The sequence below is a fragment of the Aquarana catesbeiana genome, linkage group LG05 (genome assembly GCF_042186555.1).
Source record: "Aquarana catesbeiana isolate 2022-GZ linkage group LG05, ASM4218655v1, whole genome shotgun sequence".
In the NCBI taxonomy this organism is placed as follows: Eukaryota; Metazoa; Chordata; class Amphibia; order Anura; family Ranidae; genus Aquarana; species Aquarana catesbeiana.
Genome location: NC_133328.1, coordinates 645,253,376 through 645,376,637, shown reverse-complemented (window position 1 = coordinate 645,376,637; position 123,262 = coordinate 645,253,376). Strand labels below are relative to the sequence as shown.

General features: G+C 53.5%; 1 protein-coding gene across 1 annotated transcript; it reads left to right on the top strand.

The window, feature by feature from the left end:
- Positions 1–1,620: 1,620 nt before the first annotated feature.
- Positions 1,621–58,097, top strand: LOC141145641 (fish-egg lectin-like). Its single transcript, XM_073632479.1, has 4 exons — positions 1,621–1,740; positions 11,371–11,598; positions 14,761–15,085; positions 57,743–58,097. Exons 1-4 carry the CDS (start codon positions 1,674–1,676, stop codon positions 57,888–57,890), a joined length of 768 nt encoding a protein of 255 aa, XP_073488580.1. The 5' UTR covers positions 1,621–1,673; the 3' UTR covers positions 57,891–58,097.
- The last annotated feature ends 65,165 nt before the right edge of the window (positions 58,098–123,262 follow it).

Here is a 123,262-nt window from a genome sequence, read left to right as displayed (position 1 = left end):
TAATGATCGCATGTTTTACCTGCAAAAATATGTGCTTTTTTTTCAAAGGTGAACTTAGCCTTTATAACAGACAATCACCACCATTTACAAAGCTCATCCAGGACCTGTTCAGTTGAACCACCTGATGCCCAATCTTATAATAATGTACTCCGGGTGACAGCATCCAAATGGGACGCAAAGTTCCAGGACAAGCCTAGTGTTTACCCTCCGCACAGCCATGTTTACTGACAAGTGTCTTACATGAGGCCATCACTTCGGAGCGTCCTCCATCTCAGCCCAGTGGGCACATGACTCAGCCCAGCCCCCCTCATGTTACCCGGACACAGGGCTCGGCCCCCCCCAGACTCTCGCTCACCTTGCTGGATGTCCACGTTGTTCCCCCGGAAAGCGGCAAACTCAGCTGCCTCTCCAGCTCCGGTCGACAGCGGCGGTAGAAGGAGTGCAGGCACGACTACAGCTTGGGCTCGGAGTCTCGGTTCTGCAGGCTCTGGGTACACACGGGCACGTATCCATCAGATTAATGGTTTTCCTCGGAGTCGAGGATGAGAGGGAGGAAGAGGAGGCCGCGGAAGATGAGGGGGTCATGCTCTCCTCAGCCGGAGCCACCACAGGAGGGGCTGGAGCATCTGCCTTCTCCCCGCTCTCTGCGTCCTCCACGGTTTCGGCCTCAGTTCCCACTTCGTTACTCCTGTCCTGTCCGCTGCCTTTGTTGCCGTTGTTGTTAGTGCTCACGGGGCCTTCTGTCTTTCCTCCGCTGCCTCCTGTATTGTTTCATTTTTGGACACTGTATTGTCCTGGAATGAAGGTGCCTGGAACCCGGGACAGACCTGCAAAATTCTAGACAGGGACACGTGGTAACCCTAATTTTGCTGTTATGCATATGTGTTTTTTTTCTTTAACATCTGAATAGCTTTAATTATTCAGTAGATAAGATTCCACGCTTTTCCTGAAGAAGCCTTACGGCGAAACATGTAGAACACAAGCGTGGATTACAGCATTACAACATCAAAACCTGTCCTTTTCTACCCAAATGGATGCCGATGTATTGTATATAATGCTATTTTAAATTTTTCTTATGTATTACAATAAATATATATATATATTTATTTTCTAATATAGTGTGCTCATACTATATATTCTAATATAAGTGCACCTTCAAAGTCCCATATCTCCCAAATCTTGCTCTCTATGTACGCTCACCTGTAGCTGAATTCTTGTAAATTAGGATTTTGCTGTCTAAAATTTAGCTTTGCTCCTAAGACTTTCATTGGGGTGTGTTCATTTTTGCAACACGGTCTGGAATGAATTTGTTAGGAAAAATACTTTTTTTTTTGTGTGTGCAAACGAACAAATCTTGGTTGCAATCAATAAGAGTATTTTGTAGTATAGAGTCCCATAGAAAATGTTGACTCTGAAAGGAAAAGGATTTCTGACGAAACTGTTGGGGTGTGCTCCTTTATGCTGAGCACTGTATATGTGTACATTGAGTTTAAAAAAAAAAAATTGCACAATAAAAACTTTTTTTTTTTTAATTAAATTCTTTCTGTCAGCCAAGGGTGGACCAGCTTCCCATGATAGGCGGAGTCCAAGGATCATATATATATATATATATATATATATATATATAGTCTGCCATCTCTCTATACCAAACACCTTCATGCTCACCTGTTAAGATGTTCTTTGCTGTGAGCTTCCTCCTCCTCCTCCCCCTGCTGTGTGTAGTAAATGCCGCCACTCCAGGTAAGTCCCGGCTATGACCACATAATAGGGAGCTTAGACACCCTTTGGGGGTTATTTACTAAAACTGGAGAGTGCAGAGAATCTGGTACAGCAGATCTGCATAGAAACAAATCAGCTTCCGGATATTTATTTTATTTATGATCTACTCTTGGGTTGATGTACTAAGTTCTTTTCAGTCTGTATTAGAGGAACTTACTTTTTTTATTTTTCATTTTTGTCCCTCACGGGACTTTTGCTCTTTTCTGTGATGTTATGTATATGTTTGCCCTTTTATAGGTCATTTTTGATGAATTTTCGTTTAATGGATTTGTATTTTTTTAACATATCTGAGGATTGTAAGTTCTTACCGTACCATGAAAGCCCATTGCTGCCTCCCAAACATTAGCTGTCTGTTCATTTTGAAGTTGGAAGCTGATTGGCTACCATGCACAGTGGCTAGACATTAGAGCTGCACGATTCTGGCTAAAATGAGAATCACGATTTTTTTTCCTTAGAATAAAGATCACGATTCTCGCAGCGTAACATCATCTTTCACATTATACAAACAATTTACGGTTTCGTTTTTTTTTTTTTTTTTAATTCATTGAAGTGTAATTTTTCTCAAAAAATTGCGTTTGAAAGACGTAAATACAGTGTGACGAAAAATATTGCAACAATCACCATTTTTTTCCCTAGGGTCTCTGTTAAAAATATTTATAATGAATTTTGACTGCTGGTGATTGCTGTGTTTGCATTTTTAGGTTCTTTTTGGGGTTTTTCCCTTGCAGCTTTTTAACACATTTTCTGTCACTTTTTAAACAGCCTTTTTTTTTTCCTTCCTTCCTTCAGCCTACTAATTAAGGGGAGTGGTTAATTGGTCACAGGTGCTTGAGGCCTATATAACTTTCTGTAGAACCCATAACCAGTTAACATAAAAAAAAAAAAAAAAAAACTGACTGACTGTGTCTAGCAGGGACGCTGTGTATTATGGAGTAACTTTTTTTTGTTGAGTATTGGGAGCACCTGTGTATTGTGAGTACACGAGTGCTGCGAGTGCAGGTGGACTGTGAGGACGCGAGTGCTGCGAGTGCACGTGGACTGTGAGGACACGAGTGCTGCGAGTGCACGTGGACTGTGAGGACACGAGTGCTGCGAGTGCACGTGGACTGTGAGGACACGAGTGCTGCGAGTGCACGTGGACTGTGAGGACGTGAGTGCTGTGAGTGCACGTAGACTGTGAGGACACGAGTGCACGTGGACTGTGAGGACACGAGTGCTGCGAGTGCACGTGGACTGTGAGGACACGAGTGCTGCGAGTGCACGTGGACTGTGAGGACACGAGTGCTGCGAGAGCACGTGGACTGTATTGTTGAGTATTAGTGTCAGGAAGCTAGTTGTTCGGTAATTTGGACAGGGTATAATCCCCAATCCTCATTAGTGGGTACGATGACCAGCGGGTGTGGAGATGCGACTCGGTGTACATCTTGCGGCATGTATGTGTTCCTTGATCATCCGATCGAGGGTGAATACTGCTGTGAAAAATGTAAGCACATTGTTTCCCTGGAAGCCCAGGTTCTGAATCTGGGGAAGCAACTGTCAGCACTGAGAAGTCCCTCCATACTAAAGGTGAGCCAGGAACGTACACGGCAGGGGCCGGCAGGGGCCAGCACAGAGGCGGGTGGAGACAAAGAGGCGCAGGCACTAGCAAAGAGTAGATGGGTGACAGTCAAGAGGGGTAGAGGGGGAAGTGCCAGAGAGGCCGATCCAGGACTGGAGCATCCCAATAAGTACGCTCCATTGAGTGACATTGGTGTAACCAGTCAAGGACCAGCACTGCTGGAGATGAGGGACTCTCCTAGCTGCCGGGGGAAGAACTCCTCCAGTGAGAGTGGGGGGCAGCAAAGGGAAAGGAAAGACAGATTCTGGTGGTAGGGGACTCAATTCTTAGAAGGACAGAGAGGGCAATCTGTAACCAAGACCTGAAGCGCCGAACAGTATGTTGTCTACCGGGCGCTCGGGTTCGGCACATCACGGATCTTGTGTACAGATTACTGGGAGGGGATGGGGAAGACCGGCTATCATGGTGCATGTTGGCACCAATGACAAAGTCAGAGGCAGATGGAGTGTCCTAAAGAACGATTTTAGGGACTTGGGAGCTAAATTGAGGAAAAGGACCTCCAAGGTAGTGTTCTCAGGAATACTACCGGTACATCGAGCCACACCAGAAAGGCAGAGGGAGATTAGGGAAGTAAACAAGTGGCTGAAGAGCTGGTGTAGTAAGGAGGGGTTTTGGTTCCTGGAGGACTGGGCCGACTTCTCAGTCGATAACCGGTACTATAGAAGGGACGGACTGCACCTAAATGAGGAGGGTGCAGATCTGCTGGGAGTTAAGATGGACCAAAAGTTAGAGGGGTTTTAAACTAGGTGACAGGGGGGGGGGGGAGGGTCCAAGGTAGAGATAGTCAGTGTGGAACATATTCCAGAGGGCAGTATTGGGGGCATTAGTGGTAGGTTGACTAAAGCACATAAACCCGAAGTAAGTATAGTAACAATTTCTTTTTGCAACCTCAGAACACCCAATAAGAGGATAGTATGCGACTGGTCTAAACTACGTAAAATAAAGAAAATCTGCTGCGCCAACCCAAAACATCAAGCAGCCAACACCACCAATTAGACTAATTGTATAAATCAATGAAAAGAAGAAAAAGTATAGCACTATGTTGTGCCAATAAACATTAATGTGAATGTTTTATATAAAGCACCTGTGCATATATTAATAATAGGTCCTGCTAATCCCGCAGAAAAACACTAGACAGAATAATCATACCATATGTACAAAAATCAAGTGGTCTAAGAAATCATTTGTAGCAACATGCTGTATAGTGAACAGTGATGTGAATTGTGTGTACACAGTAAAATAATCCCGGACCCTCAAATCAAAAGCAAACATGTGTAATGGAAATTGGGGTGGGAATAAATAGCAAGTCCCTGGGGTATTGAACAGTTCATTCAATCGAGCAGAGATATCCTGGAGCATAGATGTAAATCTCACAGTAATATCTATTCCTGTCCCCAGTAGACTCTTCCAATACTCAGCAAGGCGTAAAGTAATATAAAATACCCTTACCGGACGTGGTGGACTCACAGGCCGTTGGCGGTGAGTCGTATGAGCTTACACCGTTAGGTACGGTAGGGTTACAGTTGTCCTTGGTCCATGGCAAAGGGTCCTAGATGGGTCCCCAATCCTGAGCGGTACCACGGATTCGTCCTCCAACGATCGTTTGGATCTCATTCAATTGAGACAGAGGGAGAAGGAGAAAAAAGGCTCCACATAGTGTAAAATCCGGATAACCAGGAAGTTTTATTGTATTAATTAAAAAATTCCAATAAAAAAATCGGGTTAAAACAAAGTTCATATGAACGAAAATGGTACGTTTAGCGCAGTAGACAGATGGTTGTGGTAGCATCATACACCCGACGCGTTTCGTCAGTTGATGTCTTTGCAGACGAAACGCGTCGGATGTATGACGCTACCACAACCATTTGTCTACTGCGCTAAACGTACCATTTTCGTTCATATGAACTTTGTTTTAACCCGATTTTTTATTGGAATTTTTTAATTAATACAATAAAACTTCCTGGTTATCCGGATTTTGCACTATGTGGAGCCTTTTTTCTCCTTCTCCCTCTGTCTCAATTGAATGAGATCCAAACGATCGTTGGAGGACGAATCCGTGGTACCGCTCAGGATTGGGGACCCATCTAGGACCCTTTGCCATGGACCAAGGACAGCTATAACCCTACCGTACCTAATGGTGTAAGCTCATACGACTCACCGCCAACGGCCTGTGAGTCCACCACGTCCGGTAAGGGTATTTTATATTACTTTACGCCTTGCTGAGTATTGGAAGAGTCTACTTGGGACAGGAATAGATACTACTGTGAGATTTACATCTATGCTCCAGGATATCTCTGCTCGATTGAATGAACTGTTCAATACCCCAGGGACTTGCTATTTATTCCCACCCCAATTTCCATTACACATGTTTGCTTTTGATTTGAGGGTCCGGGATTATTTTACTGTGTACACACAATTCACATCACTGTTCACTATACAGCATGTTGCTACAAATGATTTCTTAGACCACTTGATTTTTGTACATATGGTATGATTATTCTGTCTAGTGTTTTTCTGCGGGATTAGCAGGACCTATTATTAATATATGCACAGGTGCTTTATATAAAACATTCACATTAATGTTTATTGGCACAACATAGCGCTACACTTTTTCTTCTTTTCATTGGTCTAAACTACGTGGCATGTACACCAATGCCAGGAGCCTGGCGGACAAGATGGGTTAACTAGAGATACTGTTGTTCAGAGGGTGGTGATAAATGGGGAGTACTCAGAATGGTCAGGGGTGGGTAGTGGGGTTCCCCAGGGTTCTGTGCTGGGACCAATCCTATTTAATTTGTTCACAAACGATCTGGAGGATGGGATAAACAGTTCAATCTCTGTATTTGCGGACGATACTAAGCTAAGCAGGGCAATAACTTCTCCGCAGGATGTGGAAACCTTGCAAAAAGATCTGAACAAATTAATGGGGTGGGCGACTACATGGCAAATGAGGTTCAATGTAGAAAAATGTAAAATAATGCATTTGGGTGGCAAAAATATGAATGCAATCTATACACTGGGAGGAGAACCTCTGGGGGGATCTAGGATGGAAAAGGACCTGGGGGTCCTAGTAGATGATAGGCTCAGCAATGACATGCAATGCCAAGCTGCTGCTAACAAAGCAAACAGAATATTGGCATTAAAAAGGGGATCAACTCCAGAGATAAAACGATAATTCTCCCGCTCTACAAGACTCTGGTCCGGCCGCACCTGGAGTATGCTGTCCAGTTCTGGGCACCAGTCCTCGGGAAGGATGTACTGGAAATGGAGCGAGTACAAAGAAGGGCAACAAAGCTAATAAAGGGTCTGGAGAATCTTAGTTATGAGGAAAGGTTGCGAGCACTGAACTTATTCTCTCTGGAGAAGAGACGCTTGAGAGGGGATATGATTTCAATATACAAATACCGGACTGGTGACCCCACAATAGGGAGAAAACTTTTTAGCAGAAGAGAGTTTGACAAGACTCGCGGCCACTCATTAAAATTAGAAGAAAAGAGGTTTAACCTTAAACTACGTAGAGGGTTCTTTACTGTAAGAGCGGCAAGGATGTGGAATTCCCTTCCACAGGCGGTGGTCTCAGCGGGGAGCATTGATAGCTTCAAGAAACTATTAGATAATCACCTGAATGACCGCAACATACAGGGATATACAATGTAATACTGACACATAATCACACACATAGGTTGGACTTGATGGACTTGTGTCTTTTTTCAACCTCACCTACTATGTAACTATGTTGTACGAGGAGGATTTAGATTTTGTGGGAATTTCAGAGACCTGGTTCAACAGCTCACATTATTGGCTGGCAACCATTTAAAGGTATGCCCCACTTTATAGCAGGGATAGGGAAGGTAAAAAAGGGGGAGGGGTATGCCTATAAATCAATAATAATGTACAAGTGAATGTGAGAGATGACATCACTAGGGGATCTTTATGGGTAGAGCTCCAAAGGGATGAAGCTAAGGGTAAAATAATACTGGGAGTATGCTATAGGCCACCTAACCTGAGGGAGGAGGGGGAGACGGACCTCCTATCACAAATTGGATTAGCAGCAAGGATGGGAAGTGTCATCATAATGGGGGATTTTAATTATCCAGACATAGACTGAACGGAGGGAACCGCGTCGAAGGCTCACCAGTTCCTAAATGTCTTACAGGACAATTTTATGGGTCAGATGGTAGACGCACCAACTAGAAATAAAACATTACTGGATCTACTGATTACCAATACAGACCTGATCACGGATGTGGAAATAAGGGGCAATTTAGGAAAGAGTGATCACAGGTCAATTAGCTTCAGTATAAATCACACAAATAGGAAACATAAGGGGAATACAAAGCCAACTTTCCTAAACTACGAACCTTGCTAGAAGATATAAATTGGGATAAAATATTAGAAACAAAGAACACGGAGGAGAGATGGGTTTGCTTTAGGAGCATATTAAATAAGGGCATTAGCCAATGCATCCCATTGGGTAATAAATTTAAAAGAGCGAAAAAAAAGTCCTGGATGGCTTAACTCCAATGTAAAAATGCATATAAAAGCAAAGGAGAAGGCCTTCAAAAAATACAAAGCTGAGGGATCATCATAAGCATTCAGACTTTACAAAGAATGCAACAAGAAATGTAAGGGTGCAATTAAGGCGGCTAAGATAGAACATGAAAGACACATAGCGGAGGAGAGCAAAAGTAAAGTAAAAAAGGGAGGACAGACCATATTGGCCCCATAAAGAATGAGGAAGGACATCTGGTTACAAAGGATGGGGAGATGTCGAAGGTATTGAATTTGTTCTTCTCCTCAGTCTACACGAGTGAATCGGGGGGCTTCAGTAACCAAAACTGCAGTGTTTATCCTCATGACACATCACAGGAAGCACCTCCATGGTTAACAGAGGACAGAATTAGAAATAGACTTGAAAAACGTAACATTAATAAGTCACCGGGACCAGATGGCTTGCACCCAAGGGTCCTTAGGGAACTCAGTCAAGTAATTGCCAGTAGACATGTGCAATCCATTTAGTTCCAAATTCGTTTTTAATTCGTTAATTTGGAAATATTTGAATTTTTGAATCTCCATCAATCTCCATCTCTGCAGGCTCAGCTGCACAGAATGAATGGACAGTGATAGCTCTGTACAAAGGCTTCCTGTTCATTCAAAAACTGAAGCATAGTAAACATAGTTTACTATGTCTCAGTAATGAACTGGGTCACCAATCATTACAGATTACTGACTCAACTCATTAAGACAAGGAAGAAGCCGGTAAATTACACATTTACCAGCCCCTTCCCCACTCTCCATCCAGAAAGCATCCCCCGCAGCAGCCGGCAGGAGAGGGGAGGAGCAGCAGCAGCACTGTGGGGGATGGGGGGGGGTTCAAGGAGTACACAGGAGCTTGGGGCAGCAGGCGGTGGATAGGAGGGAGGGGTGGCATATAGAGGAACTGATCTCCTTCATTTTCCTCCTGCAGCAGCTGAAAGGCTGCAGGAGGAAAATGAAGGTCATTGGTCCCTCTACATGCCACCTGTCCTATCCAGGTGTACAGGGGGCTGCATGGGAATCCTGGAGCATGCAATTGTGGCCCCTGCGACTCCTGTACATATGCCCCTGCTGGAGGGATGGGATAAGTGACAGTGCTGGGGGGGGGGGGGGATGGGATGAGTGGCAGTATTGTGTGCCCATGAGAGCGTGCAGCCCTGCGATCGGAAGTGCGCTGTAACACACCGCATCTCTGATCTCGGTAACCTATGACGTAGGCTCTTTACCATGTGATCAGCTCTGTCCAATCACAGCTCATCACATCGGTAACCGAAAGGAGCCATTTATTGGCTTTTTCTAAGGCGCGAGTAGAGGAGAGCTGATCAGCGTCTCTCCTGACAGGAGGGGGGGGGTCTGTGCTGATAATCAGCGCATTGATTATTAGTGCAGACCCTTCAGAGATGCCCACAAGTGCCAACCCGTGCCCATAGGTGTGCGCGGCCTATTGCATTAGTGTGTGCACCCCAAGGCTCAAATACATATGTATGTGTGCATGTGTATATACTGTATACTGACAGTGTCAGCAGAGCAATGGAATGTCAGTAGGGCAGAGGGTGTCAGTAGTTTTTATTTTTATTATTATTATTAATTGAAATATTTTTTTAAATGTCTTTACATTTTTTCTTTTACAATTTTTTTTTTTTAGGAGCCCCGTTAGGGGGCTTTGGTGAAATATCAGGGGTCTAAACAGGGGGAATCTGCATCTCACGGGGTGATTAGGGTGTGCCCAGACACACCTGGCAAACCCTGTGTGCATGCCTATGCCCATGCCCATTTCAGGGATGCCAATAAGTGCCCATTTCAGGGATTGCCATCCCTGGTGAGCACTGCCATCCCTGGCGGCACTGATTGACATCAGTGCCGCCCAGGGATACAATCAGTGCTCATCAGAAATGCCTGTCAGTGCTATCCATCAGTGCCGCCTATCAATGCCACATATCAGTGTCCATCAGTGCCGCCCATCAGTGCTACCCCATCAGTGCTGCCTCATCCATGCTGCCTCATCAGTGCTGCCCCATCAGTGCTGCCTCATCAGTGCTCACGAAGAAACCAAGAAACATTTTTTTTTTGGTCTTTTTGTATTCGTTTAGAAAAAAAATAAAAACCCCAGAGGTGATTAAATACCACCTAAAAGCTCTATTTGTGGGGGGGGGATCTAAAAATGTCATATGGGTACAGCGTTGCGCGACCGTGCAATTGTCATTCAAACTGTGACAGCGCTGAAAGCTGAAAACTGGCCTGGACAGGAAGGGGGTGGGGGGTCATTATATAGTCAGGTCTGAGAATTGCTCAGAGCTCTCATTTTTGGAGACAGCTTCCAGTTTGGAGACAGAAGGTCTCACCCGGGGTCAGGGGGCCCCCAGCCAGAAGCCACGGGACAGAGATCTCATCAAGGGGTCAGGGGGCCCCCAGCCAGAAGCCACGGGACAGAGATCTCATCAAGGGGTCAGAAGACCCAGCCAGAAGCCACGGGACAGAGGTCTCATCAAGGGGTCAGGGGGCCCCCAGCCAGAAGCCATGGGACAGAGATCTCATCAAGGGGTCAGAAGACCCAGCCAGAAGCCACGGGACAGAGGTCTCATCAAGGGGTCAGAGGACCCAGCCAGAAGCCACGGGACAGAGATCTCATCAAGGGGTCAGAAGACCCAGCCAGAAGCCACGGGACAGAGGTCTCATCAAGGGGTCAGAGGACCCAGCCAGAAGCCACGGGACAGAGATCTCATCAAGGGGTCAGAGGACCCAGCCAGAAGCCACGGGACAGAGGTCTCATCAAGGGGTCAGAGGACCCAGCCAGAAGCCACGGGACAGAGGTCTCATCAAGGGGTCAGAGGACCCAGCCAGAAGCCACGGGACAGAGGTCTCATCAAGGGGTCAGAGGACCCCAGCCAGAAGCCACGGGACAGAGGTCTCATCAAGGGGTCAGAGGACCAAGCCACAAGCCAGCAGGTCTCAGTTCCAGGATTTAAGTCAGCTCCTATCAGGGGTGTCAGGAAAACCCCAATCCCTAGGCCAGTGGTGGGCCATGCAGCAGGAGCACTGCGACTAAAGGCTAAAGAGCCAAGTGTTCTGAGAGACCTGAATGACAGTCAAAGGACTGGTAAGAGGAGCAGCCGTGCTGCCAACACGTAGGCCAGGTGGCTTGGTATTTTCATTCATGTTTTGTGGAAGAAACACCTGCGTGGGCAACTGATGTATAAGTGAATTTTTCCTTTACTCAATAAAAGTGGGCTGCCACGCCCCAAAACTACAGTTTGGACTGGTGCAGCTCATTGTAAATGCACCCGCTACATGAGTTTAATCACCCGAATCTCACAAGGGGCTAAAACATGTATATACCTTCCTTCCAGGACACACTGCCGGTGTCCTGTACAATATATTCATATACATTTTATTGTGCATCTATATTCATTATATGATTTTTTTTTTTTCCAATTTAGGTTTTAATTGCAATATAATCCCGGGAAAACTGACACAGGTTGACGCCGGCTCCGGTGAAGTGTACGGTGTGAACAGTAATGATGACATCTTCCGCTGGGAAAAAAATTACTGGAAACATATTGATGGGAAGCTCATCCATGTTACTGTTGGACCTGCTAAAGTTTGGGGTGTGAACAGAGCCACCCAAGTCTTCAAATTCCAGAACAATGGCTGGATTCCTGTAACAGGTAAAAGAAAATAATCTTTGAAAAAAAATCACACACCAGATATGAACATCTCTAATACATATTTATATCATCTACAATGATACTGAGATACTTTGTTTCACTTTGGAAAGTACATAGAAACATTCCTATCATTTGCTATAAAAAAAAAAAAAAGAACATATACAAGATTTTAGTAACGAGAACCAGCTGATTGGAGAAAAGCCAATGTAGCACCAATATTTAAAAAGGGCCCAAAATACATCCCTGGGAATTACAGACCAGTTAGCCTAACATCAATAGTATGTAAACTCTTGGAGGGGATGATAAGGGACTATATACAAGATTTTAGTAATGAGAACGGTATCATTAGCAGTAATCAGCATGGATTCATGAAGAATCGTTCTTGCCAAACCAATCTATTAACCTTCTATGAGGAGGTGAGTTGCCATCTAGATAAAGGAAGGCCCGTAGACGTGGTGTATCTGGATTTTGCAAAAGCATTTGACACAGTTCCCCATAAACGTTTACTGTACAAAATAAGGTGCGTTGGCATGGACCATAGGGTGAGTACATGGATTGAAAACTGGCTACAAGGGCGAGTTCAGAGGGTGGTGATAAATGGGGAGTACTCGGAATGGTCAGGGGTGGGTAGTGGGGTTCCCCAGGGTTCTGTGCTGGGACCAATCCTATTTAATTTGTTTATAAACAACCTGGAGGATGGGATAAACAGTTCAATCTCTGTATTTGCAGACGATACTAAGCTAAGCGGGGCAATAACTTCTCCGCAGGATGTGGAAATCTTGCAAAAAGACCTGAACAAATTAATGGGGGAGGGGCGACTACATGGCAAATGAGGTTCAATGTAGAAAAATGTAAAATAATGCATTTGGGTGGCAAAAATCTGAATGCAATCTATACACTGGGGGGAGAACCTCTGGGGGAATCTAGGATGGAAAAGGACCTGGGGGTCCTAGTAGATGATAGGCTCAGCAATGACATGCAATGCCAAGCTGCTGCTAACAAAGCAAACAGAATATTGGCATTAAAAAGGGGATCAACTCCAGAGATAAAACGATAATTCTCCCGCTCTACAAGACTCTGGTCCGGCCGCACCTGGAGTATGCTGTCCAGTTCTGGGCACCAGTCCTCAGGAAGGATGTACTGGAAATGGAGCGAGTACAAAGAAGGGCAACAAAGCTAATAAAGGGTCTGGAGGATCTTAGTTATGAGGAAAGGTTGCGAGCACTGAACTTATTCTCTCTGGAGAAGAGACGCTTGAGAGGGGATATGATTTCAATTTACAAATACCGGACTGGTGACCCCACAATAGGGATAAAACTTTTTCGCAGAAGAGAGTTTAACAAGACTCGTGGCCACTCATTACAATTAGAAGAAAAGAGGTTTAACCTTAAACTACGTAGAGGGTTCTTTACTGTAAGAGCGGCAAGGATGTGGAATTCCCTTCCACAGGCGGTGGTCTCAGCGGGGAGCATTGATAGCTTCAAGAAACTATTAGATAATCACCTGAATGACCGCAATATACAGGGATATATAATGTAATACTGACACATAATCACACACATGGGTTGGACTTGATGGACTTGTGTCTTTTTTCAACCTCACCTACTATGTAACTATGTATCTATGTAAGTGCAGCGGGTAGCTGTGAGCTGAGCTTCAGGATCTACAGTGGGATACTCTGAGTAAAGTTGTTGCTATAGGAGACAGCAGTTGCTACGAAATACAGATCACTGCATTCATTTTTTCGTATATCTGTCTGCCTAGTTCTATTGTAGTCTGCGGAGTCTGACAATTTGCTATTGCATTTGCCTAATGGTGTCCTGTGCCCTACCCCTCTCTCCCCCAGTTCCTGTTAAGAGGGGAAAAAAACCCTCTTTGTTCACTTTTAAAAGTGACTGGCGCCCATCTTTCCACCTTGCACAACACCCACCATGCCTTGTAACCTTCACCCTGAGGAGGAATGTCAGCTCTCCCTGATTCTGGGGGTCACCACCAGGCCTCTGGAGGTCGGGGGGGCGCTACATATCTATATTACTATTGTATGTCTCTTGGAATGTTTGACCATTCTTCCAGAAGAGCATTTGTGAGGTCAGGCACTGATGTTGGACGAGAAGGCCTTGCTCGCAGTCTCCGCTCTAATTCATCCCAAAGGTATTCTATCGGGTTTAAAGTCAGGACTCTGTGCAGGCCAGTCAAGTTCCTCCACCCCAAACTCGCTCACCCATGCCAGCAACCATAGACCTTACCCTCAACAGTAGATCCCTACCAGCAACATAGCCCCCCCCAGCAACAATAGATCCCCCACCAGCAGCAATAGGCCTTCACACAAAAACAGCCCCCCACCAGTAACAATAGACTCCCCCCAGTAACATTGGACTCCACCCTCAACAAGATACCACACCCAGCAACAAAAGATCCACCCCAGCAACATTAGACCCCCCCCCCCCATGCAACAACAGATCTCCCAGCAGCCAGCATCAATAGACTCGCCAGCAACAAAAGACCTCTCCCTTAACAGTAGATGCCTACCAGCCACATAAGATCCCCCACCAGCAGCAAATAGACCTTTACACAAAAACAAATCTCCACCAGTGGCAATAGATTCCCTGCCGCCAGCAACAATAGTGCCCCTAGCAACAACAGATCCCCCACACAACAATAGACTCCCCGAGCAACAATATATCCCAACAAACAATATATACCGCCCCAGCAACAGTAGATCCCCCACACAACAAGAGACCCCCCCACATTAAAATACTACACCCAGCTACAAAAGATCCACACCAGCAGCATCAACAGATCTCCCAGCAGCCAGCAACAATAGACCCCCTCCCTCAACAGTAGATCCCTACCAGCAACAGAAGACCCCCCCCCCCAACAACAATAGATCCCCCACCAGCAAAAATAGACCTCAACACAAAAACAGCTCCCTACCAGTGACAATAGATCCCCTGCAGCCAGCAACAATAGATCCTCCATCACACCCCTTGCTATAACATACATTCAGTGCTGGAGGTGCCGGAACGGCGGTCCCGCTGAAGAAAAGCCCCGCACGTAACTCAAGTTTTATTCTTCTCTCTGTTATTATTATTTTATTATTATTAGATTCAGTTTAATGGATCAGCGTTTTGTGTTGTTTTTTTTTTTTTTTTGTTCCAACAGGGTCCTTGAAGCAGATCGATGCCGGTGGTAATAAGTTTTTGGCCGGGGTGAACTCACAAGACAACGTCTACTGCTCGAGACAGAAAAGCGCAGACACCCCCGTATACTGGAAATCGATGGACGGGTCCCTAAAATATTACGCCTGCGGTCTGTGGGGCTGCTGGGGAGTGAACCGCTTCGACAACGTTTACTTCCGCCATGGCGTCACCGCCGCGTCCTGCCAGGGAACCCAGTGGCAGCAGATTGACGGCAGTCTGGTAATGATCGAGACCAGCACCGAGGGTTCTGTGTATGGTGTCAACTCAGCGGGCAACGCCTACAGAAGGTATTTATTTTTTATTTTTACCTATTTATGCATTAAAGTGATATTAAAGGCAAGTTTTCTTAACTACTTAAAGCGCAGTTCCAGTCCTAAATTTATTTTTACAGTATTCAGCAGCATTAAATATAAAGAACAACCCGTGGACATTTTTTTTTTTTTACTCACCTTTTCAGGTCTGTTGCTAGGGGGTCCCTCGTAATCTGCCTCTTCCTCTCCCTGGCGCCTGACGTCGGTTCCCTCGGCGCCCGTGCTCGCTAGTGATCCTGGGAGATGTCTGTCATTATTTCCTCAGGAGTTTACTGGGCAGCGCTGAGGGCTTTGTTGCCATCACAACGGGGGGGGGGGGGCGGGCACTTCCGATAACTCCGCCTGTTATGACGGCAGCGTCAGAAGTGTGCGGCGCCACGCCGAACATGCTAACTATGACCCTAAGAATACCATCCCTACAGTCACACACGGAGGTGGAAACACGATGGTTTGGGGCTCTTTCTCTGATAAAGGTACAGGCCGACTTTGCCGCATTGGGTGGGGCCAATGGGCGGGGCCACGTATTGTAAAATCTTGGATGACAACCTTCTTCCCTCAGCCAGAACACTGAAGATGGGCCAGGGCCGGACTGGGAATAAAAACCAGCCCTGGAAATAATTTCATACCAGCCCCATAGTATTTTTATACCAGCCCAACCGCATAACGTCTTTATTTTCTTGTTCACAAAAGGGAAAACCATGCATTTTAAAGCACATTTGAAGAGTGTATTATATATAGATAAGAGAGACATGGAATTTACAAACAGCAGCAATTTTTTTCAAGGCAAAAATCATGCCATTTACTGGCACATTTTTTATTGACGCTGCAAAAAAAAAGGTGCCGTAAATGGCAGTTTTCAGTGCAAATATCAATATTTAAGCTATAAACTGCTATTAGCAATGTCAAAAACCAGATTTCTCCTCTTACATGAAGGTCAGATTAATATAACCCAACACAGAGTTCCCCCCATATATCAGGAGGATTCCCCTTTACAGTGCAAGGGAACTCTGATATAAAGGGGAACATTGCAGATCATGATCTAAGCGGGAACTCTGATATAAAAGGGGGGCACTGGTGACCAGAGACCACCTTATATCAGAGTCCTCTGCATTCCTCTTTACATCAGAGTTCTCACTTGCACTGTAAGGTGGAATCCTGCAGACTATGATGTAAAGGGGAACTCTGGGAATGTGGGGAGGACTCTGGTGACCAGAGACCACCTTCTGCAGAAAGAAAACACTAAAGTAAGGGGGTTTACTGATATAAGGGGGAAACCTTTATATCAGTGCCCCCTTACAATATTGTATTGACCCCCCCATCTCAGGTAAGCCTGGCGGCGCTGTCACTGACCTCCTCTCGGGTGCACCATGCAGGGCTCAGTCAGTCGGCTCCAGCTCGGTGGCTCTGGTTTTATTCCATAGTTTCCTCTCCACAGTCCATACATGTCTGACTTCTTCCATGACCCCCATCCCTGAGGCACTCCCACTCTTGACTTCACTCCAGACTGCAGACGTGATATAAGACAATAGATGGTCAGAGGCTGCGGATGGTACAGGGGAGGTCAGAGGCTGCGGATGGTACAGGGGAGGTCAGAGGCTGCGGATGGTACAGGGGAGGTCAGAGGCTGCGGATGGTACAGGAGAGGTCAGAGGCTGCTGATGGTACAGGAGAGGTCAGAGGCTGCTGATGGTACAGGAGAGGTCAGAGGCTGCGGATGGTACAGGAGAGGTCAGAGGCTGCTGATGGTACAGGAGAGGTCAGAGGCTGCTGATGGTACAGGAGAGGTCAGAGGCTGCAGATGGTACAGGGGAGGTCAGAGGCTGCGGATGGTACAGGAGAGGTCAGAGGCTGCTGATGGTACAGGAGAGGTCAGAGGCTGCGGAGGGGACGACAGGAGAGGTCAGAGGCTGCTGATGGTACAGGAGAGGTCAGAGGCTGCTGATGGTACAGGAGAGGTCAGAGGCTGCTGATGGTACAGGAGAGGTCAGAGGCTGCTGATGGTACAGGAGAGGTCAGAGGCTGCTGATGGTACAGGAGAGGTCAGAGGCTGCGGATGGTACAGGGGAGGTCAGAGGCTGCTGATGGTACAGGAGAGGTCAGAGGCTGCGGATGGTACAGGAGAGGTCAGAGGCTGCTGATGGTACAGGAGAGGTCAGAGGCTGCGGATGGTACAGGGGAGGTCAGAGGCTGCGGATGGTACAGGAGAGGTCAGAGGCTGCTGATGGTACAGGAGAGGTCAGAGGCTGCGGATGGTACAGGAGAGGTCAGAGGCTGCTGATGGTACAGGAGAGGTCAGAGGCTGCGGATGGTACAGGGGAGGTCAGAGGCTGCGGATGGTACAGGGGAGGTCAGAGGCTGCTGATGGTACAGGGGAGGTCAGAGGCTGCTGATGGTACAGGAGAGGTCAGAGGCTGCGGATGGTACAGGAGAGGTCAGAGCCTGCTGATGGTACAGGGGAGGTCAGAGGCTGCGGATGGTACAGGGGAGGTCAGAGGCTGCGGAGGGGACGACAGGAGGGGTCAGAGGCTGCGGGGGGGACGACAGGAGAGGTCATAGGCTGCGGAGGGGACGACAGGAGAGGTCAGAGGCTGCAGAGGGGACGACAGGAGAGGTCAGAGGCTGCGGGGGGGACAACAGGAGATCAGAGGCTGCGGAGGGGACAACAGGAGAGGTCAGAGGCTGCGGGGGGATGACAGGAGGTTTAGAGGCTGCGGAGGGGATGACAGGAGGTCAGAGGCTGCGGGGGGGATGGCAGGAGGTCAGAGGCTGCGGGGGGGATGGCAGGAGGTCAGAGGCTGCGGGGGGGATGACAGGAGGTCAGAGGCTGCGCCTGCGGGGGGATGACAGGAGGTCAGAGGCTGCAGAGGGGAGGGGGGATGACAGGAGGTTAGAGGCTGCGGGGGGGATGACAGGAGGTCAGAGGCTGCAGGGGGATGACAGGAGGCCAGAGGGTGCGGGGGGGACAGGAGGTCAGAGGCTGCAGGGGGATGACAGGAGGTCAGAGGCTGTGGAGGGGAAGACAGGAGGTCAGAGGCTGCAGAGGGGAGGGGGGCAGACAGGAGGTCAGAGGCTGCAGGGGGGGGGGACAGGAGGTCAGAGGCTGCGGAGGGGATGACAGGAGGTCAGAGGCTGGGGGGGGGAAGGAGGTCAGAGGCTGCAGGGGGGGGACAGGAGGTCAGAGGTTGCAGGTGGGGGACAGAAGGTCAGAGGCTGCAGGGGGGGGGACAGGAGGTCAGAGGCTGCAGCGGGGGACAGGAGGTCAGAGGCTGCAGGGGGGGACAGGAGGTCAGAGGCTGCAGGGGGATGACAGGAGGTCAGAGGCTGCAGGGGGGGACAAGAGGTCAGAGACTGCAGGGGGGGGACAGGAGGTCAGAGGCTGCAGGGGGGGGACAGGAGGTCAGAGGCTGCAGGGGGGGGACAGGAGGTCAGAGGCTGCAGGGGGATGACAGGAGGTCAGAGGCTGTGGAGGGGAAGACAGGAGGTCAGAGGCTGCAGAGGGGAGGGGGGCAGACAGGAGGTCAGAGGCTGCAGGGGGGGGGACAGGAGGTCAGAGGCTGCAGGGGGGGACAGGAGGTCAGAGGCTGCAGGGGGGGGACAGGAGGTCAGAGGCTGCGGGGGGATGACAGGAGGTCAGAGGCTGCAGGGGGGGACAGGAGGTCAGAGGCTGCGGAGTGGACGACAGGAGAGGTCAGAGGCTGCTGATGGTACAGGAGAGGTCAGAGGCTGCTGATGGTACAGGAGAGGTCAGAGGCTGCTGATGGTACAGGAGAGGTCAGAGGCTGCTGATGGTACAGGAGAGGTCAGAGGCTGCTGATGGTACAGGAGAGGTCAGAGGCTGCGGATGGTACAGGGGAGGTCAGAGGCTGCTGATGGTACAGGAGAGGTCAGAGGCTGCGGATGGTACAGGAGAGGTCAGAGGCTGCTGATGATACAGGAGAGGTCAGAGGCTGCGGATGGTACAGGGGAGGTCAGAGGCTGCGGATGGTACAGGGGAGGTCAGAGGCTGCTGATGGTACAGGGGAGGTCAGAGGCTGCTGATGGTACAGGAGAGGTCAGAGCCTGCTGATGGTACAGGGGAGGTCAGAGGCTGCGGATGGTACAGGGGAGGTCAGAGGCTGCGGAGGGGACGACAGGAGGGGTCAGAGGCTGCGGGGGGGACGACAGGAGAGGTCATAGGCTGCGGAGGGGACGACAGGAGAGGTCAGAGGCTGCAGAGGGGACGACAGGAGAGGTCAGAGGCTGCGGGGGGGACAACAGGAGATCAGAGGCTGCGGAGGGGACAACAGGAGAGGTCAGAGGCTGCGGGGGGATGACAGGAGGTTTAGAGGCTGCGGAGGGGATGACAGGAGGTCAGAGGCTGCGGGGGGGATGGCAGGAGGTCAGAGGCTGCGGGGGGGATGACAGGAGGTCAGAGGCTGCGCCTGCGGGGGGATGACAGGAGGTCAGAGGCTGCAGAGGGGAGGGGGGATGACAGGAGGTTAGAGGCTGCGGGGGGGATGACAGGAGGTCAGAGGCTGCAGGGGGATGACAGGAGGCCAGAGGGTGCGGGGGGGACAGGAGGTCAGAGGCTGCAGGGGGATGACAGGAGGTCAGAGGCTGTGGAGGGGAAGACAGGAGGTCAGAGGCTGCAGAGGGGAGGGGGGCAGACAGGAGGTCAGAGGCTGCAGGGGGGGGGGACAGGAGGTCAGAGGCTGCGGAGGGGATGACAGGAGGTCAGAGGCTGGGGGGGGGAAGGAGGTCAGAGGCTGCAGGTGGGGGACAGAAGGTCAGAGGCTGCAGGGGGGGGGACAGGAGGTCAGAGGCTGCAGCGGGGGACAGGAGGTCAGAGGCTGCAGGGGGGGACAGGAGGTCAGAGGCTGCAGGGGGATGACAGGAGGTCAGAGGCTGCAGGGGGGGACAAGAGGTCAGAGACTGCAGGGGGGGGACAGGAGGTCAGAGGCTGCAGGGGGGGGACAGGAGGTCAGAGGCTGCAGGGGGGGGACAGGAGGTCAGAGGCTGCAGGGGGATGACAGGAGGTCAGAGGCTGTGGAGGGGAAGACAGGAGGTCAGAGGCTGCAGAGGGGAGGGGGGCAGACAGGAGGTCAGAGGCTGCAGGGGGGGGGGACAGGAGGTCAGAGGCTGCAGGGGGGGACAGGAGGTCAGAGGCTGCAGGGGGGGGACAGGAGGTCAGAGGCTGCGGGGGGATGACAGGAGGTCAGAGGCTGCAGGGGGGGACAGGAGGTCAGAGGCTGCAGGGGGGGGACAGGAGGTCAGAGGCTGCAGGGGGGGACAGGAGGTCAGAGGCTGCAGGGGGGGACAGGAGGTCAGAGGCTGCAGGGGGGGGACAGGAGGTCAGAGGCTGCGGAGGGATGACAGGAGGTCAGAGGCTGCAGGGGGGGACAGGAGGTCAGAGGCTGCAGGGGGGGGCAGGAGGTCAGAGGTTGCAGGGGGGGGACAGGAGGTCAGAGGCTGCAGGGGGGGGGACAGGAGGTCAGAGGCTGCGGAGGGGATGACAGGAGGTCAGAGGCTGCGGGGGGGGGGAAGGAGGTCAGAGGCTGCAGGGGGGGGACAGGAGGTCAGAGGCTGCAGGTGGGGGACAGAAGGTCAGAGGCTGCAGGGGGGGGACAGGAGGTCAGAGGCTGCAGGGGGGGACAGGAGGTCAGAGGCTGCAGGGGGGGACAGGAGGTCAGAGGCTGCGGGGGGATGACAGGAGGTCAGAGGCTGCAGGGGGGGACAGGAGGTCAGAGGCTGCAGGGGGGGGGACAGGAGGTCAGAGGCTGCAGGGGGGGACAGGAGGTCAGAGGCTGCAGGGGGGGGACAGGAGGTCAGAGGCTGCAGAGGGGGGACAGGAGGTCAGAGGCTGCAGGGGGGGACAGGAGGTCAGAGGCTGCAGGGGGATGACAGGAGGTCAGAGGCTGCTGGGGGGGATAGGAGGTCAGAGGCTGCAGGGGGGTGACAGGAGGTCAGAGGCTGCGGGGGGTTGACAGGAGGTCAGAGGCTGCAGGGGGGGGACAGGAGGTCAGAGGCTGCAGGGGGGGGCTGGAGGTCAGAGGCTGCGGGGGGGGCAGGAGGTCAGAGGCTGCAGGGGGGGCAGGAGGTCAGAGGCTGCAGGGGGGGGACAGGAGGTCAGAGGCTGCGGAAGGGAGGGGGGATGAAAGGAGGTCAGAGGCTGCGGGGGGGCATGACAGGAGGTCAGAGGCTGCAGGGGGGGGACAGGAGATCAGAGGCTGCAGGGGGGGGGACAGGAGGTCAGAGGCTGTGGAGGGAAGGGGGGCGGACAGGAGGCCAGAGGCTGCGGGAGGGACAGGAGGTCAGAGGCTGCGGGGGGGAGGGGGGCAGACAGGAGGTCAGAGGCTGCAGGGGGGGACAGGAGGTCAGAGGCTGTGGAGGGGAAGACAGGAGGTCAGAGGCTGCGGAGGGGAGGGGGGCAGACAGAAGGTCAGAGGCTGCAGGGGGGGGACAGGAGGTCAGAGGCTGCAGGTGGGGGACAGAAGGTCAGAGGCTGCAGGGGGGGGACAGGAGGTCAGAGGCTGCAGGGGGGGGACAGGAGGTCAGAGGCTGCAGGGGGGTGACAGGAGGTCAGAGGCTGCAGGGGGGGGGACAGGAGGTCAGAGGCTGCAGGGGGGGGACAGAAGGTCAGAGGCTGCAGGGGGGGGACAGGAGGTCAGAGGCTGCAGGGGGGGGACAGGAGGTCAGAGGCTGCAGGGGGGTGACAGGAGGTCAGAGGCTGTGGAGGGGGGATGACAGGAGGTCAGAGGCTGCAGGGGGGGATAGGAGGTCAGAGGCTGCAGGGGGTGACACAGACACAGGAGGTCAGAGGCTGCGGGGGGATGACAGGAGGTCAGAGGCTGCGGGGGGATGACAGGAGGTCAGAGGCTGCGGGGGGGGGGGGACAGGAGGTCAGAGGCTGCAGGGGGGGGGCTGGAGGTCAGAGGCTGCAGGGGGGGGCAGGAGTTCAGAGGCTGCAGGGGGGGGGGGGGCAGGAGGTCAGAGGCTGCAGGGGGGGACAGGAGGTCAGAGGCTGCGGAGGGGAGTGGGGATGATAGGAGGTCAGAGGCTGCGGGGGGATGACAGGAGGTCAGAGGCTGCAGGGGGGGGACAGGAGGTCAGAGGCTGCAGGGGGGGGACAGGAGGTCAGAAGCTGCGGAGGGAAGGGGGGCGGACAGGAGGCCAGAGGCTGCGGGAGGGACAGGAGGTCAGAGGCTGCAGGGGGATGACAGGAGGTCAGAGGCTGTGGGGGGGGACAGGAGGTCAGAGGCTGTGGAGGGGAAGACAGGAGGTCAGAGGCTGCGGAGGGGAGGGGGCAGACAGGAGGTCAGAGGCTGCAGGGGGGTGGAAGGAGTTCAGGGGCTGCAGGGGGGGGGCAGGAGGTCAGAGGCTGCAGGGGGGAAACAGGAGGTCAGAGGCTGCAGGGGGGGACAGGAGGTCAGAGGCTGCAGGGGGGGGACAGGAGGTCAGAGGCTGCGGGGGGATGACAGGAGGTCAGAGGCTGCAGGGGGGGGGGACAGGAGGTCAGAGGCTGCAGGGGGGGACAGGAGGTCAGAGGCTGCAGGTGGGAACAGAAGGTCAGAGGCTGCAGGGGGGGGACAGGAGGTCAGAGGCTGCAGGGGGGGACAGGAGGTCAGAGGCTGCAGGGGGATGACAGGAGGTCAGAGGCTGCGGAGGGGGGATGACAGGAGGTCAGAGGCTGCAGGGGGGGATAGGAGGTCAGAGGCTGCAGGGGGGGATAGGAGGTCAGAGGCTGCAGGGGGGTGACAGGAGGTCAGAGGCTGTGGGGGGATGACAGGAGGTCAGAGGCTGCAGGGGGGGGGGACAGGAGGTCAGAGGCTGCAGGGGGGGGCTGGAGGTCAGAGGCTGCAGGGGGGGGACAGGAGGTCAGAGGCTGCAGGGGGGGGACAGGAAGTCAGAGGCTGCAGGGTGGGGGCAGGAGGTCAGAGGCTGCAGGGGGGGGACAGGAGGTCAGAGGCTGCAGGGGGGGCAGACAGGAGGCCAGAGGCAGCGGGAGGGACAGGAGGTCAGAGGCTGCGGGGGGGGGGACAGGAGGTCAGAGGCTGTGGAGGGGAAGACAGGAGGTCAGGGGCTGCGGAGGGGAGGGGGGCAGACAGGAGGTCAGAGGCTGAAGAGGGATGACAGGAGGTCAGAGGCTGCGGAGGGGGGATGACAGAAGGTCAGAGGCTGCAGGGGGGGATAGGAGGTCAGAGGCTGCAGGGGGGTGACAGGAGGTCAGAGGCTGCGGGGGGATGACAGGTCAGAGGCTGCAGGGGGGGGGGGACAGGAGGTCAGAGGCTGCAGGGGGGGCTGGAGGTCAGAGGCTACAGGGGGGGGCAGGAGGTCAGAGGCTGCGGGGGGGGACAGGAGGTCAGAGGCTGCAGGGGGGGGACAGGAGGTCAGAGGCTGCAGGGGGGGGACAGGAGGTCAGAGGCTGCAGGGGGGGGCAGGAGGTCAGAGGCTGCAGGGGGGGCAGGAGGTCAGAGGCTGCAGGGGGGGGCAGGAGGTCAGAGGCTGCAGGGGGGGGTAGGAGGTCAGAGGCTGCGGAAGGGAGGGGGGATGACAGGAGGTCAGAGGCTGCGGGGGGGATGACAGGAGGTCAGAGGCTGCAGGGGGGGGCAGGAGGTCAGAGGCTGCAGGGGGGGGACAGGAGGTCAGAGGCTGCAGGGGGGGGCAGACAGGAGGCCAGAGGCTGCAGGAGGGACAGGAGGTCAGAGGCTGCAGGGGGATGACAGGAGGTCAGAGGCTGCAGGGGGGGGACAGGAGGTCAGAGGCTGTGGAGGGGAAGACAGGAGGTCAGAGGCTGTGGAGGGGCAGACAGGAGGTCAGAGGCTGCAGGGGGGGGACAGGAGGTCAGAGGCTGCAGGGGGGGGACAGAAGGTCAGAGGCTGCAGGGGGGGGACAGGAGGTCAGAGGCTGCAGGTGGGGGACAGAAGGTCAGAGGCTGCAGGGGGGGGACAGGAGGTCAGAGGCTGCAGGGGTTGACAGGAGGTCAGAGGCTGCAGGGGGGGGACAGGAGGTCAGAGGCTGCGGGGGGATGACAGGAGGTCAGAGGCTGCAGAGGGGAGGGGGGCAGACAGGAGGTCAGAGGCTGCAGGGGGGGGGACAGGAGGTCAGAGGCTGCAGGGGGATGACAGGAGGTCAGAGGCTGCAGGGGGGGGACAGGAGGTCAGAGGCTGTGGAGGGGAAGACAGGAGGTCAGAGGCTGTGGAGGGGCAGACAGGAGGTCAGAGGCTGCAGGGGGGGGACAGGAGGTCAGAGGCTGCAGGGGGGGGACAGAAGGTCAGAGGCTGCAGGGGGGGGACAGGAGGTCAGAGGCTGCAGGTGGGGGACAGAAGGTCAGAGGCTGCAGGGGGGGGACAGGAGGTCAGAGGCTGCAGGGGTTGACAGGAGGTCAGAGGCTGCAGGGGGGGGACAGGAGGTCAGAGGCTGCGGGGGGATGACAGGAGGTCAGAGGCTGCAGAGGGGAGGGGGGCAGACAGGAGGTCAGAGGCTGCAGGGGGGGGGACAGGAGGTCAGAGGCTGCAGGGGGGGACAGGAGGTCAGAGGCTGCGGGGGGAAGACAGGAGGTCAGAGGCTGCAGAGGGGAGGGGGGCAGACAGGAGGTCAGAGGCTGCAGGGGGGGGGACAGGAGGTCAGAGGCTGCAGGGGGGGACAGGAGGTCAGAGGCTGCAGGGGGGGGACAGGAGATCAGAGGCTGCGGGGGGATGACAGGAGGTCAGAGGCTGCAGGGGGGGACAGGAGGTCAGAGGCTGCAGGGGGGGGACAGGAGGTCAGAGGCTGCAGGGGGGGGACAGGAGGTCAGAGGCTGCAGGGGGGGACAGGAGGTCAGAGGCTGCAGGGGGGGGACAGGAGGTCAGAGGCTGCGGAGGGATGACAGGAGGTCAGAGGCTGCAGGGGGGGACAGGAGGTCAGAGGCTGCAGGGGGGGGGCAGGAGGTCAGAGGCTGCAGGGGGGGGACAGGAGGTCAGAGGCTGCAGGGGGGGGGGACAGGAGGTCAGAGGCTGCGGAGGGGATGACAGGAGGTCAGAGGCTGCGGGGGGGGGGAAGGAGGTCAGAGGCTGCAGGGGGGGGACAGGAGGTCAGAGGCTGCAGGTGGGGGACAGAAGGTCAGAGGCTGCAGGGGGGGGACAGGAGGTCAGAGGCTGCAGGGGGGGACAGGAGGTCAGAGGCTGCAGGGGGGGGACAGGAGGTCAGAGGCTGCGGGGGGATGACAGGAGGTCAGAGGCTGCAGGGGGGGACAGGAGGTCAGAGGCTGCAGGGGGCGGGGACAGGAGGTCAGAGGCTGCAGGGGGGGACAGGAGGTCAGAGGCTGCAGGGGGGGGACAGGAGGTCAGAGGCTGCAGAGGGGGGACAGGAGGTCAGAGGCTGCAGGGGGGGACAGGAGGTCAGAGGCTGCAGGGGGATGACAGGAGGTCAGAGGCTGCTGGGGGGGATAGGAGGTCAGAGGCTGCAGGGGGGTGACAGGAGGTCAGAGGCTGCGGGGGGTTGACAGGAGGTCAGAGGCTGCAGGGGGGGGACAGGAGGTCAGAGGCTGCAGGGGGGGGCTGGAGGTCAGAGGCTGCAGGGGGGGGCAGGAGGTCAGAGGCTGCAGGGGGGGCAGGAGGTCAGAGGCTGCAGGGGGGGGACAGGAGGTCAGAGGCTGCGGAAGGGAGGGGGGATGAAAGGAGGTCAGAGGCTGCGGGGGGGCATGACAGGAGGTCAGAGGCTGCAGGGGGGGGGACAGGAGGTCAGAGGCTGCGGAGGGAAGGGGGGCGGACAGGAGGCCAGAGGCTGCGGGAGGGACAGGAGGTCAGAGGCTGCGGGGGGGAGGGGGGCAGACAGGAGGTCAGAGGCTGCAGGGGGGGACAGGAGGTCAGAGGCTGTGGAGGGGAAGACAGGAGGTCAGAGGCTGCGGAGGGGAGGGGGGCAGACAGAAGGTCAGAGGCTGCAGGGGGGGGACAGGAGGTCAGAGGCTGCAGGTGGGGGACAGAAGGTCAGAGGCTGCAGGGGGGGGACAGGAGGTCAGAGGCTGCAGGGGGGGGACAGGAGGTCAGAGGCTGCAGGGGGGTGACAGGAGGTCAGAGGCTGCAGGGGGGGGGACAGGAGGTCAGAGGCTGCAGGGGGGGGACAGAAGGTCAGAGGCTGCAGGGGGGGGACAGGAGGTCAGAGGCTGCAGGGGGGGGACAGGAGGTCAGAGGCTGCAGGGGGGTGACAGGAGGTCAGAGGCTGTGGAGTGGGGATGACAGGAGGTCAGAGGCTGCAGGGGGGGATAGGAGGTGAGAGGCTGCAGGGGGGTGACACAGACACAGGAGGTCAGAGGCTGCGGGGGGATGACAGGAGGTCAGAGGCTGCGGGGGGATGACAGGAGGTCAGAGGCTGCGGGGGGGGGGACAGGAGGTCAGAGGCTGCAGGGGGGGGGCTGGAGGTCAGAGGCTGCAGGGGGGGGCAGGAGGTCAGAGGCTGCAGGGGGGGGGGCAGGAGGTCAGAGGCTGCAGGGGGGGACAGGAGGTCAGAGGCTGCGGAGGGGAGTGGGGATGATAGGAGGTCAGAGGCTGCGGGGGGATGACAGGAGGTCAGAGGCTGCAGGGGGGGGACAGGAGGTCAGAGGCTGCAGGGGGGGGACAGGAGGTCAGAGGCTGCGGAGGGAAGGGGGGCGGACAGGAGGCCAGAGGCTGCGGGAGGGACAGGAGGTCAGAGGCTGCAGGGGGATGACAGGAGGTCAGAGGCTGTGGGGGGGGACAGGAGGTCAGAGGCTGTGGAGGGGAAGACAGGAGGTCAGAGGCTGCGGAGGGGAGGGGGCAGACAGGAGGTCAGAGGCTGCAGGGGGGTGGAAGGAGTTCAGAGGCTGCAGGGGGGGGACAGGAGGTCAGGGGCTGCAGGGGGGGGGGGCAGGAGGTCAGAGGCTGCAGGGGGGGGACAGGAGGTCAGAGGCTGCAGGTGGGGGACAGAAGGTCAGAGGCTGCAGGGGGGAAACAGGAGGTCAGAGGCTGCAGGGGGGGACAGGAGGTCAGAGGCTGCAGGGGGGGGACAGGAGGTCAGAGGCTGCGGGGGGATGACAGGAGGTCAGAGGCTGCAGGGGGGGGGGACAGGAGGTCAGAGGCTGCAGGGGGGGACAGGAGGTCAGAGGCTGCAGGTGGGAACAGAAGGTCAGAGGCTGCAGGGGGGGGACAGGAGGTCAGAGGCTGCAGGGGGGGACAGGAGGTCAGAGGCTGCAGGGGGATGACAGGAGGTCAGAGGCTGCGGAGGGGGGATGACAGGAGGTCAGAGGCTGCAGGGGGGGATAGGAGGTCAGAGGCTGCAGGGGGGGATAGGAGGTCAGAGGCTGCAGGGGGGTGACAGGAGGTCAGAGGCTGTGGGGGGATGACAGGAGGTCAGAGGCTGCAGGGGGGGGGGACAGGAGGTCAGAGGCTGCAGGGGGGGGCTGGAGGTCAGAGGCTGCAGGGGGGGGACAGGAGGTCAGAGGCTGCAGGGGGGGGACAGGAAGTCAGAGGCTGCAGGGTGGGGGCAGGAGGTCAGAGGCTGCAGGGGGGGGACAGGAGGTCAGAGGCTGCAGGGGGGGGCAGACAGGAGGCCAGAGGCAGCGGGAGGGACAGGAGGTCAGAGGCTGCAGGGGGATGACAGGAGGTCAGAGGCTGCGGGGGGGGGGGACAGGAGGTCAGAGGCTGTGGAGGGGAAGACAGGAGGTCAGGGGCTGCGGAGGGGAGGGGGGCAGACAGGAGGTCAGAGGCTGCAGGGGGGGGACAGGAGGTCAGAGGCTGCGGAGGGGATGACAGGAGGTCAGAGGCTGCGGGGGGTGGAAGGAGTTCAGAGGCTGCAGGGGGGGGACAGGAGGTCAGAGGCTGCAGGGGGGGGGGACAGGAGGTCAGAGGCTGAAGAGGGATGACAGAAGGTCAGAGGCTGCGGAGGGGGGATGACAGGAGGTCAGAGGCTGCGGAGGGGGGATGACAGAAGGTCAGAGGCTGCAGGGGGGGATAGGAGGTCAGAGGCTGCAGGGGGGTGACAGGAGGTCAGAGGCTGCGGGGGGATGACAGGTCAGAGGCTGCAGGGGGGGGGGGACAGGAGGTCAGAGGCTGCAGGGGGGGCTGGAGGTCAGAGGCTACAGGGGGGGGCAGGAGGTCAGAGGCTGCGGGGGGGGACAGGAGGTCAGAGGCTGCAGGGGGGGGACAGGAGGTCAGAGGCTGCAGGGGGGGGACAGGAGGTCAGAGGCTGCAGGGGGGGGCAGGAGGTCAGAGGCTGCAGGGGGGGCAGGAGGTCAGAGGCTGCAGGGGGGGTAGGAGGTCAGAGGCTGCGGAAGGGAGGGGGGATGACAGGAGGTCAGAGGCTGCGGGGGGGATGACAGGAGGTCAGAGGCTGCAGGGGGGGGGCAGGAGGTCAGAGGCTGCAGGGGGGGGACAGGAGGTCAGAGGCTGCAGGGGGGGGCAGACAGGAGGCCAGAGGCTGCAGGAGGGACAGGAGGTCAGAGGCTGCAGGGGGATGACAGGAGGTCAGAGGCTGCAGGGGGGGGACAGGAGGTCAGAGGCTGTGGAGGGGAAGACAGGAGGTCAGAGGCTGTGGAGGGGCAGACAGGAGGTCAGAGGCTGCAGGGGGGGACAGGAGGTCAGAGGCTGCAGGGGGGGGACAGAAGGTCAGAGGCTGCAGGGGGGGGACAGGAGGTCAGAGGCTGCAGGTGGGGGACAGAAGGTCAGAGGCTGCAGGGGGGGGACAGGAGGTCAGAGGCTGCAGGGGGGGGACAGGAGGTCAGAGGCTGCGGGGGGATGACAGGAGGTCAGAGGCTGCAGAGGGGAGGGGGGCAGACAGGAGGTCAGAGGCTGCAGGGGGGGGGACAGGAGGTCAGAGGCTGCAGGGGGGGACAGGAGGTCAGAGGCTGCGGGGGGAAGACAGGAGGTCAGAGGCTGCAGAGGGGAGGGGGGCAGACAGGAGGTCAGAGGCTGCAGGGGGGGGGACAGGAGGTCAGAGGCTGCAGGGGGGGACAGGAGGTCAGAGGCTGCAGGGGGGGGACAGGAGGTCAGAGGCTGCGGGGGGATGACAGGAGGTCAGAGGCTGCAGGGGGGGACAGGAGGTCAGAGGCTGCAGGGGGGGGGCAGGAGGTCAGAGGCTGCAGGGGGGGGACAGGAGGTCAGAGGCTGCAGGGGGGGGGACAGGAGGTCAGAGGCTGCGGAGGGGATGACAGGAGGTCAGAGGCTGCGGGGGGGGGGAAGGAGGTCAGAGGCTGCAGGGGGGGGACAGGAGGTCAGAGGCTGCAGGTGGGGGACAGAAGGTCAGAGGCTGCAGGGGGGGGACAGGAGGTCAGAGGCTGCAGGGGGGGACAGGAGGTCAGAGGCTGCAGGGGGGGGACAGGAGGTCAGAGGCTGCGGGGGGATGACAGGAGGTCAGAGGCTGCAGGGGGGGACAGGAGGTCAGAGGCTGCAGGGGGGGGGGACAGGAGGTCAGAGGCTGCAGGGGGGGACAGGAGGTCAGAGGCTGCAGGGGGGGGACAGGAGGTCAGAGGCTGCAGAGGGGGGACAGGAGGTCAGAGGCTGCAGGGGGGGACAGGAGGTCAGAGGCTGCAGGGGGATGACAGGAGGTCAGAGGCTGCTGGGGGGGATAGGAGGTCAGAGGCTGCAGGGGGGTGACAGGAGGTCAGAGGCTGCGGGGGGTTGACAGGAGGTCAGAGGCTGCAGGGGGGGGACAGGAGGTCAGAGGCTGCAGGGGGGGGCTGGAGGTCAGAGGCTGCAGGGGGGGGCAGGAGGTCAGAGGCTGCAGGGGGGGCAGGAGGTCAGAGGCTGCAGGGGGGGGACAGGAGGTCAGAGGCTGCGGAAGGGAGGGGGGATGAAAGGAGGTCAGAGGCTGCGGGGGGGCATGACAGGAGGTCAGAGGCTGCAGGGGGGGGACAGGAGATCAGAGGCTGCAGGGGGGGGGACAGGAGGTCAGAGGCTGCGGAGGGAAGGGGGGCGGACAGGAGGCCAGAGGCTGCGGGAGGGACAGGAGGTCAGAGGCTGCGGGGGGGAGGGGGGCAGACAGGAGGTCAGAGGCTGCAGGGGGGGACAGGAGGTCAGAGGCTGTGGAGGGGAAGACAGGAGGTCAGAGGCTGCGGAGGGGAGGGGGGCAGACAGAAGGTCAGAGGCTGCAGGGGGGGGACAGGAGGTCAGAGGCTGCAGGTGGGGGACAGAAGGTCAGAGGCTGCAGGGGGGGGGACAGGAGGTCAGAGGCTGCAGGGGGGTGACAGGAGGTCAGAGGCTGCAGGGGGGGGGACAGGAGGTCAGAGGCTGCAGGGGGGGGACAGAAGGTCAGAGGCTGCAGGGGGGGGGACAGGAGGTCAGAGGCTGCAGGGGGGGGACAGGAGGTCAGAGGCTGCAGGGGGGTGACAGGAGGTCAGAGGCTGCAGGGGGGGGGACAGGAGGTCAGAGGCTGCAGGGGGGGGACAGAAGGTCAGAGGCTGCAGGGGGGGGGACAGGAGGTCAGAGGCTGCAGGGGGGGGACAGGAGGTCAGAGGCTGCAGGGGGGTGACAGGAGGTCAGAGGCTGTGGAGGGGGGATGACAGGAGGTCAGAGGCTGCAGGGGGGGATAGGAGGTCAGAGGCTGCAGGGGGGTGACACAGACACAGGAGGTCAGAGGCTGCGGGGGGATGATAGGAGGTCAGAGGCTGCGGGGGGGGGGGGGACAGGAGGTCAGAGGCTGCAGGGGGGGGGCTGGAGGTCAGAGGCTGCAGGGGGGGGCAGGAGGTCAGAGGCTGCAGGGGGGGGCAGGAGGTCAGAGGCTGCAGGGGGGGACAGGAGGTCAGAGGCTGCGGAGGGGAGGGGGGATGATAGGAGGTCAGAGGCTGCGGGGGGATGACAGGAGGTCAGAGGCTGCAGGGGGGGGACAGGAGGTCAGAGGCTGCAGGGGGGGGACAGGAGGTCAGAGGCTGCGGAGGGAAGGGGGGCGGACAGGAGGCCAGAGGCTGCGGGAGGGACAGGAGGTCAGAGGCTGCAGGGGGATGACAGGAGGTCAGAGGCTGTGGGGGGGGACAGGAGGTCAGAGGCTGTGGAGGGGAAGACAGGAGGTCAGAGGCTGCGGAGGGGAGGGGGCAGACAGGAGGTCAGAGGCTGCAGGGGGGTGGAAGGAGTTCAGAGGCTGCAGGGGGGGGACAGGAGGTCAGGGGCTGCAGGGGGGGGGGCAGGAGGTCAGAGGCTGCAGGGGGGGGACAGGAGGTCAGAGGCTGCAGGTGGGGGACAGAAGGTCAGAGGCTGCAGGGGGGAAACAGGAGGTCAGAGGCTGCAGGGGGGGACAGGAGGTCAGAGGCTGCAGGGGGGGGACAGGAGGTCAGAGGCTGCGGGGGGATGACAGGAGGTCAGAGGCTGCAGGGGGGGGGGACAGGAGGTCAGAGGCTGCAGGGGGGGACAGGAGGTCAGAGGCTGCAGGTGGGAACAGAAGGTCAGAGGCTGCAGGGGGGGGACAGGAGGTCAGAGGCTGCAGGGGGGGACAGGAGGTCAGAGGCTGCAGGGGGATGACAGGAGGTCAGAGGCTGCGGAGGGGGGATGACAGGAGGTCAGAGGCTGCAGGGGGGGATAGGAGGTCAGAGGCTGCAGGGGGGGATAGGAGGTCAGAGGCTGCAGGGGGGTGACAGGAGGTCAGAGGCTGTGGGGGGATGACAGGAGGTCAGAGGCTGCAGGGGGGGGGGGACAGGAGGTCAGAGGCTGCAGGGGGGGGCTGGAGGTCAGAGGCTGCAGGGGGGGGACAGGAGGTCAGAGGCTGCAGGGGGGGGACAGGAAGTCAGAGGCTGCAGGGTGGGGGCAGGAGGTCAGAGGCTGCAGGGGGGGGACAGGAGGTCAGAGGCTGCAGGGGGGGGCAGACAGGAGGCCAGAGGCAGCGGGAGGGACAGGAGGTCAGAGGCTGCAGGGGGATGACAGGAGGTCAGAGGCTGCGGGGGGGGGGGACAGGAGGTCAGAGGCTGTGGAGGGGAAGACAGGAGGTCAGGGGCTGCGGAGGGGAGGGGGGCAGACAGGAGGTCAGAGGCTGAAGAGGGATGACAGGAGGTCAGAGGCTGCGGAGGGGGGATGACAGGAGGTCAGAGGCTGCGGAGGGGGGATGACAGAAGGTCAGAGGCTGCAGGGGGGGATAGGAGGTCAGAGGCTGCAGGGGGGTGACAGGAGGTCAGAGGCTGCGGGGGGATGACAGGTCAGAGGCTGCAGGGGGGGGGGGACAGGAGGTCAGAGGCTGCAGGGGGGGCTGGAGGTCAGAGGCTACAGGGGGGGGCAGGAGGTCAGAGGCTGCGGGGGGGGACAGGAGGTCAGAGGCTGCAGGGGGGGGACAGGAGGTCAGAGGCTGCAGGGGGGGGACAGGAGGTCAGAGGCTGCAGGGGGGGGCAGGAGGTCAGAGGCTGCAGGGGGGGCAGGAGGTCAGAGGCTGCAGGGGGGGCAGGAGGTCAGAGGCTGCAGGGGGGGGTAGGAGGTCAGAGGCTGCGGAAGGGAGGGGGGATGACAGGAGGTCAGAGGCTGCGGGGGGGATGACAGGAGGTCAGAGGCTGCAGGGGGGGGGCAGGAGGTCAGAGGCTGCAGGGGTGGGACAGGAGGTCAGAGGCTGCAGGGGGGGGCAGACAGGAGGCCAGAGGCTGCAGGAGGGACAGGAGGTCAGAGGCTGCAGGGGGATGACAGGAGGTCAGAGGCTGCAGGGGGGGGACAGGAGGTCAGAGGCTGTGGAGGGGAAGACAGGAGGTCAGAGGCTGTGGAGGGGCAGACAGGAGGTCAGAGGCTGCAGGGGGGGGACAGGAGGTCAGAGGCTGCAGGGGGGGGACAGAAGGTCAGAGGCTGCAGGGGGGGGACAGGAGGTCAGAGGCTGCAGGTGGGGGACAGAAGGTCAGAGGCTGCAGGGGGGGGACAGGAGGTCAGAGGCTGCAGGGGTTGACAGGAGGTCAGAGGCTGCAGGGGGGGGACAGGAGGTCAGAGGCTGCGGGGGGATGACAGGAGGTCAGAGGCTGCAGGGGGGGACAGAAGGTCAGAGGCTGCAGGGGGGGACAGGAGGTCAGAGGCTGCAGGTGGGGGACAGAAGGTCAGAGGCTGCAGGGGGGGACAGGAGGTCAGAAGCTGCAGGGGGGGGACAGGAGGTCAGAGGCTGCAGGGGTTGACAGGAGGTCAGAGGCTGCAGGGGGGGGACAGGAGGTCAGAGGCAGCGGGGGGACGACAGGAGGTCAGAGGCTGCAGGGGGGGGACAGGAGGTCAGAGGCTGCAGGGGGGGGGGCTGGAGGTCAGAGGCTGCAGGGGGGGGCAGGAGGTCAGAGGCTGCAGGGGGGGGCAGGAGGTCAGAGGCTGCAGGGGGGGGACAGGAGGTCAGAGGCTGCGGAGGGGAGGGGGGATGATAGGAGGTCAGAGGCTGCGGGGGGGGGATGACAGGAGGTCAGAGGCTGCAGGGGGGGGGGACAGGAGGTCAGAGGCTGCAGGGAGGGGACAGGAGGTCAGAGGCTGCGGAGGGAAGGGGGGCGGACAGGAGGCCAGAGGCTGCGGAGGGACAGGAGGTCAGAGGCTGCAGGGGGATGACAGGAGGTCAGAGGCTGCGGGGGGGGGACAGGAGGTCAGAGGCTGTGGAGGGGAAGACAGGAGGTCAGAGGCTGCGGAGGGGAGGGGGGCAGACAGGAGGTCAGAGGCTGCATGGGGGGGACAGGAGGTCAGAGGCTGCAGAGGGGATGACAGGAGGTCAGAGGCTACAGGGGGTGGAAGGAGTTCAGAGGCTGCAGGGGGGGGACAGGAGGTCAGAGGCTGCAGGGGGGGGACAGGAGGTCAGAGGCTGCAGGTGGGGGGACAGGAGGTCAGAGGCTGCAGGGGGGAGGACAGGAGGTCAGAGGCTGCAGGGGGGGGACAGAAGGTCAGAGGCTGCAGGGGGGGGACAGGAGGTCAGAGGCTGCAGGGGGGGGACAGGAGGTCAGAGGCTGCAGGGGGTGACAGGAGGTCAGAGGCTGTGGAGGGGGGATGACAGGAGGTCAGAGGCTGCAGGGGGGTATAGGAGGTCAGAGGCTGCAGGGGGTGACAGGAGGTCAGAGGCTGCGGGGGGATGACAGGAGGTCAGAGGCTGCGGGGGGATGACAGGAGGTCAGAGGCTGCGGGGGGGGGGACAGGAGATCAGAGGCTGCAGGGGGGGGGCTGGAGGTCAGAGGCTGCAGGGGGGGGCAGGAGGTCAGAGGCTGCAGGGGGGGGCAGGAGGTCAGAGGCTGCAGGGGGGGACAGGAAGTCAGAGGCTGCGGAGGGGAGGGGGGATGATAGGAGGTCAGAGGCTGCGGGGGGGATGACAGGTCAGAGGCTGCAGGGGGGGGGACAGGAGGTCAGAGGCTGCAGGGGGGGGACAGGAGGTCAGAGGCTGCAGGGGGATGACAGGAGGTCAGAGGCTGTGCGGGGGGGGACAGGAGGTCAGAGGCTGTGGAGGGGAAGACAGGAGGTCAGAGGCTGCGGAGGGGAGGGGGGCAGACAGGAGGTCAGAGGCTGCAGTGGGGGGACAGGAGGTCAGAGGCTGCGGAGGGGATGACAGGAGGTCAGAGGCTGCGGGGGGTGGAAGGAGTTCAGAGGCTGCAGGGGGGGGACAGGAGGTCAGAGGCTGCAGGGGAGGGGACAGGAGGTCAGAGGCTGCAGGGGGGGACAGGAGGTCAGAGGCTGCAGGTGGGGGACAGAAGGTCAGAGGCTGCAGGGGGGAGGACAGGAGGTCAAAGGCTGCAGGGGGGGGACAGAAGGTCAGAGGCTGCATGGGGGGGACAGGAGGTCAGAGGCTGCAGGGGGGGGACAGGAGGTCAGAGGCTGCAGGGGGGTGACAGGAGGTCAGAGGCTGTGGAGGGGGGATGACAGGAGGTCAGAGGCTGCAGGGGGGTATAGGAGGTCAGAGGCTGCAGGGGGTGACAGGAGGTCAGAGGCTGCGGGGGGATGACAGGAGGTCAGAGGCTGCGGGGGGATGACAGGAGGTCAGAGGCTGCGGGGGGTGGGACAGGAGGTCAGAGGCTGCAGGGGGGGGGCTGGAGGTCAGAGGCTGCAGGGGGGGGCAGGAGGTCAGAGGCTGCAGGGGGGGGCAGGAGGTCAGAGGCTGCAGGGGGGGACAGGAAGTCAGAGGCTGCGGAGGGGAGGGGGGATGATAGGAGGTCAGAGGCTGCGGGGGGATGACAGGAGGTCAGAGGCTGCAGGGGGGGGGACAGGAGGTCAGAGGCTGCAGGGGGGGGACAGGAGGTCAGAGGCTGCAGGGGGATGACAGGAGGTCAGAGGCTGTGCGGGGGGGGACAGGAGGTCAGAGGCTGTGGAGGGGAAGACAGGAGGTCAGAGGCTGCGGAGGGGAGGGGGGCAGACAGGAGGTCAGAGGCTGCAGGGGGGGGACAGGAGGTCAGAGGCTGCGGAGGGGATGACAGGAGGTCAGAGGCTGCGGGGGGTGGAAGGAGTTCAGAGGCTGCAGGGGGGGGACAGGAGGTCAGAGGCTGCAGGGGGGGGGGACAGGAGGTCAGAGGCTGCAGGTGGGGGACAGAAGGTCAGAGGCTGCAGGGGGGGACAGGAGGTCAGAGGCTGCAGGGGGGGGACAGGAGGTCAGAGGCTGCAGGGGGGGACAGGAGGTCAGAGGCTGCAGGGGGGGGACAGGAGGTCAGAGGCTGCGGGGGGATGACAGGAGGTCAGAGGCTGCAGGGGGGGGACAGGAGGTCAGAGGCTGCAGGGGGGGACAGGAGGTCAGAGGCTGCAGGTGGGAATAGAAGGTCAGAGGCTGCAGGGGGGGGACAGGAGGTCAGAGGCTGCAGGGGGGGACAGGAGGTCAGAGGCTGCAGGGGGGTGACAGGAGGTCAGAGGCTGCAGGGGGATGACAGGAGGTCAGAGGCTGCGGAGGGGGGATGACAGGAGGTCAGAGGCTGCAGGAGGGGATAGGAGGTCAGAGGCTGCAGGGGGGTGACAGGAGGTCAGAGGCTGCGGGGGGATGACAGGAGGTCAGAGGCTGCAGGGGGGGGGACAGGAGGTCAGAGGCTGCAGGGGGGGGACAGGAGGTCAGAGGCTGCAGGGGGGGGGACAGGAAGTCAGAGGCTGCAGGGGGGGACAGGAGGTTAGAGGCTGCAGGGGGGGGCAGGAGGTCAGAGGCTGCAGGGGGGGCAGGAGGTCAGAGGCTGCAGGGGGGGGTAGGAGGTCAGAGGCTGCGGAGGAGAGGGGGGATGACAGGAGGTCAGAGGCTGCGGGGGGGATGACAGGAGGTCAGAGGCTGCAGGGGGGGGCAGGAGGTCAGAGGCTGCAGGGGGGGGGGGACAGGAGGTCAGAGGCTGCAGGGGGGGGCAGACAGGAGGCCAGAGGCTGCGGGAGAGACAGAAAGTCAGAGGCTGCAGGGGGATGACAGGAGGTCAGATGCTGCGGGGGGGGGACAGGAGGTCAGAGGCTGTGGAGGGAAAGACAGGAGGTCAGAGGCTGAAGGGGGATGACAGGAGGTCAGAGGCTGCGGAGGGGGAATGACAGGAGGTCAGAGGCTGCAGGGGGGGGGGACAGGAGGTCAGAGGCTGCAGGGGAGTGACAGGAGGTCAGAGGCTGCGGGGGGGATGACAGGAGGTCAGAGGCTGCAGGGGGGGGGACAGGAGGTCAGAGGCTGCAGGGGGTGGCTGGAGGTCAGAGGCTGCAGGGGGGGACAGGAGGTCAGAGGCTGCAGGGGGGGCAGGAGGTCAGAGGCTGCAGGGGGGGGCTGGAGGTCAGAGGCTGCAGGGGGGGGACAGGAGGTCAGAGGCAGCAGGGGGGGCAGGAGGTCAGAGGCTGCAGGGGGGGGCAGGAGGTCAGAGGCTGCAGGAGGGGGCAGGAGGTCAGAGGCTGCAGGGGGGGACAGGAGGTCAGAGGCTGTGGAGGGGAAGACAGGAGGTCAGAGGCTGAAGGGGGATGACAGGAGGTCAGAGGCTGCGGAGGGGGAATGACAGGAGGTCAGAGGCTGGAGGGGGGGATAGGAGGTCAGAGGCTGCAGGGGGGGATAGGAGGTCAGAAGCTGCAGGGGAGTGACAGGAGGTCAGAGGCTGCAGGGGGGGGGACAGGAGGTCAGAGGCTGCAGGGGGGGGCTGGAGGTCAGAGGCTGCAGGGGGGGGACAGGAGGTCAGAGGCTGCAGGGGGGGGGACAGGAGGTCAGAGGCTGCAGGGGGGGGGACAGGAGGTCAGAGGCTGCAGGGGGGGGCTGGAGGTCAGAGGCTGCAGGGGGGGGACAGGAGGTCAGAGGCTGCAGGGGGGGCAGGAGGTCAAAGGCTGCAGGGGGGGGCAGGAGGTCAGAGGCTGCAGGGGGGGGCAGGAGGTCAGAGGCTGCAGGGGGGGTAGGAGGTTAGAGGCTGCGGAGGGGAGGGGGGATGACAGGAGGTCAGAGGCTGTGGAGGGGAAGACAGGAGGTCAGAGGCTGCGGAGGGGAGGGGGCAGACAGGAGTTCAGAGGCTGCGGGGGGTGGAAGGAGTTCAGAGGCTGCAGGGGGGGACAGGAGGTCAGAGGCTGCAGGGGGGGGACAGGAGGTCAGAGGCTGCAGGGGGGGGACAGGAGGTCAGAGGCTGCAGGTGGGGGACAGAAGGTCAGAGGCTGCAGGGGGGGGACAGGAGGTCAGAGGCTGCAGGGGGGGACAGGAGGTCAGAGGCTGCAGGGGGGGGACAGGAGGTCAGAGGCTGCGGGGGGGATGACAGGAGGTCAGAGGCTGCAGGGGGGGGACAGGAGGTCAGAGGCTGCAGGGGGGGACAGGAGGTCAGAGGCTGCGGGGGGGATGACAGGAGGTCAGAGGCTGCAGGGGGGGGACAGGAGGTCAGAGGCTGCAGGGGGGGACAGGAGGTCAGAGGCTGCAGGGGGGGGACAGGAGGTCAGAGGCTGCAGCGGGTGACAGGAGGTCAGAGGCTGCAGGGGGATGACAGGAGGACAGAGGCTGCGGAGGGGGGATGATAGGAGGTCAGAGGCTGCAGGGGGGGATAGGAGGTCAGAGGCTGCAGGGGGGTGACAGGAGGTCAGAGGCTGCGGGGGGAATGACAGGAGGTCAGAGGCTGCAGGGGGGGGGGACAGGAGGTCAGAGGCTGCGGGGGGGGATGAAGGTCAGAGGCTGCAGGGGGGGGACAGGAAGTCAGAGGCTGCAGGGGGGACAGGAGGTCAGAGGCTGCAGGGGGGCAGGAGGTCAGAGGCTGCAGGGGGGGGCAGGAGGTCAGAGGCTGCAGGGGGGGGCAGGAGGTCAGAGGCTGCAGGGGGGGGGACAGGAGGTCAGAGGCTGCAGGGGGGGACAGGAGGTCAGAGGCTGCAGGTGGGAACAGAAGGTCAGAGGCTGCAGGGGGGGGACAGGAGGTCAGAGGCTGCAGGGGGGGACAGGAGGTCAGAGGCTGCAGGGGGGTGACAGGAGGTCAGAGGCTGCAGGGGGATGACAGGAGGTCAGAGGCTGCGGAGGGGGGATGACAGGAGGTCAGAAGCTGCAGGGGGGGATAGGAGGTCAGAGGCTGCAGGGGGGGATAGGAGGTCAGAGGCTGCAGGGGGGTGACAGGAGGTCAGAGGCTGCAGGGGGGGGACAGGAAGTCAGAGGCTGCAGGGGGGGGACAGGAGGTCAGAGGCTGCAGGGGGGGGCAGGAGGTCAGAGGCTGCAGGGGGGGGCAGGAGGTCAGAGGCTGCAGGGGGGGTAGGAGGTCAGAGGCTGCGGAGGGGAGGGGGGATGACAGGAGGTCAGAGGCTGCGGGGGGGATGACAGGAGGTCAGAGTCTGCAGGGGGGGGCAGGAGGTCAGAGGCTGCAGGGGGGGGACAGGAGGTCAGAGGCCGTAGGGGGGGGCAGACAGGAGGCCAGAGGCTGCGGGAGGGACAGGAGGTCAGAGGCTGCAGGGGGATGACAGGAGGTCAGAGGCTGCGGGGGGGGACAGGAGGTCAGAGGCTGTGGAGGGGAAGAAAGGAGGTCAGAGGCTGCGGAGGGGAGGGGGGCAGACAGGAGGTCAGAGGCTGCGGAGGGGATGACAGGAGGTCAGGGGCTGCGGGGGGTGGAAGGAGTTCAGAGGCTGCAGGGGGGGACAGGAGGTCAGAGGCTGCAGGGGGGGGACAGGAGGTCAGAGGCTGCAGGGGGGGGACAGGAGGTCAGAGGCTGCAGGTGGGGGACAGAAGGTCAGAGGCTGCAGGGGGGGGACAGGAGGTCAGAGGCTGCAGGGGGGGTGACAGGAGGTCAGAAGCTGCAGGGGGGGATAGGAGGTCAGAGGCTGCAGGGGGGGGGACAGGAGGTCAGAGGCTGCAGGGGGGGACAGGAGGTCAGAGGCTGCAGGGGGGGACAGGAGGTCAGAGGCTGCAGGTGGGAACAGAAGGTCAGAGGCTGCAGGGGGGGGGACAGGAGGTCAGAGGCTGCAGGGGGGGACAGGAGGTCAGAGGCTGCAGGTGGGAACAGAAGGTCAGAGGCTGCAGGGGGGGGACAGGAGGTCAGAGGCTGCAGGGGGGGACAGGAGGTCAGAGGCTGCAGGGGGGTGACAGGAGGTCAGAGGCTGCAGGGGGGGACAGGAGGTCAGAGGCTGCAGGGGGGTGACAGGAGGTCAGAGGCTGCAGGGGGGTGACAGGAGGTCAGAAGCTGCAGGGGGGGATAGGAGGTCAGAGGCTGCAGGGGGGGATAGGAGGTCAGAGGCTGCAGGGGGGTGACAGGAGGTCAGAGGCTGCGGGGGGGATGACAGGAGGTCAGAGGCTGCAGGGGGGGGACAGGAGGTCAGAGGCTGCAGGGGGGCTGGAGGTCAGAGGCTGCAGGGGGGGGGACAGGAGGTCAGAGGCTGCAGGGGGGGGACAGGAAGTCAGAGGCTGCAGGGGGGGGGACAGGAGGTCAGAGGCTGCAGGGGGGGCAGGAGGTCAGAGGCTGCAGGGGGGGCAGGAGGTCAGAGGCTGCAGGGGGGGTAGGAGGTCAGAGGCTGCGCAGGGGAGGGGGGATGACAGGAGGTCAGAGTCTGTGGGGGGGATGACAGGAGGTCAGAGGCTGCAGGGGGGGGCAGGAGGTCAGAGGCTGCAGGGGGGGACAGGAGGTCAGAGGCTGTGGAGGGGAAGACAGGAGGTCAGAGGCTGCGGAGGGGAGGGGGCAGACAGGAGGTCAGAGGCTGAAGGGGCTGACAGAAGGTCAGAGGCTGCGGAGGGGGATGACAGGAGGTCAGAGGCTGCAGGGGGGGATAGGAGGTCAGAGGCTGCAGGGGGGGATAGGAGGTCAGAGGCTGCAGGGGGGTGACAGGAGGTCAGAGGCTGCGGGGGGGATGACAGGAGGTCAGAGGCTGCAGGGGGGGGGACAGGAGGTCAGAGGCTGCAGGGGGGGGACAGGAGGTCAGAGGCTGCAGGAGGGGGACAGGAGGTCAGAGGCTGCAGGGGGGGGGCAGGAGGTCAGAGGCTGCAGGGGGGGGATAGGAGGTCAGAGGCTGCAGGGGGGGGACAGGAGGTCAGAGGCTGCAGGGGGGGGACAGGAGGTCAGAGGCTACAGGGGGGGGCAGACAGGAGGCCAGAGGCTGCGGGAGGGACAGGAGGTCAGAGGCTGCAGGGGGATGACAGGAGGTCAGAGGCTGCGGGGGGGGGACAGGAGGTCAGAGGCTGTGGAAGGGCAGACAGGAGGTCAGAGGCTGCAGGGGGGGGACAGGAGGTCAGAGGCTGCAGGGGGGGGGGGCAGAAGGTCAGAGGCTGCAGGGGGGGACAGGAGGTCAGAGGCTGCAGGTGGGGGACAGAAGGTCAGAGGCTGCAGGGGGGGACAGGAGGTCAGAGGCTGCAGGGGTTGACAGGAGGTCAGAGGCTGCAGGGGGGGGGACAGGAGGTCAGAGGCTGCGGGGGGATGACAGGAGGTCAGAGGCTGCAGGGGGGGACAGAAGGTTAGAGGCTGCAGGGGGGGGACAGGAGGTCAGAGGCTGCAGGTGGGGGACAGAAGGTCAGAGGCTGCAGGGGGGGGACAGGAGGTCAGAGGTTGCAGGGGTTGACAGGAGGTCAGAGGCTGCAGGGGGGGGACAGGAGGTCAGAGGCTGAGGGGGATGACAGGAGGTCAGAGGCTGTGCGGGCTGGGGGGACAGGAGGTCAGAGGCTGCAGGGGGGGGCAGGAGGTCAGAGGCTGCAGGGGGGGGCAGGAGGTCAGAGGCTGCAGGGGGGGATAGGAGGTCAGAGGCTGCGGAGGGGAGGGGGGATGATAGGAGGTCAGAGGCTGCGGGGGGATGACAGGAGGTCAGAGGCTGCAGGGGGGGGACAGGAGGTCAGAGGCTGCAGGGGGGGGAAAGGAGGTCAGAGGCTGCGGAGGGAAGGGGGGCGGACAGGAGGCCAGAGGCTGCGGGAGGGACAGGAGGTCAGAGGCTGCAGGGGGATGACAGGAGGTCAGAGGCTGCGGGGGGGGACAGGAGGTCAGAGGCTGTGGAGGGGAAGAAAGGAGGTCAGAGGCTGCGGAGGGGAGGGGGGCAGACAGGAGGTCAGAGGCTGCAGGGGGGGGGACAGGAGGTCAGAGGCTGCGGAGGGGATGACAGGAGGTCAGAGGCTGCGGGGGGTGGAAGGAGTTTCAGAGGCTGCAGGGGGGGACAGGAGGTCAGAGGCTGCAGGGGGGGGACAGGAGGTCAGAGGCTGCAGGTGGGGGACAGAAGGTCAGAGGCTGCAGGGGGGGGACAGGAGGTCAGAGGCTGCAGGGGGGGACAGGAGGTCAGAGGCTGCAGGGGGGGACAGGAGGTCAGAGGCTGCGGGGGGATGACAGGAGGTCAGAGGCTGCAGGGGGGGGGACAGGAGGTCAGAGGCTGCAGGGGGGGACAGGAGGTCAGAGGCTGCAGGTGGGAACAGAAGGTCAGAGGCTGCAGGGGGGGGACAGGAGGTCAGAGGCTGCAGGGGGGGACAGGAGGTCAGAGGCTGCAGGGGGGTGACAGGAGGTCAGAGGCTGCAGGCGGATGACAGGAGGTCAGAGGCTGCGGAGGTGGGATGACAGGAGGTCAGAAGCTGCAGGGGGGATAGGAGGTCAGAGGCTGCAGGGGGGTGACAGGAGGTCAGAGGCTGCGGGGGGGGGATGACAGGAGGTCAGAGGCTGCAGGGGGGGGACAGGAGGTCAGAGGCTGCAGGGGGGGCTGGAGGTCAGAGGCTGCAGGGGGTGGACAGGAGGTCAGAGGCTGCAGGGGGGGGACAGGAAGTCAGAGGCTGCAGGGGGGGGACAGGAGGTCAGAGGCTGCAGGGGGGGGCAGGAGGTCAGAGGCTGCAGGGGGGGGCAGGAGGTCAGAGGCTGCAGGGGGGGTAGGAGGTCAGAGGCTGCGGAGGGGAGGGGGGATGACAGGAGGTCAGAGGCTGCGGGGGGGATGACAGGAGGTCAGAGTCTGCAGGGGGGGGGCAGGAGGTCAGAGGCTGCAGGGGGGGGACAGGAGGTCAGAGGCTGTAGGGGGGGGCAGACAGGAGGCCAGAGGCTGCGGGAGGGACAGGAGGTCAGAGGCTGCAGGGGGATGACAGGAGGTCAGAGGCTGCGGGGGGGCAGACAGGAGGTCAGAGGCTGAAGGGGGATGACAGGAGGTCAGAGGCTGCGGAGGGGGGATGACAGGAGGTCAGAGGCTGCAGGGGGGGATAGGAGGTCAGAGGCTGCAGGGGGGTGACAGGAGGTCAGAGGCTGCGGGGGGGATGACAGGAGGTCAGAGGCTGCAGGGGGGGGGGACAGGAGGTCAGAGGCTGCAGGGGGGGGCTGGAGGTCAGAGGCTGCAGGGGGGGGCAGGAGGTCAGAGGCTGCAGGGGGGGGATAGGAGGTCAGAGGCTGCAGGGGGGGGACAGGAGGTCAGAGGCTGCAGGGGGGGGCAGGAGGTCAGAGGCTGCAGGGGGGGCAGGAGGTCAGAGGCTGCGGAGGGGAGGGGGGATGACAGGAGGTCAGAGGCTGCGGGGGGGATGACAGGAGGTCAGAGGCTGCAGGGGGGGGGCAGGAGGTCAGAGGCTGCAGGGGGGGGACAGGAGGTCAGAGGCTGCAGGGGGGGGCAGACAGGAGGCCAGAGGCTGCGGGAGGGACAGGAGGTCAGAGGCTGCAGGGGGATGACAGGAGGTCAGAGGCTGCGGGGGGGGGACAGGAGGTCAGAGGCTTTGGAGTGGAAGACAGGAGGTCAGAGGCTGCAGAGGGGAGGGGGGCAGACAGGAGGTCAGAGGCTGCAGGGGGGGGACAGGAGGTCAGAGGCTGCAGGGGGGGGGGACAGAAGGTCAGAGGCTGCAGGGGTGGGACAGAAGGTCAGAGGCTGCAGGGGGGGGACAGGAGGTCAGAGGCTGCAGGTGGGGGACAGAAGGTCAGAGGCTGCAGGGGGGGGACAGGAGGTCAGAGGCTGCAGGGGTTGACAGGAGGTCAGAGGCTGCAGGGGGGGGACAGGAGGTCAGAGGCTGCAGGGGGGGACAGAAGGTCAGAGGCTGCAGGGGGGGGACAGGAGGTCAGAGGCTGCAGGTGGGAGACAGAAGGTCAGAGGCTGCAGGGGGGGGACAGGAGGTCAGAGGCTGCAGGGGGGGGCAGGAGGTCAGAGGCTGCGGGGGGATGACAGGAGGTCAGAGGCTGCGGGGGGGGGGGACAGGAGGTCAGAGGCTGCAGGGGGGGGCTGGAGGTCAGAGGCTGCAGGGGGGGGCAGGAGGTCAGAGGCTGCAGGGGGGGGCAGGAGGTCAGAGGCTGCAGGGGGGGGACAGGAGGTCAGAGGCTGCGGAGGGGAGGGGGGATGATAGGAGGTCAGAGGCTGCGGGGGGGATGACAGGAGGTCAGAGGCTGCAGGGGGGGGGACAGGAGGTCAGAGGCTGCAGGGGGGGGACAGGAGGTCAGAGGCTGCGGAGGGAAGGGGGGCGGACAGGAGGCCAGAGGCTGCGGGAGGGACAGGAGGTCAGAGGCTGCAGGGGGATGACAGGAGGTCAGAGGCTGCGGGGGGGGACAGGAGGTCAGAGGCAGTGGAGGGGAAGAAAGTAGGTCAGAGGCTGCGGAGGGGAGGGGGGCAGACAGGAGGTCAGAGGCTGCAGGGGGGGGACAGGAGGTCAGAGGCTGTGGAGGGGATGACAGGAGGTCAGAGGCTGCGGGGGGTGGAAGGAGTTCAGAGGCTGCAGGGGGGGACAGGAGGTCAGAGGCTGCAGGGGGGGGACAGGAGGTCAGAGGCTGCAGGGGGGGACAGAAGGTCAGAGGCTGCAGGGGGGGGACAGGAGGTCAGAGGCTGCAGGGGGGGGACAGGAGGTCAGAGGCTGCGGGGGGATGACAGGAGGTCAGAGGCTGCAGGGGGGGGACAGGAGGTCAGAGGCTGCAGGGGGGGACAAGAGGTCAGAGGCTGCAGGTGGGAACAGAAGGTCAGAGGCTGCAGGGGGGGGACAGGAGGTCAGAGGCTGCAGGGGGGGACAGGAGGTCAGAGGCTGCAGGGGGGTGACAGGAGGTCAGAGGCTGCAGGGGGATGACAGGAGGTCAGAGGCTGCGGAGGGGGGATGACAGGAGGTCAGAAGCTGCAGGGGGGGATAGGAGGTCAGAGGCTGCAGGGGGGGATAGGAGGTCAGAGGCTGCAGGGGGGTGACAGGAGGTCAGAGGATGCAGGGGGGGATAGGAGGTCAGAGGCTGCAGGGGGGTGACAGGAGGTCAGAGGCTGCGGGGGGGATGACAGGAGGTCAGAGGCTGCAGGGGGGGGACAGGAGGTCAGAGGCTGCAGGGGGGGACAGGAGGTCAGAGGCTGCAGGTGGGAACAGAAGGTCAGAGGCTGCAGGGGGGGGACAGGAGGTCAGAGGCTGCAGGGGGGGACAGGAGGTCAGAGGCTGCAGGGGGGTGACAGGAGGTCAGAGGCTGCAGGGGGATGACAGGAGGTCAGAGGCTGCGAAAGGGGGGATGACAGGAGGTCAGAGGCTGCAGGGGGGGATAGGAGGTCAGAGGCTGCGGGGGGGATGACAGGAGGTCAGAGGCTGCAGGGGGGGGGACAGGAGGTCAGAGGCTGCAGGGGGGGGCTGGAGGTCAGAGGCTGCAGGGGGGGACAGGAGGTCAGAGGCTGCAGGGGGAGGACAGGAAGTCAGAGGCTGCAGGGGGGGAACAGGAGATCAGAGGCTGCAGGGGGGGCAGGAGGTCAGAGGCTGCAGGGGGGGGCAGGAGGTCAGAGACTGCAGGGGGGGGCAGGAGGTCAGAGGCTGCAGGGGGGGTAGGATGTCAGAGGCTGCGGAGGGGAGGGGGGATGACAGGAGGTCAGAGGCTGCGGTGGGGATGACAGGAGGTCAGAGGCTGCAGGGTGGGGCAGGAGGTCAGAGGCTGCAGGGGGGGGGACAGGAGGTCAGAGGCTGCAGGGGGGGGGCAGACAGGAGGCCAGAGGCTGCGGGAGGGACAGGAGGTCAGAGGCTGCAGAGGGATGACAAGAGGTCAGAGGCTGCGGGGGGGGGGACAGGAGGTCAGAGGCTGTGGAGGGGAAGACAGGAGGTCAGAGGCTGCGGAGGGGAGGGGGGCAGACAGGAGGTCAGAGGCTGAAGGGGGATGACAGGAGGTTAGAGGCTGCGGAGGGGGAATGACAGGAGGTCAGAGGCTGCAGGGGGGGATAGGAGGTCAGAGGCTGCAGGGGGGATAGGAGGTCAGAGGCTGCAGGGGGGTGACAGGAGGTCAGAGGCTGCGGGGGGGATGACAGGAGGTCAGAGGCTGCAGGGGGGGCTGGAGGTCAGACGCTGCAGGGGGGGGACAGGAGGTCAGAGGCTGCAGGGGGGGCAGGAGGTCAGAGGCTGCAGGGGGGGGCAGGAGGTCAGAGGCTGCAGGGGGGGGACAGGAGGTCAGAGGCTGCAGGGGGGGACAGAAGGTCAGAGGCTGCAGGGGGGGGACAGGAGGTCAGAGGCTGCAGGGGGGGGACAGGAGGTCAGAGGCTGCGGGGGGATGACAGGAGGTCAGAGGCTGCAGGGGGGGGACAGGAGGTCAGAGGCTGCAGGGGGGGACAAGAGGTCAGAGGCTGCAGGTGGGAACAGAAGGTCAGAGGCTGCAGGGGGGGGACAGGAGGTCAGAGGCTGCAGGGGGGGACAGGAGGTCAGAGGCTGCAGGGGGGTGACAGGAGGTCAGAGGCTGCAGGGGGATGACAGGAGGTCAGAGGCTGCGGAGGGGGGATGACAGGAGGTCAGAAGCTGCAGGGGGGGATAGGAGGTCAGAGGCTGCAGGGGGGGATAGGAGGTCAGAGGCTGCAGGGGGGTGACAGGAGGTCAGAGGCTGCAGGGGGGGATAGGAGGTCAGAGGCTGCAGGGGGGTGACAGGAGGTCAGAGGCTGCGGGGGGGATGACAGGAGGTCAGAGGCTGCAGGGGGGGGACAGGAGGTCAGAGGCTGCAGGGGGGGACAGGAGGTCAGAGGCTGCAGGTGGGAACAGAAGGTCAGAGGCTGCAGGGGGGGGACAGGAGGTCAGAGGCTGCAGGGGGGGACAGGAGGTCAGAGGCTGCAGGGGGGTGACAGGAGGTCAGAGGCTGCAGGGGGATGACAGGAGGTCAGAGGCTGCGAAAGGGGGGATGACAGGAGGTCAGAGGCTGCAGGGGGGGATAGGAGGTCAGAGGCTGCGGGGGGGATGACAGGAGGTCAGAGGCTGCAGGGGGGGGGACAGGAGGTCAGAGGCTGCAGGGGGGGGCTGGAGGTCAGAGGCTGCAGGGGGGGACAGGAGGTCAGAGGCTGCAGGGGGAGGACAGGAAGTCAGAGGCTGCAGGGGGGGAACAGGAGATCAGAGGCTGCAGGGGGGGCAGGAGGTCAGAGGCTGCAGGGGGGGGGCAGGAGGTCAGAGACTGCAGGGGGGGGCAGGAGGTCAGAGGCTGCAGGGGGGGTAGGATGTCAGAGGCTGCGGAGGGGAGGGGGGATGACAGGAGGTCAGAGGCTGCGGTGGGGATGACAGGAGGTCAGAGGCTGCAGGGTGGGGCAGGAGGTCAGAGGCTGCAGGGGGGGGGACAGGAGGTCAGAGGCTGCAGGGGGGGGGCAGACAGGAGGCCAGAGGCTGCGGGAGGGACAGGAGGTCAGAGGCTGCAGAGGGATGACAAGAGGTCAGAGGCTGCGGGGGGGGGGACAGGAGGTCAGAGGCTGTGGAGGGGAAGACAGGAGGTCAGAGGCTGCGGAGGGGAGGGGGGCAGACAGGAGGTCAGAGGCTGAAGGGGGATGACAGGAGGTCAGAGGCTGCGGAGGGGGAATGACAGGAGGTCAGAGGCTGCAGGGGGGGATAGGAGGTCAGAGGCTGCAGGGGGGATAGGAGGTCAGAGGCTGCAGGGGGGTGACAGGAGGTCAGAGGCTGCGGGGGGGATGACAGGAGGTCAGAGGCTGCAGGGGGGGCTGGAGGTCAGACGCTGCAGGGGGGGGACAGGAGGTCAGAGGCTGCAGGGGGGGCAGGAGGTCAGAGGCTGCAGGGGGGGGCAGGAGGTCAGAGGCTGCAGGGGGGGGCAGGAGGTCAGAGGCTGCAGGGGGGGGTAGGAGGTCAGAGGCTGCGGAGGGGAGGGGGGATGACAGGAGGTCAGAGGCTGCGGGGGGGATGACAGGAGGTCAGAGGCTGCAGGGGGGGGACAGGAGGTCAGAGGCTGCAGGGGGGGGACAGGAGGTCAGAGGCTGCAGGGGGGGGCAGACAGGAGGCCAGAGGCTGCGGGAGGGACAGGAGGTCAGAGGCTGCAGGGGGATGACAGGAGGTCAGAGGCTGCGGGGGGGGACAGGAGGTCAGAGGCTGTGGAGGGGAAGACAGGAGGTCAGAGGCTGCGGAGGGGAGGGGGGCAGACAGGAGGTCAGAGGCTGCAGGGGGGGGACAGGAGGTCAGAGGCTGCAGGGGGGGGACAGGAGGTCAGAGGCTGCAGGTGGGGGACAGAAGGTCAGAGGCTGCGGGGGGGGACAGGAGGTCAGAGGCTGCAGGGGGGGGACAGGAGGTCAGAGGCTGCGGGGGGGACAGGAGGTCAGAGGCTGCAGGGGTTGACAGGAGGTCAGAGGCTGCAGGGGGGGGACAGGAGGTCAGAGGCTGCGGGGGGATGACAGGAGGTCAGAGGCTGCAGGGGGGGACAGAAGGTCAGAGGCTGCAGGGGGGGGACAGGAGGTCAGAGGCTGCAGGCGGGGGACAGAAGGTCAGAGGCTGCAGGGGGGGGACAGGAGGTCAGAGGGTGCAGGGGTTGACAGGAGGTCAGAGGCTGCAGGGGGGGGCAGGAGGTCAGAGGCTGCGGGGGGATGACAGGAGGTCAGAGGCTGCGGGGGGGGGGGACAGGAGGTCAGAGGCTGCAGGGGGGGGCTGGAGGTCAGAGGCTGCAGGGGGGGCAGGAGGTCAGAGGCTGCAGGGGGGGGCAGGAGGTCAGAGGCTTCAGGGGGGGGACAGGAGGTCAGAGGCTGCGGAGGGGAGGGGGGATGATAGGAGGTCAGAGGCTGCGGGGGGGATGACAGGAGGTCAGAGGCTGCAGGGGGGGGGGACAGGAGGTCAGAGGCTGAAGGGGGGGGACAGGAGGTCAGAGGCTGCGGAGGGAAGGGGGGCGGACAGGAGGCCAGAGGCTGCGGGAGGGACAGGAGGTCAGAGGCTGCAGGGGGATGACAGGAGGTCAGAGGCTGCGGGGGGGGACAGGAGGTCAGAGGCTGTGGAGGGGAAGAAAGGAGGTCAGAGGCTGTGGAGGGGAGGGGGGCAGACAGGAGGTCAGAGGCTGCAGGGGGGGGACAGGAGGTCAGAGGCTGCGGAGGGGATGACAGGAGGTCAGGGGCTGCGGGGGGTGGAAGGAGTTCAGAGGCTGCAGGGGGGGACAGGAGGTCAGAGGCTGCAGGGGGAGGACAGGAAGTCAGAGGCTGCAGGGGGGGAACAGGAGATCAGAGGCTGCAGGGGGGGCAGGAGGTCAGAGGCTGCAGGGGGGGGCAGTAGGTCAGAGACTGCAGGGGGGGGCAGGAGGTCAGAGGCTGCAGGGGGGGTAGGATGTCAGAGGCTGCGGAGGGGAGGGGGGATGACAGGAGGTCAGAGGCTGCGGTGGGGATGACAGGATGTCAGAGGCTGCAGGGTGGGGCAGGAGGTCAGAGGCTGCAGGGGGGGGGACAGGAGGTCAGAGGCTGCAGGGGGGGGGCAGACAGGAGGCCAGAGGCTGCGGGAGGGACAGGAGGTCAGAGGCTGCAGAGGGATGACAAGAGGTCAGAGGCTGCGGGGGGGGGGGACAGGAGGTCAGAGGCTGTGGAGGGGAAGACAGGAGGTCAGAGGCTGCGGAGGGGAGGGGGGCAGACAGGAGGTCAGAGGCTGAAGGGGGATGACAGGAGGTCAGAGGCTGCGGAGGGGGAATGACAGGAGGTCAGAGGCTGCAGGGGGGGATAGGAGGTCAGAGGCTGCAGGGGGGATAGGAGGTCAGAGGCTGCAGGGGGGTGACAGGAGGTCAGAGGCTGCGGGGGGGATGACAGGAGGTCAGAGGCTGCAGGGGGGGCTGGAGGTCAGACGCTGCAGGGGGGGGACAGGAGGTCAGAGGCTGCAGGGGGGGCAGGAGGTCAGAGGCTGCAGGGGGGGGCAGGAGGTCAGAGGCTGCAGGGGGGGGGCAGGAGGTCAGAGGCTGCAGGGGGGGGTAGGAGGTCAGAGGCTGCGGAGGGGAGGGGGGATGACAGGAGGTCAGAGGCTGCGGGGGGGATGACAGGAGGTCAGAGGCTGCAGGGGGGGGACAGGAGGTCAGAGGCTGCAGGGGGGGGACAGGAGGTCAGAGGCTGCAGGGGGGGGCAGACAGGAGGCCAGAGGCTGCGGGAGGGACAGGAGGTCAGAGGCTGCAGGGGGATGACAGGAGGTCAGAGGCTGCGGGGGGGGACAGGAGGTCAGAGGCTGTGGAGGGGAAGACAGGAGGTCAGAGGCTGCGGAGGGGAGGGGGGCAGACAGGAGGTCAGAGGCTGCAGGGGGGGGACAGGAGGTCAGAGGCTGCAGGGGGGGGGACAGAAGGTCAGAGGCTGCAGGGGGGGACAGGAGGTCAGAGGCTGCAGGTGGGGGACAGAAGGTCAGAGGCTGCGGGGGGGGACAGGAGGTCAGAGGCTGCAGGGGTTAACAGGAGGTCAGAGGCTGCAGGGGGGGGGACAGGAGGTCAGAGGCTGCGGGGGGGACAGGAGGTCAGAGGCTGCAGGGGTTGACAGGAGGTCAGAGGCTGCAGGGGGGGGACAGGAGGTCAGAGGCTGCGGGGGGATGACAGGAGGTCAGAGGCTGCAGGGGGGGACAGAAGGTCAGAGGCTGCAGGGGGGGGACAGGAGGTCAGAGGCTGCAGGCGGGGGACAGAAGGTCAGAGGCTGCAGGGGGGGGACAGGAGGTCAGAGGCTGCAGGGGTTGACAGGAGGTCAGAGGCTGCAGGGGGGGGCAGGAGGTCAGAGGCTGCGGGGGGATGACAGGAGGTCAGAGGCTGCGGGGGGGGGGGACAGGAGGTCAGAGGCTGCAGGGGGGGGCTGGAGGTCAGAGGCTGCAGGGGGGGCAGGAGGTCAGAGGCTGCAGGGGGGGGCAGGAGGTCAGAGGCTTCAGGGGGGGGACAGGAGGTCAGAGGCTGCGGAGGGGAGGGGGGATGATAGGAGGTCAGAGGCTGCGGGGGGGATGACAGGAGGTCAGAGGCTGCAGGGGGGGGGGACAGGAGGTCAGAGGCTGAAGGGGGGGGACAGGAGGTCAGAGGCTGCGGAGGGAAGGGGGGCGGACAGGAGGCCAGAGGCTGCGGGAGGGACAGGAGGTCAGAGGCTGCAGGGGGATGACAGGAGGTCAGAGGCTGCGGGGGGGGACAGGAGGTCAGAGGCTGTGGAGGGGAAGAAAGGAGGTCAGAGGCTGCGGAGGGGAGGGGGGCAGACAGGAGGTCAGAGGCTGCAGGGGGGGGACAGGAGGTCAGAGGCTGCGGAGGGGATGACAGGAGGTCAGGGGCTGCGGGGGGTGGAAGGAGTTCAGAGGCTGCAGGGGGGGACAGGAGGTCAGAGGCTGCAGGGGGAGGACAGGAAGTCAGAGGCTGCAGGGGGGGAACAGGAGATCAGAGGCTGCAGGGGGGGCAGGAGGTCAGAGGCTGCAGGGGGGGGCAGTAGGTCAGAGACTGCAGGGGGGGGCAGGAGGTCAGAGGCTGCAGGGGGGGTAGGATGTCAGAGGCTGCGGAGGGGAGGGGGGATGACAGGAGGTCAGAGGCTGCGGTGGGGATGACAGGAGGTCAGAGGCTGCAGGGTGGGGCAGGAGGTCAGAGGCTGCAGGGGGGGGGACAGGAGGTCAGAGGCTGCAGGGGGGGGGCAGACAGGAGGCCAGAGGCTGCGGGAGGGACAGGAGGTCAGAGGCTGCAGAGGGATGACAAGAGGTCAGAGGCTGCGGGGGGGGGGGACAGGAGGTCAGAGGCTGTGGAGGGGAAGACAGGAGGTCAGAGGCTGCGGAGGGGAGGGGGGCAGACAGGAGGTCAGAGGCTGAAGGGGGATGACAGGAGGTCAGAGGCTGCGGAGGGGGAATGACAGGAGGTCAGAGGCTGCAGGGGGGGATAGGAGGTCAGAGGCTGCAGGGGGGATAGGAGGTCAGAGGCTGCAGGGGGGTGACAGGAGGTCAGAGGCTGCGGGGGGGATGACAGGAGGTCAGAGGCTGCAGGGGGGGCTGGAGGTCAGACGCTGCAGGGGGGGGACAGGAGGTCAGAGGCTGCAGGGGGGGCAGGAGGTCAGAGGCTGCAGGGGGGGGCAGGAGGTCAGAGGCTGCAGGGGGGGGGCAGGAGGTCAGAGGCTGCAGGGGGGGGTAGGAGGTCAGAGGCTGCGGAGGGGAGGGGGGATGACAGGAGGTCAGAGGCTGCGGGGGGGATGACAGGAGGTCAGAGGCTGCAGGGGGGGGACAGGAGGTCAGAGGCTGCAGGGGGGGGACAGGAGGTCAGAGGCTGCAGGGGGGGGCAGACAGGAGGCCAGAGGCTGCGGGAGGGACAGGAGGTCAGAGGCTGCAGGGGGATGACAGGAGGTCAGAGGCTGCGGGGGGGGACAGGAGGTCAGAGGCTGTGGAGGGGAAGACAGGAGGTCAGAGGCTGCGGAGGGGAGGGGGGCAGACAGGAGGTCAGAGGCTGCAGGGGGGGGACAGGAGGTCAGAGGCTGCAGGGGGGGGGACAGAAGGTCAGAGGCTGCAGGGGGGGACAGGAGGTCAGAGGCTGCAGGTGGGGGACAGAAGGTCAGAGGCTGCGGGGGGGGACAGGAGGTCAGAGGCTGCAGGGGTTAACAGGAGGTCAGAGGCTGCAGGGGGGGGACAGGAGGTCAGAGGCTGCGGGGGGGACAGGAGGTCAGAGGCTGCAGGGGTTGACAGGAGGTCAGAGGCTGCAGGGGGGGGACAGGAGGTCAGAGGCTGCGGGGGGATGACAGGAGGTCAGAGGCTGCAGGGGGGGACAGAAGGTCAGAGGCTGCAGGGGGGGGACAGGAGGTCAGAGGCTGCAGGCGGGGGACAGAAGGTCAGAGGCTGCAGGGGGGGGACAGGAGGTCAGAGGCTGCAGGGGTTGACAGGAGGTCAGAGGCTGCAGGGGGGGGCAGGAGGTCAGAGGCTGCGGGGGGATGACAGGAGGTCAGAGGCTGCGGGGGGGGGGGGACAGGAGGTCAGAGGCTGCAGGGGGGGGCTGGAGGTCAGAGGCTGCAGGGGGGGCAGGAGGTCAGAGGCTGCAGGGGGGGGCAGGAGGTCAGAGGCTTCAGGGGGGGGACAGGAGGTCAGAGGCTGCGGAGGGGAGGGGGGATGATAGGAGGTCAGAGGCTGCGGGGGGGATGACAGGAGGTCAGAGGCTGCAGGGGGGGGGGGACAGGAGGTCAGAGGCTGAAGGGGGGGGACAGGAGGTCAGAGGCTGCGGAGGGAAGGGGGGCGGACAGGAGGCCAGAGGCTGCGGGAGGGACAGGAGGTCAGAGGCTGCAGGGGGATGACAGGAGGTCAGAGGCTGCGGGGGGGGACAGGAGGTCAGAGGCTGTGGAGGGGAAGAAAGGAGGTCAGAGGCTGCGGAGGGGAGGGGGGCAGACAGGAGGTCAGAGGCTGCAGGGGGGGACAGGAGGTCAGAGGCTGCGGAGGGGATGACAGGAGGTCAGGGGCTGCGGGGGGTGGAAGGAGTTCAGAGGCTGCAGGGGGGGACAGGAGGTCAGAGGCTGCAGGTGGGGGACAGAAGGTCAGAGGCTGCAGGGGGGGGACAGGAGGTCAGAGGCTGCAGGGGGGGGACAGGAGGTCAGAGGCTGCAGGTGGGGGACAGAAGGTCAGAGGCTGCAGGGGGGGGACAGGAGGTCAGAGGCTGCAGGGGGGGACAGGAGGTCAGAGGCTGCAGGGGGGGGACAGGAGGTCAGAGGCTGCGGGGGGATGACAGGAGGTCAGAGGCTGCAGGGGGGGGGACAGGAGGTCAGAGGCTGCAGGGGGGGACAGGAGGTCAGAGGCTGCAGGGGGGTGACAGGAGGTCAGAGGCTGCAGGGGGATGACAGGAGGTCAGAGGCTGCGGAGGGGGGATGACAGGAGGTCAGAAGCTGCAGGGGGGGATAGGAGGTCAGAGGCTGCAGGGGGGGATAGGAGGTCAGAGGCTGCAGGGGGGTGATAGGAGGTCAGAGGCTGCGGGGGGGATGACAGGAGGTCAGAGGCTGCAGGGGGGGGACAGGAGGTCAGAGGCTGCAGGGGGGGCTGGAGGTCAGAGGCTGCAGGGGGGGGACAGGAGGTCAGAGGCTGCAGGGGGGGGACAGGAAGTCAGAGGCTGCAGGGGGGGGACAGGAGGTCAGAGGCTGCAGGGGGGGGCAGGAGGTCAGAGGCTGCGGAGGGGATGACAGGAGGTCAGGGGCTGCGGGGGGTGGAAGGAGTTCAGAGGCTGCAGGGGGGGACAGGAGGTCAGAGGCTGCAGGGGGGGGACAGGAGGTCAGAGGCTGCAGGGGGGGCAGGAGGTCAGAGGCTGCGGAGGGGATGACAGGAGGTCAGGGGCTGCGGGGGGTGGAAGGAGTTCAGAGGCTGCAGGGGGGGACAGGAGGTCAGAGGCTGCAGGGGGGGGACAGGAGGTCAGAGGCTGCAGGGGGGGGACAGGAGGTCAGAGGCTGCAGGTGGGGGACAGAAGGTCAGAGGCTGCAGGGGGGGGACAGGAGGTCAGAGGCTGCAGGGGGGGACAGGAGGTCAGAGGCTGCAGGGGGGGGACAGGAGGTCAGAGGCTGCGGGGGGATGACAGGAGGTCAGAGGCTGCAGGGGGGGGGACAGGAGGTCAGAGGCTGCAGGGGGGGACAGGAGGTCAGAGGCTGCAGGGGGGTGACAGGAGGTCAGAGGCTGCAGGGGGATGACAGGAGGTCAGAGGCTGCGGAGGGGGGATGACAGGAGGTCAGAAGCTGCAGGGGGGGATAGGAGGTCAGAGGCTGCAGGGGGGGATAGGAGGTCAGAGGCTGCAGGGGGGTGATAGGAGGTCAGAGGCTGCGGGGGGGATGACAGGAGGTCAGAGGCTGCAGGGGGGGGACAGGAGGTCAGAGGCTGCAGGGGGGGCTGGAGGTCAGAGGCTGCAGGGGGGGGACAGGAGGTCAGAGGCTGCAGGGGGGGGACAGGAAGTCAGAGGCTGCAGGGGGGGGACAGGAGGTCAGAGGCTGCAGGGGGGGGCAGGAGGTCAGAGGCTGCAGGGGGGGCAGGAGGTCAGAGGCTGCGGAGGGGAGGGGGGATGACAGGAGGTCAGAGTCTGCGGGGGGGATGACAGGAGGTCAGAGGCTGCAGGGGGGGGGCAGGAGGTCAGAGGCTGCAGGGGGAGGACAGGAGGTCAGAGGCTGTAGGGGGGGGGCAGACAGGAGGCCAGAGGCTGCGGGAGGGACAGGAGGTCAGAGGCTGCAGGGGGATGACAGGAGGTCAGAGGCTGCGGGGGGGGGGACAGGAGGTCAGAGGCTGTGGAGGGGAAGACAGGAGGTCAGAGGCTGCGGAGGGGAGGGGGGCAGACAGGAGGTCAGAGGCTGCGGAGGGGGGATGACAGGAGGTCAGAGGCTGCAGGGGGGGATAGGAGGTCAGAGGCTGCAGGGGGGGATAGGAGGTCAGAGGCTGCAGGGGGGTGACAGGAGGTCAGAGGCTGCGGGGGGGATGACAGGAGGTCAGAGGCTGCAGGGGGGGGACAGGAGGTCAGAGGCTGCAGGGGGGGGACAGGAGGTCAGAGGCTGCAGGAGGGGGACAGGAGGTCAGAGGCTGCAGGGGGGGGCAGGAGGTCAGAGGCTGCAGGGGGGGGACAGGAGGTCAGAGGCTGCAGGGGGGGGCAGGAGGTCAGAGGCTGCAGGGGGGGGCAGGAGGTCAGAGGCTGCAGGGGGGGGCAGGAGGTCAGAGGCTGCAGGGGGGGCTTGAGGTCAGAGGCTGCAGGGGGGGGTAGGAGGTCAGAGGCTGCGGAGGGGAGGGGGGATGACAGGAGGTCAGAGGCTGCGGGGGGGATGACAGGAGGTCAGAGGCTGCAGGGGGGGGGACAGGAGGTCAGAGGCTGCAGGGGGGGGCTGGAGGTCAGAGGCTGCAGGGGGGGGACAGGAGGTCAGAGGCTGCAGGGGGGGCAGACAGGAGGCCAGAGGCTGCGGGAGGGACAGGAGGTCAGAGGCTGCAGGGGGATGACAGGAGGTCAGAGGCTGCGGGGGGGGGACAGGAGGTCAGAGGCTGTGGAGGGGAAGACAGGAGGTCAGAGGCTGCGGAGGGGAGGGGGGCAGACAGGAGGTCAGAGGCTGCAAGGGGGGGACAGGAGGTCAGAGGCTGCGGAGTGAATGACAGGAGGTCAGAGGCTGCGGGGGGCGGAAGGAGTTCAGAGGCTGCAGGGGGGGGACAGGAGGTCAGAGGCTGCAGGGGGGGGGACAGAAGGTCAGAGGCTGCAGGGGGGGACAGGAGGTCAGAGGCTGCAGGGGGGGACAGGAGGTCAGAGGCTGCAGGGGGGGACAGGAGGTCAGAGGCTGCAGGGGGGGGGACAGGAGGTCAGAGGCTGCAGGGGGGGACAGGAGGTCAGAAGCTGCAGGTGGGGACAGAAAGTCAGAGGCTGCAGGGGGGTGACAGGAGGTCAGAGGCTGCGGAGGGGAGGGGGGTGACAGGAGGTCAGAGGCTGCGGAGGGGGGATGACAGGAGGTCAGAGGCTGCAGGGGGGTGACAGGAGGTCAGAGGCTGCAGGGGGGTGACAGGAGGTCAGAGGCTGCAGGGGGGTGACAGGAGGTCAGAGGCTGCGGAGGGGGGATGACAGGAGGTCAGAGGCTGCAGGGGGGGATAGGAGGTCAGAGGCTGCGGAGGGGGGATGACAGGAGGTCAGAGGCTGCGGGGGGGTGACAGGAGGTCAGAGGCTGCAGGGGGGGGGGACAGGAGGTCAGAGGCTGCAGGGGGGGGCTGGAGGTCAGATGCTGCAGGGGGGGGCAGGAGGTCAGAGGCTGCAGGGGGGTGACAGGAGGTCAGATGCTGCGGAGGGGGGATGACAGGAGGTCAGAGGCTGCAGGGGGGTGACAGGAGGTCAGAGGCTGCGGGGGGATGATAGGAGGTCAGAGGCTGCAGGGGGGGGCTGGAGGTCAGATGCTGCAGGGGGGGGCAGGAGGTCAGAGGCTGCGGGGGGGGACAGGAGGTCAGAGGCTGCAGGGGGGGGACAGGAGGTCAGAGGCTGCAGGGGGGGACAGGAGGTCAGAGGCTGCAGGGGGGGACAGAAGGTCAGAGGCTGCAGGGGGGGGCAGGAGGTCAGAGGCTGTGGAGGGGGGGTAGGAGGAAGAGGCCACCAGACGAGTACTCACTGCGGCACTTTTAAAAATGGCGCCGCTTGGCGCCATCGTGTCACTGCGCATGCGCCCGCATTTCCGAGAATTGGCGAGTGTGTACGGACTTTCCCGAGCACTGCTAGCTCGGGAAAGCCCGTACACACTTCCGAGAATAGCGCTAGCGCATGCGCAGTTGCATGTCAGCCTGGCGGCCCCGCAGCCATATTTCTTTCAGGCGCCGCTGCCCTCACAGTGGCACCAGGGGCAGCCAGACAGCCGGCCCACCGGGGGATTTCCCGGTATCCCGGTAGGCCAGTCCGGCCCTGAAGATGGGTCATGGATGGGTCTTCCAGCATGGCAGTGACCCAAAACATACCGCCAAGGCAACAATGGAGTGGACATGTTTTTCAGCAGTCAGGACTGGGAAACTGGTCAGGGTTGAGGGAAATATGGATGGTGCTAAATACAGGGATATTCTTGAGCAAAACCTGTACCCCTCTGTGTGTGATTTGAGGCTAGGATGGAGGTTCACCTTCTAGCAGTACAATGACCCCAAACACACTGCTAAAGGAACACTTGAGTGGTTTAAGGTGGAAACATGTAAATGTGTTGGAATGGCCTATTTAAAGCCCAGACCTCAATCCAATAGAAAATCTGTGGTCAGACTTTAAGATTGCTGTTCACAAGCGCAAAACCATCCAACTTGAAGGAGCTGGAGCAGTTTTGCAAGGAGGAACGGGCAAAAATCCCAGTGATAAGATGTGGCAAGTCATAGAGACTTATCCAAAGCGACTTGGAGCCGTGATAGCCGCAAAAGGCGGCTCTACAAAGTATTGACTTTAGGGGGGGTGAATAGTTATGCACATTGACTTTTTTCTATTATTTCGTCCTATTTGTTGTTTGCTTCACAATAAAAAAAAAAAAATCTTCAAAGTTGTGGGCGTGTTCTGTAAATTTAATGATGCAAATCCTCAAACAATCCATGTTAATTCCAGGTTGTGAGGCAACAAAACATGACAAAATGCCAAGGGGGGTGAATACTTTTGCAAGGCACGATAGATAGATAGATAGATAGATAGATAGATAGATAGATAGATAGATAGATAGATAGATAGATAGATAGATAGATAGATAGATAGATAGATAGATAGATCTGGATACGGAGTGGTTAAAGTAGCGCAGTGCCGAATCGCAAAAAAATGTCCTAGCCATGAAGGGGGGTAAATCTTCCGGAGGGTAAGTGGTTAATATTATTTTTTTATGTTGTATTACTGAACAAAAATTTTTGTTTCAGGAATGGAATCAGTGCCACTACCCCAATGGGAACATCCTGGACCCAGCTGGATCTCGGCTACAATTTCAAACACGTCACTTACGGCGACGGCTACCTGTGGCTCATCACCCCAACCGATGACATCCTCCAGTGCGCCGTCACCAACTGATCTGGCCACGCCGCAAGCAGAGCAGTGCATAGTGCGATCGGAGTCCAGGCGCCGATCGGTGTTTTTGGTTATATTTGTATCTCTGTGATGTTTTTGCATTGCCACTAAAAGCATCCAATGGTAGCCAGGAATTCCAGTCCATCCCACATTTATCTCTTGTATCAGAAATATTTCAGTGCAAATAAAAAAATGTTTTATTCTCTAAAATTGTCATTTGTCATTGTCAGAGGAATATTGTTTTTATCTCAGTCTAACAATACTGAATTAGTTGTAGTCGGGCAGACTGAGGTCTGGAGGGGAGCCAGAAAAGGGGGGGGGTGTATCAGGTCCCCCCCTCAGGCAGAAGCAGACCCTGAGAGTCCATTCACACTTGTGCGACTTGAAAATTGTGCGATTTCCATTGTGACTTTGATGCGACTTTGACCAATGCGATTGTTTGAGCTCTACAAAGTCGCACACGAGTCGCATAGATATATCATGCAGGTGCGACTTTCATGCGACTTTTGAGGGTTTACATTGAAATCTATTTGCCTTCAAGCCGCATAAAAGTCGGACCAAAGCAGTGCCCACGGACGTGACCGGCACTTATTGGGAAACATGAGGTGCGACTTGTCATGCGACTTTGGGGTCGCGAGACAAGACCTGGTGACGTCACCAGGTGGCCCCCGCCCCTTACCTATTTAAGAACTGTCACCCGGCGGAGGAGGCATTTGGCGGTTAGCCTTCGTGGCGAAAGAGGGTGACGCTCCCAAGACTTCCACACCTGAATAGATGCTCCGGCCCTACTCAAACTAACGGGCGCTGGCTCTGCACAACTGTGTAGAAAACGGAAAGAGATCCTGGACTGCCGCACTCCATGAAAAAAGGCATCTTTATTGACAAAAATAGATAAAAAGCCAAAATACAGTCACATCAAGGGTGGATAAGACAGAGAATAGCGGCTAACGCAATTCACATCAACTGATGCTTATGAGTAAAATTTAATGGGATAGCAAAATTTTATATAATAAATAAAAAAAATAAATATATATATATATATCATAAAAATTACATAAAAAATAAAAATAAATTTAAAAATTATATAAATGTCATGGTTATGTTCATCTCTAGAGACCAGCTGACCCTCACTTGACTGCTTTTGTAACCTCTCCTCTAAGCATGGCCCCACCCCAGGCCCTATCAGGGAACCCTATATTAACCTGTGCACTGCAAGCCAGCAGTGCTGATCAACCATTGTGTGTTAGCCTCTGTGTGTACTTGCTGTGTCTCCTACATCTGATTCCTGTTACCGACTTTGGCCTGTTCTTAACTATTCCTGTCTGCTCGTGACCCTGACCTTTGGCGTGTTCCCGACCATCCCTGTTTGCCTGTGACCCTGAACCTTGGCGTGTACTCTGTTGTCCTTGTCTGCTTGTGTCCCCGACCTTGGCTTGTCCCTTACTTTCCTTGTTGTTCCAGCCTGCTGCCTCCTTCCTCTTCTCCTGTAGTTTACCGTGAGCTGTGAGACCCTGGGGGCCGCGACCTGGAGCCAGACCGCAGTCCATCCTTGCCATTAAAGGCTCTGGTGAACACCTGCTGGCTCTTAGACTCCGCGCCCTGGGGAATCTATGCTCTAGCTCCCAGTGGGATCTGTGTCAGTGATCCAGTAGACCTGCTTCCTGGACCTCCCAGGGTTCAACCCGCAGCAGTCAGCCGTAGGGTCCACTACCTTGCTGTGCACTCCTGATCCCAACGGTGTGCATCTGTCACCCAGCCTCTAGGTGACCTGACAATAAAAATATTTATAGATGGTATAGTTAATAGAGATTAATTTATATCAAGATAATTTTTAGGAGTATTTTTTAGGAGTGGGAACTCCAACTACTGTTAAAATTAAATGAATGTCCCACTCCACATAAACAAGTTGAGATACCTTTAATAAAATTGATTTACAGGAGTAGGAACTCTGACTGTTGTTTAGAAAGGAATTGATATCCCACTCCACGTTGAGACCGCGTGGTCTGAAACTACTAAGGCCGAAAATCCAGCAGGTTTCCCGTCTGGATATTTCTCTAATTAAGATGGCTCCCCCTCCAATGTGGAGTGCATCTCTCAATCCCAATTACCTCCAATGATGAAGGATTTTTTCTTATGGCAATAGGCAAAACGTTTAGAGAGACTACGTTTATCGAATCCTTTTCTTATGTTGGCCAGGTGTTCACCAATACGCACGTTACGTGCCCTGGTGGTCCTGCCAACATATTGTAATCTACATGTACACCTCAGGAGGTAAATCACTCCCTTGGTGCTACATGTGATAAAGTCTTTTATTTTGTATTTGCGGAAATAATAGAAGTGGGGCGTAAAGTTTTTAGAATTCCTGCATACCTTACACCTTCTACAGGGAAAGAAACCAGTAAGATTCCCAAGCGTCTTAGGTTTGGGGGGCAAATGAATGATATTGGGGGCTAAGAATCTTAGATTTTTCAAAAATTACTTTGGGTTAATCTGGAAGAGCTGGTCCCAATATTCTACCCCCCTTCAGAATTTTCCAATGCTTTTTTAATAACCTATTTATCCAGTGATTTTGAGTGGAAAGGGTAGTCAAGAATGCCCAACCAAAACCATTATCAGCTCTATTTGATTTAGCCTGAGAGAGGACAAAAGGGCACACTGATCTAATTCCAACACTTTTCCCAGTTCCAAACTTTCACAAGAATAGCCCTTCTGGAGAAACCTCTCTTTTAACATATTAGCTTCCATCACATAATCCTCCTGTTTAGAACAGTCGCACCGAATCCGGCGAAACTGTCCCTTGGGGGGTAGTTCTCGGGCAGGTCGGATGATGGCAACTGTCCTGGGGTATAAAACCATTTCTATCAGTACTTTTAAAGTGTGTTCTAGTGAGAAGCTGGTTCCCTTCCCTAAAAATTACTAGATCAAGAAAATGAATAGCTGAATAACTAAATTCATAGGTGAAATTAATCCCCCCACTCATTGGAATTCAAACGGGACATAAAAATTTTCAAAGATTCTATGTCACCCTCCCAAAAAAAGAAGCGACACCAAAAATGTAAATTGTATTCTTTATTGATGTGCAGTGTCTGTTCCTCCCACAGCGCCATAAACAAATTAGCGGGGCTGGGAGCAAAATTTAGCTCCGACTATCTATTATCTCCCTAAAATACATACCGTATATACTCGAGTATAAGCCGACCCGAATATAAGCCGTGGCACCTAATTTTACCACAAAAAACTGGGAAAAACGTATTGACTCGAGTATAAGCCTAGGGTGAGAAATGCGCAGCTACTGTAAGTGGAAAAGAGGGTCAACCATAGGCGTGTGCAAGGGGTGTGCCCGGCGTGCCTGGGCACACCCTAATCCTGGGGTTGGCAACCTGTCAATGATGGGCAGGTGACAGGTAAACCACAACCCTTCCTTGCCGACCCTCAGAACCTGGACAGGAGAGGTGGCGGGGTGGAATTTAATGGAACCGGTCTGTACTTTCCTCCTGCAGCAGCTGAAAGTAGGCTTCTCCTCTCCCTTTTGTCAACATTCAGTTGCCACAGGAGGAAAATATAGGGGTACTAAAATATGCCACCCCCGCCACCCCTCATTTCCCTGTTCCTCTTCCTTCTGTTGCCCGGGTCTCCCATGTGCTCCCTTGCTCCTCCTTCCTCCCATTGTTTAAGGATGGGGAGCGGGGAAGAGGCTGGTAAATATGTCAAACGCGTATGGGTTGGAGCATTGGGGTGCACACCCTAATGCAATAGGCTGCGCACATCTATGGGGTCAACAATGCCCATTTGCAGCCTCACTGTGCCCATTTGCAGCCATAGGTCCCCCTAACTTCAAAGTCGGTAGTTAAGGGTTCCTGGATGCCCCCTAGCTGCAGCCAAAATTTGGGGTCTCTGGACCCAAAGGGTCCCGAAATGACATTGCCGCAGATGGACACAGTTGATCGACTTTGGGGCCCTGTATCTTGGGGCCACTTGGTGCTGGGGAACTTAAACTTTAGTGTGCAAACCCAGTGGAACTAGCACTACAACATATCCAAAGCTGAGGTTCCTAGCACCAAGTGGCCCCGAGATACGGGGCCCCAAAGTCGGTTCAGAAATTGTCATTCTCTGCTGCAGAAAAGTGCTTGACTCCAGTATAAGCCAAGGGGGGCATTTTCAGTACAAAAAATGTGCTGAAAAACTCGGCTTATACTCGAGTATATACGGTAAATGTCAGAATAAACCTCCGGGGAGACTGATAGTAAGTGGGATTGATTCATTGACTGCACGCATTAGTAAATATGTCGATTTTTTTTTACACAATATCTCACAAAAGTAAGTACACCCCTCACATTTGTGTAAATCTTTTCTTCTATCTTTTCATGTGACAACACTGAAGAAATGACACTTGTCTACAATGTAAAGTAGTGAGTGTACAGCTTGTATAACAGTGTAAATTTGCTGTCCCCTCAAAATAACTCAACACACAGCCATTAATGTCTAAACCGCTGGCAAAAAAAAGTGAGTACACCCCTAAGTGAAAATGTCCAAATTGGGCCCAAAGTGTCAATATTTTGTGTGGCCACCATTATTTTCCAGCACTGCCTTAACCCTCTTGGGCATGGAGGTCACCAGAGCTTCACAGGTTGTCACTGGAGTCCTCTTCCCCTCCTCCATGATGACATCACAGAGCTGGTGGATGTTAGAGACCTTGTGCTCCTCCACCTTCCATTTGAGGATGTCCCACAGATGATCAATAGGGTTTAGGTCTGGAGACATGCTTGGCCAGTCCATCACCATTACCCTCAGCTTCTTTAGCAAGGCAGTGGTCATATTGGAGGTGTGTTTGGGGTGGTTATCATGTTGGAATACTGCCCTGCAGCCCAGTCTCTGAAGGGAGGGGATCATGCTCTGCTTCAGTATGTCACAGTACATGTTGGCATTCATGGTTCCCTCAATGAACTGTAGCTCCCCAGTGCCGGCAGCTCTCATGCAGCCCCAGACCATGACACTCCCACCACCATGCTTGACTGTAGACAAGACACACTTGTCTTTGTCCTCCTCACCTGGTTGCCCCCACACACGCTTGTCACCATCTGAACCAAATACGTTTATCTTGGTCTCATCAGACCACAGGACATGGTTCCAGTAATCCATGTCCTTAGTCTGCTTGTCTTCAGTAAAGTGTTTGTGGGCTTTCTTGTGCATCATCTTTAGAAGAGGCTTCCTTCTGGGATGACAGTCATGCAGACCAATTTGATGCAGTGTGCGGCGTATGGTCTGAGCACTGACAGGCTGACCCCCCCCCACCCCTTCAACCTCTGCAGCAATGCTGGCAGCACTCATACATCTATTTCCCAAAGACAACCTCTGGATATGATGCTGAGCACGTGACCTCAACTTCTTTGGTTGACCATGGTGAAGCCTGTTCTGAGTGGAACCTGTCCTGTTATACCGCTGTATGGTCTTGGCCATCGTGCTGCAGCTCAGTTTCAGGGTCCTGGCAATCTTCTTATAGCCTAGGCCAGTGATGGAGAACCTTGGCACCCCAGATGTTTTGAAACTACATTTCCCATGATGCTCATGCACTCTGCAGAGCAGTTGGGCATCATGGGAAATGTAGTCCCAAAACATCTGGGGTGCCAAGGTTCGCCATCACTGGCCTAGGCCATCTTTATGTAGAGCAACAATTCCTTTTTTAGATCCTCAGAGAGTTCTTTGCCATGAGGTGCCATGTTGAACTTCCAGTGACCACTATGAGAGGGTGAGAGCGATAACCCCAAATTTAACACACCTGCACCACATTCACACCTGAGACCTTGTAACACTAACGAGTCACATGACACCGGGGAGGAAAAATGGCTAATTGGGCCCAATTTGGACATTTTCACTTAGGGGTGTACTGACTTTTGTTGCCAGCGGTTTAGACATTAATGGCTGTGTGTTGAGTTATTTTGAGGGGACAGCAAATTTACACTGTTATACAAGCTGTACACTCACTACTTTACATTGTAGCAAAGTGTCGTTTCTTCAGTGTTGTCACATGAAAAGATAGAAGAGAAGATTTACAAAAATGTGAGGGGTGTACTCACTTTTGTGAGATACTGTAGATGGGAAAATTCCCCTGATCCAAAGATAGTTCATATTAGAACCATTAAAGTTTGATATGGAACACAATTATCTTTTCTTTGGAGGGGAATTTTACCTACAGCACTGTTAGAACTATTGAAGTTAAAAGAGCTAAAATAATTAATATAAGGCCTAATCCTATTATTTTTACATATGTTTCCATGAGCTGAGTTGAAGCCATTTTGTGCTGTTTCTTAGGAGGTTACACTAAGTTCATGGCTGATGAATCGACACTGTTACTTTTTTTTTCTCTTTAAGGGCTCCAGTGCGCATTCTCCCAGGTTATAAGTTTTAAAGAGTCTTAGTCAAATAAACAAGATAAGGACCATGGGTCAAATAAACAGAGTGGCCCTCAAATGTACTTCCAGAAGACTCCTCATTCATCTGTCTAAAGCAACCCTGTGTAGTGAAGTTTTGGGTTTGAGGTCTGAAGGACGGAAAAGAGGGGTCCTGAAGACAGGGACTGAAAACATGACAGAACCGAGAGATCAATGAATACAACTAGAGATAAGGATGGTTGGGGTAGAGGCTTGAAACAAGATGGGGAGAACAGCAGAAAATGCAGAGAAAGTTTAGATCACAGTTGATAGGAAAATTTAGCTGACTCACAGTGGCTTAAGTGAGTCTGGGTAATTGCTGTGGGTTCAGATTTAGGTCAGCTGACAGGCTCCGCAGGCTGGGCTTCTAGTACCTCCCCTTGACTTCTGGAAGCTTCTGGAAAGTTCCAGAACTTAGGAGGTATGGAAATGGAAGCCTGAATATTCAGGGAATCTCTGCCAATCCCTGGGCAAGGATGGCCCAGAAGGTGGGGGGATTGGCCCTTAAATATTGAAGAGCCTGGCCAGTTGGGGTTGTTGTTGTTTTCAGGTGAAAAATAGAGTGTTGAAGCTGGAGTCATGAGCCCTGTGAGGGCACCACGGGGCTGGGGGGCCCTGCCCTCAGGCTGGAGCCGAGGAGAAAGGAAGAGGAGTTGCAGAGGGATCTCCGGTAACCTACAGTCTCATCTAGGAAACACCCTGTCCAGCATGGGAAGATCTGTAAAGCAGGAGGCCTGAACAGCAGTCTTAACCAAGGCAGCAGGAGCCAAGGGGACAGTGTGAGTACCTCTACCTACCACCCCCAGGACCAACAAGGGAGAAGGCAACCAGATCTAATATTCAGCCAGCCTTTAAATGGACAGTATCACAGCTTACCTAAAAACCCTTGCTCTGGGACACTTTTCAAGACAGCCAGGTGGGCTGTTATTTTCTGTAAGGGGACATAAAGGTCCTACAACCAGTTGGGACTTTACCAGTTGCAACAAGGGGACATAGAGCTCCTGCCAGCAGTTGGGATATTGGCTACTAGTCCTGTAAGGACTGAAACTATTCTGGAGGAATAACAGTCTGGGATTTATTTTCTGCAACCAGTATATAGAGAAGTTGTCCAGCGGCTCTCTAAGGGGTAGCGCTACATCATTGTTTTAAAACCAGGTGTTGTTGTTGGATGCGTGCAATAGATTTCCATCTCCATTCCTAAGCTGAAACCTCGAGCAACGGGTGCAGGTGGCAAGGATAGCCGTCTGCCAATCACCTGGGATTCATGCGAAGTCATCGATGTGCGGTGTTTTTTTTTTGTTCTTCTTCTTCAGGTGTTGTTGTTGGTTGGGTTTTACTTGAACAATATTTACATGGAAGACTGTCATCGATATGAGGAAAAATTTGATCAGGCTTGGGATCTGAGGGATTTAAAAAAAGAATCATCCGACTAAAATGAGAGTTAGGAGGCTTTCCCATCCTCTTCACTCTTTCACTTGGGGGTTCGCTGGTTGCCTCAGCAGGATCCCCGACTCTCCCATCTGTGGACATTGTTATCAGTCTGCTTCTACACAGGAAGACTGGAACCTGAGACAGAAATAAAGAGACAAAGGGGTCAGGGGCAGACGTGACCATCTCTACAATGTATATCTCCAGTAATTTGTGTTGCAGAGCATGGATACCATCACTAATCACAAGCCCAGGTGTGAAATCTCAGGAGGTTCAGGAGAAATAGGAACACCACTAATAGTATGGAGTCTAAAAGTATTTATTTCATCATTAATGTCAATAGGAACAATCTAACATGTTTCTGGGGTCTAAAGTACTTTAATGCTTTATATCAGTCTATTTTTCTTTATGCTAAGAGTAATTTTACTTCTGAATCATTTACACAAAGTTTCAACCTTACCACAACCCTACCTTCAGCCTAATACTAAGCTTCAACCTTACCCCAACCCTACCTTTAGCCTGTCTCACAATCTATATGCCTACCACTAAGCTTCAACCTTACCCTAACCATACCTTCAACCTATCCCCCAAACCCTTATACCTAACACTAACTTTCAACCATATTCTAACCCTACCTTCACCCTGTCCCCCAATCTATATAACTAACATTAGCCTTCAGCCTCACCCTAACCCTACCTTCAACTTGTCCCCTAATCCTTATACCTAACATTAACCTTCAACATCACTCTAACTCTACCTTCAACCTGTCCCCCAATCCATATACCCAACACTAAGCTTCAACCTTACCCAACCCTACATTCAAACTGTCCTCCAATCCTTATACCTAACACTTACCTTCAAACTTACCCTAACCCTACCTTCAATCTCTCTCTCAATTTGTATACCTAACACTAAATTTCAACCTTACCCTAACCCTACCATCGACCTGTCCTCCAATCTGTATTCCTAACACTAAGCTTCAACCTTACCCTAATTCTACCTTCAACCTGCCCTCCAATCCTTATACCTAACATTAAGCTTCAACCTTACCCTATAACCCTACGTTCAACATGTTCCCCAAACCTTATACCTAACACTAAGCTTCAACTTACCCTAACCCTACCTTGAACCTGTCTCTCAATCTGTATACCTAACACTAAGTTTTGACCTTAACCTAACCCTACCTTGAACCCTTCCCTCAATCCGTACACCTAACACTAAACTTCAGCCTTACCCTAACCTTACCTTCAACCTACCCCCTAATCCCTGTACCTAATACTAAGCTTCAACCTGGTCCAAATCATTTGGTGGAGGGGGGATTATGGTGTGGGGTTGTTTTTCAGGGGTTGGGCTTGGTTCCTTAGTTCCAGTGATGGGTACACTTAAGGCGTCAGCACACCAAGACATTTCGGACAATTTCATGCTCCCAACTTTGTGGCAACAGTTTGGGGACGGCCCCTTCCTGTTCCAACATGACTGCGCACCAGTGCACAAAGCAAGGTCCATAAAGACATGGATGAGCGAGTTTGGGGTGGAGGAACTTGACTGACCTGCAGAGAGACCTGACCTCAACCCGATAAAACACCTTTGGGATGAATTTTGAATTTTGGAAGAAAGGTCAAATGTTCCCATAGACACGCTCCTAAACCTTGTGGACAGCCTTCTCAGAAGAGTTGAAGCTGTTATAGCTGCAAAGGGTGTGGCCAACTCAATATTGAACCCTCCGGACCAAGACTGGGATGTCATTAAAGTTCATATGCCTGTAAAGACCCAATACTTTTGACAATATAGTGTACTGTATATCAGCCTCATAAGAAGTCAAGTAATTGGTGGCAAAAAAAAAAAAATCAGACAGAACTGATCTGGAAATGTTAATTCAGTTTACACAATGCCAACATTTATGTGACATCTGCTCCTTAAATGCTCAGGGCCACCTACTTCTGTTTCTTGGTTAGATAATTGTTCAGCCACCTCTGTAGTACGGGATCCTTCATATTCCCCATTGTCTGTTTTCTTCTGGAACTGAGAACTCAACGGCAAAATCAACAATAAGAGAAAAGAGACCAAAGACACCAGAAAAGTCCACCTGCTACATGGAAGACCTGTCCCCAGCATGTTGTCCTCTTCATCGCCAGGCTCTCTAATATTCAATTCCCTTTTACACACTCACTTTCTTTCAGAATCCATGTCTACGTATCTGGGTGTTTGCAGGATGACCCTCAATGTTATCATAAGGAATCATTATGAAACCAGAATTATAATTCATATTTAAATATATGTTAATGATGTATTTCAGTAGGCCAGGTATCTATGGTTTACCATGAACTGAATCTTTCCCTACATTACATGAACTCCATGCAGCATGTAGCCACTTGTCTTCGATCGAGACAGGGATGGGTGCCTTTCCAACACCTTCCATGTGTGGTCCTGGAGGGTTTCAGGCTGTGACGTAGTGAAATAGATCAGACCAATCGTCTGGTGGGTATCTGTACCCGTTTCTAATTAGGGCTAATCAGGTGCATGCACGAGGTGAAATACCACACTGGGCCTGTGTTCAGATACGTGATAATTCTTTATTCTTCCTGCTTACACAGGGTTTTTATATCCGAGTGAGCGAGAGAGTACAGCACTAGCATAGCGTCATCTAGAAACTACCCTGTTTCGCCGAAAATAAGACCTAGTGTGATTGTCGGTGATGGCTGCAATATAAGCCCTACCCCCCAAATAAGCCCTAGTTAAAGTCCTTGTAGGTCTTATTTTCAGGGTAGGGCTTATTTTCAGGGAAACAGGGTAGGGCTTATTTGAGGGGTAGGGCTTATATTGCAGCCATCACCGACAATCACGCTAGGTCTTATTTTCGGGGAAACAGGGTAGTAGCTTGATTGGTCATGTCCATATAAGGTGAGCTTCTTCCAACCCCTTGGATGTCATCATCTTGGGTGTACCCTCTCTGTAGGCTAGAAGTCTTAGTTATGCATTCTTTCATTCGATGGGAGGGGGGGTGCTGCTGGCGGCCATTTTGAGCAAGGCATTAAAGAAGCACTTTGTTGATGTGAAAAGAAGAAAGCTGACCGGTATTCAAGCTAAGCCAGGGATGCAAAGGGATTAATAATAAAAGTCTGCTGTTGTACTGAAAAATGATACCTCACACGGGCAGTGAGAGAAACTGAGAGCAGCCAGGTTTTTACACGTACACAAGCAGATAGAAAAATAGACATTTTATATACATACCGCGTTTCACCGAAAGTAAGACATCCCCCGAAAATAAGACCTACTTCCAATTTTGCGTCTCACTGTAATATAAGGCATCCCCCCGATAATAAGGCCACCCCGATAATAAGGCCCCCGAAGCTACCCTAAAGCGTCTGACTCCTCTGGACCGCAGCAGCGGGCGCCACCGCGCAGCTCACCGATTGGCCACAGCGCAGCCAGAGCTTTCAGGCAGTGCGAGCTCTCTTTAAATCAGAGAGCCCGCGCAGGACAAGCTGCCGCCTTCTGCTCGCTCTGCCTTGACGGAGTCTGGCTGACACACAATTAGACAGTGAGTGAGTCAGTCACATTGTGTGGAATCTGGCCGGCACAGATACAGGGGTGGGGGGGATGTCTGGTAAAGGGGGGGTTGGAATGTCTGGTGAAGGTGGGAGGGGGGAGAGACTAAATAATCCACTGTCCACTGGCACAGGGGTGGGGGGGAGGTGGACTCACTTAAAATGACACAGGGTGGATTTGAGGGGGGGGAATCAAAATGGCACAGGAGGATCAGAAGGGGGGGGGGGAATCAAAAATGGCACAATAAATGTGTACCATATTCTTCTTCATGGAAAAATAAGACATCCCCTGAAAATAAGACCTAGCGCATCTTTGGGAGCAAAAATTAATATAAGACACTTATTTTCGGGGAAACAGGGTAGTAAAATGTGCATTTTACCTAATCAATTACAGCAGCTCACTGTCTTCCATCCACACAGGTATGGGGCAAGGAAGTTGTGTAGGGGGATTTATTAACAGACGGGATCCATCAACCACTTGACCTCCGCATAGGTTTTAGCCCCTTCATGACCAGGCCATTTTTTTGCTATTCAGCACTGCGCTACTTTAACTGCCAATTGCACGGTCATACAACGCTGTGCCCAAATTTTAATTTTTATCATTTTTTTTTTAAACAAATAGAATTTTTTTTTTTGGTGGTATTTGATCACCACCATTTTTTTTTTTTTGGGATATAAATGAATAATAAAAAAAAAAGTTGGAAAAAACCCAATATTTTCCTTGTCAAAAGAAGTTTATTGAGTATACAATGTTCTAAAGATACATAAAGATACATAAAGTAAGTTTACAAGGATCTATAAAGTAAGCTCATTGTTTTACAGTAGGGTTTATATAGGTAAATATCATGAAATTTCAAATATTAAACATTGGGTTCACGTAAACCTAAATTAAAGATATATATCATTTCCTTAGTTACTTTTGTAGGTATTTAAATGATTTATACCTACTATACATATTGTTTACAAGTAGAGTGTATATAGGTCAAATAAATTCTGATAATGAGCTTTAATCGTAAGGTGGAGAAAAGGAAAGAGAAAGAAGAAAAAGGGTTGAAAGGTAGAGGTATGGTCCACAAGGTTGTCCCGTTCGTCAGCTTATTATTCTTTTTAGTTCTCTTTGAAGAAAACCCAATATTTTCTACTCTGTTATAAAACACCCAATAAAATCAAATGTCTTAATAAATTTAGGCCAAAATATATTCTTCTACATTTATTTGGTAAAAAAAAAGAAGTATATTGGTTTGTGTGAAAGTTATAGCATCTACAAACTATGGTGTATATACCAGGGGTAATGAATTAATTAACGGAGGTCCAATCAGTAAAAATTCCTCCAACTGAGGTCCAAATCATGTTTGTGTGATGACTCGGGTCCTTCACCCCATAGTCCCCTCCTCTTAAATCACAAACCCATTCTTACATCAGATCCGATCAGATCAAGACTTGGGGGGGGGGGGGGGGACCAGCTCCTAAATGGCAGGACTGTGGTGGTCTGGATAAGACATTCGGTCCGGATCCGGACCACGGTCCACCATTCAGTGATGCCTGGTATATACAGTATATTTGATCCTGATGTACTGACGGCCGATCTCATTTCTTGAGGCGCTAAAACCCCAAGACAGTACAAATACCTCCTAAATTACCCATTTTTTTGGAAAGTAGACAGTCTGAGGTGTTTAGCAAGCGTATGGCGAATTTTTGGAAGCTATAATTTGTCAAATATTTTTAAAAATGAAAAAAAAAAACTTTTTTCTTCCTTTTTTTTTTTTTTTTTACATACTGTCACCAATGCTGTACAGTATTATCATGTGACTGGTGTGGCGGTGATCGGGGACACTGGCTGGTGTTAGTATGTTAATAAAAAATTTAAATACTTTTTTATTACATTTTTCAGACATTTTTTTTTTTGTAACTCTTATTTTTATACTTTCATCAGAGTAGTTCAGCGCCACCATAGTAACACTACTACTCTGGGGGGGGGTTGATCTGGAATTTTATTATTTTTTTTACACTTCGCTGTTACAACGAAGAGCATTGTAACAAAGTTTAACTGTCCTGAGTGGGTTAACTATTCACGACAGCTGTGATCACTAGTGATTTGTGATTGGCTACAGCTAATCACATGGTACAGGGTGCTGTGATTGTCCCAGGTACCATGTGATAGCTGTGGGCCAATCACAGCATAGTCAACACAGCTGTTATGAATGAATTTATTCATAACAGCTGTGTTGTCATTGTGGTCATGTGATTGCATAGCGAACACATGATCACCGGGCCCCGAGTACCGGGATCCGCAATCCACTTTGTCCGGTGGACACAACGATTGTGTGGGGGTTTGTGGCACCCACCTTAGCCCAAGCAGGCAAAATGACGTATATATATGTGATTTTACCTACACATGCTGACCTGCCGCAGTATACGAACTGTGGCTGGTCAGCAAGTGGTTAAAGAGGAAGAAAACCCTCTGAAAAAAGAAAATACGCTCTACAAGACAAAGGCATAATGAGCTAGTATGCATAGCAATCACCATCCCGTTCTTACATCAGATCAAGACTTGGGGGGGGGGGTAAAGCCAGCACCTAAATGGCAGGACATACTAGCTCATTATGAATTACTTACCTGAGATCGAAGCCCCTGCAGCGGTCCTCGTTCCCCTCCTCCGTTGCCGCCATGTCTCCTGGAGTGACTTCCGTGTTCGCGGACTGCGGCTGTGTGACTGGCCGGAGCCGCGATGACGTCACTCCCGCGCACGCGCACAGGAGCCGCCAGTGACGGCACGTTCGCCCTCGGAAACAGCACTCTCAGTGCGCCTGCACCGTAGACATCGGTACAGTCTTTCTTGCAAATATCTCCTAAACCGTGTAGGTTAAGGAGATATTGCAAGCACCTACAGGTAAGTCTTAATCTAGGCTTACCTGTAGGTGAAAGTTTTCCCTGAGGGTTTACAACCACTTTACTATGAGATGGCCACAAACTTTAGAGCAGTGGTCTCTAAACTGCGGCCCGGGGGCCAGATACGGCCCTTTGCTTGCTTTTATCTGGCCCTTGGGGCACCATTTCATTCACTGATGAACAATGGAACATAGTTCCTCCCGATGACACCAACAATGGGCCATATTTTATCCCAATGACACCAATGATGGGGCACAATTACTCCCACTGAAACAAATGATGGGGCATTATTTCTTTCCCACTGAAGTCGGGACTTTTTCTTCTCCCACTGGCCACGGTCCGGCCCCCCCTAAAGTCTGAAGGACGGTCAACTGGCCCTTTTTTTTTTTTTTTTTTAGAAAATTTGGAGACCCCTGCTGTAGAGAATTAATTTCACTGCAAACCCCTCACATCCTGGATTTTATCAGTTTCAACAGAGCCCCGAATCTGAAAGTGAGCTGATGATGGACTCCAAGTGCCCTTCTCTAAATTCCCTTCAATGCCAGCGATTCGCTGTGAATGGTCTCCTATGCAAAATATCATATTATGGCCCAGACCAATCCCATAGGAATGATACACCAGCAGCCCATTGTTTGAAGACTGGTAAGGTCCAAGGGAGATTGGCATAGGTCAACATGTTTCCCGAAAGGTCGCTTCCTCAGGAGGATAAGCGCCTATAAAGATTGAAATTTACTGACACGACACCCATAATTTACTGGCACAGACAGTTTTTACTGGCATTCCCAAAAGTTACAAAGGTACAGTTGCAAAGTTCAGTATTTAGGTTACGAACAAGTACAATATACAATTAGCAATGTGATTTAAGGTAGATATTAAGGCAAAAAATGTTTTATTTTATTTTGGATATAGTAAGCAAGTAGCTCAGGGACAGGACTCAGGAGGGGAAATAAAAATTAGAATGGGCGACACGCACACAGGAAGCTGACTCTCACCGTGACAGCAGTGTGCGACAGCACAGATCAACGACAGGGCACGTTCCCCCCTGAGTGACAGCCTCTTTCCACACCAGGTGGTCCCTTCAGTCCACTCCAGACCAAACAGCACTGAGGCCCCATTCACACCTGAGCGTTTTGTAGCTTGAAGCCTCAAGCTACAAAACGCTGGAGGGGAAAATAAATCAATTATTCTTTATGGAGATGCTTCACATCTCCACTCCAAAACGCCTGAAGCCAGAAGCCCCAAAATGCCTGAAGCTCAAACAAGTTCTGGAACTTTTTTTTTTTTTTAGGCAGATTTGGGCGTTTTTACATTGGTGACCTTTTGACCTGTACAAAATCGCGGCAAAACGCAGTAAAAACGCGGTAAAAATGCGGCAAAAATCATGCGACTTTCTGCCTGAAAACGCTACGCTCAGGTGTGAATGGGGCCTGAGAGTCCCACTCCCAGCTTGCCTTGCTCCCATCCCGCAGACCCACACACGAGGCTCCAGGCTCTGTTTGTTCTTGCGTTTAGATTAAAAGGAGAAGTCCAGCCTGAGCTCGTTTGGCTGTGCTTCTCCTATGGGTCACAGGAGTGCAATACGTTTTGCACTCCTGTGACCCGTTTTCAGCAGAGAGCGGTCTGAAGTCTGCTCTCTGCTGACTTCACCAATATCAGTCCATGCACAGCGTCATCCCGACTCTGGGAGTCCAGATCCACCAGGTGCCTGGACTGATAGCCGGCTCAGCCTTTCAGCGAGCTGCTCCAATGAGCGTGGAGGAGCAGAGCAGGAGAACTGCTGATTGACAGGCAGCAGCTCTCTGCTAGGGGAGCTAAGAGAACCGAGCCATTGACGGTGTTCGATCGCTCGGTTCTCAGTAAAGAGGCTCCGGGGGTAAGCATGATTCTGCAGTAACCCCCGATTCCCATACTTCTTTTTTAAAGTATCTAAAGACAAAGATTTCTTTATTTTCGAGCTTTGGATGTAGAGGTGAAGGCTTTTCATGTAACTAGAACTGCATTCCAGGCTGGTTGGGCTACACGTTTTGTGGAGTCCCAGCCAAACAGGAACCAGTGTGCTCAGTGAAAATTTCAGTGACCCTTAAAATATCTGAATCCAGACAAAGACAAAGATTTCGGTTTTTCCCAGCTGTGGATGTAGAGGTGAAGGGTTGTCAGGTAACTAGGACTGCATTCCAGGCTGGTTAGTTGGTGGGTTACTTCATCACTGCAGATCTTGTCTTCAGGTCTCCAACACAAAGACAGATGCACAATCACAGGGGTTAGAACCCTTGTCCAATTTGTATTCCTGTCTGTGACTCCACAGTGGGGCAAGGGGGGGGGGGGGGGAATCCTCCCTATATGTCCTGGTGGGCCAGAAAAGATGTGAAGTTGTCTCCAAGACAGGAATAGAGGGGAAATCTTCCAATGGGGACACCTGCTCTGAAGTCGAAGAAGGCAATTCCTTTTGAGAGATTCCTTCGCACTTCTTGTTGTGTCTCTGGGATAGGAAGTGAGGGAAAATTGTAGAGATCAAAATAAAAAAATAAAAAATAAATGAACCCTTAGGCTTAGGGTATGATCCACAGTAGCTCAATCGGCCTCCCTATGTCCAGTAAAAGGTCTGTTGATGTGGGGTTTGGACTTTTAATGAATTGTCAGCTGATACTATTGCTGTGTGCATAGTTGCTATGCACTGTATACGATTACACTGAATTTTGATGTATTGATACATTTATGGTGAACTTGATACTGTTAGTTTTGATGTCTTAAAGTGACAGCGCACCTATTTTGGGGAAATGGGTCCTTCTCTCTGGTATGTGGATATTTTTGGCGTGCTGCTGTTACAGGATATTGGACAGTTTATGTTTGCACACCGAGCGCAGGAAAATCTGTTTTTGTTGTATATGGTCACAGCATCACAAGGTGATGAAGCCGGGCGCTCGGGACTCCGGTGCCGTCACTCTTTGATATCAGCCCCGGGGTGGATGAGATCAACAGCGTGCCACATGGCAGAGATCACAATCTATAGGAATCATATCTGCATGATTAATGTGGCCGACGATGTCTTCTTCGCGTTGTTTTTCTGATTGTTCTACCGATTCCTTATGTTCCAGAGAACTCTGAGGAGAGAAAGAGAGAAAGAGAGAGAGACAGAGAGAGAGAGAGAGAGAGAGAGAGAGAGAGATTATTCCTCCACTATTCACATTCCAATCAGGAGATGAATCCTTAACCCCTTGGTGCCAGCCGCACGTAAATATGCGACCTCTCATCGCCTGGTCCTTGGCGCCGAGGGGCCACGTATTTGCGTGAATTTCTGTCCATACAGCTGTGCCAACAGCGTGCGCAGTGCACACTCCCAACACAATTACTGGTGCTTAACCGAAAAGCTCCCAATAGCTGCTTGACAATCACGGCCGTCACGTGCTCTTAAGCCCCACCCCCATCATAAACCTCTTAAAGGATCGGCAGGCGTCGGCGCTAAGAGGTTAACGTTTCATCTTCAACCACTTGCCTGCCCCGGCCAATTCTGACATTCCTCCCCTACATGTAAAAAAGATCAGCTTTTTTTCTTGCTAGAGATTTTACTTACAACCCCCCCAAACATCATATATTTTTTAAAGCAGAGATCCTAGAGAATAAAAACAAAAAGGTAACAAAGCAAACAGAATATTGGCATTAAAAAGGGGATCAACTCCAGAGATAAAACGATAATTCGCCCGCTCTACAAGACTCTGGTTCCGGCCGCACCTGGAGTATGCTGTCCAGTTCTGGGCACCAGTCCTCAGGAAGGATGTACTGGAAATGGAGCGAGTACAAAGAAGGGCAACAAAGCTAATAAAGGGTCTGGAGGATATTAGTTTAAGTGGTGTTCCACCCAAAAAAAAAAAAAAATACATGAATGTGCCTAAAAAAAAAAAATAAAAAAAAAAACATTTGGAATTTTTTTTTTTTTACTCACCTCTAAATGCCTGTTGCTAGGGGATCCCTCGTAGTCTGCCTCTTTCAGTGCCTGGGCTGGTGATATCACTTCCCCCTCGGCACAGGAAGGACTCGGCTCTGCTCCCTCCCTCTTGTCAATCATCTGGGACCCATTACAGGTCCCAGATGACTGAGCGGGCAATCAAGGCGCAGTGGGTGCCAGGCTGTGAAGCCACAGCCCGGCGCCCACAGTTGCAATGCCGGCGCCGCCGAACGGAGGGGGAGACGAGGCTTCGATCCCCCGCATCGCTGGACCCTGGGACAGGTAAGTGTCCAATTAAAAGTCAGCAGCTGCAGTATTTGTAGCTGCTGACTTTTCATTTTTTTTTTTTTTTTAATGGGAACTCCTCTTTATGAGGAAAGGTTGCAAGCACTGAACTTATTCTCTCTGGAGAAGAGAAGCTTGAGAGGGGATATGATTTCAATTTACAAATACTGTACTGGTGACCCCACAATAGGGAGAAAACTTTTTTGGGGAGGGGAGTTTAACAAGACTCGTGGCCACTCATTAAAATTAGAAGAAAAGAGGTTTAACCTTAAACTACGTAGAGGGTTCTTTACTGTAAGAGCGGCAAGGATGTGGAATTCCCTTCCACAGGCGGTGGTCTCAGCGGGGAGCATTGATAGCTTCAAGAAACTATTAGATAATCACCTGAATGACCGCAACATACAGGGATATACAATGTAATACTGACACATAATCACACACATAGGTTGGACTTGATGGACTTGTCTTTTTACAACGTCACCAACTATGTAACTATATACAGGTGTGTGGGGGGGCTGACATATATACAGGTGTGTGGGGGGGCTGACATATATACAGGTGTGTGGGGGGGCTGACATATATACAGGTGTGTGGGGGGGCTGACATATATACAGGTGTGTGGGGGGGCTGACATATATACAGGTGTGTGGGGGGGCTGACATATATACAGGTGTGTGGGGGGGCTGACATATATACAGGTGTGTGGGGGGGCTGATATATACAGGTGGGGGGTGGGGTTGACACAGGGCCGGACTGACCTATCGGGGGCGCTCGGGCACCGCCCGAGGGCCTGTGGCCATTAGGGGCCCGGACCCGGCCCCTTGAGAGGCCACTTGAAGCAGATGTAATAATGCTGCTAACAGCGTGCTGCTCCCCACTGGCCTCTGCTACCCTCCCTTCCGTCCCAGGCGCTTGTACTGTATGCTTTGTGACATCACCTGGGACGGACGAGAAGAGAGGAGGGACCGGCGGGGAGCAGTGCGCCGTTAGTGGTATTATTAGAAGCATCGGGTGAGTGTAGGCCATCATCGGAGGAAGGGGTGGCGAGTACAGATGTATGGGGCCCGGGCCCCAACATGACTGGATCCCCATGATACTCTCCTGGTCCCTCTAGTGTCCCCCCGTGTGCTCTCCCTCTAGTGTCCCCCCCGTGTGCTCCCTCCAGTGTCCCCCCGTGTGCTCCCTCCAGTGTCCCCCCGTGTGCTCTCCCTCTAGTGTCCCCCGTGTGCTCCCTCCAGTGTCCCCCCGTGTGCTCTTCCTCTAGTGTCCCCCGTGTGCTCCCTCCAGTGTCCCCCCGTGTGCTCTCACTCCAGTGTCCCCCCCGTGTGCTCTCACTCCAGTGTCCCCCCCGTGTGCTCTCCCTCCAGTGTCCCCCCGTGTGCTCCCTCCAGTGTCCCCCCCCGTGTGCTCTCACTCCAGTGTCCCCCCGTGTGCTCTCACTCCAGTGTCCCCCCGTGTGCTCTCACTCCAGTGTCCCCCCGTGTGCTCTCACTCCAGTGTCCCCCCGTGTGCTCTCACTCCAGTGTCCCCCCGTGTGCTCTCCCTCCAGTGTCCCCCCGTGTGCTCCCTCCAGTGTCCCCCGTGTGCTCTCCCTCCAGTGTCCCCCCGTGTGCTCCCTCCAGTGTCCCCCCCGTGTGCTCTCACTCCAGTGTCCCCCCGTGTGCTCTCCCTCCAGTGTCCCCCCGTGTGCTCCCTCCAGTGTCCCCCGTGTGCTCTCCCTCCAGTGTCCCCCCGTGTGCTCCCTCCAGTGTCCCCCCCGTGTGCTCTCACTCCAGTGTCCCCCCGTGTGCTCTCACTCCAGTGTCCCCCCCGTGTGCTCTCACTCCAGTGTCCCCCCGTGTGCTCTCACTCCAGTGTCCCCCCCCGTGTGCTCTCACTCCAGTGTCCCCCCCCGTGTGCTCTCACTCCAGTGTCCCCCCGTGTGCTCTCCCTCCAGTGTCCCCCCGTGTGCTCTCACTCCAGTGTCCCCCCGTGTGCTCTCCCTCCAGTGTCCCCCCGTGTGCTCTCACTCCAGTGTCCCCCCCGTGTGCTCTCACTCTAGTGTCCCCCCGTGTGCTCTCCCTCCAGTGTCCCCCCCGTGTGCTCTCACTCCAGTGTCCCCCCGTGTGCTCTCACTCCAGTGTCCCCCCCGTGTGCTCCCTCCAGTGTCCCCCCGTGTGCTCTCACTCCAGTGTCCCCCCCGTGTGCTCTCACTCCAGTGTCCCCCCCGTGTGCTCTCACTCCAGTGTCCCCCCCGTGTGCTCTCACTCCAGTGTCCCCCCGTGTGCTCTCACTCTAGTGTCCCCCCGTGTGCTCTCACTCCAGTGTCCCCCCCGTGTGCTCTCACTCCAGTGTCCCCCACGTGTGCTCTCCCTCCAGTGTCCCCCCGTGTGCTCCCTCCAGTGTCCCCCCGTGTGCTCCCTCCAGTGTCCCCCCGTGTGCTCTCCCTCTAGTGTCCCCCGTGTGCTCCCTCCAGTGTCCCCCCGTGTGCTCTTCCTCTAGTGTCCCCCGTGTGCTCCCTCCAGTGTCCCCCCGTGTGCTCTCACTCCAGTGTCCCCCCCGTGTGCTCTCACTCCAGTGTCCCCCCCGTGTGCTCTCCCTCCAGTGTCCCCCCGTGTGCTCCCTCCAGTGTCCCCCCCCGTGTGCTCTCACTCCAGTGTCCCCCCGTGTGCTCTCACTCCAGTGTCCCCCCGTGTGCTCTCACTCCAGTGTCCCCCCGTGTGCTCTCACTCCAGTGTCCCCCCGTGTGCTCTCACTCCAGTGTCCCCCCGTGTGCTCTCCCTCCAGTGTCCCCCCGTGTGCTCCCTCCAGTGTCCCCCGTGTGCTCTCCCTCCAGTGTCCCCCCGTGTGCTCCCTCCAGTGTCCCCCCCGTGTGCTCTCACTCCAGTGTCCCCCCGTGTGCTCTCCCTCCAGTGTCCCCCCGTGTGCTCCCTCCAGTGTCCCCCGTGTGCTCTCCCTCCAGTGTCCCCCCGTGTGCTCCCTCCAGTGTCCCCCCCGTGTGCTCTCACTCCAGTGTCCCCCCGTGTGCTCTCACTCCAGTGTCCCCCCCGTGTGCTCTCACTCCAGTGTCCCCCCGTGTGCTCTCACTCCAGTGTCCCCCCCCGTGTGCTCTCACTCCAGTGTCCCCCCCCGTGTGCTCTCACTCCAGTGTCCCCCCGTGTGCTCTCCCTCCAGTGTCCCCCCGTGTGCTCTCACTCCAGTGTCCCCCCGTGTGCTCTCCCTCCAGTGTCCCCCCGTGTGCTCTCACTCCAGTGTCCCCCCCGTGTGCTCTCACTCTAGTGTCCCCCCGTGTGCTCTCCCTCCAGTGTCCCCCCCGTGTGCTCTCACTCCAGTGTCCCCCCGTGTGCTCTCACTCCAGTGTCCCCCCCGTGTGCTCCCTCCAGTGTCCCCCCGTGTGCTCTCACTCCAGTGTCCCCCCCCGTGTGCTCTCACTCCAGTGTCCCCCCCGTGTGCTCTCACTCCAGTGTCCCCCCCGTGTGCTCTCACTCCAGTGTCCCCCCGTGTGCTCTCACTCTAGTGTCCCCCCGTGTGCTCTCACTCCAGTGTCCCCCCCGTGTGCTCTCACTCCAGTGTCCCCCACGTGTGCTCTCCCTCCAGTGTCCCCCCGTGTGCTCCCTCCAGTGTCCCCCCCGTGTGCTCTCACTCCAGTGTCCCCCCCGTGTGCTCTCACTCCAGTGTCCCCCCCGTGTGCTCTCACTCCAGTGTCCCCCCCGTGTGCTCTCACTCCAGTGTCCCCCCCGTGTGCTCTCCCTCCAGTGTCCCCCCGTGTGCTCCCTCCAGTGTCCCCCCCGTGTGCTCCCTCCAGTGTCCCCCCCGTGTGCTCTCACTCCAGTGTCCCCCCCGTGTGCTCTCACTCCAGTGTCCCCCCGTGTGCTCTCACTCCAGTGTCCCCCCGTGTGCTCTCACTCCAGTGTCCCCCCGTGTGCTCTCACTCCAGTGTCCCCCCGTGTGCTCTCACTCCAGTGTCCCCCCCGTGTGCTCTCACTCCAGTGTCCCCCCCGTGTGCTCTCCCTCCAGTGTCCCCCCGTGTGCTCCCTCCAGTGTCCCCCCCCGTGTGCTCTCACTCCAGTGTCCCCCCGTGTGCTCTCACTCCAGTGTCCCCCCGTGTGCTCTCACTCCAGTGTCCCCCCGTGTGCTCTCCCTCCAGTGTCCCCCCCGTGTGCTCTCCCTCCAGTGTCCCCCCGTGTGCTCTCACTCCAGTGTCCCCCCGTGTGCTCTCCCTCCAGTGTCCCCCCCGTGTGCTCTCCCTCCAGTGTCCCCCCGTGTGCTCTCACTCCAGTGTCCCCCCATGTGCTCTCACTCCAGTGTCCCCCCGTGTGCTCTCACTCCAGTGTCCCCCCGTGTGCTCTCACTCTAGTGTCCCCCCGTGTGCTCTCACTCCAGTGTCCCCCCGTGTGCTCTCACTCCAGTGTCCCCCCGTGTGCTCTCACTCCAGTGTCCCCCCATGTGCTCTCACTCCAGTGTCCCCCCGTGTGCTCTCCCTCCAGTGTCCCCCCGTGTGCTCTCACTCCAGTGTCCCCCCGTGTGCTCTCACTCCAGTGTCCCCCCGTGTGCTCTCCCTCCAGTGTCCCCCCCGTGTGCTCTCACTCCAGTGTCCCCCCGTGTGCTCTCACTCCAGTGTCCCCCCTGTGTGCTCTCACTCCAGTGTCCCCCCTGTGTGCTCTCACTCCAGTGTCCCCCCGTGTGCTCTCACTCCAGTGTCCCCCCTGTGTGCTCTCACTCCAGTGTCCCCCCTGTGTGCTCTCACTCCAGTGTCCCCCCCGTGTGCTCTCACTCCAGTGTCCCCCCGTGTGCTCTCACTCCAGTGTCCCCCCGTGTGCTCTCACTCCAGTGTCCCCCCGTGTGCTCTTACTCCAGTGTCCCCCCGTGTGCTCTCACTCCAGTGTCCCCCCTGTGTGCTCTCACTCCAGTGTCCCCCCATGTGCTCTCACTCCAGTGTCCCCCCCGTGTGCTCTCACTCTAGTGTTCCATCAGTAAAAACATGACGGGGGGGACTAACCCTTCTCTTCTCTATCCAAAACTAAACAAGGGTTTGACTGGGTTTCCAATTTGAAAGGATCTATTTATTTTTTTAAAAATTGCTGTGCGAAAACCTCAATGATCTACATGGCTGTCACAAATAATTGACCTAATGTGTGTGTTATATATTTCCTTTGATCGTCAACTCCATCTAGTGGCCACAATGCAGTATTTCCCCGATTGAGGTATTTTAGGGAAATTATTGGCACTAGATGGAGCTGACGACCATTTATGTGATATATTTGCATGTGATCGTCAGCTCCATCGAGTGGAGACAATGCCATGTTCAACTGATTGAGGAATTTTAGGAAAATGCCACATTATTTCCACTGGATGGAGCTGACGACCATAAGAAAAATGACCCCTATGGGCAAACAAATAATAAACAAAGAGAAGATATTCAGTATATCTCTGCGATACAAATACATTTCCCCAGTTTTTAACCTTTTCATTGGCAGTGACAACTTCAGCAATAGGGGGGGTGGGGGGTGTTGCAGTTGTATGACAGATGTCGTCGGCAATGAAAGGGTTAAAAACTGGGGAAATGTGTTTGTATCGCAGAGATATACTGAATATCTTCTCTTTTTTATTATTAGTTTGCCCATAGGGGTCTTTTTTTCTTATGATCGTTAGCTCCATCTAGTGGCAATAATGCAGCATTTTCCTAAAATACCTCAATCAGGTAAATACTGCATTGTGGCCACTAGATGGAGCTGACGATCACCGGTAATATATTACAATATATTACATGCATCAGGGGTGTCCAAACTTTTTTTTCAAAGAGGGCCAGATTTGATGAAGTGAACATGCACGAGGGCCGATAATTTTGCCTGACATTCCTTGAACCATTAAAATTCGGTCTTAGTGTGTTCGTCCGAGCACTAATACACGGCCCAACAAGAATTCTCCTGCCTTTGTGGCTGTGTGTGGTGAAGAGATCAGTTCAGCTCGGGCATATTATTTGGATATATATCTTTTGTGGCCCCCTGCGGCGCTCAGGGATTCGTTGGGGGCCACAAAAGATATATGTATATAGCCAAATTACCAGTGGCGCCGTTTGAAACCGGAATGCAGGCCGCAATTGGCCCACAAGCGGGACTTTGGACATGCCTGACATACATGATACATACATGATCGTCGGCTCCATCTAGTGGCAATAATGCAGCATTTTTCTAAAATACCTCAATCAGGTAAATACTGCATTGTGGCCACTAGATGGAGCTGACAATCACAGGAAATAATGTATGTAATACATTACCTGGGATTATCAGCTACGCCCCCCCCTTTTCCCCCCACCTATACGACAGCAGAGACCCATGGTGGGTGTCGATGAGTAGAGGGGATTTGGACCCGCAAACATCCATTCGCTGATCTCCCCTAGCTCAGAATCAATGAGGAGTACATCACTCCAGGGTTCAGTTGTCACTTTTCAAGTCACTTTTGGCTGAGGAAGAAGCTAACAGAGCACGATCTGTGCTCCATTAGCTTCAATGAAAGGCAAGGGAGACATCGGGGGGGGGTCTAATAGACCCTTGATGTTTCATCAAAGAAAACATAAGAACACCAATCACAGTTAAAATGCTACCACATCGGGAGCTATCTGTCCCCTATGTGATAGCAATAAAAGTTAAGTGAAAAAAAAAAAAGTAAAAATTAAAACTTACACCAAAACGCTTTAAAAAAATCCCTTGCGAAAAAATGTTTGAGTCCACACTAGGAAAGAGTAGATGGGTGACAGTCAGGAGGGGTAGAGGGGGAAGTGCCAGAGAGGCCGATCCAGGACTGGAGCATCCCAATAAGTACTCTCCATTGAGTGACATTGGTGAGACCAGTCAGGGACCAGCACTGCTGGAGATGAGGGACTCTCCTAGCTGCCAGGGGAAGAACTCCTCCAGTGAGAGTGGGGGGGAAGTGAAGGAAAAGGAAAGACAGAATCTGGTGGTAGGGGACTCAATTCTTAGAAGGACTGAGAGGGCAATCTGTAACCAAGACCTGAAGCGCCGAACAGTATGTTGTCTACCGGGCGCTCGGGTTCGGCACATCACGGATCTGGTGGACAGATTACTGGGAGGGGCTGGGGAAGACCCGGCTGTCATGATGCACGTTGGCACCAATGACAAAGTCAGAGGCAGATGGAGTGTCCTAAAGAACGATTTTAGGGACTTAGGAGCTAAATTGAGGAAAAGGACCTCCAAGGTAGTATTCTCAGGAATACTACCGATACATCGAGCCACACCAGAAAGGAAGAGGGAGATTAGGAAAGTAAACAAGTGGCTGAAGAGCTGGTGTAGTAAGGAGGGGTTTGGGTTCCTGGAGGACTGGGCCGACTTCTCAGTCGGTAACCGGTACTATAGAAGGGACGGACTGCACCTAAATGAGGAGGGTGCAGATCAGCTGGGAATGAAGATGGCCAAAAAGTTAGAGGGGTTTTTAAACTATGCGATGGGGGGAGGGTCCAGAGGTAGAGATAGTCAGCGCGGAACATATTCCAGAGGGTACTATTGGGGGCATTATTGGTAGGTTGACCAAAGCACAAAAACACAAGGTGAGTATAGTAGCAAGTCCTAGTTGCAATTTTGAAACACCCAATACGAGGACAATATGCGACCAGTCTAAACTATGTGGCATGTTCACCAATGCCAGGAGCATGGCGGACAAGATGGGTGAACTAGAGATACTGTTGTACGAGGAGGATTTGGCTTTTGTGGGAATTTCAGATACCTGGTTCAACAGCTCTCATGATTGGCTGGCAAACATTCAAGGGTATACCCTATACCGCAAGGATAGAGAGGGTAAAAAAGGGGGAGGGGTATGCCTATATATCAAGAATAATGTACAAGCGAATGTGAGAGATGACATCACTAAGGGAGCTAGAGAGGAGGTGGAATCCTTATGGGTAGAGCTCCAAAGGGATGAAGCTAAGGGGAAAATAATACTGGGAGTATGCTATAGGCCCCCTAACCTGAGGGAGGAAGTGGAGACGGATCTCCTATCACAATTTGGATTAGCAGCAAGGATGGGAAGTGTTATCGTAATGGGGGATTTTAATTATCCAGACATAGACTGGGCGGAGGGAACCGCGCATTCATTTAAGGCTCGCCAGTTCCTTAATGTCTTACAGGACAATTTTATGGGTCAGATGGTAGACGCACCAACTAAAAATAAAGCATTACTGGATCTACTAATTGCCAACAATACAGACCTGATCACAGATGTGGAAATACGGGGCAGTTTAGGAAGCAGCGATCACAGGTCATTTGGCTTCAGTATAACTCACACAAATAGGAAACATAAGGGGAATACAAAGACACTGAATTTCAAAAGAGCCAACTTCCCTAAACTAAGAACCTTGTTAGAAGGCATAAATTGGGATAAAATATTAGGAACAAAGAACACGGAGGAGAGATGGGTTTGCTTTAAGAGCATATTAAATAAGGGCATCAGCCAATGCATCCCATTGGGTAATAAATTTAAAAGAGAGAACAAAAGTCCTGGATGGCTTAACTCCAATGTAAACATGCATATAAAAGCAAAGGAGAAGGCCTTAAAAAAATACAAGGTTGAGGGATCATCATCAGACTTTATAAAGAATGCAACAAGAAATGTAAGGGTGCAATAAGGATGGCTAAGATAGAACATGAAAGACACATAGCGGAGGAGAGCAAAAAATATCCCTAGAAATTCTTTAAGTATGTAAACAGTAAAAAAGGGAGGACAGACCATATTGGCCCCATAAAGAATGAGGAAGGACATCTGGTTACAAAGGATGGGGAGATGGCGAAGGTATTGAATTTATTCTTCTCCTCAGTCTTCACGAGGGAATCAGAGGGCTTCAGTAACCAAAACTGCAGTGTTTATCCTCATGACACAACACAGGAAGCACCTCCATGGTTAACAGAGGAAAGAATTAAAATTAGACTTGAGAAACTTAATATTAATAAATCACCGGGACCAGATGGCTTGCATCCGAGGGTACTTAGGGAACTCAGTCAAGTAATTGCCAGACCATTGTTCCTAATTTTTACTGACAGTCTACTGACTGGAATGGTACCAGCTGTTTGGAGAAAAGCCAATGTAGCACCAATATTTAAAAAGGGCCTGAAATACATCCCTGGGAATTACAGACCAGTTAGCCTAACATCAATAGTATGCAAGCTCTTGGAGGGGATGATAAGGGACTATATACAAGATTTTAGTAATGAGAACGGTATCATTAGCAGTAATCAGCATGGATTCATGAAGAATTGTTCTTGTCAAACCAATCTATTAACCTTCTATGAGGAGGTGAGTTGCCATCTAGATAAAGGAAGGCCCGTAGACGTGGTGTATTTGGTTTTTGGCAAAAGCATTTGACACAGTTCCCCATAAACATTTACTGTACAAAATAAGGTCTGTTGGCATGGACCATAGGGTGAGGACATGGATTGAAAACTGGCTACAAGGGCGAGTTCAGAGGGTAGTGATAAATGGGGAGTACTCGTTATGGTCAGAGGTGGGTAGTGGGGTCCCCCAGGGTTCTGTGCTGGGACCAATCCTGTTTATTTTGTTCATAAATGACCTGGAGGATGGGGGAAACAGTTCAATCTCTGTATTTTCGGATGATACTAAGCTAAGCAGGGCAATAACTTCTCAGCAGGATGTGGAAACCTTGCAGAAAGATCTGAACAAATTAATGGGGTGGGCGACTACATGGCAAATGAGGTTCAATGTAGAAAAATGCAAAATAATGCATTTGGGTGGCAAAAATATGAATGCAATCTATACACGGGGGGAGAACCTCTGGGGGAATCTAGGATGGAAAAGGACCTGGGGGTCCTAGTAGATGATAGGCTCAGCAATGGCATGCAATGCCAAGCTGCTGCTAACAAAGCAAAAAAAATATTAGCATGAAAAAGGGGATCAACTCCAGAGATAAAACAATAATTCTCCTGCTCTACAAGACTCTGGTCCGGCTGCACCTGGAGTATGCTGTCCAGTTCTGGGCACTAGTCCTCAGGAAGGATGTACTGGAAATGGAGCGAGTACAAAGAAGGGCAACAAAGCTAATAAAGGGTCTGGAGGATCTTAGTTATGAGGAAAGGTTGCAAGCACTGAACTTATTCTCTCTGGAGAAGAGACGCTTGAGAAGGGATATGATTTCAATATACAAATACCGGACTGGTGACCCCACAATAGGGAGAAAACTTTTTCGCGGAAGGCAGTTTAACAAGACTCGTGGCCAGTTTAACCTTAAACTACGTAGAGGGTTCTTTACTGTAAGAGCGGCAAGGATGTGGAATTCCCTTCCACAGGCGGTGGTCTCAGCGGGGGGCATCAATAGTTTCAATAAACTATTAGATAATCACCTGAACGACCACAACATACAGGGATATACAATGTAATACTGACATATAATCACACACATAGGTTGGACTTGATGGACTTGTGTCTTTTTTCAACCTCACCTACTATGTAACTATGTAACCTTCCTCATGCTCACACACATGTAAAAGCATGTGTCGGGGTACCTACATATGAAAACATTGATCAGGCTACAAAAAATAAATATATAAAAGTATTATTTTTTAGTGTAGCTGTATATTTCTTGCTACTACCATAACCTACCACCAAAGAATGACCCAAAATAAATTCTCCTGCTCCTGACTAGTGATGAGCCGAACACCCACCCGGTTCGGTTCCGGTTCGCATCAGAACATTCGAATGGACCGAAAGTTCGATTTTTTGAACCCTGTTAAAGTCTATGGGACTCGAACGTGAGAAATCAAAAGTGCGCATTTTAAAGGCTAATATGCAAGTTATTGTCCTAAAAAGGGTTTGGGGACCCGGGTCCTGCCCCAGGGGACTTGGATCAATGCAAAAAAAAAGTTTTAAAAACGGCCGTTTTTTCGGGAGCAGTGATTTTAATAATGCTTAAAGTGAAACAATAAAAGTGTAATATTCCTTTAAATTTTGTATCTGGGGGGTGTCTACAGTATGCCTGTAAAGGGGCGCATGTTTCCCGTGTTTAGAACAGTCCCTGCATAAAAATGTCATTTCTAAAGGAAAAAAAGTCATTTAAAACTGCTTGCGGCTTTAATGTTATCTCTGGTCCCAGAAATATGGATGAAAATCATTGAGAACCCCCCCCCCCCAGCCCATTACCAGCCCCTTTGGGTCTTGTATGGCTATTAAGGGGAACCCCGCACCCAAATAAAAATAAAGAAAGGTGTGGGGCCCCCAGGCCCTATATACTCTGAACAGCAGTATACAGGCGGTGCAAACAAGACAGGGACTGTAGGTTCTTAAGTAGAATCTATTTGTAATTTTGAACAAAAAACACATTTTTAAGCTTTTTGGAAAACATAGGGAAGGATTATCACCCCTGTGACATTTGTTTTGCTGTCTGTGCCCCTGTTCAGAAGATTTCACCTCACTTTCTGTAACAATGACAATTGGATTTTGAAAGTTTGGGGTTTTTAGTGAAACAAGGAACTCTTACAGGAGAGAATTTCTCTTCCTAGGGGTAGATTTCATCTCACTTCCTGTTGTCTCCTTCCATTTGCAAGTAGGAGTTGTTTGTAAGTTAGATGTTTGAATGTAGGGGCCTGCCCTATATACTCAGCAGAAATTTGGGCCTTAGGTGCTCACAGTTACTCTTGGTGGGCGCAGAAACGGGCCCTGCTGTGAAATATTAGATCAAGAATAGTAATTACATGCCCCTCTTGAACAGGGTCAGAAAAATTGGGCCTTTGGTGGTGGACGGTGATTTTTTCAGACGGATGTTGGCTCAAACTTGTCTTGCATACACACGGTCACACAAAGTTGTCGGAAAATCTGATCGTTCTGAATGCGGTGACGTAAAACATTGTATGTCAGGACTATAAACGGGGCAGTAGCCAATAGCTTTCGTCTCTTAATTTATTCTGAGCATGCGTGGCACTTTGTGCGTCGGTTATGTGTACACACGATCGGAATTTCTGACAACGGATTTTGTTGTCGGAAAATTTTATAGCCTGCTCTCAAACTTTGTGTGTCGGAAATTCCTATGGAAAATGTGTGATGGAGCCCACACACGGTCGGAATTTCCGACAACAAGGTCCTATCACACATTTTCCATCGGAAACTCCGACCGTGTGCAGGGCATAAGGCTTGACACTTACTCTTGGTGGGCGCAGGAACGGGCCCTGCTGTGAAATATTAGATCAAGAATTGTAATTACAGGCACCTGGTAAACAGGGGCTGAAAAAGACAGATGTAAAAAAAACACAGATTTATACATACTGTCCCTGGTTTTACTGAGGCTGGCAACCCTGATGGGGCCCCCTAGTGGCCCAGGGCCCTTGGGCAGTGCCCGAGTGGCTCAATGGTCAGTCCGCCCCTGCTGTAAGCTTCCCTCTGCTATTTGATTTGATGAACTGCACGGTGTTCCGCTCCTGCTGTTGAAAAGTCAGTGTGTCTCTCTCTGTTTATATCATCAAAGTGATACACTTAACCTGACACTTTGTTTCACCCTGTGGTGAACACTAACTATTGTGTGCACACATTCATATGTAGAAGCTGCCTCTGTTACAAGTTAGCGCTACGGAAACCACAAGGAACTCTCACTCCGCAATAGTAATATCTTACAACCGTGTTCTTGGAGAAAATGCTATGATCAATTGTATTCCATCACTGTCTGATCCAGTTACATTTGCTTGATACATTCCCAGTTTCTTGGAAGTTTTATATCAACAAACGTCATCCATCTGCTGACCGACTGAGATCTGTGTGTGTGTGTGTGAGAGTAAGAGAGATGTGAGGTGTTATTGGGAAATGGTGGCCACCGATGTTCTCCTGAGACCAATATGAATTGGTTTTGGGGATAAATGTGCATTTTTGTATTTGTACTTTTTGCAATAATTTTTGGATAGTCTTAATAAATGATTAATATTTAAAAATCACCGGTTTGTCCTCACAGAAGAGTTGCTTTGTGAATTCTCTTCATTCATTTTTTGTTTCTGTAGTTATTGTTTAACTCAGAGGACAACTAAATTTGGTGATCTCCAATAATTTATCGATGGTTGGAGACACCAGATTTGGAAGGTGTAACCGGTTGAATCTCTAACAGGATAAGGCCAGCTTATGGCCAAATTTTCCTATATGAGAACAGCGGATAATATTGAGGAGTAGTTGATAACCCTCCCCCTTTCCTTTTTTCCTTTGATGGTACCTATAGACTCAGTGTTACTAAACCCTCCCTGACAATGTTCTTTATCCCCCTGTATAGCTGTGCATTGCTGAAAGCTTACATTTTAAAACTGGCTACTTGGTCATCTCCTGTAGTATGTCGCATTCGCATTCTGGTCATCTCCTGTAGTCACATTCGCAGTCTGGTCATCTCCTGTAGTCGTATTCGCAGTCTGGTCATCTCCTGTAGTCGCATTTGCAGTCTGGTCATCTCCTGTAGTCGCATTCGCATTCTGGTCATCTTCTGTAGTCGCATTCGCAGTCTGGTCATCTCCTGTAGTCGCATTCGCATTCTGGTCATCTCCTGTAGTCACATTCGCAGTCTGGTCATCTCCTGTAGTCGTATTCGCAGTCTGGTCATCTCCTGTAGTCGCATTTGCAGTCTGGTCATCTCCTGTAGTCGCATTCGCATTCTGGTCATCTTCTGTAGTCGCATTCGCAGTCTGGTCATCTGCTGTAGTCGCATTCGCATTCTGGTCATCTCCTGTAGTATGTCGCATTCGCAGTCTGGTCATCTCCTGTAGTCACATTTGCAGTCTGGTCATCTCCTGTAGTATGTTGCATTCGCAGTCTGGTCATCTGCTGTAGTCGCTTTCGCAGTCTAGTCATCTCCTGTAGTCACATTCACAGTCTGGTCATCTCCTGTAGTATGTCGCATTCGCAGTCTGGTCATCTCATGTAGTATGTCGCATTCGCAGTCTGGTCATCTCCTGTAGTCGCATTCGCAGTCTGGTCATCTTCTGTAGTCGCATTCGCAGTCTGGTCATCTCCTGTAGTCGCATTCGCAGTCTGGTCATCTCCTATAGTATGTCGCATTCGCAGTCTGGTCATCTCCTGTAGTCGCATTCTGGTCATCTGCTGTAGTCGCATTCGCAGTCTGGTCATCTCCTGTAGTCGCATTCGCAGTCTGGTCATCTGCTGTAGTCGCATTCGCATTCTGGTCATCACCTTTAGTATGTCGCATTCACAGTCTGGTCATCTGCTGTAGTCGCATTCACAGTCTGGTCATCTGCTGTAGTCGCATTCGCAGTCTGGTCATCTCCTGTAGTCACATTCGCAGTCTGGTCATCTCCTGTAGTCGCATTCGCAGTCTGGTCATCTACTGTAGTCGCATTCGCAGTCTGGTCATCTCCTGTAGTCACATTCGCAGTCTGGTCATCTGCTGTAATCACATTCGCAGTCTGGTCATCTGCTGTAGTCGCATTCGCAGTCTGGTCATCTCCTGTAGTATGTCGCATTCGCAGTCTGGTCATCTGCTGTAGTCACATTCGCAGTCAGGTCATCTCCTGTAGTCTTATTCGCAGTCTGGTCATCTGCTGTAGTCGCATTCGCAGTCTGGTCATCTGCTGTAGTCGCATTCGCAGTCTGGTCATCTGCTGTAGTCGCATTCGCAGTCTGGTCATCTCCTGTAGTCACATTCGCAGTCTGGTCATCTCCTGTAGTATGTCGCATTCGCACTCTGGTCATCTCCTGTAGTCGCATTCTGGTCATCTGCTGTAGTCGCATTCGCAGTCTGGTCATCTCCTGTAGTCGCATTTGCCGTCTGGTCATCTGCTGTAGTCACATTTGCATTCTGGTCATCTCCTGTAGTATGTCGCATTCGCAGTCTGGTCATCTGGTGTAGTCGCATTCGCAGTCTGGTCATCTCCTGTAGTCACATTCGCAGTCTGGTCATCTCCTGTAGTCACATTCGCAGTCTGGTCATCTGCTGTAGTCGCATTCGCAGTCTGGTCATCTCCTGTAGTATGTCGCATTCGCAGTCTGGTCATCTGCTGTAGTCGCATTCGCAGTCTGGTCATCTCCTGTAGTCACATTCACAGTCTGGTCATCTGCTGTAGTCGCATTTGCAGTCTGGTCATCTCCTGTAGTATGTCACATTCACATTCTGGTCATCTCCTGTAGTATGACGCATTCGCAGTCTGGTCATCTCCTGTAGTCACATTCGCAGTCTGGTCATCTGCTGTAGTCGCATTCGCAGTCTGGTCATCTCCTGTAGTATGTCACATTCGCATTCTGGTCATCTCCTGTAGTATGACGCATTCGCAGTCTGGTCATCTCCTGTAGTCGCATTCTGGTCATCTCCTGTAGTCGCATTCGCAGTCTGGTCATCTCCTGTAGTATGTCGCATTCGCAGTCTGGTCATCTGCTGTAGTCACATTCGCAGTCAGGTCATCTCCTGTAGTCTTATTCGCAGTCTGGTCATCTGCTGTAGTCGCATTCGCAGTCTGGTCATCTGCTGTAGTCGCATTCGCAGTCTGGTCATCTGCTGTAGTCGCATTCGCAGTCTGGTCATCTCCTGTAGTCACATTCGCAGTCTGGTCATCTCCTGTAGTATGTCGCATTCGCACTCTGGTCATCTCCTGTAGTCGCATTCTGGTCATCTGCTGTAGTCGCATTCGCAGTCTGGTCATCTCCTGTAGTCGCATTTGCCGTCTGGTCATCTGCTGTAGTCACATTTGCATTCTGGTCATCTCCTGTAGTATGTCGCATTCGCAGTCTGGTCATCTGGTGTAGTCGCATTCGCAGTCTGGTCATCTCCTGTAGTCACATTCGCAGTCTGGTCATCTCCTGTAGTCACATTCGCAGTCTGGTCATCTGCTGTAGTCGCATTCGCAGTCTGGTCATCTCCTGTAGTATGTCGCATTCGCAGTCTGGTCATCTGCTGTAGTCGCATTCGCAGTCTGGTCATCTCCTGTAGTCACATTCACAGTCTGGTCATCTGCTGTAGTCGCATTTGCAGTCTGGTCATCTCCTGTAGTATGTCACATTCACATTCTGGTCATCTCCTGTAGTATGACGCATTCGCAGTCTGGTCATCTCCTGTAGTCACATTCGCAGTCTGGTCATCTGCTGTAGTCGCATTCGCAGTCTGGTCATCTCCTGTAGTATGTCACATTCGCATTCTGGTCATCTCCTGTAGTATGACGCATTCGCAGTCTGGTCATCTCCTGTAGTCGCATTCTGGTCATCTCCTGTAGTCGCATTCGCAGTCTGGTCATCTCCTGTAGTTGCATTCGCATTCTGGTCATCTCCTGTAGTCACATTCGCAGTCTGGTCATCTGCTGTAGTCGCATTCGCAGTCTGGTCATCTCCTGTAGTATGTCGCATTCGCAGTCTGGTCATCTCCTGTAGTCACATTCGCAGTCTGGTCATCTCCTGTAGTCGCATTCGCAGTTTGGTCATCTGCTGTAGTCGCATTCGCAGTCTTGTCATCTGCTGTAGTCGCATTCGCAGTCTAGTCATCTCCTGTAGTCACATTCGCAGTCTAGTCATCTCCTGTAGTCACATTCGCAGTCTAGTCATCTCCTGTAGTCACATTTGCAGTCTGGTCATCTCCTGTAGTATGTCGCATTCGCAGTCTGGTCATCTCCTGTAGTCGCATTCTGGTCATCACCTGTAGTATGTCGCATTCGCAGTCTGGTCATCTGCTGTAGTCGCATTCGCAGTCTGGTCATCTGCTGTAGTCACATTCGCAGTCTGGTCATCTCCTGTAGTCGCATTCGCAGTTTGGTCATCTGCTGTAGTCGCATTCGCAGTCTTGTCATCTGCTGTAGTCGCATTCGCAGTCTAGTCATCTCCTGTAGTCACATTCGCAGTCTAGTCATCTCCTGTAGTCACATTCGCAGTCTAGTCATCTCCTGTAGTCACATTTGCAGTCTGGTCATCTCCTGTAGTATGTCGCATTCGCAGTCTGGTCATCTCCTGTAGTCGCATTCTGGTCATCACCTGTAGTATGTCGCATTCGCAGTCTGGTCATCTGCTGTAGTCGCATTCGCAGTCTGGTCATCTGCTGTAGTCACATTCGCAGTCTGGTCATCTCCTGTAGTCGCATTCGCAGTTTGGTCATCTGCTGTAGTCGCATTCGCAGTCTAGTCATCTCCTGTAGTCACATTCGCAGTCTGGTCATCTCCTGTAGTATGTCGCATTCGCAGTCTGGTCATCTCCTGTAGTATGTCGCATTCGCAGTCTGGTCATCTCCTGTAGTATGTCGCATTCGCAGTCTTGTCATCTTCTGTAGTCGCATTCGCAGTCTGGTCATCTCCTGTAGTCGCATTCTGGTCATCTGCTGTAGTCGCATTCGCAGTCTGGTCATCTCCTGTAGTCGCATTCGCAGTCTGGTCATCTGCTGTAGTCGCATTCGCATTCTGGTCATCTCCTGTAGTATGTCGCATTCGCAGTCTGGTCATCTGCTGTAGTCGCATTCGCAGTCTGGTCATCTCCTGTAGTATGTCGCAGTCGCATTCTGGTCATCTCCTGTAGTCGCATTCTGGTCATCTGCTGTAGTCGCATTCGCAGTCTGGTCATCTGCTGTAGTCGCATTCGCATTCTGGTCATCTCCTGTAGTATGTCGCATTCGCAGTCTGGTCATCTCCTGTAGTCACATTCGCAGTCTGGTCATCTCCTGTAGTATGTCGCAGTCGCATTCTGGTCATCTCCTGTAGTCGCATTCTGGTCATCTGCTGTAGTCGCATTCGCAGTCTGGTCATCTGCTGTAGTCGCATTCGCATTCTGGTCATCTCCTGTAGTATGTCGCATTCGCAGTCTGGTCAACTCCTGTAGTCACATTCGCAGTCTGGTCATCTCCTGTAGTCACATTCGCAGTCTGGTCATCTCCTGTAGTCACATTCGCAGTCTGGTCATCTGCTGTAGTCACATTCGCAGTCTCTGGTCATCTCCTGTAGTATGTCGCATTCACAGTCTGGTCATCTGCAGTAGTCGCATTCGCAGTCTGGTCATCTCCTGTAGTATGTCGCATTCGCAGTCTGGTCATCTCCTGTAGTATGTCGCATTCGCAGTCTGGTCATCTGCTGTAGTCGCATTCGCATTCTGGTCATCACCTGTAGTCGCATTCGCAGTCTGGTCATCTCCTGTAGTCACATTCGCAGTCTGGTCATCTGCTGTAGTCGCATTCACAGTCTGGTCATCTCCTCTAGTATGTCACATTCGCAGTCTGGTCATCTCCTGTAGTCACATTCGCCGTCTGGTCATCTCCTGTAGTCGCATTCGCAGTCTGGTCATCTGCTGTAGTCGCATTCGCAGTCTGGTCATCTGCTGTAGTCGCATTCGCAGTCTAGTCATCTCCTGTAGTCACATTCGCAGTCTGGTCATCTCCTGTAGTATGTCACATTCGCAGTCTGGTCATCTCCTGTAGTCACATTCGCCGTCTGGTCATCTCCTGTAGTCGCATTCGCAGTCTGGTCATCTGCTGTAGTCGCATTCGCAGTCTGGTCATCTGCTGTAGTCGCATTCGCAGTCTAGTCATCTCCTGTAGTCACATTCGCAGTCTGGTCATCTCCTGTAGTATGTCGCATTCGCAGTCTGGTCATCTCCTGTAGTATGTCGCATTCGCAGTCTGGTCATCTCCTATAGTCGCATTCGCAGTCTGGTCATCTCCTATAGTCGCATTCGCAGTCTGGTCATCTCCTGTAGTCGTATTCGCAGTCTGGTCATCTCCTGTACTATGTCGCATTCGCAGTCTGGTCATCTCCTGTAATCGCATTCTGGTCATCTCCTGTAGTCGCATTCGCAGTTTGGTCATCTGCTGTAGTCGCATTCGCAGTCTTGTCATCTGCTGTAGTCGCATTCGCAGTCTAGTCATCTCCTGTAGTCACATTCGCAGTCTAGTCATCTCCTGTAGTCACATTCGCAGTCTGGTCATCTCCTGTAGTATGTCGCATTCGCAGTCTGGTCATCTCCTGTAGTCGCATTCTGGTCATCACCTGTAGTATGTCGCATTCGCAGTCTGGTCATCTGCTGTAGTCGCATTCGCAGTCTGGTCATCTGCTGTAGTCACATTCGCAGTCTGGTCATCTCCTGTAGTCGCATTCGCAGTTTGGTCATCTGCTGTAGTCGCATTCGCAGTCTAGTCATCTCCTGTAGTCACATTCGCAGTCTGGTCATCTCCTGTAGTATGTCGCATTCGCAGTCTGGTCATCTCCTGTAGTATGTCGCATTCGCAGTCTGGTCATCTCCTGTAGTATGTCGCATTCGCAGTCTGGTCATCTTCTGTAGTCGCATTCGCAGTCTGGTCATCTCCTGTAGTCGCATTCTGGTCATCTGCTGTAGTCGCATTCGCAGTCTGGTCATCTCCTGTAGTCGCATTCGCAGTCTGGTCATCTGCTGTAGTCGCATTCGCATTCTGGTCATCTCCTGTAGTATGTCGCATTCGCAGTCTGGTCATCTCCTGTAGTCACATTCGCAGTCTGGTCATCTCCTGTAGTATGTCGCAGTCGCATTCTGGTCATCTCCTGTAGTCGCATTCTGGTCATCTGCTGTAGTCGCATTCGCAGTCTGGTCATCTGCAGTAGTCGCATTCGCAGTCTGGTCATCTCCTGTAGTATGTCGCATTCGCAGTCTGGTCATCTCCTGTAGTCACATTCGCAGTCTGGTCATCTGCTGTAGTCGCATTCACAGTCTGGTCATCTCCTCTAGTATGTCACATTCGCAGTCTGGTCATCTCCTGTAGTCACATTCGCCGTCTGGTCATCTCCTGTAGTCGCATTCGCAGTCTGGTCATCTGCTGTAGTCGCATTCGCAGTCTGGTCATCTGCTGTAGTCGCATTCGCAGTCTAGTCATCTCCTGTAGTCACATTCGCAGTCTGGTCATCTCCTGTAGTATGTCGCATTCGCAGTCTGGTCATCTCCTGTAGTATGTCGCATTCGCAGTCTGGTCATCTCCTATAGTCGCATTCGCAGTCTGGTCATCTCCTATAGTCGCATTCGCAGTCTGGTCATCTCCTGTAGTCGCATTCGCAGTCTGGTCATCTCCTGTAGTCGCATTCGCAGTCTGGTCATCTCCTGTAGTCGCATTCGCAGTCTGGTCATCTCCTGTACTATGTCGCATTCGCAGTCTGGTCATCTCCTGTAATCGCATTCTGGTCATCTCCTGTAGTCGCATTCGCAGTTTGGTCATCTGCTGTAGTCGCATTCGCAGTCTTGTCATCTGCTGTAGTCGCATTCGCAGTCTAGTCATCTCCTGTAGTCACATTCGCAGTCTAGTCATCTCCTGTAGTCACATTCGCAGTCTGGTCATCTCCTGTAGTATGTCGCATTCGCAGTCTGGTCATCTCCTGTAGTCGCATTCTGGTCATCACCTGTAGTATGTCGCATTCGCAGTCTGGTCATCTGCTGTAGTCGCATTCGCAGTCTGGTCATCTGCTGTAGTCACATTCGCAGTCTGGTCATCTCCTGTAGTCGCATTCGCAGTTTGGTCATCTGCTGTAGTCGCATTCGCAGTCTAGTCATCTCCTGTAGTCACATTCGCAGTCTGGTCATCTCCTGTAGTATGTCGCATTCGCAGTCTGGTCATCTCCTGTAGTATGTCGCATTCGCAGTCTGGTCATCTCCTGTAGTATGTCGCATTCGCAGTCTGGTCATCTTCTGTAGTCGCATTCGCAGTCTGGTCATCTCCTGTAGTCGCATTCTGGTCATGTGCTGTAGTCGCATTCGCAGTCTGGTCATCTCCTGTAGTCGCATTCGCAGTCTGGTCATCTGCTGTAGTCGCATTCGCATTCTGGTCATCTCCTGTAGTATGTCGCATTCGCAGTCTGGTCATCTCCTGTAGTCACATTCGCAGTCTGGTCATCTCCTGTAGTATGTCGCAGTCGCATTCTGGTCATCTCCTGTAGTCGCATTCTGGTCATCTGCTGTAGTCGCATTCGCAGTCTGGTCATCTGCAGTAGTCGCATTCGCAGTCTGGTCATCTCCTGTAGTATGTCGCATTCGCAGTCTGGTCATCTCCTGTAGTCACATTCGCAGTCTGGTCATCTCCTGTAGTCACATTCGCAGTCTGGTCATCTCCTGTAGTCACATTCGCAGTCTGGTCATCTCCTGTAGTATGTCGCAGTCGCATTCTGGTCATCTCCTGTAGTCGCATTCTGGTCATCTGCTGTAGTCGCATTCGCAGTCTGGTCATCTGCTGTAGTCGCATTCGCATTCTGGTCATCTCCTGTAGTATGTCGCATTCGCAGTCTGGTCATCTCCTGTAGTCACATTCGCAGTCTGGTCATCTCCTGTAGTATGTCGCAGTCGCATTCTGGTCATCTCCTGTAGTCGCATTCTGGTCATCTGCTGTAGTCGCATTCGCAGTCTGGTCATCTGCTGTAGTCACATTCGCATTCTGGTCATCTCCTGTAGTATGTCGCATTCGCAGTCTGGTCATCTCCTGTAGTCACATTCGCAGTCTGGTCATCTCCTGTAGTCACATTCGCAGTCTGGTCATCTCCTGTAGTCACATTCGCAGTCTGGTCATCTGCTGTAGTCACATTCGCAGTCTCTGGTCATCTCCTGTAGTATGTCGCATTCACAGTCTGGTCATCTGCAGTAGTCGCATTCGCAGTCTGGTCATCTCCTGTAGTATGTCGCATTCGCAGTCTGGTCATCTCCTGTAGTATGTCACATTCGCAGTCTGGTCATCTGCTGTAGTCGCATTCGCATTCTGGTCATCACCTGTAGTCGCATTCGCAGTCTGGTCATCTCCTGTAGTCGCATTCGCATTCTGGTCATCTCCTTTAGTCACATTCGCAGTCTGGTCATCTGCTGTAGTCGCATTCACAGTCTGGTCATCTCCTCTAGTATGTCACATTCGCAGTCTGGTCATCTCCTGTAGTCACATTCGCCGTCTGGTCATCTCCTGTAGTCGCATTCGCAGTCTGGTCATCTGCTGTAGTCGCATTCGCAGTCTGGTCATCTGCTGTAGTCGCATTCGCAGTCTAGTCATCTCCTGTAGTCACATTCGCAGTCTGGTCATCTCCTGTAGTATGTCGCATTCGCAGTCTGGTCATCTCCTGTAGTATGTCGCATTCGCAGTCTGGTCATCTCCTATAGTCGCATTCGCAGTCTGGTCATCTCCTATAGTCGCATTCGCAGTCTGGTCATCTCCTGTAGTCGCATTCGCAGTCTGGTCATCTCCTGTAGTCGCATTCGCAGTCTGGTCATCTCCTGTAGTCGCATTCGCAGTCTGGTCATCTCCTGTACTATGTCGCATTCGCAGTCTGGTCATCTCCTGTAATCGCATTCTGGTCATCTGCTGTAGTCGCATTCGCAGTCTGGTCATCTCCTGTAGTCGCATTCGCAGTCTGGTCATCTGTTGTAGTCGCATTCGCATTCTGGTCATCTCCTGTAGTATGTCGCATTCGCAGTCTGTTCATCTGGTGTAGTCCCATTCGCAGTCTGGTCATCTCCTGTAGTCACATTCGCAGTCTGGTCATCTCCTGTAGTCACATTCGCAGTCTGGTCATCTCCTGTAGTCACATTCGCAGTCTGGTCATCTCCTGTAGTCACATTCGCAGTCTGGTCATCTGCTGTAGTCACATTCGCAGTCTGGTCATCTCCTGTAGTATGTCGCATTCGCATTCTGGTCATCTCCTGTAGTATGTCGCATTCGCAGTCTGGTCATCTGCTGTAGTCGCATTTGCAGTCTGGTCATCTCCTGTAGTATGTCGCATTCGCAGTCTGGTCATCTCCTGTAGTATGTCGCATTCGCAGTCTGGTCATCTGCTGTAGTCGCATTCGCAGTCTGGTCATCTGCTGTAGTCGCATTCGCAGTCTGGTCATCTGCTGTAGTCGCATTCGCAGTCTGCTCATCTCCTCTAGTCGCATTCGCAGTCTGGTCATCTGCTGTAGTCGCATTCGCATTCTGGTCATCACCTGTAGTCGCATTCGCAGTCTGGTCATCTCCTGTAGTCACATTCGCAGTCTGGTCATCTGCTGTAGTCGCATTCACAGTCTGGTCATCTCCTCTAGTATGTCACATTCGCAGTCTGGTCATCTCCTGTAGTCACATTCGCCGTCTGGTCATCTCCTGTAGTCGCATTCGCAGTCTGGTCATCTGCTGTAGTCGCATTCGCAGTCTGGTCATCTGCTGTAGTCGCATTCGCAGTCTAGTCATCTCCTGTAGTCACATTCGCAGTCTGGTCATCTCCTGTAGTATGTCACATTCGCAGTCTGGTCATCTCCTGTAGTATGTCGCATTCGCAGTCTGGTCATCTGCTGTAGTCGCATTCGCAGTCTGGTCATCTGCTGTAGTCGCATTCGCAGTCTGGTCATCTGCTGTAGTCGCATTCGCAGTCTGGTCATCTCCTGTAGTCACATTCGCAGTCTGGTCATCTGCTGTAGTATGTCGCATTCGCAGTCTGGTCATCTCCTGTAGTATGTCGCATTTGCAATCTGGTCATCTCCTGTAGTATGTCGCATTCGCAGTCTAGTTATCTCCTGTAGTCACATTCGCAGTCTGGTCATCTCTTGTACTCGCATTCGCAGTCTGGTCATCTCCTGTAGTCGCATTCACAGTCTCTGGTCATCTCCTGTAGTCACATTCGCAGTCTATTTAAAAGTAGTACCTGCTGTTGCACAAATCACTTTATTACACTTTTATTTCTGATATTTATGGCTATGCATATTAATTTAATCCATATTGAGCACCTTATTTGATTGGCTGCTTCTGCTTGGCATATACACACAATCAAATAGTGCTCGATATGGATTAAATAAATAGATATCATAAAGTTTAATAAAGTGATTTGTGCAACAAGCTCCTTAAACAGTCCACATCCAGTGAAAGTTCATGCAGTGCAAACTTTGCAGTACATGAACTTTCACTGAATGTAGAATGTTTAATGACCAGGGGCGAACTGATCCATTGGGCTGTTTATGTAGTACTAATCCATAATTTGTTAATAGAAAGATTAAAGAGCTTGACTTGTAGTTTTGTTAGCTTTTTTTTTTGACAGGGGCGCAGTTTCAGTGCTTGCCATAGGCGCCATTTTCACTAGATACGCCTCTGCGCACAGGTACTCATTAATGGCCCTCTTCTGCATGTGCAACCGCTGCAGCATGGACAATGTTGAGTTCCACCTGGTGGGCATGTCACAGATTAGGCGGTTCTTGGGCAGGTTAAATTCCTTTTGGTGGTCAGCCAGCCGAGCACTGGCATTATATGACCGGCGGAAATGCACACAGACTTTCCTGGCCTGCCTCAGGACATCATGTAAGCCCGGGTACCTGCCCAAGAACCGCTGCACCACCAAGTTAAGGACGTGAGCCAAACAGGGCACATGGGTCAGTTGTCCCTGTCGGACAGGAGAGGAGGTTGGTGCCATTGTCGCAAACCACCATTCCTGGCTTAAGTTGGCATGGCGTCAACCACCTCTGAACCTGCCCCTGCAGAATCTCTGCCCCAGTGTGGCTTCTGTCCCCCAAGCACACCAGCTCAAGCACACCAGCTCAAGCACCGCATTGCATCTTTTTGTCTGCGTGTTTGCGTAGCCCCTTGAACGCCTACGGAGCACCGCTGGTTCTGAGGACAAATCAGCACAGGAAAAGGCCGTGGAGGAAGAAGAAAAGGAGGGGGTGGAGGAGAGAGGTGTGGCAGAATCACCACTAGTAGAATTTTGGAGGTGTGGTGGCAGAACAACCTCCAACACTACTGCACCCTGTCCTGCATCCTTCCCAGCTGCCAGCAGAGTCACCCAGTGCGCGGTGAAAGATAGGTAACGTCCCTATCCATGCCTGCTGGACCATGAGTCAGCGGTAATATGCACCTTACCGCTGACTGCCCTGTCCAGCAAGGCATGGACATTGCCTTCCGCATGCCGGTAGAGAGCCGGAATCGCCTTCCATGAAAAAAAGTGGCGTTTGGGAACCTGCCACTGAGGTACCGCACATTCCACAAACTCACGGAAGAGGGCAAAGTCTCCCAACTGAAAAGGCAGCAGTTGAAGTGCTAGCAATTTAGCCAAGCTAGCATTCAACCGCTGGGCATGTGGATGGCTGGGAGTGAACTTCTTTCGCTGGTGGAGCAACTGGGGTAGGGAAATCTGCCTACTAGAATCAGACGTTGGTGTACCGATAGCAGATTGCCCACAAGTACTTGGCAGTGGCACACCTAATTCTACACATTCATTCCTCTCAGTGCAGATTTCTGAGAGGACTGATGGTATAGTGGGGTTGGAGATCCCAGCTGATGAGGAGGATCAAGGAGAGGTCTGCCTTGTTTTTTGTGTGTGTCTTTTAGGTAGTGTTGTCAACGGGCTGCATGGGAGCTTGACATATGTCTGATTAAGCATGTGGTGCCCAAGCGCTTGCTGTCTAGTCCACGCTTGATACACTACAGACATATGTTGCAAATAGCAAAAGTGCGATCTGCTGCACACATCTCAAAAAAGGCCCACACCAAAGAGATTTTGGAATAACGCGCAGAGTCACCAGCGCCCTGCACTTGCGGAGCTCTGCGGTGTGATGCAGTCGGTTGGCTGCCCTTAAGCTGGCCCCTGGAGGGCATCCTGCCTCGATGGAGATGTGCCTCATCCTCCTCCGCCTCCTCCTCCTCCCTCCTATCAGGCACCCACGTAAGTCAGTGAGCTTATCATCCCCTCCCTCCACATCACTGGAGCAAACCTGGCAGTTTGCTGCAGCTGGGGCAACATGACTGCCAGTTTGTTGTCCTTCTTGGGCAACCCCTCTCTCTGGGCTCACGTTACTGCCTTCCTCAAGCTGGGTACCATAATCGGAGCATTCAAAACGCTGCACATCCTCCTGCAGCATGTACCCGACACTGTGGTCAAACAGTTCAGGGGACTCCTCCGGTGGGGCTAGAGAAGGAGTAACTGATGATGACCTCAAGTCCAAGGAATAGGCCGCTTTTGCACCTGCATTGGCAGCCAAGGTAGCCTGGGTGACAGAAGATGAGGAGGATGAGGACGGCTTGGTCATCCACTCTACCAACTCTTCGGCATGTTGTGGCTCAACACGGCCAGCTGCCGAGAAAAAGGACAAGCGTGCCCCACGGCCACGTGCTGATGAGGATGCACCGTGTCCACGACCAGCACTGTTGCCTCTAGACACAGAGCCTGCTTGCCCTCTTTTATTGGCTTGTGACTGTCTGCCTCTCCTTGTTGGCCTTCCAGACATACTGTCTTTAATGTATTGGAATAGGTACACAAGGAATGGCCTGCAGTGAGATGTAGCTGCACAAAGCTGGGATGTATATATATACTGATTATACTGCAGCTAGCTGAATCAACTGCCTGCCTGAGGTATTATTAGAAAGAGAACACCAGCAATTGTCTGCAGTTAGCTTTAGTTGCACACTGTGCACAGGATACAGTACACTGACTGAAAATACTGCAGCTGCCTGCCTGAGGTATTATTAGAAAGAGAACACCAGCAATCGTCTGCAGTTAGCTTTAGTTGCACATGGATACAGTACACTGACTGAAAATACTGCAGCTGCCTGCCTGTAAGTACATTAGGAAGAGAATAACAGGAACGGATCTAGCTAAACTGAATACAGTGTATATATATATATATATATATATATATATATATACACACAACACCTAGGATGCATATATATATATACACAATACACTGACTGCAGCTAACTGACTCGCCTGCCTGCTCCATCTAATTCAATTGAAATTACACTGTCTCTCTCTCTCTCTCTATCTCTCTCTCAACGCCGGAACACGCTACACAAGGCCGACTTCCAGGCGGCCTTATATAGTGTGGGGCGTGTACTAAATCCCCTGAGGCATAATTGGCCAAAGCCACCCTGCCTTTGGCCAATTATGGCTCTCTGTTTTTACTGCACTGTGATTGGCCAAGGCATGTGGGTCATAGTGCATGCTTGGCCAATCATCAGCCAGCAATGCACTGCGGTGTCGAAGTGAATTATGGGCCGTGTCGCGCAACTCGAATTTGGTGCGAACGGCTTATAATGTTCGTAATTCGACGAACGGTCGAACGGCCGATGTTTGAGTCGAACTTACGTTCGACTCGAATTCGAAGTTCATCCCTAGTGACCCCTAAAACCAACAACCAATGGAGGAGACTGCTAAACCACCACAGCCAAAGACGTTGACCACTAAACCCCAACAACCAATGGAGGACACTGCTAAACCACCACAGTTTAAGGTGGTGACGGAGGGTCCAGTGATAAATGGGATAACTCTGAAGACAGGCACCATGTGTTGCAAGAGCCTGGCCTGTAATGGATGCCCATGCCACAGCTCAAACGCTCAGGTATGTTTCACCAGCGGCTTAAACACAAAAGGCAATGGGATTTTATAGAGCTAAATAGCAGTACTATGCCGCAACGCTTTACAGGGAACACTGAGCCAGTCACATTAGTCTCCTGTACCAGAGGAGCTTACACTCTAATGTACCCCCACATTCATGCACTATTATTATACATTCACAGTGCCTTGCAAAAGTGATCACCCCATTAGCATTTTTCATATTTTGTTGCCTCACAACCTGGAATTAACATGGATTGTTTGAGGCAATCCCTTCACAATCCTTGAGAATCTAGAGTCAGATCTCAATAGTGGCAGATTAGCCGATGTTACACCTCCCCTGACTTTTTTAGAGATGGATGTTGCAAAAATAGAGGGTTCTGCAACAGAAAACGAGAATGTGATCCCTCTATTGTCCACTCCATCAACAAAGAAAACAAGAAAAAGACAGGAGGGACAAGACGAGGAAAAAGAGGAGGAAAGGGATGTAAAAAGAGGCAGACTGTAGAAAGTGCCCATTCTACTATTAAAATTTATAACCTGTCCAGTTCTGTGTTTACGGACACTGAATTGGACCTCCTCAGAAAGGGTCTTAATTATGCTCCGTCTAGTACACCTAATCTGTTCGAGTTATTTATAGATTTGAATAAATATATACAGGAGCTCACTATTCAATAGTACTATATACTCAAGGAAGATGGAAATGAGACTAGGGCTATAAATGGAACTGAGACATCAATGCCTATGTCTTGGGTCCCTTAGCGAGAGTGCAATAGTACATACCTCCTTTAGACCTAAATCTTCATTTTTTCCCTATTGGGCTAAAGGTAGATTTATTTCCACCTTTTACGATATGGTCTTTGAGTCATTTAAAACCAAGTTTAATTTTGGTAATTACGAACAATAACAATTAACATCTTGACCCTCTAGGTATGTCTATTGACAGTCTGAAGCAAAATCAGAACGTCATTATAAGGAAGGCGGATAAGGGTGGGAGCTTAGTTATCCAAAACAAAGAGGATTATATAGCTGAAGCAAAAAGATTGCTGGGAGACATGCATGAAATTAAGAAGAGATCCCACGGTAGAGTATACAAAAGAACTAAAAATACTTTTGGATCAAGCTCTAGTAGATGCAGTTCTCACAAAAAACGAGTTCCTTTATAATAGACATGCAGTTACCCAGCACTTCTATCACATCCCTAAAGTGCACACAAATTAGGTAGATCCCCCAGGACGACCGATAATCGCTGGCATCAATAGTCTTTCCAGCAATTTGGGACCATTTCCTGCAGGAGATGGTGATTGGCCTCCCATCATTTATAAGAGACTCTAGCCATATGCTGGAAATTTTATCTCATTATGAATGGCAGCCCAGCTATAGATGGCTCTCTTTGGATGTAGCCTCTCTTTATACATCTATTGACCACACACATGGTTTAAGAGCCATCAACTATTATTTGTTAGAAGATGGTAGATTGAACTCTTTGCAGGCTAAATTTTTGTTGGATTGTGTCCAGTATTCCCTTAGACACAAATTGTTTTTCTTTCCTTGGGGAACACTATCTATAGATCAAGGGTACGGCTATGGGGGCCAGGTTTGCCTCTAGTTATGCAAATCTTTTTATGGGTTATTGGGAGAAATCATTCATATGAAACAATAACCAGATTGGGGCAAACCTGGTCCTCTTCGCTAAGTATATTGATCACATCTGTATTATTTGGGATGGGACGGACCAAGACCTCAACAACTTTTTGGAATATTGTAAGGATAAACCCATTGGTATTGAATTTACTCATGTCATTGATAAAGATCGTTTAGTCTTTTTGGATTTGGAACTTAGGAGTAGTTCCGATGGGGATATTCTCTCTAAGACCCACTTTAAACCAAGTGGGGGAAACTCTTTCCTGCATGTTAGAAGTAACCATCACCCCAGATGGATCAACGATGTCCCGTATGGACAGTTTTGCCGTCTAAGGCGTACATGTACCAGGAAGGAGGATTACCTTGAACAAAGTGAGCTTCTCAGGAAGAAGTTCCAGGAAAAGGGGTATGACGCCACTCTAATAGAGATGGCTTTTAATAAGTATTTAGCGCTATATGATAACCCCCTAGAGTGTGTCCAACAATCAGTTTCCACTACTAATTCCGATACCCATCAAGTTCGGTTTTCCACTCAATACACGAATAAGGCCTTCGAAATACAAAGTATAATAAAGAAAAACTGGAGCATCCTAAAACATGATCCTGGGTTAAGCAGTAGTCTTCCCGATAGACCTAACATCGTGTTTAGAAAGCCTCGCGATTTGAGGAGCATGGTAGCCTCGAGTATGGTGAAAAAATTTTCCAGCAGATCTACAAGCATATGGTCAACAATCTTTGACCAAAAGGAGAGCTATAAGTGTAGTGTCAAAAACTGTTGCACATGCATGTTCATGTGGCACAAGAAGAAGACTGTAGAAGGCAAAGATGGAAGGATCCATCAGTTAAAACAATTCATTAACTGTGGATGTTGTGTATGGTATTATTTGTCCGTGTGGTCGTCTTTATGTAGGCCGGACATCTCGTCCTATGAGAGTAAGGATAGGTGAACATATTACTAATACAAGAGTAAAATACCCTGTCCCTCGGCACTTCCAGGAAGCTCATCAGGGAGACCCATCGGCATGAGGGTTTTCGGGATAGAGTCAATTGGAGGTGACCTTGATAAAGGGAGGAGCCCCCAGAAGTTATGAAAATATGAAGCCTACTGGATCTTCACCCTTGGGAGTCTTACTCCTAGAGGACTTAATGAAGATTCTGAAATACATAAAATTGCATAATAATATGAATACGAATAAACACTGTGGCTAAATGGTAAACATACGTTTTAAAGTGTAGTATATGCCCTTCCTTTAGAAATAAATATGACTAGTCTGTGTGTTACCTATTAGTCAGAGAAAACACCCCCCCCCATCCCCATATTTGTATAACCATTGTTGTACTGATTGGTCCTCACCCTGTACAGGTTGAGAACCATGAGGAGTATAAAGTATAGGCCATTGTTGACTCCTGTAGGTTTCCGTGGGCGCATACAATACCTGGTGCATTGGAAGGGGTGCGGTCCGGAGGAAGGCTCTTGGGTCTCATCCTTGGACATACATGCCCCTGTCCTCCTCCATGATTTCCATAGACATTTTCCCCTCAAGCCTGGTGCTCCTCTGAGGGGGAGGGGTCATTGAGGAGGGGTAACTGTCAGGGCTGGGCTCAGCCCTTCCTTCTCTGAGCTGGCTGCTCAGCTGCCGGCTAATTGCCAGCTCCTATTTCTCCACAGTTACTCAGCTGTTGTTGATATCCTGCTCGTCAGTCCTGCCTACTTAAGCTGTCCAGCCCAGAGGATCTCTGCCTTCACCTTAGTCAACATCACAGAGACTCTCTCCTGCATTCCTGTTTAAAGACTTGCTTGGCTGACATCCCTTCTGGCTCCAGATCCTGCTTGCTGTTTTACTACGCTCATCTCTGGCTCCCTGACGTTTCTGACTATCCATTCCGGTTCCTGAACTCTGGCTATGTTTTGACTAAGTTTGTTCTATTTACTTTTATTAAGTGTGATTTAAATGTACTTCTATCTCGGTCTGATTTCATGGTTTCTGACAAAAAGCAGAAGCTGGTTGCTTCTCTGAAGGAAAGCAGCAGTGTATTCAGAGAAAAGTGTGAGAATGAGGAGAGATTCTAACAGATAAAGGAAAGTGCCTGTGTCAGTACTAGCCAGAGGGTGGATACCAGAGCAATGGCAACAGTATGGATGGGGATAAGGAAGTGGTTTCACATGGTGGCCCCAGTACTACCTCTGTCTCAGGATCTGTTGTGTCTGAGTCAGTATCTGCCCCCCTTCCTCCCCATTAGCCTGGGTCATCTCAGGAGGAGGTTGAGGAAAATGGCGGATTGCTGCAGGCCATTACAGAAATGGAATCTCCCTTGAGTGGCACCAACCCATCAGATGAGGATTATGGTAAAGGATTGCTTGCTGAAAATCTCTCTCAGTGTGTGGAGGACTTTCCTGAGATTGCTCCTGCCAACAGATCCTTGCAAACAACAGGGAATGCAGGAGGAGATGGCGTGTATCCAGACAGAGAAGTTTCTGCTGGCTGTGAGGAGTCCCACATGGACACTTATGCCGTGTACACACGATCAGATGTTCTGACGGGAAATGTTCGATGGGAACTTGTTGTTGGAAATTCCGACCGTTTAGGCTCCATAGGACATTTTCTGTTGGAATTTCCGACAAACAAAATTTGAGATCTGGATCACCTGAGCACATTGTCATCCATGGATGCATATGTGTAGCATGTAAGTGTTAAAGCCGCGAGTGAGTGTGATTACGGCAGGATCACCTGGAAGTATTTTGAAGAAAGGTGCAATGTTGTATTTTGTATTCATAACATTGTAAAGCTTTTACTGGTTGGGTTTACATCTAGTGGGTTTGTTACCCAACACATCATTGCTGCACCACCTCTAGCACCCCAGTCTGCATTGCCAAGAGCAGAAACAGCCACAATAGCTTACAGTATTTGCAATTCCCCACCCAGTCCTGGTGTCCCTGTAACAGGGTCACTAGGACTGGGTGGGAAATTGCAAATCAGGGGGGTGGGAAGGACCAGCTGATCAGGTGAACACAGAGATTTGCCATCACAGCACATTGTCATCCATGGATGCATATGTGTAGCATGTAAGTGTTAAAGCCCACCCTCTTTACTGCCATCCATATGCATTATGTAGGCAGAAAGACATTCAAACTCTTTTTATCTCTTTTTAAAAATCATGAGGATGAATCCATGAATGTTGTCATCAGAAATGTAATGACTATAACCTCTTTGAAGAAATCTACCATATTGTAAACTCTGTTACATTCCTGTATGGATGTGGCAACAAGTGATACAAATGTTTCTTTTAAAAGTTCAGAATTGCGACCGATGCTGTACACAGTGCCTCTTTAGGATAAAACACATGGTACTGGCTGCAGTGTGTGTAAATGGTTAACTGCTTGGTTGGCTTACCCTAGTACCAATCATCCTCAATCTACTCGCGCTTAGACTGTAGTCCCAGAGCTTTCATGTCATATATGAGGCTAACCTACAGAAAGAACAGCTACCAAACTAATTTAGGTAGGTGAATGTGTAGATCAATGTTCTCTACTTTAGGATCAACTTGATCTTTGTTGTTTAGAACAATCATTTTGGTCAAAACTAGGTAATGGCCGATGGTAAATTGTAAGGGGATGTTGGCATCATTCCAAGTTTGTCCACTATATGGCACCCTCCCCGTAGGAAAATAGTAGGTTACGTTAAAGAGTGGGAAGAGTTTGGGAAGAGAGTCAAGAGGACAGACGTGGGTCTCCAAAGATGGCCCCCTTGGGACTTGGTGGGGCCCTTTCTTCACAGATGTACTGCTCTGCTCCCAGTGATTGGTGTTTCACCAGCTGAGGATTACCCGGAGAGGTTCTGGTTTTCTGGATAGGAGGGAGTTATGGACAGGACATACCCAACCCGAGAAGGTGCAGGCGAGTGTTACCTAAGTTAAATGCCTTCAGGCTGTGAAATGAGAGCAATACAAATCTATTGGACTCGCCTCTTCTTACTACGAATGGCCTATCCTTGGAACTGGTAGATGACTCAGCTGGGAAGGATGCAGGGTGAAGTGTTGGGTGTGGTGGTGTACACGACGTGCTGGTGAATATGTGCTACTTGACTCCTTTTGGGAACAGGGACTCACCCCAACATGAAATCAGGCCCAGAGGCCTGTTAGTGGATTGAAACATTTTTCCCACATTCTGATGGCCTTGTATACCAACTTCACTGCAGTCATGGCAATCACTGCAAACTTTCCAGGCACAGAGCCTCTTCTTCTGTCTGATTACTGTGCATGCAATATGATTCACGTTTGGTAGTTTTCTCTGCTCGGATTTACAATTTTGTTGGTGATGTTAATTTTTAATTGCATAAAGTGGAACTTCTGCTCGTCGTACTCCCCCCCCCCCTCCGGTGCCACATTTGGCACCTTTTGGGGGGAGGGGGGACAGGATACCTCTCTTTCACAGGTATCCTGAGCCTCAGCCACGGGTCAGCCACGGTTTAGCCCAGGCTCCCTCCTCCTCCCTCCTCCCTCCTCCTTCCCCGGCTGCCAGGCCAGTAGGAGAGAGGAGCGGAGCATCGCATATGCGCAGTAGAGTTCCTGGCGTAAAGTCGTAAGGCTTCACTGTCAGGTTCCCTTACTCACAATGGAGGCGGCATGCACCCGACAACTGATGGAAACCTCAGCTGCGGTGCCGACGTCGCTGGACTCCAGGACAGGTAAGTGTCTGATTATTAAAAGCCAACAGCTGCAGTATCTGCAGCTGCTGGCTTTTAATTTTTGCAGCGGTGGCGGACCTCCGCTTTAATTTCATCAATGATTCAGAGAAAGGGATGAGAGTTCTGGGTGGGGGTAGATGGATATAAATCTTCTCCCATGAGCTGCCGATGACAAAAGAGAATCTCCACAAGACAAATGTACAGCAAAGAGAAAGATGGGAATGTTGATGGTGATGGGGGCAGCAGCCTGTCTATTGATGGTGGAGGCTTATAAATCATTATGGCTGCAGATGGCAACAGATAAACCACCACAGATGAGGCTGGTGACTGATAATCCACCACAGCCAATGATAGTGATGGAAACCACCATGGTCCATGGCAGTGACCTCTAAACCACCACAGCCGATGGTAGTTATCTACAAACCACCACAGCTGATAGTGGTGACCTGAAAACCCCAACAACCAATAACAGTGACTGCTAAACCTCCACAGCCAAAGACTGTGGCCACTAAACCCCAACAAGCAATAGAGAAGAATGCTAAACCACCACAGCCAATCACAGTGACCACTAAACCACAACAACCATTCGGAGGAGACTGCTAAACCACAACAGCCGATGACAGTGACCACTAAACCCCAACAACCAATGGAGGAGACTGCTAAACCACCAAAGCCGATGACAGTGACCACTAAACCCCAACATCCATCCGAAGAGACTGCTAAATCACCAAAGCCGATGACAGTTACCACTAAACTCCAACAACCATCAGCGGAGACTGCTGAACAACAACAGCCGATAACAGTGACTACTAAAACCAACAACCAATGGAGGAGACTGCTAAACCACCACAGTCAAAGACATTGACCACTTAACTCCAACAACCAATGGAGGACACTGCTAAACCACCACAGTTGAAGGTGGTGACGGAGTGTCCAGTGATAAATGGGATAACTCTGAAGACAGGCACCATGTGTTGCAAGAGCCAGGCCTGTAATTTATGCCCATGCCACAGCTCAAACCCTCAGGTATGTTTCACCAGCCGCCTAAACACAAAAGGAAATGGGATTTTATAGAGCTAAATAGCAGTACTATGCCGCAACGCTTTACAGGGAACACTAAGCCAGTCACATTAGTCTCTGTACCAGAGGAGCTTACGCTCTAATGTACCCCCCACAGTCATGCACTATTATTATACATTTACAGTGCCTTGCAGAAGTGATCACCCCCTTGGCATTTTTCATATTTTGTTGCCTCACAATCTGGAATTAACATGGATTGTTTGAGGCAATCCCTTCACAATCCTTGAGAATCTAGAGTCAGACCTCAATAGTGGCAGTTTAGCTGATGTTACACCTCCCCTGACTTTTTTAGAGATGGATGTTGCAAAAATAGAGGGTTCTGCAACAGAAAAGGAGAATGCGAACCCTCTATTGTCCACTCCATCAACAAAGAAAACAAGGAAAAGAGAGGAGGGACAAGATGAGGAAAAAGAGGAGGAAAGGGATGTAAAAAGAGGCAGACTGTAGAAAGTGCCCATTCTACTATTAAAATTTATAACCTGTCCAGTTCTGTGTTTACGGGCACTGAATTGGACCTCCTCAGAAAGAGTCTTAATTATGCTCTGCCTAGTACACCTAATCTGTTCAAGTTATTTATAGATTTGAATAAATATATACAGAAGCTCACTATTCAATGGTACTATATACTCAAGGAAGCTGGAAGTGAGACTAGGGCTATTCATGGAACGGAGACAACAAGGCCTATGTCTCCTGAAACTAGTGTGGAGGATGACTCTATTCTTAATATCCAAAAAAGAACTCTATGTAGAGGCCCAGCAAGGTGAACTGGTATTGCCACAATTGAATCTTGGGACCCTTAGCGAGAGTGCAATTGTACATACCTCCTTTAGACCTAAATCTCAATTTTTTCCCTATTGGGCTTAAGGTAGATTTATTTCCACTTTTTTTTTGAGTCATTTAAAACCAAGTTTCATTTTGGTAATAAGAACAATAACAATAAACATCTTGACCCTCTAGGTATGTCTATTGACAGTCTGACGCAAAATCAGGACATCATTATAAGGAAGGCGGATAAGGGTGGGAGCCTAGTTATCCAAAACAAAGAGGATTATATAGCTGAAGCAAAAAGATTGCTGGGAGACATGGATACATACATGAAATTAAGAAGAGATCCCACGGTAGAGTATACAAAAGAACTAAAAATACTTATGGATCGAGCTCTAGTGAATGCAGTTCTCACAAAAAACGAGTACTATTTCCTTTATAATAGACATGCAGTTACCCCGCACTTCTATCACATCCCTAAAGTGCACAAAAATGAGGTAGATCCCCCAGAGAGACCTATAATCGCTGGGATCGATAGTCTCTCCAGCAATTTGGGATGCTACATCGATTTCCTGCAGGAGAGATGGTGATTGGCCTCTCTTCATTGGTAAGAGACTCTAGCCATATGCTGGAAATTTTATCTCATTATGAATGGCAGTCCAGCTATAGATGGCTCTCTTAGGATGTAGCCTCTCTTTATACATCTATTGACCACACACATGGTTTAAGAGCCATCAACTATTATTTGTTAGAAGATGGTAAACTGAACAGGGTAAATTTTTGTTGGATTGTGAAGAGTATTCCCTTATACACAATTATTTATCTTTCCTTGGGGAACACTACCTACAGATCAAGGGTACGGCTATGGGGGCCAGATTTGCCCCTAGTTATGCAAATCTTTTTATGGGTTATTGGGAGAAATCGTTCATATGGAACAATAACCCATTTGGGGCAAACCTGGTCCTCTTCGCTAGGTATATTGATGACATCCTTATTATTTGGGATGGGGCGGACCAAGACCTCAACAACTTTCTGGAATATTGTAAGGATAACCCCATTGGTATTGAATTTACTCACGTCATCGATAAAGATCGTTTATTCTTTTTAGATTTGGAACTTAGGAGTAATTCTGATGGGGATATTCTCTCTAAGACCCACTTTAAACCAAGTGGGGGAAACTCCTTCCTGCATGCTAGAAGTAACCATCACCCTAGATGGATCAAAAATGTCCCATATGGACAGTTTTGCCGTCTTAGGCGTACATGTACCAGGAAGGAGGATTACTTTGAACAAAGTGAGCTTCTCAGGAAGAAGTTCCAGGAAAAGGGGTATGACGCCACTCTCATAGAGACAGCTTTTAATAAGTATTTAGCTCTATATGACAACCCACTAAAGTGTGTCCAACAATTTTCCACTACTAATTCCGATACCCATCAAGTTCGGTTTTCCACTCAATACGCGAATTAGGCCTTCGAGATACGAAGTATAATAAAGAAAAACTGGAGCATTCTAAAACATGATCCTGTGTTAAGCAGTAGTCTTCCCGATAGACCTAACATCGTGTTTAGAAAGCCTTGCGATTTGAGGAGCCTGGTAGCCCCAAGTATGGTGAAAAAAAACCAGATGTTTGTCTCAGTAAATATGTGGGGCCCCCTAAAGATTCATGCCAGACCTATCTTTAATGTGGGTCTGGTATGGATGTCAAGGGAGACCCCAGGCAAAAGTTGTGGTGTGGGTCCCCCCAAATTCTATACCAGATCAAAGATAGGTGTCTGGTATGTATTTTTAGGGTGAACACCACTGAAGACAAGAAAATGCAAAAAGCATGGGGTCCTCCACAAAAATCCAGACCCTTATTTGACCATGCAGCATGGCTATCCAGGAAAGGAGTCGAGGCCACTATGTGGCCACCCCTCCAGAACATACCACATGTCCCCCTGGCAAAGCACCATGTCTCCATGTGGATGAGAAGAAGGGCCTCTTACCCACAACCCTGGCCTCTTTTGGTTACGGGGGATGGTGGGTGGAAAGCTTAATGGAATCTGGAAGCCTCCTTTAACCATAATGGGACACCCAGATAGCCCCCCACATGTGAATGAGTTAGGGGGTCCCACACTCTAAATCCAGCATCGGTCAAATCACCCAAAGATGTAGATCCACGTCAATCATGATGAATGACTCCCTCCAATCTGCCCAAAGAACAAAAATTCCACTGACCAATGGACTTGCGTCACTGACTCTTGGGTCCCCGTTGTCTTCTGGGTGATGTCATTGCCCAAATATGGCTGCAACAATATTTGGTCAAAATCATTGCCCAAATATGGTCCTGCTAACCCCTCCCTTTTGTTTACATGGCCAGGGATTCCCTTACAGTAAATGAATAGGGCTGAGTGATGTCACTAGTTGCAAAGGACGTGGCGGGTGCCGGCTTCCACTGCTTCCTCAGACTCCATTGACAGATAGAAAGCGTTCATATATAGTATAGTATAAGCTCCTGTTGCAGGGATTTCCTCTAACTTGACCTCCAGTTCTGCACAAGCTTTTGAAAAAAAAATAATAAGCCAATCACATCAACCGGAAATTATATTAAAAAAAAACCCCAAAAAAACTGAGCAGTTCCAGTTTACCATGTTTGTAAGGAAGAAACAAAATAATTTTGTATAGATTTTTAGAAAATCAAAATGGCTGAAGATTACAATGGAAATGGGATTCCTAATAATAAAGAAGGCAAAATGTAGACACTATGTATACTGTTTTCGTGGCAATGAAGTTTCCTTTTAAATGTAAGTTCTAAAGTAGACTACCCCATAGGGATAAATCTAAATCCGCCTTGTACTGACCTGACTTCATCAGGCTGATTTCTGATTGCTTGCCCTTAGAATTAACCCCCCTACTAGTGAATAGAACCCTGGTGCCCAAGCTGCCACATGCGGCCTTTTGGTATATGATGTGCGGCCCTCGGACCTCAGCAGTCTGTAGTGGGAACATTGATAAGGGTAATAGCATTGATCTCTACCAGCCTCATGGAATATCTTCTCAGTAGACATGTGCACAGCCAAAAAAATTCGTTCATTTTCGTTTTCGTTTCATTAGTTTATTATTTTTTTCGTTTTTCGGGTCATTCGTTATGATTGCGATTCGTAAATTCGTTCATTCGTAAATTCGTAAATGCGTTCATTCGTACATTCGAACATTCGTAATTCGAACATTCGTAATTCGAACATTCGTAATTCGAACATTCGTTCATTCGTACATTCGTACATTTTTACATTTGTACATTTGTACATTCGTAAATTCGTACATTCGTAAAATCGTACATTTGTAAATTCGAAAATTCGGAAATTTGTAAATTCGAAGTTTGAAAAACCAAAAACCCCGAAAATTCAAAAATCTGAAATAGTAACTAACTATTAAATTATAGGTATTGTAATTTCCTTTCAAACTTGACTGTCAGTGAACGTAACAAATACAAATTTATCCGAAGTTACGAATTATCCAAAATTAAGGCTGCATTTAAACAAATGGAACGGAACAAATTAATAATAAATAATAATAATAAAACATTGTTATTATTATTATTGTTATTTATTATTATTAATTCATTACGTTCCATTCCGTTTTTTCGGATCATTCATAACTTCGGATAAATTTGTATGTGTTACGTTCACTAACAGCCAAATTTAAAAGGAAATTACAATACCTATAAATTCAAAGTTACTAGTAATTACTAATAGTTAAGTTATTATTAGTTAACTATTATTTCAGATTTCCGAATTTTCGAATTTACAAATTTACGAATTCACTAATTTACTAATGTACGAATGCACGAATGTACGAATGTAAATTGCGAATGTACGAATGTTCGAATGTACGAATGTACGAATGTAAATTGCGAATGTATGAATGTTCGAATGTACGAATGTACGAATGTAAATTGCGAATGTACGAATGTTCGAATGCTCGAATTTACGAATGTCCAATTTTATCGAATTTACGAATATTCGGAAAAAATTTGTTAAACGGGTTTTCGTTAATTCGGATATTCCCGAATTAACGAATTTGTCGAAATTCGTTAAAAAATGAATTCGTAACGAAACGAATTGCACATGCCTACTTCTCAGTCTGATATTGTCTTCTGCAGCATCTCCCCACCAACAATGTATCCTGTACTGACTCTCTGATCCTCATTTCCTCTATGAGGTCTGCAGTCTCTGACAGTCCTCTCCTGCATTTTGTATATTGAACATTATATGTGGCCCTGTGGTGATGTCAAGGGCCGCCTTTAGTTCATAAGTTGACAATCACTGGACTAGAGCTATGAAAGGCTTTAGGAAAAGTATTTCTATGCTATAACACTGTCTACATTGCCTCATATTTACTATACAGGGAGGGACTATTACAAGATATTTTGGGTATTGTCACACCTACAGACCAAAAACTATTATAATAATGTTAAAGATTAAAAGAAATATTTTATGTTTTACCTATTTCCTTCTTCCTCATCTTCAGCTCTTAGTGATCCACCTGCCTCTGTTACACCCATAGAGAACAGGTTTTATGATCCTCGATCCTTCAACGTCTTTTAATTATCAGAGAATTTTCTATTTTCAGTAGAATAAGGAAAGTCCCTGAGATGGGGAGTTGTGTTCTCTGGTCCCTAGATGTTGGCTGAAGGACAAAGACTTTCGAGCTTTCCAGATCATAACAACCCAAGATGGAAATGCTCTTTTTCCTGAGAGAACTATGGGGCTGCCATTACTGATACTCCTCTGAAAATTCTAGCTGCCTGTCTTATATCCTGGCTGTGAGGCTTCAATACTTTTTGAGTCTCAGAAATGGAACAAATTTGCAAATAATTCTCATTGCTACACATCTGGATTCCCCATTCTGAAATAGGGTATCCCGGCCTCAGCTAGACTTGTCATATTTATAATACCCCCAAATTGTACAGCCCCTGGCCCTTTTTAACATCCTTTGTTTGGTGAAGATGAATTTCAACAGAGGCCCAGACATGCTCGCCCCTGCACGCTTGCACCGCCCCTCCAAAGCCCTGAAAATTAGATTTTAGCCTCAAAGTCCTTGTTTTTATTTGTCATCTCTGTGACACTAATGAGGTCTGAGAACCCCCAAACTGTGAATTTTGAGGTCACATTGAACGTAGTGCCATCCCTATTTTCTCCAAAATTCACAAAACATATACATTTTCTTGCACTCTTTTTCTTTTCTTTTAATAATCCCTTGCTACCCTGCCTCCGTGATTTTTGGGGGGGCGCAAACAAACTGAAAAAAAAAACAAAAAAACATCAATTGCAGCCTCACTGTGCCCATCAAACGCAGCTTCTATGCCCATCAATTGCCGCCACTGTGCCCATCAAACACAGCCACCGTGCCATCAAATGCAGCCACTGTGCCCATCAAACGCAGCCACCGTGCCCATCAAATGCAGCCACTGTGCCCATCAAATGCAGCCACTGTGCCCATCAAACGCAGCCACTGTGCCCATCAAACGCAGTCACTGTGCCCATCAAACGCAGCCACTGTGCCCATCAAACGCAGCCACTGTGCCCATCAAACGCAGCCACTGTGCCCATCAATTGCCACCACTGTGCCATCAAACGCAGCTACTGTAACCATCAATTGCTGCCAGTGTGCCCCATCAATTGCCGCCAGTGTGCCCCAGTAATTGCCGCCAATTTGCCCCATCAATTGCCACTGGTGTGCCCCATCAATTGCCGCCAGTGTGCTCATCAATTGCCGCCAGTTTGCCCCATCAATTGCCGCCAGTGTGCCCCATCACCCCGAGCTGAACAGTGTACTGCAATCTAGGGGGAGCCCTTGAGTACATTATATGGACAAATGTATTGTATTTCACTGCTGCATGGTGTTTAATACTTTTCTGTAGGTTTGGTGTGTGCTCTGAGGTTGGAGTGGGAAGGTGCTCAATATCAGGACTTTATCATATTGAGCATAAGTCCCACTCTTTGCCTGTCTGCATATGCTCCTCAAGTGACCATTGAGTTTTGGTTTTCACATACACTTTGATTGTTATTACTTTCATTCTTTATATTGGAATGAGCCCTGTGTCTAATGTGTTAAACAAGTTTCTTCAGTAACCTGTTTATGTGGTTTATTTACAACTTGTGTGAGACTCTATATCTTACTATAGCTGGTGGAGTGACAAAGACAAAGGTGACGGTAAATATCCAGTACAGTGTGTTATTGCTGTGTCTTTCTTTACCATTGGGTCTTACACTAACATTGCTATACAGTTGTGCCAAGGGGATGGAGACATTTTCTGGAGTTGAGAGGCAGAGTGCAGGCCCAATCAATTATCAGCAGCTCCTTAGGGGGTCAATGCTACATATAGTTATATAATAAAAAATGTCTTTATTAAACTATATTTAGCTGTGTAAATATGTACCATGAAAGTCCATAGTGCCTCCCAAATTGCAAGTCCAGTATCTATAGGGGTTGAAATGGTTAGATCTTGGTTCTTGGTTCTTTGGTCTTTTGGCGGGTTCTTCTCTGGGCCCACTAATCCTGTGATATAGAAATATGGGACAAGGGTCCAGTACCAGGTTTGGCCCCCGAGAAATGTCTCAAGAGGTTCACTCTGGGGGTTCCCAGTGGTCTGTTACGAGAGTCGCAGAGAGAGAAGGTCTCCTCTTGCAAAAGAGTGATATCAAGTACCCGTAATGGAGAGAGAGACAGAGAATAATACCTGTGGAATGTAAAGCCATCTGAACCTGGGGTTCACCCTGAAGACACCAGGACTGGTGCATGCCTCTCCGAAGGACTTGCTTAAACATGAGAGTGCCTCTGAAGGATTGTACTTGCTTGGACTTCACCTTTGCAGGTATGCCGGGGCAGCACATAGCCTGTAGCTAGGAGTAGGGATATAGGAAATACATTGCATTTCTATGTTGGATGTTGGAATGTTCATTTTGCACTTTTCCTGAATAAATTATTGAAACGTTGTCCTGGCCTGGTCTGAAGTTACTAAAAGAGGTGTGTTGCAAGTAACGCATGCATAGTTCACCGAGTGGGTCTTAACACATTGGGGGTATGAAGACATCGGTGTGGAGTAGTGTGAAGACACAAGTGGTTACCTAGAGTAACAGAATTTTTTACAGCAGCCTGTCAATAGTGTGCAGTGGCGGCTGGTGGTCAATATTTTTTTTGGGGGGGGGTGGAAAACAGACCTGGTCCCCTTACTTGCACCCCCCTCACGTGGCTCTCGATCCACTCGCGGTGATCCACTTGCACTGACGGAACCCCCCCAGCGCCGCTCTCGATCCACTCGCCACCCCCCCCCCCCTCACATGCGATCCATGGCCTTACGTTATACTTCGGTAGAGGTGCAGGGAGGAGGACTGTTGCTGCCACCGGGGCCGTTGCTTCTCTTCCCGGATGACTAAGGTCTCAGGACCCGCTTCCTGATTGGCCGGGAGATGCAGGAAGACATAGGTTGGGCTCAGGGCGCAGTGCTTTGGGCCTTGAGCCCAAAAATTGCAACAACACCATTTTATTCTCCAGGCCCTCTGTTTTTGAAAACTATATAATATTTGGGGGCTTCAAGTAATTTTCCTTGTCAAAAGAAGTTTATTGAGTATACAATGTTATAAAGATACATAAAGTAAGTTTACAAGGATCTATAAAGTAAGCTCATTGTTTTACAGTAGGTTTTATATAGGTAAATATCATGAAATTTCAAATATTAAACATTGGGTTCACGTAAACCTAAATTAAAGATATATATCATTTCCTTAGTTGCTTTTGTAGGTATTTAAATGATTTATACCTACTATACATATTGTTTACAAGTAGAGTGTATATAGGTCAAATAAATTCTGATAATGAGCTTTAATCGTAAGGTGGAGAAAAGGAAAGAGAAAGAAGAAAAAGGGTTGAAAGGTAGAGGTATGGTCCACAAGGTTGTCCCGCTCGTCAGTTTATTATTCTTTTTAGTTCTCTTTGAAGCCTTAGAATGGGTGTCTCTGTAAGTCATTTAATCTGTTACCATGGCAACAGGACAGAGTTATTGAAGTTTGACAGGAACTGTTGTTTTATCCAAGGATGCCAAAGTTTTTCAAATTTTGGAATTTGATTTTGATCGATGGCTAGCATCTTAGCATGGGACATTGTAGTATTCATTCTGTGAATTGTTTCTGCTAGTACCAATGTAGGAGATTTCCATGCCTTGGCCACTGTTTGTTTTGCAGCCGTTGTTAGTTGGATCATAAGTTTGAATTGAGAGAGTGTTAACCATTCCGGTTTTAGATTAAGTAAAGTTAAATATGGATCTGGTTGTATTATTTTTTTAAATATTTTAGATGCAATCATGAAGACTTCCTTCCAGAAGGTTTGGATTACTGGGCACGTCCACCATATGTGTAAATATGTGCCTATTTCTGGGCATCCTCGAAAACAAAGAGTTGAGGTATTAGGTGAATATTTTGCCACTCTAGCGGGTACAAGGTACCAGCGAGTTAGGACTTTATAATTTGTCTCCTGTGCTAGGATATTGGGTGAAGATGACTTAGATGTGAGCCATATGTTAGACCAGTCCGTGTCTTCTAAAGTTCGTCCCAGGTCCTCCTCCCACCTCTGAACGTAAGAGGGTCTATTAACCACTTCAGCCCCGGAAGGATTTACCCCCTTCCTGACCAGAGCACTTTTTACAATTTGGCACTGCGTCGCTTTAACTGCTAATTGCGCGGTCATGCAATGCTGTAACCAAACGAAATTTGCGTCCTTTTCTTCCCACAAATAGAGCTTTCTTTTGATGGTATTTGATCACCTCTGCCGTTTTTATTTTTTGCGCTATACACGGAAAAAGACCGAAAATTTTGAAAAAAAATGATATTTTCTACTTTTTGTTTTAAAAAAAATCCAATAAACTCAATTTTAGTCATACATTTAGGCCAAAATGTATTTGGCCACATGTCTTTGGTAAAAAAAATGTCAATAAGTGTATATTTATTGGTTTGCGCAAAAGTTATAGCGCCTACAAACTAGGGTACATTTTCTGGAATTTACACAGTCTTTAATTTATGACTGCCTATGTCATTTCTTGAGGTGCTAAAATGACAGGGCAGTACAAAACCCCCACAAATGACCCCATTTTGGAAAGTAGACACCCCAAGGAAATTGCTGAGAGGCATGTTGAGCCCATTGAATATTCATTTTTTTTGTCCCAAGTGATTGAATAATGAAAAAAAAAAAAAAAAAAAACAAAATTACAAAAAGTTGTCACTAAATGATATATTGCTCACACAGGCCATGGGCCTATGTGGAATTGCACCCCAAAATACATTTAGCTGCTTCTCCTGAGTATGGGGATACCACATGTGTGGGACTTTTTGGGAGCCTAGCCGCATACGGGGCCCCGAAAACCAATCACTGCCTTCAGGATTTCTAAGGGCGTACATTTTTGATTTTACTCCTCACTACCTATCACAGTTTTGAAGGCCATAAAATGCCCAGATGGCACAAACCCCCCCCAAATGACCCCATTTTGGAAAGTAGACACCCCAAGCTATTTGCTGAGAGGCATGTTGAGTCCATGGAATATTTTATATTTTGACACAAGTTGCGGGAAAGTGACAATTTATTTTATTTTTTTTTTTTTTTTTGCACAAAGTTGTCACTAAATGATATATTGCTCACACAGGTCATGGGCATATGTGGAATTGGACCCCAAAATACATTTAGCTGCTTCTCCTGAGTATGGGGATACCACATGTGTGGGACTTTTTGGGAGCCTAGCCGCGTACGGGACCCCGAAAACCAATCACCGCCTTCAGGATTTCTAAGGGTGTACATTTTTGATTTCACTCTTCACTGCCTATCACAGTTTCGGAGGCCATGGAATGCCCAGGTGGCACAAAACCCCCCCAAATGACCCCATTTTGGAAAGTAGACACCCCAAGCTATTTGCTGAGAGGCATGGTGAGTATTTTGCAGCTCTCATTTGTTTTTGAAAATGAAGAAAGACAAAAAAAAAAATTTTTTTTTTCTTTTTTTAATTTTCAAAACTTTGTGACAAAAAGTGAGGTCTGCAAAATACTCACTATACCTCTCAGCAAATAGCTTGGGGTGTCTACTTTCCAAAATGGGGTCATTTGGGGGGGGGTTTGTGCCACCTGGGCATTCCATGGCCTCCGAGACTGTGATAGGCAGTGAAGAGTGAAATCAAAAATTTACGCCCTTAGAAAGCCTGAAGGCGGTGCTTGGTTTTCGGGGTCCCATACGTGGCTAGGCTCCCAAAAAGTCTCACACATGTGGTATCCCCGTACTCAGGAGAAGCAACAGAATGTATTTTGGGGTGTAATTTCACATATTCCCATGGCATGTTTGAGCAATATATCATTTAGTGACAACTTTGTGCAAAAAAAAAAAAAATAATAATAATTTGTCTCTTTCCCGCAACTTGTGTCACAATATAAAATATTCCATGGACTCGACATGCCTCTCAGCAAATAGCTTGGGGTGTCTACTTTCCAAAATGGGGTCATTTGGGGGGGTTTGAACTGTCCTGGCATTTTATGCACAACATTTAGAAGCTTATGTCACACATCACCCACTCTTCTAACCACTTGAAGACAAAGCCCTTTCTGACACTTTTTGATTACATGAAAAAATTATTTTTTTTTGCAAGAAAATTACTTTGAACCCCCACACATTATATATTTTTTTAAAGCAAATGCCCTACAGATTAAAATGGTGGGTGTTTAATTTTTTTTTTTCACACAGTATTTGCGCAGCGATTTTTCAAACGCATTTTTTGGGGAAAAAACACACTTTTTTACATTTTAATGCACTAAAACACACTATATTGCCCAAATGTTTGATGAAATAAAAAAGATGATCTTAGGCCGAGTACATGGATACCAAACATGACATGCTTTACAACTGTGCACAAACGTGCAGTGACAACAAAATAAATACATTTTTAAAAGCCTTTAAAAGCCTTTACAGGTTACCACTTTAGATTTACAGAGGAGGTCTACTGCTAAAATTACTGCCCTCGATCTGACCGTCGCGGTGATACCTCACATGCATGGTGCAATTGCTGTTTACATTTGACGCCAGACCGACGCTTGCGTTCGCCTTAGCGCGAGAGCAGGGGGGACAGGGGTGCTTTTTTTTTTTTTTTTTTTTTTTCTTTATTATTTTTTTGCTTTTTTATCTTATTTTAAAACTGTTCCTTTCATTTTTTTTTTTTTTTAATCATTTTTATTGTTATCTCAGGGAATGTAAATATCCCCTATGATAGCAATAGGTAGTGACAGGTACTCTTTTTTGAAAAAATTGGGGTCTATTAGACCCTAGATTTCTCCTCTGCCCTCAAAGCATCTGACCACACCAAGATCGGTGTGATAAAATGCTTCCCCAATTTCCCAATGGCGCTATTTACATCCGGCGAAATCTAAGTCATAAAATGCTCGTAGCTTCCGGTT

Bases quoted from the DNA above. Each gene is read 5' to 3' on its own strand.
- LOC141145641 (XM_073632479.1), top strand. From the start codon at position 1,674: ATGTTCTTTGCTGTGAGCTTCCTCCTCCTCCTCCCCCTGCTGTGTGTA. The intron at 1,741-11,370 runs GTAAGTCCCGGC...TTTCCAATTTAG, and splicing joins AGTAAATGCCGCCACTCCAG to GTTTTAATTGCAATATAATC. The intron at 11,599-14,760 runs GTAAAAGAAAAT...TTGTTCCAACAG, and splicing joins TGGCTGGATTCCTGTAACAG to GGTCCTTGAAGCAGATCGAT.